Source organism: Tamandua tetradactyla, chromosome X (assembly GCF_023851605.1).
Source record: "Tamandua tetradactyla isolate mTamTet1 chromosome X, mTamTet1.pri, whole genome shotgun sequence".
Taxonomy (NCBI): Eukaryota; Metazoa; Chordata; class Mammalia; order Pilosa; family Myrmecophagidae; genus Tamandua; species Tamandua tetradactyla.
The window spans coordinates 106977803-107121981 of record NC_135353.1 but is presented as its reverse complement, the minus strand read 5'-3'; the positions used below and the strand labels follow the sequence as shown (position 1 = coordinate 107121981).

At 37.6% G+C, this 144179-nt stretch overlaps 2 protein-coding genes and 1 long non-coding RNA gene across 6 annotated transcripts; 1 reads left to right on the top strand and 2 right to left on the bottom strand.

Moving 5' to 3' along the window:
- Window positions 1-24837: 24837 nt before the first annotated feature.
- Window positions 24838-29474, top strand: LOC143671214 (uncharacterized). The gene is made up of 3 exons (XR_013169507.1): window positions 24838-24956; window positions 26180-26607; window positions 28061-29474. It is a non-coding gene; the product is annotated as an uncharacterized LOC143671214 (long non-coding RNA).
- A 1123-nt stretch (window positions 29475-30597) lies between these two features.
- Window positions 30598-53725, bottom strand: VSIG4 (V-set and immunoglobulin domain containing 4). Of its 4 annotated transcripts, none has more exons than XM_077146217.1 (8): window positions 53561-53725; window positions 46655-47011; window positions 45846-46127; window positions 37274-37336; window positions 36651-36728; window positions 33979-34083; window positions 31713-31734; window positions 30598-31383 (listed from the first exon to the last, which is right to left on the bottom strand). In XM_077146217.1, exons 1-8 carry the CDS (start codon window positions 53613-53615, stop codon window positions 31146-31148), a joined length of 1200 nt encoding a protein of 399 aa, XP_077002332.1. In that variant the 5' UTR covers window positions 53616-53725; the 3' UTR covers window positions 30598-31145. The 4 variants fall into 4 exon arrangements, with proteins under 4 accessions (XP_077002332.1, XP_077002335.1, XP_077002333.1 ...); XM_077146219.1 differs by lacking the exon at window positions 30598-31383 and adding an exon at window positions 31433-31508; XM_077146220.1 differs by lacking the exon at window positions 45846-46127.
- A 24635-nt stretch (window positions 53726-78360) lies between these two features.
- On the bottom strand, window positions 78361-142393 carry LOC143670336 (heat shock factor protein 3-like). Its single transcript, XM_077145065.1, has 13 exons — window positions 142152-142393; window positions 118512-118620; window positions 105966-106093; window positions 102238-102362; window positions 100521-100596; window positions 100228-100289; window positions 92811-92895; window positions 92479-92612; window positions 85379-85600; window positions 83048-83141; window positions 82484-82564; window positions 80712-80772; window positions 78361-80121 (listed from the first exon to the last, which is right to left on the bottom strand). Exons 1-13 carry the CDS (start codon window positions 142248-142250, stop codon window positions 79790-79792), a joined length of 1608 nt encoding a protein of 535 aa, XP_077001180.1. The 5' UTR covers window positions 142251-142393; the 3' UTR covers window positions 78361-79789.
- Between the last annotated feature and the right edge of the window lie 1786 nt (window positions 142394-144179).

Sequence of the window (144179 nt, the reverse complement as noted above, 5' to 3'; positions counted from 1 at the left end):
ATAGGAGAAGGTTAGGGAGAGGAAGAGAGAAAAAAGAGAGAAAAAATGGGAGAGGATGAGTAGAAAGAAAGCAAAGGAGAGCAAAGTGCAGAAGAGAAATAAACATTTTCCTGCCCTTTCTGATTAATAAGCTCAACAATCCTGCAACCCCAAGAAAGAAGTCTCTCTGCAGTTTAAGATTTTTCCCGTGATACTGTATTTGACCTTGATAAGAACCCAAGATAGTGGTTACCAAGCCCCTCAAATTAACATGCTTAACACAAAGTATATCTACAAATATCCTGAATCTTCCAGTGTCCCCCAAGCCTACTACTGTTTTTACAAGGTGAGAGAGAAAAGCCATTTTTATATAGAGGCAGGGATAAAGTGAAACATCCTTTCCTCTTCCCCTCCCACTTAAGGCAAAATTTCCCCCTGAGAGTTTAACCAGTAAAACCACCATGTAATAAGAGAAGATTACACATCTGGAGAATCCTTAAGGGGACAAGATCTCTCACAATGAAAGCAGGAAAAAACAGTGCCTCACAGAAATTGAAAATTTCACTAAGATAGAACCCCTAGAGGTCTAACCAAATGTTAAAAAGTTGTAGAAGCCTAATCAACAAGATCAACTCATCTAGAGAAATAATGCAGAAAGGAGATAGGGCTTTTGAAGATTGGGGAAAAAAGTGCCAAGAGCTTAAATTGGTCATTGTGGCTACGGGGCAAAGAAAGAAAGAAGAGACCTTGACACTTATCATCACCCCATTTCAATTAAGAAAGTTTGGGGATGGGAAAAATTCATTAAACTATTCTAATACCCTTTGTTCTGTCCATGTTCTCATCAAACAACTCTCTGATTAATTTGGCATTCAGCATAGATTTTCCAACCAAGAGAGAAATTGCTGTTCAACCAGCATGAGTGTTCCCAGATTTTAGGGAAGCATTTTTTGCTCTGGTATTCTGCTTCCTGTGAGTTTAACTTGCATGAGTCAGTTCATGAAGTATGGTCATGTCATCTCCAAGAGTCTTCTTAAAACTGGAATATGGGGTAATTTACAACTGAGCCCTGTGGTACATGGTGTGATGTCTCTGCTAAAAAGTAATCCCACATTCTTGGCAGAACATTTCTATATATCACTTTTTCCATCATGACAAGGAGCCAAACCCCTTATTTTATAGCTGAGGACATTGAAACCCAGAGAGGGGAAGAAACTTGCTCAAGTTTCTGCAGTGGGTCTCTCAGGAAAGGTTGTTCTCCTCTACAATTACATCTGGATACTGTAATCTTGTTTTCTGCTCCTAATTCAGGATGAGGGGTTCTGTGAACTCTCAAAAAAACCTGTCATTAAGTCAATTGAGTTTAACATTTCTAGTGGCTGCCCAAGGGACCAAGGTCTATTAACAACTGTGTCTTTTGACATTAGACAAGAGATTTTCCTCCCTCCAGCCTACCCAGCTTGGCCCACTTTGTCCATGGTCATTTCCTAACCTAAGGTGACAGAAAGTAACACTAGTGGAAGCTGTGGCTTGCTTCTTTTCAAATTACATCCATGGGGGAGAAAACATAGGTTTGGAAGATGTTATTCATCAATTTAGTTACTGTGCTAGTCTCACTATTTTTACCTCCAACCAGACACTCTCATCAGCTAATGAGACCTTAACTAGGGTAAGGGTGGATTTGGAGACAAAACTTGTTTGGAAAATATCCATGAACCAAGAGACTGTCAGACCATAGAGTACAACTTATTTTTTCAAAAGGCAGTTTAATCAGGTTTAACCAGCATTTACAGAAAGTCTGTTTCATGCTGAGACTTGAACTAGACTCTGAGAATCCAGAAATGAGTAAGTCAAAGTCCCTGAATGATAGAAATTGCCTTCTGTATTAGTGAGGGTTCTCTAGAGAAACAGAATTGACAGGGAACACTCGCAAATATAAAATTTATAAAAGTGTCTCACGTGACCATGGGAATGCAGAGTCAAAATCCACAGGGCAGGCTGTGAAGCCGTCGATTCTGATGGAGAGTCTGGACGAACTACACAGGAGAGGTTCGCCAGCCAAAACAGAAAGAGAGACTGTCTTTTCTGAATCCTTCTTAAAAGGCTTCCAGTGATTAGATTAAGGATCACTCATTGCAGAAGAGACCCCCCTTTGGTTTATTACAAATGGAATCAGCTGTGGATGCAGCCAACATGATCATGATCTAATTTTATGAAATGTCCTCATTGCAGCAGACAGGCCAGTATGTGCCCAACCAGACAAACAAGTACCACCACTTGGCCAAGTTGACACATGAACCTGACCATGACAGTTCACCCCTTGTCAACTTGGCAGTTGAGCATACTACCTTAAACCATACCTAATTTCTAAAACAAAACAAAACAAAACAAAACAAAACAATAAAACATACATATTTTCTTTCACCTAACAATACTCAACTGTCCCGCATACAACTGGAAATACATTAAATCTCTCCAGAATAGGGTGCAAATCTTTGGGTAATATTCATTCTTAAACTTGATATCTTAACAACTTAAATAGTATAACATGAAGAAAACAGCATTACAGTCCTCGTTTCTGTAACTAATCACGTGGTCGAAGTTCATATTTATCACTACTTCCTTTCACTACTCATTCCATGTTCCCTTTACCATCAGCAAGCACTTCAGCTGGCCATCGTTCTTTCATGGTGAGGTGACCCAAACCTTCATTCCTGAAGTTTTAGAGCCATTGGTAGCCCTGCCTGGATTGGGTTGTTGCAGTTTTCCATTGTTTTTAATCACAGGGCATGGCAGTACTAAAAGACGCCCTAGGGGATCTCCTATATTCCAAGAAAACTCTTCTTTACCTCCATTATGTAGTTGTAATCCTGATTCCCCCGACAGTGAAGGTCGATCACCCAATGATAATGTAATCCCCTTCTTGGCTTATTGATCCAGGGGCATAAGAAGCCCAAAGTGACCAGGTGGCAGTCTTAGATTCCAGTTCAATAGAATCATTTTTGTTTCTCCTGGTGGAAGCACTCCCCATTTTGGAACTAAAACGTGTAGACCAGCAGAGCTCAGGATCACAGGGACAGGAAGCAAGTTTTCCTAGTGGATCACTAGGGGTAATAGTGAGTGGTACCACTCCCATTTCCACTCCTTGGTTCCTGGACCCATGGATCCTGGCTATGGGAGAAACAGCACCATTCAGTGGATGCTGCTTCAGAGCATATACAGCTTCCTGGAGAACATTACCCCAGCCTTTCAAGGTATTGCCACCTAGTTGTCACCGTAATTGAGCTTTCAAAAGGCCATTCCACTGTTCTATCATTCCAGCTGCATCTGGATGATGGGGAACATGGTAAGACCATAGAATTCCATCAGCATGTACCCCTTCCACACTTCATTTACAGTGAAGTGTGTTCCTTGATCAGAAGCAACTCAGTGTGGAATACCATGATGGTGGATAAGGCATTCTGTAAACCACAGATGGTAGTTTTGGCAGAAGCATTGTGTGCAAGGAAAGCAAACCCATATCCAAAGTATCTGTTTAGTCCAGTTACAACAAGTTGCTGCCCCTTCCATGAAAGGAGTGGTCTAATGTAATCAACCTGCCACCATGTAGCTGGCTGGTCACCTCGGGGAATGGTGCCATATAGGGAGCTGAGTCTAGGTCTCTGCTGCTGGCAGATTGGGCACTCAGCAGTGGCTGTTGCCAAGTCAGCTTTGGTGAGTGGAAGTACATGTTGCTGAGTCCATGCATAACCTCCATCCCTACTACCATGACCACTTTGTTCATGAGCCCATTGGGCAATGGCAGGAGTTTCTGGGGAAAGAGGCTGACTGGTATCCACAGAATGGGTCATCTTATCCACATGATTATTAAAACCTTCTTCTGCTGAAGTCACCCTCTGGTGTGCATTCACATGGGACACAAATATCTTCATGTTTTTAGCCCACTCAGAAAGGTCTATCCACATACTTCTTCCCCAGACCTGTTTGTCATCAATTTTCCAATTATGGTCTTTACAAGTCCCTAACCATCCAGCCAAACCATTAGCAATAGCCCATGAGTCAGTATACAAATGCACCTCTGGTCAGTTTTCCTTCCAAGGAAAATGAACAATCAGGTGCACTGCTCGAAGTTCTGCCCACTGGGAGGATTACCCCTCACCACTGTCATTCAAGGACACCTCAGAAAGGGGTTGTAGTGCTGCAGCAGTCCACTTTGGTGGTACGTGCATATTGTGCTGAACCATCTGTAAACCAGACCCGATTTTTCTCGTCCTCAGTCATTTCACTGTAAGGAACTCCCCAAGAGGTCATAGCTCTGGTTCGGGAAAGAGAAGGTAATGTGGCAGGAGTGGAGACCATGGGCATTTGGGCCACTTCTTCATGTAACTTACTTGTGCCTCAGGACCTGCTCTGGCCCTATCTCATATATACTATTTCCATTTTACAACAGAGTGCTGCTGCACACACCCAACTTTATGGCTTGGTGGGTCAGACAATACCCAGGTCATGATAGGCAACTCAGGTCTCATGGTAACTTGGTGGCCGATGGTTAAACGTTCAGTCTCTCCTCAGGCCCAGTAGCAGACCAAAAGCTGTTTCTCAAAAGGAGAGTCGTTATCTGCAGCAAATGGTAAGGCTTTGCTTCAAAATCTTAAGGACCTGCATTGTGATTCTCCTATAGGGGCCTGCCAAAGACTCCAAACATCATCTCTATTTGCCACTGACAATTCCAGCACCATTGGATCTGCTGGATTATACAACCCAAGGGGCAGAGCAGCTTGTACAGCAGCATGGACCTGTTGCAGAGCCTCCTGTTGATCAGGTTCCCACTCAAAATTAGCAGCTTTTCTGTTCACTCGATAAATGGGCCAGAGTAGCACACCCAAATGAGGGATATGTTGTCACCAAAATCCAAAGAGACCAACTAGGCATTGTACCTCTTTTTCGTTCATAGGAGGGGCCAGATGCAGCAACTTATCCTTCACCTTAGAAGGGATATCTTGACATGCCCCACACCACTGGACACCTAGAAATTTCACTGAAGTAGAAGGCCCCTGTATTTTGTTGGATTTTTCTCCCATCCTCTGATACACAAATGCCTTACCAGTAAGTCTAGAGTAGTTGCTACTTCTTGCTCACTAGGTCCAATCAACATGATATCATCAATATAATGGACCAGTGTAATTTCTTGTGGAAGGGAGAAACAATCAAGTTCCCTGTGGACAAGATTATGACATAGGGCTGGAGAGTTGATACACCCCTGAGGTAGGACAGTGAAGGTATATGGCTCACCTTGCCAGCTGAAAGCAAACGGTTTCTGGTGTTCCTTACAAATAGCTATTGAGAAAAAAGCATTTGCCAGATCAATAGCTGCATACCAGGTACCAGGGTATGTATTGATTTGCTCAAGCAATGATACCTAATCTGGAACGGCAGCTGCAATTAGAGTTACCACCTCGTTGAGTTTACAATAATCCACTGTCATCCTCCAAGATCCATCTGTTTTCTGCACAGGCCAAATAAGAGAGTTGAATGGGGATGTGGTGGGAATCACCAACCATGCATCCTTCAAGTCCTTAAGAGTGGCAGTAATTGCTGCATTCCCCCAGGAATCTGATATTGATTCTGATTTACTATTTTGCTCAATAGGGGCAGTTCTAGTGGCTTCCACTTGGCCTTGCCCACCATAATAACCTTCACTGCACGAGTTAGAGTGCCAATATGGGAATTCTGCCAGTTGCTTAGTATGTCTATACCAATTACACATTCTGGAACTGGGGAAATAACTACAGAATAAGTCCAGGGGCCCACTGGACCCACTGTGAGATGGACCTGAGCTAAAACTCCATTGATCACCTGGCTTCCATAAGGCTCCACTCTGACTGACGGACTAGAGTGATGTTTTGAGTCCCCTGGAATTAATGTCACTTCTGAACCAGTGTCTAATAATCCCTGAAATATTTGATCATTTCCTTTTCCCCAATGCACAGTTACCCTGGTAAAAAGCTGTCAGTCTCCTTGGGGAAGGCTTGGAGGAAGATTAACAGTATAAATTTGTGGTAATGTAACAGGGTTCTTCCCCAAAGGGACCTGTTCTTCACTTCATTCAAGGGGCTCTGGGTCTATAAACTGTCTCAAGTCTGGAAATTGATTAAGGGGCTATGACTCTGTGTTTTTGTAATTCAGGTTAGACTTCTGTTCACTTGACCTAGAACTCTTTTGTTTATACAGCTCAAACAAGAATTTAGTAGACTGCCCTTCTGTTGTATTTCTAGGTACCCCATGATTTACTAGCCAATGCCACAAATCTCTGTGATTCATATAATTTTTTTAGCATCTCATGATTTTTTTATTAATTAAAAAAATTAACTAACACAACATTTAGAAATCATTCCATTCTACATATGCAATCAGTAATTCTTAATATCATCACATAGATGTATGATCATCATTTCTTAGTACATTTGCATCAATTTAGAAAAAGAAATAGCAAGACAACAGAAAAAGAAATAAAATGATAAGATAGAGAAAAAATAAAAATAAAAAATACAAAAAATATATAAAAAGCAACAAAAAAACTATAGCTCAGATGCAGCTTCATTCAGTGTTTTAACATAATTACATTACAATTAGGTAGTATTGTGCTGTCCATTTTTGAGTTTTTGTATCCAGTCCTGTTGCACAGTCTGTATCCCTTCAGGTCCAATTACCCATTATCTTACCCTATTTCTAACTCCTGATGATCTCTGTTACCAATGACATATTCCAAGTTTATTCTCGAATGTCGGTTCACATCAGTGGGGCCATACAGAATTTGTCCTTTAGTTTTTGGCTAGTCTCACTCAGCATAATGTTCTCTAGGTCCATCCATGTTATTACATGCTTCATAAGTTTATTCTGTCTTAAAGCTGCATAATATTCCATCGTATGTATATACCACAGTTTGTTTAGTTACTCATCTGTTGATGGACATTTTGGCTGTTTCCATCTCTTTGCAATTGTAAATAATGCTGCTATATCCATTGGTGTGCAAATGTCCATTTGTGCCTTTGCCCTTAAGTCCTTTGAGTTGATACTTAGCAATGGTATTGCTGGGTCGTATGGCAATTCTATATTCAGCTTTCTGAGGAACCGCCAAACTGCCTTCCACAGTGGTTGCACCATTTGACATTCCCACCAACAGTGGATAAGTGTGCCTCTTTCTCCGCATCCTCTCCAGCACTTGTCATTTTCTGTTTTGTTGATAATGGCCATTCTGGTGGGTGTGGTGAGATGATATCTCATTGTGGTTTTGATTTGCATTTCTCTAATGGCCAGGGACATTGAGCATCTCTTCATGTGCCTTTTTGCCATTTGTATTTCCTCTTCTGAGAGGTGTCTGTTCAAGTCTTTTTCCCATTTTGTAATTGGGTTGGCTGTCTTTTTGTTGTTGAGTTGAACAATCTCTTTATAAATTCTGGATTCTAGACCTTTATCTGATATGTCGTTTTCAATAAAATATTGTCTCCTATTGTGTAGGCTGTCTTTCTACTTTCTTGATGAAGTTCTTTGATGCACAAAAGTGTTTAATTTTGAGGAGCTCCCATTTATTTCTTTCTTTCTTCAGTGCTCTTGCTTTAGGTTTAAGGTCCATAAAACCACCTCCAATTGTAAGATTCATAAGATATCTCCCTACATTTTCCTCTAACTATTTTATGTTCTTAGACCTAATGTTTAGATCTTTGATCCATTTTGAGTTAACTTTTGTATAGGGTGTGAGATATGGGTCTTCTTTCATTCCTTTGCATATGGATATCCAGTTCTCTAGGCACCATTTATTGAAGAGACTGTTCTGTCCCAGGTGAGTTGGCTTGACTGCCTTATCAAAGATCAAATGTCCATAGATGAGAGGGTCTATATCTGAGCACTCTATTCGATTCCATTGGTCGATATATCTATCTTTATGCCAATACCATGCTGTTTTGACCACTGTGGCTTCATAATATGCCTTAAAGTCCAGCAGCATGAGACTCCAGCTTTGTTTTTTTTCCTCAAGATAGTTTTAGCAATTCGGTGCACCCTGCCCTTCCAGACAAATTTGCTTATTGGTTTTTCTATTGCTGAAAAATAAGTTGTTGGGATTTTGATTGGTATTGCATTGAATCTGTAAATCAATTTAGGTAGAATTGACATCTTAACTATATTTAGTCTTCCAATCCATGAACATGGTATGCCCTTCCATCTATTTAGGTCTTCTGTGATTTCTTTTAACAGTTTTTTGTAGTTTTCTTTGTATAGGTCTTTTGTATTCATATAATTTTGATGCCTGTTTTGAGTTTGCTGTCTATTATAATAGCCAGGTCTACCCTCTCTTTGGCAATTAAGTGCTGCCACCTGGCTTCTGCCAACTCAGGATCCTATCATCCCCATTGTGTTTAAGGATTCCAGCTCAGTGACAGCAGATATCTGACCTACAGGGAAGTGCAACCACAGAGCTCTTCAGGGATGGTGGTGCTAGTCTCACAAATTTATTTCTCACTGTTCTGGCAAAAGGTGCATCCTCTGGACATTCCTGGGGTGTAAGGGCAGGCTTTGCATGATAAAACCACTCTAACATTCCAATCTCTCTAAGTCTCTGGATCCCTTCATCTACATTATACCCAAGCAGTTCTGGCATGTCAACCTTGGGTAATGTTGGCCACCTTTTATTTTTATTTTTTTAACTTTTTTATTAATTAAAAAAAAAACAAAACATTTAGAAATCATTCCATTCTACATATATAATCAGTAATTCTTAATATCATTACATAGTTGCATATTCATCATTTCTTAGTACATTTGCATCAATTTAGAAAAAGAAATAAAAAGACAACAGAAAAAAAATAAAATGATAATAGAGAAAAAAAACTATACTTACCATACCTCTTACCCCTCGCTTTCATTTACCACTATTTCGAACTGAATTTATTTTAACATTTGTTCCCCCATTATTTTTATTCCATATGTTCTACTCTTCTGTTGATATAGTAGCTAAAAGGAGCATCAGACATAAGGTTTTCACATTCACAGAGTCTCATTGTGAAAGCTATATCATGTTCAATCATCATCAAGAAACATGGTTACTGGAATACAGCTCTACATCTTCAAGCATTTCCCTCCAGCCTCTCCACTACATCTTGAACAACAAGGTGATATCTACTTAATGTGTAAGAATAACCTCCAGGATAACTTCTCGACTCTGTTTGGAATCTCTCAGCCATTGACACTTTGTCTCATTTTACTCTTCCCCCTTTTGGTCGAGAAGGTTCTCTCAGTCTCTTGATGTTAATACTCAGCTCATTCTAGGGTTTTTCTCAGTCCTTTGATGCTGAGTTTCAGCTCATTCCAGGATCTTTGTCCCATGTTGCCAGGAAGGTCCACACCCCTGGGAGTCATGTCCCACGCAGAGAGGGGGAGGTTGGTGAGACTGCTCATCATATTGGCTGGAGAGAGATGTTGGCCACCTTTTGATTCATGTTTCAACCAACCATCCAAACAAACTGTTAATACCTTTTCTAACCCCTCGAGCTATAACATTGAATGCAAAATCTCTGCTTAGTGGGCCCATATCAATAAATTCAGCCTGATCCAGCCTTATATTCCTTCCACCATTATTCCACACCCTTAAAATCCATTGCCACACATACTCCCCTGATTTCTGTCTATATAAATTGGAAAACTCACACAGTTCTTTTGGAATATAATGTACCTCCTCATGTGTGACGCTTTGCACCTCATCTTTAGGGGCCTGTTGGGACTTTAGTTTAGTTATAGATCTGAAAGAAATGAAGGGTGGTGGGGGTGGGTCATGAAAAGAATTAGAATATCTTCCAAGCCATTAGCTCCAGGGCATTCATTTGCAGTTTCATCTGGTGAAGCAGGATTAATCACTCTAGGGCTAATCCCTTCAGGAGGAGGTTGGGTGGCTAACTCCTTAAGGCAGGCTGGAGGTGGGGCGGCTATGTCCTCAGGGATAACTATTACAGGGTTATCTAGAGAAGACTCAGCATGACCTAGCATTTCAACCTCACCCCAGACATCATCATCACTCCATATATCAGCATCCCATTTTTCTGGGTCCCACTCTTTTCCAATCAATGCCCTCACTCTAACGGCAGACACCATGCAACATTGAGATTTCAGTTTATGTTGCAAAGTTGCTACTCTAACAACAAGATTCTACATCTGATTTTCAGAGCTCTCAAGTCTATGGCTACAGGAAATAAGATTTTCCTTCAGGATACTCATAGAAGCATCTACATCTGTCAGACAGTGCTTAAGCTTCTCGTTTGAAACCTTAAACCCATCCCTTTCACCCCTTAATGTAGCCAGTGTATCTAACAACTTCCAGAAACATCTCTATACCTCTTATTTCCACAAAGCTCTGTAAAGGTGTCAAAAACATTATTCCCCAGAACCTGGCTTCATACAAGCGAAGTATTAGGAGAATTGAACAGTGGTATTTTGACTCTCTGTTTTGCCAACTCACTCCATGGATTGGCAGTGTCATTCTGATTACGGGAATCAGAGTCCTTAGTGCCTTTGAGTCCAGTCAGAGTAGAAAACCATTCATAAAAGCCCATTTCTAAGATTCTGTTTCTTAAGAACCACTCCTGGTACCAAGGTGTATTAGTTAGGGTTCTCTAGAGAAATAGAATCAACAGGGAACACTCACAAATATAAAATTTATAAAAGTGTCTCACATGCCCACAGGAATGCAGAGTCCAAAATCTGCAGGGCAGGCTGTGAAGCCAACGATTCTCATGAAGGGTCTGGATGAACTCCGTAGGAGAGGTTCACCAGCTGAAGCAGGAAGAGAGTCTGTCTCTTCTGAATCCTCCTTAAAAGGCTTCCAGTGATTAGATTAAGCATCACTCAATTCAGAAGACACTCCCCTTTGGCTGACTACAAATGGAACCAGCTGTGAATGCAGCTGACATGACCATGATTTAATTCTATGAAATGTCCTCATCGCAACAGACAGGCCAGCACTTGTGCAACCAGACAAACAGGTATCACCACTTGGCCAAGTTGACACATGAACCTGACAATGTTATCTTCCCATCCATATGAGCAGATAACTAGAATGCAATGGGATTCGGTGGTAGTTAAGGTACATGGAAAGTAAAGGGACCTTTCTATAGGGGCATCAAGAGAGGTTTCCTAGAGGCAGTGATAATTAAACAGAGCTTGAAGAACAAATAGTAGGTCTTATGACATGATAGATGTGAGAGGGTCAGGAAGATGTTCATATCTCCAGAGATGTGTATGTAAAAGGCAGAGGTGTACTAGAGTATTGTAGTTGGAATATAGGATAGATGGAGAGGGATGAAGACAAAGGTTGGGGACAGATTGTAAAAGGTCCTGAACACCTGGAAGAGGAATTTTGAGCTTTCACCTCCAAGCGATGGAGAGCTCTGGATTCTTTTCAAGCAGTGAAGTAATACCATCAGAACTCTATTGTTAAACTATTAACCTGACAATGAATACCAAACTTTAAGGAAAAAGACACTATTTGTTGAAAATCAACAACTTCATCTTTTTTTTCATTTTCATCATTAGAAATAACATAATCCTCTTCCTTATTACAGGCATTCTGGGTGCTGACTTTGTCACCCTTCATTCATTCAGCTAACATATCTTGAACAGTTATTTTGTGTGGCAAACACTGGGGATACAACCATTAGTTTAGTCAGAGATACTACCCTTAATGGTATTCCAGGCTACTGTGACTTCTGATGATGGAATTCAATTTGAAAATGGAAAATATCATCTAAACCAGTTGAGGAAAGAACTTTAAGGAAGGAATGGCCAACAGATTCATCTGCTGCAGAGACACTGAAGGGAATTTGGTAGCCTCAAAGAGCAAGGTCAGTACAGAAATAGTGATAGAGGATGAGTGAAAAACTAAGTTATGGTGGTTTAAGAGATGAAACAGTGAGGCAATGTATAGAAACTCTCTTTTTAGATGGTCATATTGAGTGATCTGAAGAATGATGGAGTGGGCACTGGAATGAGATTTTATTTCAAGTTGTTTGAGATCTGAGTATTTTTAAAGGCTAAGAGATGAAAGCATGATGAATCAAATAGGATGATGTCAGAGAAGAGGCCTTTGGGTTGATAACTTTTGTGAGGCAAAGTTAGTACAGTGGTGGACAGGGGTGAGGTGAGAGTGCCCCTAATCTCAGTTCTGAAACCCCTTTGTTTGATGTAAGGGTCAAAGTGAGAAGTACAAAAGAGGCACCAGAAATTGGAGGCCGAAGCTTGCAGCCGAAGGAGGAATGTTTGGAGCAGAGTTAACATAAAGGGAGAGGAGGTTGATTTAAGCCACAATAGGGATGGTTGACATGAGATGGAAGGATCAACTTCTTGCCAGGGGAGCATAGTTTATGGCACTTCCAAGTGACACGTGGTAGAAAAGAAAGTAGGAAAGTTGGTTTTAACTACAGCTCAGCTGATTAATAAGCATCTTGAAGTAAGTCATTTGAACAGTCTGGATCTTATTTCCTCATCTATGAAAAGGGGAGAACAACTCCTACCTCCTAAAGAGTTGTAAAGATTACATGAGAGGATGTTCACAAAGCATCTACCATAGTACCTGAGTGTGGTGGTTTGAAGCTGTTATGTACCCCAGAAAATGCCGTGTTCTTTTAATCCATTCGTGTAGGTACAGACCTATTATAGGTGGGAAGTTTTGGTTAGGTTATTTCAATTGAAATGTGACCCAGCCTATTCAAGGTGGGTCTTAATTCTCTCACTGGAGCCCTTTAGGAGGAAACAAAAGACCGAAAAAGCCCAGACTGCTTAAAGAGAAAAAGCCCCAGAGAAACTAAAAGAGGACCCACAGTATAAGGAGAGGAAGTCACTAGAACCAGCAGGTGAAAGCAACAAACCCTGGAGTGAAGGACCAACATACACTGTCCATATGCCTTCCCACATGTCATAGGTGTTCCTGATGTTGGCAGTCTTAATTTAGAGTCCAGGTATCATCATGCTGATGCCTTAAGTTGGACATTTTCATGGCCTAGAGCTGTAATTTGTAACCTAATAAGTCCCCATTGTAAAAGCCAACCCATTTCTGGTGTATTGCATTCTGGCAGCTTTAGCAAACTGAAGCACTGGGACATAGTAGACATTCTTCAAATGTTATCTCCCTGCCCCCATTTCCTCTATTTCTTTAGTTCTATCAACACCGTGTGCTGGATTCTCAAGCCTCTTCTCATTAGTGTTAAGAGATGATAGGAGGGCGGGCCGCGGTGGCTCAGCGGGCAAAGTGCTTGCCTGCCATGCCGGAGGACCTCGGTTCGATTCCCGGCCCCAGCCCATGTAAAAAACAAACAAACAAACAAAATACAATAAAACAAGAAAATGTTTAAAGATGTTTCCCTTTCTTCCTCCCTTCCTTCCTTCCATCCTTCCTTCCATCCTTCCTTCCTTCTCTCTGTCTTTCCTTCCCTTCCTCCCTCTCTCTAAAAAAAAAAAAAAAAAAAAAAAAAAAAAGAGAGATGATAGGAAAATAGGAAAGTCTGGGGAAGCTGGAATATACACCATCACATTCAAGAGCTGAACATCTCCTGGATAGTGTCAAGTTGACCAGAGAGGCATGAAGATAACCCTCCCATTCCTTACTCTCTCCCCTCCACTTGCAGAAGAACCAAGAAGTTTCCAGGATGTTGGATAGCATCAGTGGGGTCAGAGAAGCAACACTAATATGTGGTTAGAGGGGCTCCCAGGTTCTTCAACATATCTTTACCTGTCAGAGATAGATGGATCTTCCCTAAGCACTTCTGAGAACAATAACAAGTCCCCCTACAAGTCCCTCAGGATTTCATGTCCAGACTCAGGCCCAGCCTCAAAGGGCCTACTGATAGAGCCCCCAGACAGCTCTTGAGAAAGCCCCAGCCTCATGAGAAAATCTTCCATCTTCCCTTGCATTTGTATTATAACTTTACAGTTTACAAAGTTCTCTTCACATGTTTAGTAAAGGCTTTAAAATAAATTACGTACATATATATGTGCACATAATATATATATAAAACACACACACATACACACATATATATATAATTGAAAGTCCAGAGAACTTTACTTAATTTGAATCATACTTCAGTCCTCGATTTTAAACATTTTTGAAGAAAGACTTCCCTAAACTCATACCATATTATGTTTCCTATTGTTACCTATGTGACACTTCTATATTTACTGTGTGATTATTTGGCAAATGTCTGTTTTCCTTATATGAACTTGATCTCCAGGAGGGTAGGGACTGGTTGGTCTTGTTGTCAATACAAGTCATGACTGAGCTGGTCTTGGAACTCAGGTCTCCTGACACTCTGTCTAGGGCTCTTCTTGAGCTTTTCAACTCTGACTACTTCTGCATCTCAGGTCTTTAGAAACTAGAGTCAAAAGAAGGTCTGATGGTAATAAATATTTTAAAATGTCACCTTCTGTGTGAGACTAAAGCAAAAAAATGTTTATTTGTTACAAAATTTATATTTTGACTAGTGCATTTCCTAACATAACTTATGTAGATAGTTTGATTGAATGCCATAAGTACTTGGAATCTCAGGTAGGACATGAGATTTTGCTGATTTGTCCAGAGTGATGCCCCGATGAATCCCAGAGTGATTCGATCAATGAGTGGAAAAGTATCTGCAAAGCCCCCTTCGGGGAGTGGTGAGAACGGGGAGAAATTCAACTTCCCCAAGTTGAATTCTTGATCTTCTCACAAGCAGTGTGGACAACCAGAGCTATAGGCTGAGCCCCCAGACTTGGGGTTTGTTCATATGAAACTTAACCCCACAAAGGATAGGTCAAGCCTACTTAAAATTAGGCCTAAGAATCACCCCCAAGAGAACCTCTTTTGTTGCTGAGATGTGGCCTCTCTCTCCAGCCAACACAACAAGCAAACTCACCACCCTCCCCCTGTCTGTGTGGGACATGACTCCCAGGGATGTGGATCTTCCTGGGAACAGGAGACAGAAATCCCAGAATGAGCTGAGATTCAGCATCCAGGGATTGAGGAAAACACTAGAATGAGCTGAGACCTAGCATCAAGGGATTGAGAAAACCTTCTCGACCAAAAGGGGGAAGTGTGAAATGAGACAAAGTGTGAATGGCTGAGAGATTCCAAACAGAGTCGAGAGGTTATCCTGGAGGTTATTCTAATGCATTAAGTAGATATCACCTTGTTATCCAAGAGGAAATGGAGAGGCTGGAGGGAACTGCCTGAAAATGTAGAGCTGTGTTCCTGTAGCCATGTTTCTTGATGACGATTGAATAATGATATAGCTTTCACAATGTGACTGTGTGACTGTGAAAACCTTGTGTCTGATGCTCCTTTTATCTACCTTGTCTACAAAGGAGTAGAACATATGGAATAAAAATAAATAATAGGGGGAACAAATGCTAAAATAAATTTAGTTTGAAATGCTAGTGATCAATGAAAGCAAGGGGTAAGGGGTATGGAAGGTATAATCTTTTTTTTCTTTCCTGTTTTCATTTTATTTCTTTTTCTGAATTAATGCAAATGTTCTAAGAAATGATGAATATGCAACTAAGTGATGATATTGTGAATTACTGATTATGTATGTTGTTTTATTTTGTTCCTTTATTTTTTAATTAATAAATAAATTTTAAAAACCAAAAAAAAAAACAAGAACAACAAAAAGAAGGTCAGAGATTTCAATATTTAGATGTCACCACATTCTCAGGGCTGCACAGGAGGAAGCATTCTTGTTCATTTAACAAGTATGTATTGAGCACCTATTTTTAGCCAGGCACAGTTCTAGGCACTAAGATATAGTTGTTAATAAGATGAAATCATTGCCCTCATGGGGTTTACATTTTAATAGAGAACACAGATAATAAAAATATAAAATGCTAGAATCAGAATCAAAAGGTAAATTCCAACCTGTTTGGGGGGATATTTGCGATTCTTATCACATACACAGGGAAAATCTCTCTAATATATAAAGAACTCCAAAAATTTCTAAGCAAAGCAAATCAGGGGACTGGGCTAAAAGGTAGAAATATTAAACTTCCCCATCTAGGGAAGACCTGATATTCTCACAATCCTTGGGGACCACCAATTTGATAGGCCAGGCCCTTGATCTTGAGACTTGCCTTTATGAAACTTATTCCTGAAAGGAGAAGCTAAGCCTACCTATGATTATGCCTGAAAGTCACCCCCAGAGAACCTCTTTTGCTGCTCAGATGTGGCCTCTCTCTCTAAGGCAACTCCATAGGTGAGCTCATTCGAGCTCCTCCCTAAGTGGGACATGAGTCTCAGGGGTGTAAATCCCTTTGGCAATGTGGGACATGACTCCCGAGGATGAGCCTGGACCTGGCACCATGGGAGTGAGAGAGCTTTCTTGACCAAAAAAAGGGAAGAGAAATGACACAAAATAAAACTTCAGGGGCTGTGAGATTTCAAATAGAGCTGAAAGATCATTCTGGAGGTTATTCTTATGCAGTATATAGATATCCTCTTTCAGTTTTTTTGTGTATTAGAGTACCTAGAGGGAAATACCTGAAACTGTTGAAATGTAATCCAATAGCACTGATTCTTGAAGATGAATCAATAACTACAGAGTTTTTAAGGAGTGACCATGTGATTGTGAATACCTTGTGACTGATACTCCCTTTATCCAGTGTATGGACAGATGAGTAAGAAAAAAAAGACAATAAATAAATAATAAGGTGGAGGAGGGTATGGGATGTTTTGGGTGTTCTTTTTCACTTTTATTTTTACCTTTGTTCTTATTTTTTTAGAATAATGAAAATGTTCAAAAACCGATTGTGATGATGGATACACAGCTATATGATGATGCTGTGAACCACTGATTGTGCAATTAGATAATTATAGGATATGTGAATACATAATATATTTCAATAAAATTGCATTCAAAAATTGGAAAGCCAGGATACAGATCAACAACAAAAGTCCCAAATTGCTGCTATTTTTAGATCTGAGATTCTGAAGTATATAAAGCAACAGATGTCAAAAAGGATTCTTGTCCTGGTGGATGTGCCCTTCCTATCACTTCTATAGACCACTCACTATCACTTTTGTCTGGCACATGCATATGAACACACACATACACAGCACACACACACAAACACACACACACACACACACACCCCTCATACCTCTGCATAAAATCCACTAACATAATATCTATTTTGGGTCATGACCCAAACTTTGATGAGGAGTAGAAATATTCAACAATTTCCCCCAGATAAGAGACTGTTTGTTGAGACTTCCTTCCAAAATTTTTTCTTTAAGATGTTCGGGTGTTTGAAGGTTTTTCTGAAGCATTTAAATGTTGACTCTTTCCAGCGAGTCTGGAACTTTGAGAGCATAAAGGGAAGATGCTGTGGATGTTATCCTACCTGCTGTTACAACCTACAAGTCTCTGAAAAATGGCCAAAGAGTCCATTGAAAAGGACTGGAAAATCTCCTGTATGTGATTATTGCACATAAAATCCATGAAAGAAAGGAAAGAAATTACATTTTAAATTTTAAGTAATTTGTGTTGATTTAGGGCACTCTTTAGGGTTGCACTTGGGACATCCAGATTTATATGTATATTCCCAGGCTGCCAATTTATCCAAAATAATGGAATATGCTTTAATGGATCTCTTTTTCCCCCACTAATCCAGGGCATATGCCATCTCCCAAAGAACTAATGAGAACCAAGAATACTGTGAACTGCTTGCCCTATTCTTTTGGACAGAACAGGAGACACATGAGTTCTGGGATCAGGAAGGAATTAGGGAATTTCTCTCAACTGGTTTTACTGAAATTGTCTGAACCTGTTTACATTCCAGGGGAAGGAGTATCATTAAATAAGCATTTTCAAAGATCTTAGTTATCTGATATAATATCCTGGATTTGTTTTAAAATAATGCAGCAGGGAAAAGAGGGAAGTCAGTGGAAATGTAGCTAAAACAGTTAGAACTGGATAAATTGTAAATGAGGGTTCATTGTACTATTCTCACTATTTTTGTTTGTGTATGCAATTTTCCATAATAAAAATACTTTATAAGGCAAAAAAAAGAAAAGTAAATAAGCATTTCAATAGAAAATTATGTATAACAAACGTGATTACTGTTTTCATGGAGCTTACAATTTAGAGGAAGAATACTTTTTTACCCAAGACTTGGGGGTGCAGCTGGACTGCAGGGTTTTAGAGGTCATGGAGAGGGTGACTCTTTCGGTAGCCCTTCTCATGCCATCTTAGGGAGTTGGCTAATAAATGCCTATATATGAGCTCTGCCACTTACTAAATATGTGGCTTTAAAGAAAGTTGCTTAATTTCTTTGAACTTCAGAGTTCTTGTGTGTGAAATGTGAATAATTTTTACTTTATAAGCTTTTTGAGAGGAGAAAGTGATATAATAGATGAGAGCACTTGGTTCATAATAAGCACTCAATAGAAGCATTTTTCTTCCATTTTCTATTTTATCATGCTACCTAGAATTGACAGTAGAACAGAGCCTCTTCTTATACTAGTATCTAGATTTTCTGCTTCTTACCTTGCATTAGATGGCCTTCACAGGAGCTCTAAGGTACACCAATTTCCTGAAATTCCATGAGGTAGGTATTATTAGCTCAATTTTGATAAGGGGAAACAGATACTTAGAAATATTAGTAATTTACTAAAAGTTCCACTACTAGAAAATGGCAAACAGGGATTCAGACTCATGTGATTGAATTTCAAGTTCAATGCCCTTGTCACTATACCACAAGTCCTCATGTAACACCCTGAAGTGCCTGTCATGAACCAGTAATCCACTTTGAGCATCTTTGATATTTTGCTTTTCCCTTAATCTAGTTATAACACTCTCTCACAGTACATTTAGTCATATGCATCATAGCATCTACTGTTATAATTCAGAAAATTTTAGGTTATACATTGGGAATCTTGAGCTACCTATTGTCACCCATGTTTGGCACTCTTCAGATGAGACTGGTGAAAGCTCACATATGTAAATATAGGTCAGGAACATCAGGGAAGAAATCTCATAGTGAATAAACATATATTAAGAAGTACATAGAGATTGACAACTTCCTAAATTGACACCAAACCAAATTCTAGTATCCCAGTTCCAGAAGATGTCTAGCTGGAATCTAAGCTCAAGGGTTCGGTCTATATTCTTTTTCTGTCCCCCCAAAGGTATCATCTTTCCCCTTCTTTTACTCAGAGTAAATATTCAGGAAATGAGTTGGTATCTGGGTGTGCCCAAATCAATAAATGCCAGGGCACTCACCCCAGTCTGAATTTGAGAATATATACTTTAAAGAAATACATAGTTTTGTACCTGCCAAATATATACAATATACTTTAAGAAGTTGGTTCATCCTTACTTCCTTTCCTGTTCACTCAAAACTGTTGACCAGTGGGAAAAATGCTTTAGGCAGACCATTATAGATATGAGTGGTTGGCTAAGAACACTTCAGTTATTTCTACTACTTTATAGATGGCAACTTCTGAAGGACTCTGGCTGCGGGAAGGGGTGGGGAGTGAAGAGTGAAGCCTGTTTGTGTTTCTAAGTCTTTAAGCAACTCTCCAGAGCTCCCATTTCATTTTTTTCTTTTTAAGAAGCTAAACAAAAGTGAACTTTAGCTCAGGACCTGTCTAATGATCACATATTAGAAATTAATGAGGTTTCCCAGGATAAAACTTTCCTAGTAGAATAAAATGATAACTGGCTTGAATTTGATTTTTCTTAGGCAGAGTTAATTTTTGCTGCAAAATTCCTACCCTTCATAAATTTCTGGAGGACATTTAAACACTTCCTCTGCCATTTGCTATTTAAGTGGTATACCCTCTCTGAACCTCAACTTCTCTTTAGTAAAATGGGAATGACTATTGCATCTTCTTCATAAAAATTGTAAGAACTACAGAAACTAATACATGTAAGGACTTGAGACAGTGCCTGGCACTTAGCCAGTTCACAGTACCTGTTCATTATTATTATTATAATATAAAACGGTTCTTTTAGTAGGTCTTAGGTCTTTGTCTGGTTTCTCTCAGGACTTATTTGGTATGTGGATAGGACTTTTGGCCTGCTATTCTTCTAGTACACCTGTAGATAGTCAAGGATGTTCTTAGGCTTATATTTACTCTACTGTTATATTAGTTTTGCCAACATCATGAGCTTGCCTTCTCTTTCCTACCTCTGCACTTTTACGCCTGTTCTTTTCTCTGCTTAGTATGCCCTTCTCTCACTACTGATCTTTTTATCTTTCAAGGGTCTTTTTAAATGCTGTCTCTTCTTTGAAGCCTCCAATCCAATCACTTAGAATGAACTTTTCTTTCCTCTTTGTCCCCATGTCCTAGATTCTAAAAATCCTAGGCTTAGAGTTGAAAAGTACGAAATTACTTACAACCTTCTCTGGATTCTCATGTCTCATTGGATAAGTCCCAAATCTTCAACATAGTATACAAGGTCTTCTTCAGTTTTGCTCCCACTTACGTCTCTTATCTTGCTTTGTTCTAGTCTTTTCTTTGCTTACTCTATGCCAGGCCACATCAACCTCCTTATCTTCCTGGAGTATGCCACATTCTTTACCACCTCAGATTCTTTGCACATGCTGTTCTTTCTGCCTGGACCTGCTTTTGACCCATCATTCACTTAGCTTACTCCATCTCATCTTTCAGTCTCAGTTCAAAAGTTATTTCCTCTTAGAGGTTTCCTTGACTTGTCTGAGTCTAGTGGATTATCTAAATCTAGTGGATTTTGTTATGTGTTTTTCCAGATCTCTAGACTTCCCATTTCTCATCATATTTACCTGTAATTATTTGTTTAATAGTTGATTCACACAATACTGTAAGTGTCAAGAAGGCAAGATATCTTATGTGTCTTATTCACATCTATATACTAAGTGCCTTACACTATGCCTGCCATTTAGGAAACACTCTATGCATATTTATTGAGTGAATGAATCTAGTCCAACTTCATTGTTGACATAAAAATAAGGAGGCCCAAAGAGGGAGAGGGATTTGCCCAAGGTCACACAGAAAATCAGTGACAAAGAAAAAAATGTAGCCAAGACTCATGATTCCAGTTATGATGCTCTTTCCCATACTTTTGCCTCTACTATCCTATTCATTCCTTGTGCATGGTTATGCAAGAGTCTGGGGAGCATTTTATATCTGTGCCGCCACTAACAACATATAGCAACTGAGTATTTGAAAAGTTGCTTGTCCAAATAAAGTTGAACAATAAATATAAAATACTGGATTTCAAAGAGTGTAAAATATCTCAATGTATTTTATAATATTATTTCACCTTGAAATAATATTTCAGATGTATTGAGTTAAATGAAATATATCATTAAAATAATTTCACATGTTTATTTTTAATGTGGTTATAAAAAATGTGTGGCTCATATAATATTTCTATTAGGCAGCACTGTTATCTATTCATTTTTCCACTTGATGCTGAGCATAGAGCTTTGAACCCAGCGGGTGCTCAGCATACACTCGTTAAATAAAATTGAGCTACAGTTGGTGGGCTAATTGCTGCCACCCATCTTGTCAACATCATTGGCTTTGTGGGAAGACCCACTGTAAAACTTCTGCCCTCAAGTTCAGGCGTAAATGAAGTTCTTCAAGACTGGTCTGGGGCTGCCTTCAGTATTAATCAACATTTGGGTTTCCTCTGGGAGGAAACCCTAGTGCAATTGTATGAACAGCAATCACCAGGTTTGAGGTAGAGTGTGGACACCAGCCTTTTGCACAGGAAGTGGCCTCAGCTTTGCAATTGTCACTGGGGGCTCTTCCTGACAGACTTCTGAAGGGAGGCCAGGGTGGGAGAACAGGAGGATAGACTCTAAGTAAATAGCAGCTTTCTCAAGTCCTTTATGGAAGTGAATTAAGCAAAGGAATGTGTGGGTCTTGGGCTATGAGGTATCATTCATTTGCTCATGACTGACTCATTCATTTATTCAGCCCACAGTTCTGACCCTGAAAAGACAGGAAGGGATCAGGCATAGTCCTTGCTTTGGCCAGTTCTTAGTATCTTGTGAATGACTGACACATAAGCAAAGTGTGGACAGCTCTTTGAGACTGGATGGCAGTAAGGGAGGGAGCAACCAATTTTGCTGGGAGAGTGGTGATCAGAAAAGGTCTTCCAGAGACAATAAGCACTCTTTTCTTCTCTCTCCATCCTTTAGATATAGCTAAAATCCTACTCCAAGAAACTTTCTAATCACTGCCACATCTCCACCCCTGTAACAATATGTTTTTCTTACCTGCACTTTTTATAGCTCTTAGTACCTTTTTCAGATCACTTGTCATATTCTGAAGAATAACACAGTTCCTTATGTGTAGGCCTGCTTTCCCTCTTCCTTCCAGCCTGAAAATCTCTCAATCTGATGTAGTGACTGAGGCTCAGACAGGCTTTACATGATTGTTCAAAGTCACATAGTTAGTGAGTTACAGATTTGGATCTATAATACAGGGTATGTAATTTAGGATCTAAGACACAGGGGCACTGACTCAAAATTCTGTGTTCTTTCTAATCCAGCCCTAAGTGGATACATATATGTGCCTACACTGTGGGGTCCCAGAACTGCATGCTCTCCAACTTTCTTCCCATCTTTCTTGTCCCCCTCCATAAGCACAGCCAAGGCAGAGAGCATCCAAAATAGAAGGATTCTGTGAATTTTGGTTGCTCTAAGCAACATCTTGAACAACAGATCTTAAGGAAGAGGTCACTTTGTGATGTTGCTTGCAAAGAGCTTGGCCTTTTTCAGCATGCTTTGTGGTTGTGTGGTAAGGAGGAATTCCAGGAAACCCAATGCCTTTTGTTCTCATTCAGGGCCTCTACATTTGTGGCATGATCTGTGCACTCAACTGGCTCATACAACTCTCTTTCATGAACCTGCTGTAGAGCTCATAATGGCAACGATTAATTACTCCTTTAGGTGAAGACATTGTCTCCAGATGGCTCCTGGAGACATCCAGTAAAGAGCCAGTAGAGGACCCTAACTGAAAGAGTGAAAAGAAAGAGTGGGTAACTGAACTTAATTTCTGTGCCGTAAGTAAAGAGGAGGTGGTCCCTTCTTAGGAAATTGACCATAGCACCACCTTGTTCCTGCCTTAAGCTTTAAGCAGAAACCAAAATGAATTAGGAACTGAATCTTTCAGGAATTCAGATCTGGGCAAACTGGTCTTTAGGCCTAAGCCAATAATAATTTTTTTCTGTGGGCAAACTGGTCTTTAGGCCTAAGCCAATAATAAACTTTTTTAGTAGAAGGAAGTTTTCTGTAAAGCATTATGAGAGCAAGTGAATTCTTATCTCAGGTTGTCTTAATGGCTTCCAGGCCCTTCAACCATAGCAAAGCCCAGTGAGAAAGGAGAGGATGGATGGAAAGAATCATAAAGAAACTAGGGGCTGTTTGAGTTGTAGAGGCCAGCAAGACTGTCTAGTTCAAGATCTGTTGGTTAAATGGGAAACCAAGGCTCATGGAGGGAGACAGAGGTGGAACCAGGACCCAGGGCATCTGGTTCCCAGGCTGAAATATTTTCTCTTGAACTTGAATTTATAAGACTGTTTATAACTTGGATAGACTCTTGCTAATGTAGACTGGGATAGAATTTGGTCACTGCAATCATTGACAGCCTTTCCAAAGATACACTGAGAGAATTGAAGGCGCCTCCACTCATGGCTTCCATGTCATAAGGATCCACGATGGAGAGTATTGTACGATGAGAATCTATCATCTTCCTATTGTGGACGGATCTGCCCAGGGATTGAAAACTTGAGGTTAGGAAGACACGCACCTCCATCTTGTTCCTTTCATGTTCTCATGCAATCTGAGGTCACAGAAGATCTTAGGGTTCTGGCACCTCCTTTTCCTTTTCAGAAGCAACTATTTTTTCTCTTCCCTCCTTGTAGCTAATGTAGAGGAGTAGAAAAAGTCTAACATTTGGAGTTTTGTGTCCTTAGGCAAGTCTCTTTACTTCTATGTACTTCAGTTTCCTCACTTATATATATGGCTTATATATAATACCCAATCAGAAGACTGACAATTAAATGAGATAATACATGTAAAGCCAATAATAAGTATTCTAATAAAAGTGAATTTCTTTCTCTTTTTCTGTTTCTTTCTTTCTTTCCTTCTGTAAGCCCCCAGATGTCAGCAAGTAGTTATCAGGACTTACTTCATAGGCATGTGACCTGTGCAGTTGCATAGGGCACCACACTTAAAAAGATACCAGACTCAGAAGGGGCTTGTACTTGATTTAATGTTCTACAGTTGCTATCTTGAATTTATTAATATTTTTAAGCAAAGGGTCCCTCATTTTCATTTTACATTGGGCCCCATAATTGGTTTCATGTGCTGGGAGAGAAGTTGGAGGTAAAAAGGATACTCAAGGACAAGGAGGAAGTCTAACAAAATGAGAGAACGTAGGATTTGAAGTCAATAGAAATGGGTTCCAATTTTAACATCACCATTGAATTGCTTTGTGATATTGGACTTTTCCTTTCATCCCTAAGAGCTTTGGTTTCTAAATTTTTTTTTTATGTCTCAGCTCTGACATTCCAGCATTGCCTTCAGTAATTCTAAGGAAACCTCCCTGACACACAGACAGAATCTAGGGTGGCCAGAATCTTCCTGCTCTAGCTTTCTCACAGGCATTCTGCTGATCTGTTGGAGGTTGGCTGTGGATGGGGGGGGGGTCTTGGGCATGGCAATGAGGACTGTTGCTGCAGTAGCAGGCCCTTTCACAACAGCACTATTTTGTCATTTTGCACCCAGATTTCCGTTGGCTAACCTCAGCTTTATCTTCCTCATTTCTATTTCCTCTTGAAGACACCAAGGGCCCTTCAAAACACACAGCCCCAGCCCACAGCACAAAGCCCAGCTCTCTGGCCTCTGCAGTTTGGCTCAACAACAGGGAGACTGCCCGGTCCGAAATCCAGGCACCACTCCTATTACAGGTATAGTATCCATTTACCCTCTTTGCTTGGATTTATAGGCTGGGATAGTGTCCTGGAAGCCAAGGGTGGCTTGGACCCTTGCCCATCCCATTCTCCTTGGGCCCTTCTCAAGGATGCAAGATTAAGTGTGAGAGGAAAGTTCCCACTGGGTTTCTATCTTGCAGCTTCTAGTGGTGGGAAAAAGTAGAGGGGGTGATATTTCCTCCCCAACTTAAGTTGTCTAGGAGGCAGCCATGGGGAAGTAGAATGTTCTGTGAACTCAAGAGTTAAGGATAGGTTTTGGAATTTACCTACTGTCTTACTTTACTTAAGTCGTTTCTCTACTCTAAGACTCAGGTTTTTGGTATCTTCTGCAAAGGGGGGAAGGGAAGTATTAGATAGATGCAGTCTATAGGGTCTTTTATTTCTTAAAGCCCATATTTTAAATCATTTTCAGCCCTCTACTGAGAAAGGAGATGAAAGTGATGCTGAATAAATATCTTTCGGTGGGTTTGTTCAAATCCAGGAGGAGAGCTGGTGGTCAACCATATAGCACTCTCTGAGAGGCATCAGTCAAAGATGACAATCTCTTTTCTTCCTTAGCTCCACCTTAGACCCCTAGAATTTCAGAATTGGAAGAGTTCTTAAGAGAGTAGAGAAACTAAGGCTCAGAGAGAGAAAGGAAGGAAGTTGCCCATGGTCACACAGAGAATCTGTGGCAGAGCTGGGTCTGGACTCCCAGACCCATTCTCTTTCTGCTCTAACCTGGGAAGGCTGATGCACCAAGAAGCGGGGCCTGTTTTATGAGTCACCCATTTGGGCCTCCTTACAAATAGGAGGTATTCTGGCTTTTTTCAAGAATGTTTGTAAAGATCCTTTCTTTTCTCCTCTGCCCAGTATGACAGGCCAAGAAGAGAAATTTCCAAGTCCCTTAATATCACCTCACGTAGGTTTCCAACTCTTCTTTTATGAATGAGACCATCCTCTTAACTGAACCTGCTTTTCTTATACACATTCTATTAGAGAAGCATAAACTAGAACAGCAAGATTCTGAAGTAGAGCCAGTTGAATTTCAGCTCAGCCATTGGCTCTCTCCATCAATATTGAAGTGATATATTCTATAATGTCCTTAGTTCTCCTTCTGGAGTACTAAGAGGGAATCTTTAACCCATTATTCCTTCAGCCAGGTTTTCTGGAGTAAGTGAAATCAGCAAGGGCTTTCAGAAGGCTATGTGTACCTTCAGCTTTTCCAGGTCTTCTCACTGGAGATGGTAGCCAATGTGGACGATTATAGAAGGAAGGCATCAGTCCAGTTCTCTCTCCTCTGACACTGCCACATCAAACTCTGAAGAGTCAACTTCCTTGGCTGGCCTACACCCACAGCTCCAAGGGCTCAACCAAGGTACCCATGAGCCTCCATATGAGAGGCCCTGGATAGGTCACAAAACTCCTTATCAACAGTCCTGTCAGATAGGTCTTCTTGTCCCCATTAATAGAGAGCCAATTGAGGCCCAAAGAAAGGTTTCCCAACATCATGACTGGCTATTTGGTGGCCAAAACAGCATTATAAACCACATTTGTCTGATTTTTTCCACTACATCACATCTGGTGACCATGACTGCTTTGGCTGAAAGAACCCACTTCTGGAAGGCTGGATTGGGTAGTCATAGAGGTAAGTGGAGGGAGGATGGTGTAAAAAACATTTTAGATTTTTTTGCTTTGATGTCACCCTCAGCTCTCATATTGGGGGAGCACATCAACCTCTCACCAACATACATAAAACTGAAAAAGGTGAGAACAAAACCCACTTTAAGAATTCTCTCTCTGCCTTACCTTGACTGGGACAGGGTCTTCTGGTTTCATGGGGCAGTTTTCTATTCCCAATAACCTTGCGATGTTTGCCATTTTTCATACCAGTATTTAATAAAGGCCAGCTACTCTCTCACAAGTTAGCTGCTTCATATGGGAAGAAGTTTGACTTGAGAAACCTGACATTTTTAGAAACAGGATATAGGTATTGCCAAGAAAATTAATTCCAATAGTTCCTGGTCTGACCCTGCTCCTGGCAGTTTCCTTATTGCTCTGATGATTTAAGTTCAAGGATCTCAGTGATGCACTGTCGATTCTACTGTCTGTCTTTTGCCCTGCCCCCCCAGTTGTTGATGTATTTCCGTTTTCCCAGAGGGATATAGTCAAGGGGTATAAGGACTGGGTCAGGAAAACTGAAAGGCACAGTGGGATGGTATAGGGTACAGTCTAGAACTGTAAACAACTTATCTTCTGACCTTTAGCAAGTCTCTTACCCAGTATTAACTTTTGTTTACTTATCCATAACGTATGTTTGACACTAGATGATCTCTAAAGGCCCTTTTATAGCTGCCATTCTTGATTTCTGTGATTGCTGATAGGATGAAGTGACTATTAGGCAAGGCTGAGGCCACAAGAAATCTCTGTCTCATCTGTACTACTCCTGTTAAATCAATTGCCAATGGCCATTAGACTTTCCTTTGCTAGCAAGTGCCACCATTTTTTTGAGCATTTGTTGTGTAATAAATAATGAACTAAGTTTTATATGAATTATCTCAAGTCATTCTCACAATAACCCTATGAGACAGTACTGTAATTATACCCATTTTGTGGGTGTGGACCACTGGGATCAGAGTAGTGAAATGCTTTACCCATGATTCCCCAGCTAGCTAGTGATGGAGCCAGAATTAAAGCTCATGTTTAACTTAAAGCCTGTGTTCTTAACCACAACACTATGAGGACACAGCCTGGGAGGATTGGGAAAGGGGACCATAATTTATTCTAGGACTTAGTCTTCTTCTAGGTAGAAGGATAGCCAAATTTTCCTCTTTCTACTGCATAAAGGAGCTCATTGAAGCTTGGGACCCCTGGAAATGCCATAGCTATAGGACCTGGGTCCATGGAGTCCCGAGCAATTGGTGCCTTGCCTGCAGTCTCAATAGGGCCTTCCCTACATACTCTCAGGATCTGTCTTCTGGCCTTATGCCTGTTTTTCTTACTTCTCTGTTCTGGAGCTTAGGTTGGTCCCTTCAGCTTCTGCATGTTGCCTGGGGCTGATGGTGTGACTTTACCATACTTTTCTCTCCCTTTTCCTCCAGGATCACATTTACTGAGAAGATATCACTTCCCCATTGAAGAAGTCACTGACCTGACCTCCTGCAGTGCCATGCTCCGTGTATTTGACAAGCTGAGTTGGACACTCCATATGGTAGAGTGTCAGTTTGTCAAATACCCCAAGTGCGGCACATGCATAGCAACTCCAGGCCAGAGCAGATGAGATACAACTAAAGATGGCCAGCTGGCTGCAAGAATTCTCAACAAACATCACCTAAGCTCTCACAAAGTATTTTCTGTGACCTTGATGAAACTGAGATATTGTATATGAAAGATCCAGGGGAAAAGTGAGGCCCTGTACTGTGGCTATGCACAACATAGGAGCCCAAGGAGGGCACAGAAGGTTTGAAAAGATCTAAAAGGCCAGGGATGGAAGTGCTTATTGACTTTCTATTCTCTTCTTCCTTCACATTCCCCTTTCACAGTCTCCCAGCCAGGATGCCAGAATTCTCATGTGGGCATCATGCTTTTGAGATAGCCCCTTGGATCTGGTCCTATGCAGACATGTTTTCTGAACATACTTTGACCTTGCCTACCCCCTCCTTTTTGTTCATGCCTTTTGATCTTCTGGGAATACCCTTTCCATTCCTCTCTGTCTATCCAATTATTCCCCATACTTCTTGACCCAGCTGAAATCCAGTCTTTCCAGGAACTTTTGAGGTCAACTCTGCACTCTTTATTTCTTCATTTATAAAGTGCTCCTTGTTTGCATCTCCACATGTGCCCTTTTTAACTCTTACTGTCCAGTGGCATCACTTGTGTTGTTAGTGAACTTTTACATGGGATGATTCTGTATTCCCAACTAGACTGTGAGATTCCAGAAGACAAATCCATGTTTGCTTGATTGAAGGCAATCAAGGAAACTCCACCTTTACTCCAGTCCCTAGCATAGTAGTCCGCATATAGAAAATATCCAGTAAATATTGATTGATTTATTGACTTTTCATTAATCCATTAACTTTGGGTTTTGGTGCCAAAGGCCATCCATGAATTTTGTGGAAAAAAACAAAACAGGACCCTTCAATGATACAGAAATAGGTGGTAGCCAATATGGAGGTTTTATTTCTTCCTGAGGAGGGCAAAAAGTAGACTGAAAGGGTAAATAAGTAATGAAATTACTTTATTACATAATGTTATACAGGTGCTTTATTGCAAGATTTTTCAGAGCCTTTTATATGCTAATGTACATGGTGAATCTCAAAGAGGGAGCTACAGAATAAAGCCCTTCCCACATTTACCAGGTCATGGAAATATTTTTTTTCATGGGCCATCCTCTGGGGTCTAATATTCCACTATTTTCACTGACCAGCCTCTCACCTAAGACAAGGCCTATGTTACCACCCCCTTTTGTTTAGCCTCTCCTGAAGCTTTGGTCTAACTCTATAACTAGGACTCCCTTACAGGCTTGCCCAGTGTAGAAAATTCTCAGTCACTGGGCCAAAGATGATCTCCAGAAGTTTTCTACTGTAGTGAATATATGCTCCTAGGAGTTCACAGGACTAACTTCTGGTCTCAGTTCTACAATTGAATTGATGTGTTGTGACTTTAGACAATTCACTGTTAATCTCTGAGCTACATTTCCTCATTTGTAATATGAGATTGTTAGAATGAATACTCTCTAAACTCTTTAGGACAAAAGATTCTGAGATATCTCTAGGGATCTGTAACCCTCTGGATGGGTGATGGGAGTCTCTGGATTTGGGGTTTCTTTTATCAATGGAAATGCAATTAAGATTCTCTTCCCAACACCAGGAGTTAGTTCTTATTAGGGTAGTGGGAAGAGATAATGGATATTTTAAAAATGTGTGGTGTCTGGATGCAGAGTTGTTTCATAGGGGAAGCTGAATTTTCCACTGGGTGGGGGCCTTGTTTTAGCGGACTGTAAGCACAATGCGGAAGAAGTTGATCCTTTCCATGTGGGACTGAAAAAGTGTGAGGGTTTGATCATGGACTTGGCAGGTTGGGTGGTGGTGAAAATGAAAACTCCTCCTCTTCTCTTTCATGTAGTATTTTGACTACTGAAATCATCCCAAAAGTGAACAGCTCCTGGTGAAAACTGAGCTGACCTTTGGACAGAATTGGAACCAGAAATGGCAACATAGCAGTGTCCAACATAGCAAGTTGGTTTGACATGAATTATGTGAGGGGAAGGAAACATTATAGACCTGGGCCAAAATTAGTCCTCATTTGGGAGACTGATTTAAAGGCACACACAAATACACACACACACACCTAACTCCCATTCTTACTTCAGACTTCCTTGCTCTGCCCTTCATTGCACATTGTAAAAAGGGCAGAATAGTAGAGAAGAGGACCTATGAAGAATGCTGCCGAGATTCATTGTGTTTCAGCTGGGCCCACCTGTGGAGTGAGATGGTGGATGTTAATGGGTAGAGAGGAAAAGACCAAAAAAACAGGTGTCATCCATACCTCCAGGGATCCCAACCATCTCAACTGGTCTCACTTCAATCTCTTTTGGTAAGTCCAGCTGTACTTTGAGAGAAGATGAACACAACTGAGGTTGCTATCATAAGTAAATATTTATTGAGCACCAAAAGAATACCAAGGAACTAGACCAATAGCGCAGGGGAAGAAATTACCTATGGCCTGTGACCTGACAATCTCAATTAAGAACTGTCTGGTCCTGGAAAAATGGAAGTGTTCCGGATACAGTTGATCCATTGATCTGGCAGAGCTGAGCCTCCCTCAGGTGTTCCAGTGTTAAGATAACAAAGCTGAGTGTGCCTGGTGGCATGATGACCAAGTCCTAGTACTAGAGGTATTTCCCTCCGGTACTGTGAGAGAAGCCAGGGAGAGGAGGAAGGAGACAGGCCACAAAAGCTCCAGGCAGGGATGCCAGAATGGACTAAGGCCAGATCTAGCAGCCAGCTTGCTGGAGGTGAATATAGCAAATTTTCAGGCAAAGCCAGTCACTTACAAGGGCACTAATATTGGCAGGGCAGAATCTTTGGTCTAGCCAGGAAGAGAAGTAGTGGGGAAGGGGACCATGCAGAAGACAGAGGCTAAATAGCTAATTATGTCAGCATGCCTTGGCCTAGTGGGGCATTTTTAGCAGATGCGCTTGCCCTCCATGGCCAGAAGGTCAAAATTTGGTGGCATTGTGTGAAGCAGGCGGGCATAGTCACCGTTGATCTGGGCGATGATCTGGTAATCCTGGCACAGGCAGGGTTCATTGGAGTAGTCATTGCTCAGAACCTGGGCATCTGGCTCTTCACTAGAGCAGCCACTCGCTAAGATGGCTACCCTCATGGTTTCTTCACAGTTGCGGGCCTCTCTGGTATGCATTCTGTGGTCCAAAAATGCACCATCCATGAGAGGGACCTCAGGGTCAAAGCTGTGGTTTGCTGCCCTTCTGCCCCAATTCTTGCCAAGTGACCCTCTCTTGCCATCTAGGGTTTCACCTACAAGGGGCTGATGAATTATCCTATGTTCAGTGGACCAAGACAGAGTCTTGGAATGTGTCTCAGAGAGCAAAGAAAGCTGTGTTCTGAGCCCGAAGCACTCTGATCTGGGATTTCATCTGCTCCACACCCCACCTCCATGTTTTCTACCAGTGATCAACAGAACTGAGGGCAGGGAAGGGGTCAGAAGATGAAAGAGGAGAGACTATCTTACCTGGCCACTTCATAGACATGCTCTAGAAAAGAAGGAGGAATTAGGTCAGAAGTTTCCATGGGGAGTGGACAGGGCCAAGCATTGACCCTAGTGAGGGAAAAGGAGATGGCAAGGGGGATGTTAAGATGTCTCAGCTTTCCAAAAACTATGAGGTAATGGGAGAGGGGCGCAATGGAAACACAGAGATGCAGTTTTCTCGGGAGAAGTAACTCAGCCACTATTCTCTTTCGCAAAATCTGACTCAGGACATTGGGCTGGAGAGGTGGTTTGTTGTGTATTGGTGGAGTGCACAGGAATTGGACCCCTCTACCCAGGAATCTCATGAAAGATCCCCCGAGAGCCCTTGTGGGGAATTTGGCAGGCAGAGAACTTGGTAGGGTAGATGTGAATATATTTGAGAGTGGCTTGGGCTGTGGCCCCATGCAGAGGGGGCTGGGTTGGTCCAATGTCAGGGCCATGGCCCAAGCAACTCTCAAATATACTCATCTCTACTGTGCACCCAAGAAAGGCCCTGGAATAGGTTACTATTGCCCTCTAGTGTCCACTGAGAAATACCTGACATTCCACGCAGACCCAGAGGCTTAGCCTGGTACAGAGATGGATGTCTCTTGGTACTGGTCTCTAGAGGCTTATTAACATTTGAGGGAATACAACTGGGAATGCATGTACTAAGCCACAACAAAGCAAACATGGCAATCCATGGGCCTTCTGCTGTGCGGTAGAGTCTTGTATTTCTGTGCCTTACTCCCCCACTGGTCAGGGAACTCTGCAGGAGCCATATCCCTTTCATCTGTATATGCCTAGCACCTGACATATAATAGGTACTTAGTAAGTATATGTTAAATGGAATTGATGCCCCGAGGCTGCTTCCTTTATAGAGTTGTAGAAGGCAGCTAGAATTCTGGGACATCATTCCAGGAAAAGAGAAAACATAGAGGTAAGAAGTTTAAAGCCTGTTTGCCTGTTTGACTAAATGAACTGGAGATAAGTATAGGTATAGAAAGTGTTGGATAGTGACAAGATGGTCTTGAGTCACATCACAGAGGACCTTGAATGGCATACTACATTTTACCCTCTCTCTTCTGAGTCATGAGGATCCATGTAGGGTTTCTGAGAGGAAAGGGATCTGATATGGTTACTGTTATGCTCAGCTTCATCAAGACTATGATGAATGCTTTTCTATTAGTACTCCCAGGTGTTTGTGACCACTTGAATTATGTCTAGCCCCATGTTAAGCCTCATGGGACATGGCCATGCCAACTGGCCAATTCCAAAGCTTATACTTGAGACCCTGAGAAGGAGATACTTAAGGCTTTCCTCTCCTCTTTGTTTGGAGAAACCAGACTATGTGGGAGTAAGAGTTACTCATGTAAAGAGACAAGGTAAAGGCAAAATGGTGAATGCAGTGGACATTGAGTTGTGGCTGCATTTTTCTTAGGAAATAAATAACCTAATTCCCTTCTTCCTCCTCTGTGGCTCATAGTTGTTAAATGGCTCTGGCAGCTGCATCATCATCATTTTGTTCCCCTTTTCAAAAAAATTGATTTTGGAGTCTTTGTAAGAACAAGAGAACAAAACAGCAATCCCTTAGTTTGGCATTCAAGGCCTTCTATAAACGAGAATGAGCTTTTCTTTTCTTCTGTATTTCCCCACTGCTTGTCTGCCTGACTTTTCTTTATTGATGATCCTACTCACAGTCATCTTTTATGATTTTATATATTTATTCATTAAGTTCCTCCTTCCTGGAATATTAACGTTTTCCAAACTGCTTTCATCCTCCAAGGCCTGTATTAAGTCCCACCTCATTCCAAAAGCCTTTCCTGTTTTAACTCCAACCCTAACTGACCCTCTTCTCCTCTGGATTCCTTTAGCATTAATTGTCTTCTTCAGGCCTTGAATCCTTAGAGTTTAGCTTTTATTTCTATGTGCTGTTATTGATCAACTCCATGCTTCCATCTTGAATCTCCTAAATAACTTGTAGGTAAGTTTAGGGAAAAAACTGTGACTTCTTCTCTTGCATCATTATGATGCAATCCATTATAGGAATGGCTGTACTACATTGGGTACCAAAGATTTGTGAATTAACTTCCATTGGTTGTATTGTCATTGTTAGCTTACAGTTCTGATTCCAAGCATCCCCACTCCCACTCCCAAACTAAAATGGGACTCCTTAAAGTGCCTAACACAGTGCCTGATACAGAGTATATGTTCAAATATGCAGCCAGAATGAATGAGCAAGAGTCAACCAGCCATATTCATCACTTACCTTGTTGGAGTGTCTTCCGGCAGGTCATGATATAAGCCATGGTGAAAACCACCACACAGCACAGGGAGATGATGAGGATGATGGCAAATAGAGGCAGGCCTTTTACTAGAAGGCAAAATAAGACCAGGAGGTATGTGGTTGAAAATGAGGTCAGAAACATGGGCTTAAGCATCAAGTCACCCCAGCCTAGGCCTCTCTTCTCCATCTTTCATTTTCACCCAAACTTCTTAGCTAGTCAGTGAGACAAACAATCCTCAGGCTCAGGAGAGAAACTTAATAGAGGCCATGTCTAACCAGTTTTTATCAAAACCACTGGTTAGTGGGCCTAGGCATTTGAGCTAGTCCTCCATGCTCTTAATGGGGCCAAAACAGGATTTTTTTTGAAAAGTACTTTTTAGAAAAGTAGTACCATGGCCTCCCAGCTTTACCAAAATGCTATCTTAATGAATTCTGACAAGTTACTTTTAGCCACAAAGATTCTCTCCTACATAATCTATGGCCAAGTCCCCAGATTCCTTCTTTCTATCATGCACTTCTACTAGGTCTTCTTCAGTGCTTATCCCAAACATGTCTAAAGGATGGAAGAACCTACTGGACTGGGTTTCCAAGTTTGTATCTTTTATTTATTTGCTGTGTGATCATGGTAGGCAGAAAAACGGACCCCCAAAGATGTCTACATACTAATCCTGGAACCAGTAAATATGTTAGTATACAGAGCAAGGGGGAATTAATGTTGCAGGTAGAATTAAGGTTGCTAATTAGCTGACCTTGAGATATGGATATTATCCTGAAATATTCAGTGAACCCAATCTAATCACACAGGTCTTTAAAGTGGAAGAGGGAGGTAGAAGAGGAGGTCAGAGTCAGACATTTGAAGATGCTGTGTTTCTGGCTTTGAAGATGGAGGAAAGGGCCATGACACAAGGAATGGGAATGACCTTTAGTAGTTGGAAAGGGCAAAGAAACAGATTTTCCTCCAGAGCCTCCAGAAAGACAACACCATGATTTTAGCCTACTGATACGTATGTTGGATTTCTGACCTCCAGAAATGTACATAATAAATTTGTACTGTTTTGTATTGAAGTTTGTGGAAATTTGCTACAACAGTCAAATCCTTAACTGTCATTAAACCTCAGTTTCCCCATCTGTTCAATGAAAAGTTTGGGTGCTCTCTAAAGGTACTTGCAACTGTAATATTCTGAAACTAAGGGAGTAAGATGAGGAGTTAGGAAAGAGGAGGCAAAGGAATCCCAGTGTCCTTAGGAATTGCTCTTGCAATTGGCTTTGTTCTCAGACTCCAAGATGTTTTTTCCTAGAGATTTATGGTCCTCAGAACTCTTGATTAGAGCTGGAGAATCTAAGTTAAAAGATACGGATTAAAGAAGAAAGATCTTCTTTTGGAAGGGGTCCGTAGTGAAAAACCTTAGAAGTAGTAGGTGCAGCCCTGGCCTCTGAGAACTTCTATTTTCCTCTAAGGTTATCTTTTTACCTTCTGAAACCAACTCTCCAAGAGGCATCTTCTAGCCTCCCTTCTTACAATGAGTATTACCTTACAAGAGACATGGAGCTATAGAATCCAGGCCAATGCCTCCAAGTCAATGATAGCAATGCAAAGGTGACACAAAGGGCAAGCTTGGGATGTGCTGAGAGATATCCAAGAAGTTCTTCAACTAGGTGAGAGGCACAAAGATATTTAGAAGTTCACCCTCAATGATGCATCACCAGAGAATGAGAGCAAGAGTCAGAATCATCAAACTATCTAGCACCAACCAATAAAAAGTGATGCCAACTCTAGAACTGGAACAGGGTCTAAAAGGTACCCTACTGTGCCAGGAATTAGCATTTTTGTTATGGGACTATGGAATAATCTGGAGAGTGCCGGTGGATGAGCCATCATAGCTCAAATGATAATAAGAAACGTAGGAAATTCAGGTAAGCAACAAGTTATCAACTGATATGAAAGTATTTCATTATTTTAACAATCAACTTTGTCATACTAGTGCATACCAGCTGAATATCAGTTCAGGTGAAACACAGTCAGATCCACAGTTTGGATCTCTGAAAAGTCTAGACAGTTTGGAGGCCTCAGAAATAAGTTGCAAGCTGTTTAGAGAGCCCTGGTTAAGATTCCAATAAAAAACTTACATTATCTTTACTTGGCTTATTGTTGGTCTCTTTCAGAAAGCTGAGAAGTCATGAACCCATCCTTATTATTGTTCAATGTTACTATAGGAAAGGGAACCAACCACAATTTTGTCATAGGCTTGACCATATTTAGGAGAAGTTAGACTCTCTGGGAACTGAGGGGCAGCAAAAATGTTCTCCAAACAAAATATGACTTGAGTCTGTCTTTATCTTGTGTCCCCAGCCTGATTTCTGGATATTCAGACCATCTCTTAGGACCTTGCACAAATTCTTATTGTACAAAAATGGTAATAACTGTTGGATAAAAAAGAATACATCTGCTTTTCTCCATTTTCCCACATTGATTTTGCTTGTCTCTGGATCTGGCTCTGTCCCTATCGACTTAGACTTACCCCCACCCAACTCCTGGCATACAAAAGATAATCATTTGGAGAGCTGAATTTCATAGAACAGTGTATATAGTGGAAAGTTTGATCACAAAACTCAGAGTGAACAAGGAAGGAAAGAAATCTTGATATTACCCTTACCTGACCCAGCACTGGTCTCCCCAAGGTAGGCATCCACTTCAGTGGTTCTGCTCCAAGATAGGTTCATTGTAGATGTTGCTATGGCAACAGAGAACTAGGGTCAGAGGCCTCTCTTCCGGCCAGGAATTTTGGGATGGGGGAAGGGGTGGGAAAGGTTTGGAGCTTTCTCTAGGGCTCTGTGCTGGGTTTTCCAAAGTACCTAACAGTGTCAGTAATCACTAGTACTATGAAGTGAAGTATCTTAGTTTCTTACTGTTGTGGATGGAGAGGGGAGAAGGCCTGTAAAGGATAGGAAATAGACCTAAGGTCACATAGGAAGTCACACTAGGGGCAGGACAGAAGTTTCAGTTTTTCCTCTTCTGACTTTTATCATATGAGCATTCTCCCTCCTTCCTTTTTGCCTCAGCACTTTTCATAATAATAATGTATATTCAAGATTTGACATCTTTACCACCCTTAACTCCTTCCTATCTTTTTTTAGTCTCTACTCCTTTACTGCCACGCTCTTTCTGAGGACTCCAGTGACCTTGTAATTCCCAATCAATTGGCATTGGGGTTTCTCCCATGGTTTCCATGACTCCATTCTGAAACTCTACTATTCCCCAGATCCCAGTAAAACTCACCTTTCAAGGAGGTTGGCAAGATTGTAGATGCTTCAGTCTTGGTGTTGAGTGGTTTTGAGGAGTCTGCAAAGAAAAGGGAGCCCAGTCAGGGATGCTGGCACCCTTGAGTGAACAGTTGAAAGCTCTAGGGAAACTGGGAAAACAGTAAAGGACAGTCAGGCCCATAAATAGACCTGTCTCAGCAATTCCTTCCAGAGACTGATAAGTTCCACATTGTTTGTTCATCCTTCACACACCAATCTAAGGTAAGATTCTTAACTCAGGAGCTATAAATTCCCCAGGAAATCTGTCTAGAGGATCCATGAGCTTGGATGAGAAAAAATAATTTTATTTTGACTAAATTATAACTAAAAATTAGTGATTAATTCTCTTGAAAGGAATCTGGGAAGTATCCACCAAGAGGTGGTAGTGGGTGACATCAGCTAAAATGGCAGAGTAATAATTTCTGAAAATTTATCACTTCATAAAAACAACTAAAATAACTGGACAAAATTTGTCAGAATTAAATTTTGCAGAACTTTGGAAATTAACCGAAGGCAAATTCACAACATTTATGAAAGGAAAATCATCTGAATCTCAGCAAAAACAGCAAGCTTTGAGGAGTTGAAACTAATTTTAGTCTTATTCTCTTTTCCTAGCTCAGCAGTAGCCTTGAAAATTAAATCCTAATTTCAGATACTAAGGGGAGCATAGCAGGCTTCATTCCTAAACAGTTGTCATTATTTAAACAGTCTGGTGGTTCCCTAAAACCTGACAGGAAAGGCTTATCTTTATGGGTCACTGACTGCAGAAAGCCTCTCTCTAAGAAAGGAGAAGGATCTTTGTCACACAGTTGTCTGCAGCAAGAAGTGACAGTTAGACGAAATAATAGACTAACCAAAACAAACCTTAAAACAAAAAGCTGAAGAATGAGATGTCCATTCTGCCTTGAAAAATTCTGACATTTTTGTGGGTATTTAGAAGTACACAAACATATGGATAAGGCTGTGAGCAAACTCAAGAAAGAGCTGCAAAGGCCCTAAGCTCTTGCTCTGGCTATTCTTGAGGTCCATATAAACAGGATGTGAAGGTCATGGAAAAATTGTAAAGTGTCTGACAGAGTGCTGAAGGCATGCCTCAACACTCAGTCAGTTTCTTGGTAAAGACTGGAGGATTTGTTGGTTCCAGACATTTAAGGAGATCTCCATCCAATCACAGCTGATCACTAAGCTGAGTAGAGACTTCAGTGGCCACACATGATGATGAATACAGAAAAGTCACTAAAAAATAAACAACCACTTCAATAAAATGCAACAACAAAAAAACTCTATGGACAAGGAAGAAACATATTTCCAGAGTTGTCATATTATATTATTTAAGAAATTCTGTTTTCAAGCAAAAAATACAAGACATACAAAGAAACCAGAAAGCATGACCCATTAAACAGGGAAAACAATGATCAATAGAAATTACTCCTGAGAAAGCATAGTATTGGACTTACTAGACAAAGACTTGAAATCAACTGTCTTAAATATGCTCAAAAAACTAAAGGACACCATGGACAAAGAGCTAAAAGAAAGAATGAGAATGAGTCTCAACAAATAGATAAAACCAACAAAGGGACAGAAATTATAAAAATGAACTAAATAGAAATTGTGGAGTTCAAATGTATAACTGAAAGGAAAAAATCACTAAAGGGACTCAACAGCAGATTTGAGCATACAGAGGGAAAAAATCAGTGCATTTGAAGATAAGTGATTTGAGATTATTCAATATGAGAAAGAAAAATGAATGAAGAAAAATGAACAGAGCTTCACAGACCTGTGGGACACCATCAAGATAATCAACACATGCATAATGGGAGTCTCAGAAGGAAAGGAGAGAGAGAAAGGGTCAGAAAGGGTATTTGAAGACATGATGTCAGAAAACATCACAATTTGAAGAAAAAAAATCTACAAATCCAAGAAGCACAATAAATTTAATGTAAAAGAGATCCACACCTAGATACATTATAATCAAACTGTCAAAATCCGAAGACAAAGATAAAATCTCGAAAGCAGCAAGAGAAGCAACTCAATATGTACAAGTGATTCTTGTTAAGATTAACAGTTAATTTCTCATCAGATTCCATAGAAGCCAAAAGGTAGTTGGATGGCATATTCAAAGGGCTGAAAGAAAGAAGCTGTCAACCAAGAATTATGTCTGACAAAACTATCCTTCAAAAATAAAAGGAGGAGGGTGCATGGGTAGTCCAGTGGTTAGAATGCCCACTTTTCATGTGGTTCGATTCCCAGACCATGCACCCAAAATAAATAAATAAATAAATAAACAAATAAATAAAAGGAGGAATTGAAATATTATAGCATAACAATGGAGAGAGTTCATTGCTAGCAGATTTGCCCTACAAAAATATTGAGAGTTCTTCAGGCTGAAGTGAAAGATCAGTAAATAGTAAATCTAATCACCCTAGAGAAATAAGGAACACTGGTAGAGGTAACTACATAGGTAAATATAAAAATAGTATTAATGTGATTTTTGCTTGTAACTCCTTTTTTATTTCCTATCTGATTTAAAAGACAACTGAATAAAGCAATAATTATAAATCCGTCAAGATTTTAATGTATAAAGAGGTAATTTGTTACAATAATAGCAAAAAATAGGGGGAATTGGAGCTACATAAGAGAAAAAATTTAGTATACTATTGAAATTAATCTAAACTAGATGGTTCTAAATTAAGAATCAATTTATTAATTAAGCCACAGGGCAAGCACTAAGAAAATATCTCAAAATATTTAATAAAATAAATGAAAGGAGAATTGAGTGGTATACTAGAAAATATCTTTTTAAAATAAAAAATGCATTAATAGAGGAATAGAGGAATAAAAAAGACTTAAGACATATAGTAAACAAATAGTAAAATGGCAGGCCTAAATCCTACCTCGTCAGGAATTACATTAAATATAAATGGATTAAACATTCAATTACAAGGCATAAATTGCCAGAATGAATAAATAACATAATCCAACTATATGCTGTGGACAAGAGACATGCATATGATTAAAAAACACAAATTGAAGGTAAAATGATGGAAAAAGACATACCATGCAAACAGTAACAAAAATATAGCTGAAGTGGCTCTACTAGTATGAGAAAAATAGACTTTAAGACAAAAATAGTTGCTAGAGACAAAAAAGGAAATTTTGTAATTATAAAAGAGTCAATCCATCAGGAAGACATTGCAGTTATAAACATATGTGCTCTTAACAACTCAACCCAAAAATACATGAAGGAAAAACTGACAGAACTGAAGGGAGAAATAGACAATTCTGTGATAATATTTAGAAATTTCAATACCTTACTTTCAATAATGCACAGAAAATAGTCAAGGAAATGATATTAACCTGATAAAGGGCATCTATGGAAAACCACAGCTAACATCATACTTAATGGTAAAAGACCGATTTTTCCCAAGGAACAAACAAGATATCCACTCCTGATAACTTCTATTCAAAATTGAATTGGAGATTTCAGCTAGGGAAATTAGGCGAGAAAAAGAAATAAAAGTTATGCAGATTGAAGAGGAAGAAGCAAGTCTATATGTCAGATGATATGATCATCTACATAGAAAATCCCAAATAGTTGACAAGAAAACTACTAGAGCTAATAAACAAAGTCAGAAAAGTTACAGACTAAAAGATTAACACACACAAATTAGTTGTATTTTTATACACTACAATGATCAGTCCAAAAATGAAATTTAGAAATCAATTCTATTTAAAATCACATCAAAATATAAAATACTTTAGAGCAAATTTGGTCAAAGAACTGAAGGACCTGTAAACTGAAAGCTATAAAATATTGTTGAAAGAAATTAAAGATGACTGAAGGAAATGGAAAGACACCCTGGGTTCATGAATTGGAAGATTTAAAATTAAGAAGCAATACTCCCCAAATTGATGCAGATCTAGAGATTCCATGCACTCTTTACCAAAGTTCTAAAAGCCTTTTCTTTTCTTGCATAAATGGACAAAGTGACTTTAAAATTCACATGGAAAAGCAAGGAACCCAGAATAGCCAAAATAGTCTTCAAAAGGGAGAACAATGTTGAAGTATGAACACTTCCCAATTTCAAAACTTACTACAAAACTATAGTATTGAAAGAGTGTGGTACTTGCACAATGATAGACTTTCGGATTCATGGAAAAGAATTTAGAATCCAGAAATAAATTTACAGATCTTTTGGTCAATTGATTTTTGACAAGGGTTCTAAGACCATTCAATGGGGAAAAATAAGTTTTCTCAATAAATAGTACTGAGACAACTGGATTTCCACATATGAAAAAACTATTTTGGAGCCTTATATCATATTATATGTAAAAACGAATTCAAATGAATCAATGGCCTAACCGAAAGAATGTAAAAGCTCAAACTATGAAAGTCTTAGAAGAAAATACAGGTGAAAATTTTCATGCCCTTGGATTTGGCAGTGAATTCTTAAATATGACACTGAAATCACAAGCAACTAAAAAAAATAAATTTAACATCATCAAAATTAAAAGTTTTGTGCATCAAAGGACACTATCAAGAAAGTGAAAAGACAAATCACTAAGTGAGAGAACATATTTGCAAATTACATATATGATAAGGCTCTAATACCAAGAATATTAAATGAACTCTTACAACCCAACAACAAAAAGACAGAACAATCCAATTAAAAACTTGCAAACGATTTGAACAGACAGTTCTCCAAAGAAGGTACACAAAAGGCCAACAAGCACATGTAAAGGTGCTCAAAATCATTAATCATTAAGGAATTGCAACTCAAAACAGTAATGAGGTACCACTTCACTCCTACCAGTTTGTGGTCCTTGAATCACCACAAAAAGTACTGATTATGGATGGGGTCACCAATAAATTTTATCAGGTAGGCAAATTAGTAAATACAGAATATGTGACTAATGAAGATTGACCGTACAGTAGAAGATAAGGCTGGATATATACGTTGGGTCAGAATAGGGGCTATTGGGCTTTGTTCTTGTGGTAGAGAGGTTGATGAGGAGTCACAAAATTTTTGAGAAGTTGGAAACAATCTAAGTTTTAGGGAAATTCTTTTGACAATAGTGTGATGGGATTTTTGAAGGTGAAGGAGCAGCATATTCTCTCCATTCATTTAATAAATATTCATTTAGTGCCTCGTATGTGCCAGGTACTTTATTGAATACCAGAGATACAGCCATGAACAAGATAGGTAGGATTCTGAGCTTTTGAATTTTAAAATCTAGTGACTTAAAATAAGTACTCAATAAATGCTGAACAAATGGGTGGTTTGGTGAAGGAAGATGAATGTATATGGGAAGAGCATTTGGAGGCTATTGATATTGTTGAGGTAAAAAATGATGAGACCCTGACCTAAGGCAGAGGGTGAGAAGAGAAAGAAGGAAATTGGTAAGAGAGCTGATTCAGTAGAGTTGAATTTACAGAACTTGGTGATCTTGGTGATTATTTGACTATGCGAGGTGAAGGAGGGAGGAGGAGTCAAAAATAAGGTTGTGTCTTCTGACTTGCGTGACTAGTAAGACAGAACATGTTTGAGGAAACAGGTTTGGTGAGACAATGGTAAGTTCAGTTTTGAACAAGCCAAGATTAGAAGTGAAAGTGTCCGTAAAGTAACTAGACACTGGGATCTAGCAATCAGGAGAACAACTGGAATTAAATTATTAATTTGGGGGGTCATCAGTCTAGAGGTGATATTTGAAGCCTTGAAAGTGAATAAAATTCTCTGAAAGAAGACTATAGAAACAAAAGAGAGAAGTAAGAACCAGGTCTTTGAGAACACCTATAATTAATGAAAGAAGAGTCAGCAAAGAAGACTGAGAGGGGCCAGTCAGAGACGTCTTGGGAGAACAACAAGAGAGAGTGGTGTCACTGATACCAGTGGCCTACCGGATCAACTGCTTCAGAGATGTTGAGTAGGAGAGTGTAAATGGAGGCCTTGGACTTTGGCGGTTCAAAGGTAAATGATTACCCCAGTTTACAAGGATATGTTATGGTAGAACTGGGAGGGGCAGTTAGTGAAAAATACTTTCTTCAGAAGATGGTTAGTGGCCAAAAGAGAAAAATGGTGTGGCAGACAGAAAGAAAGATTTTAAAAATAATATACATACATATGTGCATATATATTAGGTTCAAGTGGGGGATAACAGGCGGAGCAAGGCATTGGAGTAACTGGGGTTAAGAGCTCTGGTAGAGGGTTTGCTGTAGGAGAGGGACAAAGAATATTTTATTCTGAGCCAAGAGGGAATGGGCAGAGAAATGTCAAGGCAGGGAGGAATGCGGTTGATGGAATTCACATCTGAAGAGGGTTTGGATCTTCTCAAAGTAGGAGGAGTTGACTTCATATTCTGGGAGCTGGTATGGGAGCTTGAAATAGGTTGGAAAATATTCTGAACAGCTGCCATAAGGAATGGGACACAGTAGCACACAGATTGGGAAACAGCATGGAGACCTGCAGTAGAGATTTCAGAGCATAAAACTAAAGTTGATGCAATGCACCTCTGTCCTTTGTGTTTATACTTTGTGTGTGTGTGCTTTATTTTTTTTTTCAGAAGCAGAGCTCAGCAGTCCAAGAGCATGAACACTGCATGGCATATGGCACAATCCCAGAACTGAGGACCATCACAGAGCGTGAGGCAGAGGGGTAAGGGGCACAGACCTATGTTGGGCAGAGATGAAGCAGGGAACAAGACTCATGGGGCCACATTGAAGTGGAGAGGGAGGCAAAAAGGCAAAAAGAAACAGTATCTTGGTGCAGAGAACAGGGGAAAGTGGAAGACTGAGAGTCAAGAAGGAGGTGAAAGGTGAACTAATTTAAGTGAGGGAGGAGGAATGGTGAAAAATGTGAGGGTCAACTCAGAAAGGACACAGCAAAGTTAGATCGTTAGCAATCTGAGGTATCAATTGGAAGAAGAATTAAAACTATATGTAAATAAAGGACTTGGGTTCAAGATCTGGCTTGTGCATGCCCTTGCTGTGGGATTTGAGGTAACTGTGTAATTTCTCTGAACCTGTTAATAGGAGGCAATAGTGACCACTGCCTAACAGCATTGTTGCCAGTAAGCACCAACTAATAAGGAATAGGCAAACTGGTTGGCTGTGAGCAAGGTCCTGAGATGAACCAGGAATTAAATCAGGGAAATATGAGAACATCTTGTCTCTTTATAAAGATTCTTGGACTTTCTGGTCATACCTTGCCCTCTCTGATTGGCCAGATTATCAGCTCTCAAGAAAATTGGACCAAGGTCCATATAAATCTCTCAAGATAAGGCTTCCCTTGTTCCCTCCAAAAATAACAGACCAAGACCTACAGCACACAAATCCTCACTACAATTCAGCATTGAGAAACAAATGCATCCAGGCAAATGCAAAAGTCTCAAACCAACATCAATCTCCTAACCCGAGCGATGAGAGCCAATTCGCTCACCCTCCTTCAAAAGGAGGATTACAAGAGGGCAATATTTTTCAGGAGGCTCTGAGTGTATTTCCCAAACAGTTGTCAGTTCCTAACATGTTTTGGGTACTGCAGCTTTGTTGGGATAAATGTATCCACTTCCAAAGAGATCTCTTAGAAGGGAAGAAGATTCATCTGGACAAGTCATCCCTGGGCCATTCAATTAAACCCCAGCCTGCAGTCTCTATGTATATAGCTCATAGTGCGCCTATGAACGTGCTGTAAGGAACAGAATCAGACCTTAATTAACCACAGCCTGTCTCCACGGAGACCTCAACCAGGACTTACATTTGGCTTTAGGCAGAAGGGGCAAAGTTAAAGGAAATATGTAGAGATCAGGGCTTTATTTTGTAAAGCAAAACCAAACTTAATCAAACAAAATAAAAGCAGCAACAAAAATAAACAAAAACAAAAGAAAAACAACCCAAAACAACCACACAAAAAGAATAAAGAAATAAAGATAGCATCTACAGGGTAAAACATCTGGTATAGAATTCAACTTTAAGAGATCATCAGGGGCAGGCTATGGTGGCTCAGCAGGCAGACTTCTCACCTACCATGACAGAGACCGGGGTTCGATTCCCGGTGCTTGCCCATGCAAGAAAAAAAAAGAAAAAAGACCATCTGACTTAGTGGAAAGATCATGAGATCTGAGAGCAAATCCCAACTTGCACTCCCTTACTGTGAGGCCCTGGGCAAGTAGTTTCCCTCTGTGAGTCTCAGTTTTCCCTCTTGTAAAATGAAGATAATGATATTCATTTCATGGGACAGTTGTGGGATTCAATGAGAAAATGTATGCATTCATAGTATTAGGCAAATACGAGGTACTTAATAAATGCTACTTTTTTCCCTATACCATCATTATCTGCTTAAACTATGACTAAACAAGCATTATCACCAGTCTTCCAAATTTTATTTGCCTTTGTGACTGTACAAGTATTTCCTGTCAGGGAACTCACACCACCCCCACCCCCACCCCCCACCCTCGTTCCTCCTCTCTGGGTTGAGGGTACTATCATAAGGTGTCTCTGGTACCTGGTTCAAGGTGGCCCATTGAAGTGTTCCCCAGGACAGAGGGCTGCTCACCTTTGACCACAAACTTCACAAGTTCACTGCGCTTCTCTGAGCCAACCCGGCCCTTGGCAGTACAAAAATATGAGCCCGAGTCAGACACCACTGCAGGCTTGAAAAGTAAGGTACTCAAGGCTGCCACTTTGATGGGTTCCTGGTTGCTAGTCCGTTCCTTGTACCAAACAAAACTGATGGGTGGAGAACCCTGAGCTTCACATTGAAGGCTAATCCTCATCCCCTGTGGCACGGTGAAACCATAGCCATTGCCAGTTGTCACTGTGGGCTTGGAGACAGAGACTGCAAAGGACAGACAAGAGAGGAGGGTTTAGAAAGGAACACAAGACTGAGTCATTCCTGCTGGATATAGGGTTTTGCATATATCTGCAAAGGGAGTTAAGTAGGCTCCTGACTTGGAAAGGAGGAAAGGAATTGGGCAATGCTATTAAAAATAGCTTCCTTTGGAGGATTAGATGTTTTTCTCTCGGCATCTATCTTCTCTCCAAAACCTTGATCAGATTTGTCATTTTATGAGGTTTAGGGTCCTGAGCCCAAGTAGGGAAACCAGGCTATGAATGCTGGAATTTATGTGCCATTTGGAGAGGTGGAGATTTGAAGGCCAGGGACCATTCCATTTCCAACACTTCTTAAATCCTGATGACCCTGATTATCTTCTGCTTGTCCACTTGCTCTGATTAGCACATATAACTGAAGGGAGCCTATATACAATTAAACAAAGGGCTAAGGATTCCTGAGGTGCTTCTAGGATTATAATCCTCTATGGAGTCTTTGCCTGTCAGTGCTCTTCTAAACCCACAGTAACTCACGTTTCTGGACACGAAGCTCAATGCTCTTATCTCTCACCACCGAGTTGCCAACAGAGGTCTGCCAGGTGACTTCACAGATGTAATGGCTTCGATCATCCATCTCCAGGGTTTTCAGTTGAAGGGACACATCTCCTGGAACTTCTTTGTTCACATGCATGCGGCCCCGGTACTTTGCCCTCTGGATATGGTCACCAGAGGAGTCACGCAAGAAGATGGTGACTGGGTCTGAGCCATGTTGTACCAGCCACTTCACCAAGACTTGGGTATAGCCTTGAAGGGAGCTGTAAGTGCATGGAATGTTCACATCCCCTTTCCAGGGTCCTGTCACACTCTCTGGAGCTTCCAGCATGGGAAGGCCTGAAGAGGGGAAGAGAGGAAGGAAGGAGACATAGATGGCACACCCACCTGTGATCTTGCATAGCATTTGTAGGCCTCCAGAGTCTTCTGAGAAAACCCCCTCAACTTATCCCCCATCACACTTTCAGAGTCCCTAAGGCCTTATGTTCTTTGCCAGCCTTCACATTAATCAGAACCAGTCAGTGGAAAGCTATTAGCTTTGTTTAGCTTTTGTGAGTTTTAAGTCCTTTCCTTGTCACTACCTTGTTGTGAGGTGAACCTAGGTAAATCACCAACTACCATGAATGACCCATTTTTTCATCTGTAATGTAGAAAAGTTTAAGATGGAAATGATCTTCAGGAATTCTGTCAAACTCTAGTATTCTACAGGTCCATGAGAAAATTTTCTGTCAACGTTTTCCCAAAGAGACGGAGTAGCAAAAAATAAGCATCTGGATCTGGTCTATTTCATTGTTTGTAAATAGAGACCTGGAGAAATATGGAGGCTGCAGGGCTCAACAAGAACTGGACTTGTTGCTTGTCTCCCATTGCTCCCTCAAAAAGCTTGAGCGATTGGAACCCCAACTCCAAGCTCTGTTCTGAATAAGAAGAAGGGGCCAGGTAAAGGGCAAGACTGAGGGTAGAACCCCGCATGAGAAACAGCTATAGTTATGTTTGAAACCTGCACTTCATAAGCCTGACTTTTTTCTGGTTTCTTTCTTTTCTTTGTTTATTTCCCATTTGTTTCCTCAGGAAAGATCCATTGGAAAATTGAAGTCTGAGGGGGAAAAGAGAGGGTTTTGATTTTGTGCATTCTTTGTCTGCAGACAAAAAGAGTCCAAGCAAAATACTGGGACAGGATATGTTAAAGATGTGGTAGGACCAAAGGGCAATTGCTCTTTGGCATGCTGGGAAAGGAGATCCAGGGGGAAAAAGTTGGTGGTATTGAGATACCGTTCCCTACCTTCAAAATTTTCCATCCATAAGCTCATACTTTGAAGATTTTGTATTTTATTTAACTGGGGCCAGAAGTAGAGGTATATATTTCAAGAATATCTTGGTGGCTCTCTTAGAAGAGATCGTTTCAAAGTGTGAGCTATTTTCAAATAAAAACTTATTATTCAGACCAGGATTCCCAGGCTTCAGTCAAGCAGATGAAGATGATGCCTTTTGTATGGGGCAAGAACATGCTTTCTAGCTTCCAGAATGTTTTGCTGAGCACCAGGGCCTATGTCAATGTGGAGATTAAAGTCTAGACTCTGGAATGTGCCCTTACCGAGGACTCTTAGAATACCAACAGCATATTTTGACCAAGATAAAGGCCTTGAGTGGAAAGGAAATGAAATGAAAGGAAAGGAAAGAGGAAGGAAGGGAAGGAAAGAAACACATGCCCTCATTGCTAGGTCCACCATATACTCCCTGGAGTGTTTCATAATGGCAGGGAGCAAAATTCAGACCCACGAATGGGCAAGATCTTGATTTGCCCTAAAAACGAACTTTATAATTAATCATAGCTGTCTATGGATGGGCTGATCTGTTTGGGGAAATTTCAAGTTTGTTTGGGGCATGGACAGTACTATTCTTTAAGGGACCTTACAATACTGAAGGATTCTGTGCATAGCTTGCAATAGAAACAGATGTTAAATAATTAAATGTACTTTCTGGTAATGGTGTTCCACCAGGTAGTGGTTTCTACCATGCTATATGACATGTAATTCTTCTAATGTGCATGTGGATATGGCTTTTCATCAATGTGCGTGCATTTTATTTTGGCCACACACTAGTACAAACACACCAGCCTTAAGCCTCATGAAGACCATCTGAACCTTTCAGTTAGTGGACCCTTTCTTATTAATCTCTGTCCAACCCTTTCCAACCTCCCTTCCATCCCCAGGAAAGCATTCTCATATTCATTTCATGAGCAACAAAGCAGCATTTTACTATAAGGACATCTGGAAAAGCTGTAAATGCCTTTATCTGTGAGTATGCATGTCTTCCCTTTGATCTCAGAGGAGGTGCAAGGGCTGGCTTGCATTCCCTTCTCTGTGAACTTACTAGGGATCCCCACTCTAGTTGGTCAAGTATATGACAAGCCATTCCCAGTTTTCCAATCTTGAAAATCACTTCTGGAAGTAGGCCAGGCTTGACTCTCCCATCCAAGATTTGGGGAACTGGATAGAGTTGGTGACCTAAATTCCAAAAATGAAATGGTTTCTTTTTTTTTTCCTCCATCCCTCCTTTTCTTCCATCCTGCTACTTCTCCTCCTCTTTCTCCTCTCCTCCTCCCTCCTCTTTCTTATTATTCTTCTTCTCCTTCTCCCTTCTTCTCTTCCTCCTCCATCTTCATTAGTACCATAAAAAGTAAGTGGATGATAGGCACAGAGAACCATAGGAAAGAGGACATTTTCTTTTCTTCATGTTCCCTGATCTCCAAAAGAATGTAAATATGCCAACATTGACTTATACCTTCCAATTCTCCCTAAGGTGCCCAGAGAGCCTAGAGAAGCACTTAATAAGAGCACCTAGTAAGATCAAGAGGGTAGTAAAGGACTGGATGGCATAGTAGGAAAAATAAAACCAATCTAGGTCTGAGGTCTGGCTTATCGTATGCCTTACTTTGTGACCTTGGGCAAATTACAAAACCCTTCTGAGCTTAAGATCATTATCAATAGGACGGAGGATTATTGCGGAGCTCAAATGAGCTCATAGTTCTGAAAGCACCTAGCATAGAGGTTAGCATTCAATAGGTATTACATAAATGTCAGTCCTGTCCTATGCCCAAAGTGAAACTTCTCATATTAGTCTTGATTCTTTCTATCTTGCGACGTGCTTAATCTGTCTTTCCCTGGTTAGACAGATTCATTTGTTTGTATCAGTATCGACTTCAATAATGACCTGAATGACAAGTTGGTACATGAGAAGTCAAGAAGTCACCCTCTCCAGCCTAATAGAACCTACTTAAATTATGGGCAGGTGTTTTAGTTTTCTTTGCGGGTCAAGCAAATACCAATGCAATGGGTCAGCTTAAACAATACGAATTTATTGGCTCATAGATTTGAGACTAGAAAAACGTCAAAATCAAAGCATCATCAAGGTGATTCTTTGTCCCCAAACACTGTGGCATTCTGGGGTTGGCTGCCAGTGGTCTTGGACCTGGACTCCTCTGTCACATGGTAATGTACATGATAGCCTCTTTTGGCCTTTCCTTTCTCTCTGGGTTCCCTTGATCTTCAGTTTTTTGATCCTATGGCTTTCTTTCTCCCTGTCTGAATTTCATTCTACTTATAAAGGGCTCCAGCAACAGGATTAAGACTCATCCTGATTGAGTTGGGCCACACCTGAACTGAGTAACCTTATCAAAAGGTCCTACATACAATGGGGTCATACACAGAGGAATGGATTAAGTTTAAGGACATGTTTTTCTGGGGCACACAGCTCCAAACCATCACAGAAGGTAAAGGGTCATCTATGAGTTGCAGAGCAACCAGGGAGGACATAGCAGCCTGTGCTTCCAGTTAACAGGGCTGGCTTGGCAGCCAATGTGAAATATTGGCTGAATTAAGCAACATGCCTGACTTTCCTGGAAGATTATATAGGAAAAACCCATTTCAGAAAAGCCCCACCTCCTGGGAACATGCTCTGCCCTTTGTGGATACCTCAAAATAACAAAATAGAAAGGTATATTCTTGGTATAACAGGGGCTGAGGTACCAGGCAGGGTGGGATTTGGAGACTTCTTGAAAGTTGGAGCTGGAAGGGCTTTCAAAAACAAGTTATTGGGCAGTGCAATGGTGGCTCAGTGGCAGAATTTTCGCCTGCCATGCCAGATACCCGGGTTTGATTCCCAGATCCTGCCCATGCCAAAACAACCAACCCAAAACCAAAACCAAAACAAAATCAAGTTATTCGTTATTCACATTTCCTCATGGTATATATGGGTAAACTGAGGCTCAGAGCATGAAAAATTCTCACCTGGAGCCACACAGGTAACAGGATCAAAACTTGGCCTAGAGGCCTAGAATACAGGTCTTCAGATACTACACTGTCTTCTTGCCTTGTTAGACCACAAGTCACGGCTGAAAACAGCAACCCCTCACCAGGGCCTACCTGACATGGTTTAAGGGATGTTGTCCTAAGGCTGGAAAGTATCCCTAGACTGCCTTGGAAAAGAATATTCAGAAGGCAGCCAGCAGTCTTGTTCCAGAAACTCAGAGCCTTGCTTCCCACCTCCTCAGGGAAGATTTAGATTTTCCTGAAATATCAACACCCTGAAAAGATAGATTAGGGCTGGATATTGATTCCAAGGACTCTGTCTAAGGAGGGTTTGACTTGAGAAAGAGGGGACATATCTAGGGTCCACTCTGTTCCTGAGACCTGAATTTAGAAAACCAAAGGTGTGAGGCAATTTCCTGGTTAAGGGCCCCTTTTAGAACCCATTCTGGGTCCCTTTCTGAATCTTCTCCTCTCATTTCTGTATCTGGCCACTTTCTGACCACAACTCCACTCTCTGGGCTGTTTTAGCTTAGAAAACAGATTTTTATAAAATGTTTTTAAAATGTTGAAGATGTTTATAAAATGCAAATGTCATGATTTTTTTTTCTTTTTTTTTTTTTGTATGCTGTATGGCGGTTGTCACATTTCATTCTTTTTCCATGTGAGAATCCCACTATGGCAGAACCATTTGTTGAATTTTTTTGCTTGTTTGGTTTTTTGTTTGTTTGCTTGTCTGCTTGGGGAGTGCATAGGCCAGGAATCAAACCCAGGTGTTCCACATGGCAGGTGAGAATTCTACCACTGAACTACCCTTGCACCCCTGATTTCTTTTCTTTTTTGGGTGGGGGTGGGGGTGCATGGACTGGGAATTGAACCCGGGTCTCGATTTATTTTTATTATGGTAATTTTAACATGTGTCTCAGTCCCACAGGGATAGACTGATAGTTGATTCTGGCCCCTAAGGGTTTTTTTTAACAGTGAACTCACACTTCTACAGAGCTGCCCAGCTAACAGGACCTTTCAAGGCCAGCAACCTCCTCACCATACAGATGGGCTGAGGGCACTGGAGCCTAAGGAAAAGGAAGGTTTTACTGGCCATTCAGTTTATCCTGAGTCACAAGTCTATAGTATAAGACCCTCTCCACAAATATAAGTCTTGTTTCTAGGGCTAGAGTAGCTCACAGGCTGAGGAGGGAACAAGATACATGTATGTGCATGCACACACTCTTACACACACAAACATGTGCACATGATTTAAATTTAACATTTACAAAATATTCCCCCAAGCCCTAGCCTTGCCACCACAAGACTCAATTCAAACAATGGATTTAGAGAATGCAGAGAGGTGTTAGAGGATGAAACTATTGTAGCTATATAAAGAATACTGTTTTCAGGAGCACTGACTATTTTACTAACCCTGTGTGGCCTGAAGAGAAAATTCTTTTCCCTTTTAGATGACTTCCAGGGTCTCTTCTGGATCTGAGGTTCTAGAGTTTATTGTATTACAGAGTCCCAGGATAGAGTGGTCTAAGCTGAGCCAGCTGTGGAAGGCTGGTTTCTTCTGACCCCACAAGGACAAGCTAATACCCACCCAGACTTCTCCTTCAAGGAGATGGAACAGGCAGGGTTGCAGCACAAACCCCATTACCCTATGTTGGATCAAACTTAGCTATTACCCAGGCTTAGTTTCCTGAAAGGCCAACTCATATCTCAGGGTTATAAGTGAGGGTGGATGTGGATCCAAGGAAATATTACTACTAATGGAATAGTCAGACTTCTGTTGAGATATATGTTTAGCATTGGACTTCCACAAACAAACCAGAAAAACTGGGCTATGTAAACAGGAAAGTGAATTTGTCCAGAAGGAGGCAAGAAACCAAGACCTGTGAAGACCAGTTGAAGGAGCTGGGGCTGTTTAGGTTGGGGATGAGAAGAGTCAAAGGTACATGGTGTCTGTCCTCAGACCTCTGAAGATCTGTTGCCAGGCAGAGGGTGAACATGTTTTGTGTGGTGCTCAGAAGCATATCTGGGGCCTTTGGATGAATGCCACAGGAAGGAAGATTTAGTTCAACCTAAAGAAGACATTTCTAACAGTTGACATTTCTAACTTGTTACTAATAGTAAAAGATGAGTATCGGTTACTTCTAAAGTCTCACCTAGCTCTTAGATAGCATTCCTTCTTTGCAGGCTGTATATCTTAATGGAGATCGAAACCTTGAAGCAGAGGGGTTAAGGTCTAATAGTAAAATTTTGAGTGAGAGGCAGGAAATGCAGGAGGGGTTTGGGTGGCATTTGTAGCCTTGTTGAAATCCCTGAGATACGATAAGTACTAGATAATCATGCCAATGTTTGCCATAAGAAGATCCGTTTCAATTCCCATTCAAGTTCCTTCCTGTATCCTTTAGCAGTCTTTAAACTACCTCCTTCCCATCCACCCAAAGCTGAGAGCTTGCAGCATTGGCCAAGAACATCTACCTACCAGGTTTTCCTCAGTAGGCATTCAAACCCAAACCCTTGGCCTTCTGCTCATGCCAACAATGGCAGGCAGACCGCCCCCCCCCCCCACATGCTGCCTTACCATAGGTGACCACTGTTAGGTGGCCCAGGAGCAGCAGGGCCAGTAAGAGCCCCATCACAGCCAGAGCCACTTCTGTCCCTTCTTCCAGCCTTCTGCTATCAAAGAGGCATGAACTCCTGGTGGCTGCCAGTGTCTGTGACTGGTCACTTCTCTTCCTTCCTTATATCTCTCACTCAAATTCCCAGTCCCATAGCACATTCCCCTTCCTTCCCTATTTTAGCACAAGTCACATGGGGTGCTTCCCCTTCCCTAACTCCCCTCCCTAGGTTGAGGTTCCAGGGTGAGTGAAGCAATCCTTCCCCTTGTTAGAGTATTGACTTGACTTTCCCTGGAGTCAGTTGGGTTTTATGATCTTTGATCTCCCAGGCTGTGTTTATTTTGATTCTTTTCTGCAAGATTCAGAGGTTGGGAGGCCACTTTCAGGATGAACCTGCTCATTCCAGTGTGGGAGTATTTTTCTTTCTGGTGGGCCCAGGAAGAAGACATCAACTTTACTGGCCTATGCAATATTCAACAGTCTTACTATTAACCTCTGCATATTCAGTCAATGCAAAGAGACAGGGTGTTAGGGGCAGAGCACCTGTGGATCTCAGAGTACTAAAGCTAAAGTATGTGAAAGGGCTTTGTAGACATCAAGGCTTACACTATTGGGCAAGCCCATGACTAGGAATGTTATGGGGAGTATACTGTTATATTTCATGCTGGGAAAACTTATTGAATTACTTTTTTCAGAAGTACCACCTCTCTGGTGGTAAGGGACTATTCAACCCTAATAATGCTCCCCATGCTTTTTCATGAGGGATCTGTTATTTATTTCCTTTAAGGGAAAGTTAAGCCTAATTTCCAGTGCACCAACCCATTGGCTTGATAGTGTTATACTCTGTTCAGTTGAATTAAGGATAAATGATTTTCAATTTCCTTGGAAAACTCAATTGCTCTAAAACTCCCTCCTCTTTACAGGCCCCAGAGTGATTAATTCATTCCATAGTCTAATTTTAGGCTTAGCATTGCCTAAAATTACACTCTACTGCACTTGGAAAATATAAACACTTCCAAAAAGAGAAATATATTCAACAAGTTCATACAACAATGTAACGGATGTTGAAGCTTATCTTGAGAAGCCCTGGTCATAGGAGGCTTATACAGTGAGGAACATTATCACTTCTACATGTTATGGTGGTTTGGAGTAATACTCCAGAGAAACAAGTTCTGAAACTATTCCTGTAGGTGTAAGCTCATTGTAAATAAGACTTCTGATAAAATTGCTTCACTTAGAGTGTGGCCCAACTGATTCAGGATGTTTAATCCTATTCCTGGAGGCCTTATTGAGAAGGCCATAGAAGGATAAAATCAGGGGAAAAACAAGAAGGTCAACAGAACACAGAAGAGAAAGGAAAAGATTCCACTATGTGCATTTCCATTTGATGGAAAAACCAAGGAACCCCAATGATTGCTAGCTAAGCAGAAGATACCAACCCCATGAGGAAGCAAGCCTTCTAGTCTCTGAAATCATCAGCCAATAAATTCCTGCTGTTAAGCCAACTCATTATACGACATTTGTTTTAGCAGCTGGGTAACTAAAACACTTGGCAGAGGGTGGTTATGTGCAAATGAGTTGGAGGTATGTAAGGGCTGAGAGAAAATTCAAAACTTCTGACCCTATCATTCCCACATGAAATTCTGTCAGGTTCCTCTGTCTACAGAACCAACTTGCCATGGCTGTTTTTCTCTTGTTTTTTAGTTATTTAATTAAGTCCTCTTCACTGTAACTTCCAAGTATTCTTTCCCATTGGGTACACACTCAAGGAATCCTGGACTTTGTAGAACCTTCCCTTTATATTTTTCAACCAACACTAGAACCCTACAATCACACAAACATACACACATGCACACACACCTATTCCCCTTAATACCACTTTCCTGCCAAAGAACTGGAAACTCATTTCCCACCAGAAAGGTGCCAATTTCTGCCTGGCTCAGTGACTGGATCTCTTTTTTATTAGAGAAGCTGTGTGCTTACCAAAAAATTATGCATAAAATACAGGGTTCTTATACACCTCCTTTTTTGTTAACACCTTGTATTTGTGTAGTGCATTTATTACAATTGATGAAAGCACATTTTTATAATTGTATTATTAACTATATAGTCCATGGTTTAACTGAGGGTTCACTGCTTGTGTTGTACAGTTATATGAATTTTAAGAAATTTTTATTCTAGTGACATATACACAGCCTAAAATTCCCCCTTTTAACCACACTCAAATATAAAATTCAGCACTGTTAATTATTTTTACAAGATTGTGCCACAAATGTAGTAAATGTACATTTATTACATGTACTACAAATGTACTACAAATATAGTGACTGTACTATCACTGCCATCAATTACCAAAAACTTTTCCTTCAACCCAAATAGAAAATTTGTATATTTTAGGCATTATTGCCTCTTGTTAGAATCTCTTGAATTTTAGGATAAAGACATGCTTCAGATAACATTCTCAGCATTTTTCTGGGAAAGGCACCCACAATCATGTACAGTGGGCTCAGCAGCCCTGTTGTGCAAGAAGAGCATTGAGCAGGAAGTCAGAAAGCCTGGAGACAGGCGTGGTTCCGTGTCTACTTTATTCTGAGATATTGGACAAGTCAAATCTCTGAACCCTTCCTCATTTGTAATTCGCGTACAATTAGATTTGATTTTAGTAGTCTTTCATATTTAAAAATCAAACTATACAATATTTGCAATAGAAATGATAGCAATGTTAATTACTGTTTATTAATTCTCTACTTCTACAAGCACTGTACTGACTATTTTGCATGGATTATTTAATTTAAAATTTACAACCCCTCAGGGAAATACTATTTGACTTATACTTGCACCTTTCTCTGCCACTCTTTACTACCTTACGCTGCTCCATTTTTCCTTCAGAAATTCACCACTACTTGGGCTATTGTATATTTATTGATTCACTTCTTTGTTTTATGTCTTCCACACTAGAATGTAAGCACTATGAGGGCAAGAAATTTTGTATGTTATGTTCACTGTTGTACCCCAAGGCTTAGAATAGTGTGTGGCATATAATAGGCACTTAACAAATATTCATTGAAAGAATGAATTGAATAAATTCCCATTTTACAAATTAAATCCAAGCTGAGACTAGTAAAATTACTAACCTAGATAGAAGCTGCTTATACAAGATTCAAACCTATATTTGGGCTTCTCCCAACATAATGTTGTTAAGCACCAGTCACTATTCTACCTCTTTCATATCTTTAATGACCACTTATACAGGAGGATTATTAACTGAGCTTTGAAACTTTTTTTCAGGGAGCATCTTAGGAATTCAGAAGAAGGTGAAAGCCACAGTAGTGTGCGAAGACTTCCCAGAGGAAGTGATACTAAAATCACCATTTATACAATTCCTTCTCTGCACTGTGCATATTACCACTAGATCTTACCTTGAAAGTAAGGCATTATGAATCCCAATTTTTTGGTTGAGGAAACTGAGGCACAGAGAATTGGTAAGTGTCAGAAATGAAATTTCCAATTCAGGTTAGTCAGCTTTCAAAGCCTGTTCATCTCCTCATGTCCCAAGGCTATAATTGAAATGAGCTGGGAGAATGGGATGGTTGAAGAAAAGAAGAGAGAGACATGCATTATCGTTTAAACCAAGGGGTTCACTTTTTTCTCATTTTCAAACTGATCCCTCCTGGTGTGATGGTATACGTGAGGTAAGCACTCATAGATTGTGGAGGAACAACAGATAAAATGACCTGCACCTGGGTGATACATACCCTTTGAGGCCCAGTGTCCTGCTACAAAACCATTGGAATTCTACCATAATATTTGACTAAAAGAGATCTATGACTTGAATGGTTTGGAAATCACAGATATAGGTCATCTTTTAAAGTCCTCATAGATCTGCCTTTATAGGGTTCTGGTAGAAGAGCACAAGCATGAGATATTTTGATACTATTCTAGTTTGGGGATAAAGTAGCAAACAAAACAGACATAGAACTTATATTCTGGAAAGAAAAAGATACTGAACATAGTGGAAAGAGATAGATACTAAGCAAACAAACAAATAAATATGGTACAGGAAAAGTAATTACACTATACTACATGGTTCAGCCATAAATCACTGTAACATAAACACTGAATCTTGCTCTCAAGATCAAAATTCTGTATAACTTTAGATAGCACAGAAAATGTACATGAATGTGTACGTGAAGGTTTAGAGGGAATGAAGGTAGGGGAGTAAAGGAGAGTTAGAGTCTTTTCTTCCATAGTGGGTACATTGGTTTGCTAGAGCTGCCAGAATGCAATATACCAGAAATGGAGCAGCTTTTATAAAGGGAATTTATTAAGTTGCAAGTTACAGTTCTAAAGCCATGAAAATGTCCAAATTAAGGCACCAGAAAGAGGTTGTCTTCACTCAAGAAAGGCTGATGCCATCTGGAACACCTCTGTTAGCTGGGAAGGCACCTGGCTGGCATCTGGTGGGGTCTTTGGCTTCTGGACACCTCTGTCAGCTGGGAAGATGCATGGCAAGGCCTGCTAGCTTTCTCTCCTGGCTTCTCATTTCATAAGGCTTCCCCAAGGGCGTTTTCTTTCTTCATCTCCAAAAGTCTCTGGACTGTGGCTCTGAAGCTCTTTCCAAAATGATTCTCTCTTAAAGGACTCCAGTAAGCAACCCTACCTTGAATGGGTGGGTTTACATCTCCATCAAAACCACCTAATAAAAAACACCTCACCCAGCAATATTGAATGAGGATTAAAAAACATGGTTTGTTTTTCAAGGGTACACAAAAATGTCAAACCAGTACAGTGGGAGCAATATAACATATTATTTGGAAATATGGAGTTAAAACCTAAAATAATCAACTAAAAGAGTTGAAAATGATTGCCACTGGGGCAGGAAAAATGTTTTAACGGACATCATAGAACTATTTGATTGTTTTAATTATATGCATTTCAGCCAGCAAATATATATTGTATATAATATGTCAGTAGGTGATGAATACCACGAAGAAAAATAAAGCAAAGTAATAGGTTAAAGATTATTGTAGGAAGAATACTGCCCCCCTAAAAGTATCCATATTCTAATCCCCAGAACAGGTGAACATGTTAGGCTACAGGGTATTTTAGTTTTCCAGCTTCTAAAACAAATACCATATGGTAAATTGGCTTAACAACAGCAATTTGTTGGCCAATGATTTCAGGGGTTAACAGGCTTGCTTAATCTCAGGGTCAGTACATTCCGGCTGGCTGGTAATCTTTGGGGTTCCATGCAGTGCATATGGTGGTGTCTCTTCCTTTCTTTTGCAGGATTTGTTTACTTCTAACTTTTGGCTACTCCTTGTGGCTTCTCTCTCTGACTTTCATTCCTTTTATAAAGTACTTCAATAATCCAGATTAAAGCCCAACTTGACTCAGTTGGGCCACATCATAAGTGAAGTAATATCTTGAATAGATTTTATTTAAAGTGGGTCCAGACCCACCAGAATATGGATTCAAACAAAGTACATGTCCAAACTGAGGTGCACAGTTCAATCCACCTCACACAGCAAAGGGAATTAAGTTTGCAGTTGGAAATAAATTTGCTAATCAGATGATTTTAAAATAGGGAGATTATCCTGGATTATTCAGGTTGGCCCAATGTAGTTACAAGTGTCCTCAAAAGTGGGATAGGAAGGCAGTAGAGTCAGAGTTAGAGGAAAATGTGCCTTTGTGCTTATGGAAGAAAGGCACATAGAGATGCAGCATTGCTGGCTTTGAAGATAGAGGAAGGGACCACGGACCAAGAAATGTGGGCAGCCTCTAAAAGCCAGAAAGGGTAAGGGAATTGATTTTCCCTTAGAGACTACAGAAAATGTAGCTTGGCTGATATTTTTATTTTAACTCATTAAGGACCTTATAAGACTTCTGGCTTCCAGAAGATAATAAATTTGTGCTGTTTCAAGACACTAAGTTTGTGGTAATTTGTATAGAAGCAATAAGGAACTAATTTAGAGAGTAACAAGATGGACTGTGCTCTTTTAATTAGGAAATTGTCTCTGAGGAGGTGACATTTAAACAGACACCTGAATGATTTAATGGAGCAGGCTAGACAGATATCTGGGGAAAAACGATTCCAGGCATGGACTGCGAGTGCAAAGGCCCTGAGGGGGATGCATGCCTGGAATGTTCAAGGACGTGTGGTTGGAACAGATTGAGTGAAGGGGAGAATGGTAGAAAATGATATGGGAAAGGGGGTTGTGAGGGGAAATAAATCATGTGAGGGCTTGTAGGCCATTTAAAGGATTTTTAGCTTTTACTCTGAATGAAATATGGAACAATTGGAGGTATCTGAACAGCTAGATGGCATGATCTGATTTGTGTTTTAAAAGGATCTCCCTGACTTCTGTGTGGCAAGATTGTAGAATGGGAAGGGTGGAAGCAGAGATAACATTCAGAGATAACCTGGAGGCTTTCCCAATAACTAAATAAAATGCAGAATAGTGACAATGAAATCAAAGTGGACGGGTTGGATGCCAGACACTAAAGAAATAAGAGTGGCTAGGTCTTGGCTGTGTGTAGAGTGAATATGGCTAAGTGGACAGCACAGACATTGTTCATGTTATAGATCTAAAAGGAATGAGTAACAGTAAGGTCATGAACAGAACTGAGGAAATTTGGAAGGGGAGGATCTATTTTTAGGAGAAGACAGTTATAGACAGGTCATCTGGAATTAGTGGTGATGGGAACCCTGCATTAAGATGTCCCCTTAAGGAGGAGATGGTAGGAGTGGAGCTCAGAAGAGAGTCACGGGTAGAGAGAGCTTTGAGGATGCTTTTAAGAGAGGTGATGGTGAAGCTATGTGACATTCTCATATCCCTGAGTAGAGAAGAGTAGAGAAATAAATTAACAGACATCCAATTATGGAGAAACAAGTGTTCTTATGAGGCACTACTCTACCACCTCCTATGTTACCCTTGAGACCACAGTGGGCCCTACTTTCCCCCAGCTTTATAAGTGGGAAAAATTGAAGCCTAAGATGAATGGGATTTGTTTAAGGTTACACAGTGAAGGTTAGTGGCAGAGGCAGGACTACAACTCAGACTTCCTTTAACTACATCTCCCTGCCATGCCTGCTGCTACATCCCCGAATTCTGCAGGCTCTACCCAATAACCTTTAGAAATGTATTTGGGAGAGGGAGCATCTAGACTATGTGAAGTGGAGCTGCTTTGTCCTTACTGGGCTTCGGTTCCTCTCCCTCAGGTGTAAAACTGATAGAATTGATCAGTCTATTGGAACAACTAAGAAAATGTTTGGGAAGTCATGACTGGCTACATTGTGTACATACATGCACACCAACTGGGAAACAAACAAAAGATAACAAGTGCATACCGCCAATCCTTCATTTTGATTGAGTAATAAGAACCGATGTTTCTTGAGCTCTATTTCTTTAGGAGACAGAAAAAAAAGAAAGTTGGACAGTTGTGATGACTGTAAGTGGGTGGATATGCTATATACACATTGTACAAATTACATTAATTTCCTACTCCCACCTATTCTATCCATTGACTTGGGGAACTGAACAAGGGACATTGACATCTAAAAGCCTGGGAAGATCGTTAGCAGGCGGGGTCTGCCAGCTTTTCCCAAGACTCCCTCCTGAAGACACTTGCTATTTAATTTCAATTCATTTCATCAAAAGGTTTGAGTATTTGCAGTGTGTGCCAAGCTTGGTACTAGGCTCCTAACAAGGATTGTCTCTTTTATTCCCTCATAACAATGCTATGAGGAAGGTACTAATTTTATTCACATTTATGGATGAAGAGAGGGAAAGTAACTTCCCTGAGGTTCCATAGGTAGTTTGAAAGAGAATTGAGAATAGAACTCACATAGTTTCTAGTTAGAGTCCATGCTCCATCTACCACTATCCTATACCAAATCTTATACTATGAGTTTCATCTGGGGCCAGCCAAGGGCCTGGTATGCATCAACACTTAGAATCTTTTATGTATAACCAAACTGAATGTAGAAGGTGCTATGCTTAAGAATTTAAAGAACTATTAAATCATAATGGAGGGAAGGATTAAATCCCACAGAAGATCAGGAGAAAGGTTTTGAGAAGTGTTGGCATTTGAAATGGACCTTGAAGACTGAATAGATCTTCCATAAGAATTAAGCTACTCCAGGCTAATATTCAGAATGAAGCAAGGCAATTTGTGTGTGGATAGATGACATCCTCTTCAGCACCACTAGCTTTGACTAATCTGCTAGATTTCAGCCTCCATATGTGAACGGCTGTTTTGTTTTAGAACAGCATTTGAACTATGCTACATCCAAATTCATGTAATTGAAACCATGTAATGAAATTTCTCCTGTACTTGACACAAATTTACATTTCCTGAGCACGTACCATCTGGAAGATTTCAAGAGGTGTCTGATCCATATTGGAAGGTAAAAACAAATAAGCTGGTGTTAAAAATTCATCATAAGAATAGAGTCAGAAAATAGATTAGTGGTTGCTTTGAGTTAGCGGTATATGGGGGTGATAGCCAAAAGGTATATAGTTTATTTCGGAGATGATAAAAACGGTCAAAAACTGATTATGGCTATGTTTGCACAACTGTGCAACTGAAAAGCACTGAATTGTACACTTTGAACAAGTGAAGTTTATAGTCTGTAAATTATACTGTATATCAATAAAACTGATAAAAATTCATCATAGTTTTGGAAGAATTTTTAATGACCTGGACAAAAACTTACAATATAATGTTAGGTAATAAATCCACATATGAAACTGTACATGTGCCATGTTCCTAATTAGGTTAAAAATGATAGGCTTAAAAAAGGGATAGGGACAGGCCACGGTGGCTCAGTGGCAGAGTTCTCACCTGCTGTGCCGGAGACTCAGGGTCTATTCCTGGTGCCTACCCATGCAAAAAAAAAAAAAGGGGATAGGCTTGCAGGCAATTTTTTCTTTTATGATTTCTACATTTTCTAATTTTTCAATTATCATATAGTTTATTTAAATTTTTAATAATTTTCTTTTATTTCATATGTCTATATCTATGGAAAATTTGCACCAAAATATTAGTATTGATTGATTTTAACTGGTGGGCTTAAGATAGATTTTTCTTTTATACTTGTAACTTTTAACCATTTTAATTTTCTACAATTAAAATATATTATTTTATAATCAGACAAAATTGAACATTTTAAAATATTACAAACTATCCATTTTATATTGTAGCACCTACAAATAAATAAGGAAAATTTAAATGACTAAATGAAAAAGGGAATAAACATTAGGAGATGCACAAAAAGTAATACATTTGGGTAGTAAACATATTTACCTAACTTAGAATATAATAAATCTAAGTTAAAATAAGAAATAATGTTTTTACTTCATCAGATTTGAAAGGATTAAAACAGGTGATATTACCCAATGTCAGTGAAGGTGTGGGGAAATAGGCACTCTCCCACACTGAAGGCCAGAGTATAGACTGGTGGCATCACTTTGGAAACAATTTGGCAATATCTATCAAGAGTAAAAATAAACAAACATATTGACAAAGCAATCACAGTTTTAAGGTATTATTCTACGGAAATGTTCACAAATGTATAATGAAATCAAGCAAGGATGTTTATTGTAACATTGATTGTAGCAGTGAAAATTAGAAATGATCTAGTTGTCCATCAACAAGGCACTGTTGAAATATAGTTCATCAATGAACCCTTTTTAATTGAGTTGGGGGAAAGGAAGAAGGGGGAGTGTTTGTTTGGAAAAATAAAGAATAATGCAAACCTATATAGATAGATACAGAAAGATATCTACAACATATTTTTAATTGAAGAAAGTAAATTGTAAAAGAATGTATTACATGAGCACATTTTTTGTTTGAAAGTACAGGCTAATAAATGCCTAAAAAATTCTGTGAAAGACATACAACAAACTGTTATCTATGAGGGTGGTGTTAAGTAAAATATATGGCTGTCTGTATTAGCCATTGCCAAGAGGAACCCACTTCTGAGAAAGGATTTTCCAGAATACAAAAACAATTGCTACGCAGGGGCTTTCTATGAAAATGGAACAGTGGAACAGAAGTTACAGAACTGCAGATACAGTGGCTCAGCAGGCAGAATTCTCACCTGCTATGTTAGAGGCTCAGGTTTGATTCCTGGTGCCTGCCCATGCAAAAAAACAAAACAAAGCAAAACAAAAACAAAACAAACAAACGTTACTAGAGATAAAGAACTGCAGATAAACACCTGATGACAAAACAGTTTCAGTCCAGGAGAGATAGCCTATCAGAGTGGGCATACCATACTGACTAATGTATATCTGCTCCTCACTCTATAAGACCTGCCTATGCAAAATGGAAATTTAAAGTCAACCAATCAGAACATTTCCTCCTTTGCTTCCATGTTCAACCTATATAAGCTTCCCCTTTCTACTTCCTTGGCAAAGCTCCCTTCTACTTTCTGAATGGGATACTGCCCAATTCATGAATCGCTAAATAAAGCTGTGAGATCTTAAATAACATTGAATTTTTTTCTTTTAACAATTTTGGTGACAAGGACAGGATCTGGAGGTAACTGCTGACAACTCTGGAGACAAAAAAGACAGGTGAAGGTGCCTGCTGAACTCCTTGCATTCTCTGTCTTCTCTGCAATCTCCAAGGGTTGCGGGTGAGGCCCTCTCAGATCTGAGCCCCATTGTCTTTGTGTTTGAGCTCTCCAATCTCACTAACTATTAGTCCAAAGGTTAATGGGTCATTCTTGTTGATGAGAAGGCTCAAATTTTGAGCCCAAGTCGCTAGCCTTTTGGTGTAGTCCACATTTTTCATTTTTGCTACTGCTGGTTTCTTTGCTCCATGCACAAGGTAAGAAGTGACAAGATACAGATGGGATCCTCAAATTCTAAAAGTTTGATTCTTCACTCTCTGGCACCCTAACATATTAGATGTTTAAAATTGTGGGGCCAGAAATTGTGCTTATCTAGCAAAATGGCAAAACCTCACCAAAGACAATATGGAGTTTCAATGGTTATTATGATGAATATTCCAGTTAGACAAACATTCATTTCAGAGGTGCGCTTCACTCAGAGCCTACTAAGAGACTGCAAGACTGTAAAATATCTCCATTAAAGGATTTTTTTTACACAAAGCAAATGAGAAATAAAAAACTCATTGGAAACCTAAATTTGATGGTGTTTTAACCCCTTGACTGATGCCAGTCTTTACAAAAAGCCAATGAAAAACTTAAAGGAGACGCCAAGACAACTAATGAGGACTGTAGACAAACTGACAACTCCAAGTGTGTCTTTGGTGTCTTCTCTTTACCTTCCTTTGCTGATTACTCTGAATCTACTAACCTTCTTTCCCAGCAAATGAGGGATCAAACAAAAATAGATTGATATCCTTTAAGGTTAGATCTTCCACAGACTCTTGTGTTCTGCCCACTGCCATTTTTAACCTGTGATCAAAGATGGAATTCAGAGGCATAATTTTTCATAGAATTTATAATTCTTTTGGGTGTGTATGAGCTAGGGTTAATTGATGCATAGCTTGATCACATATTGGTCTGAACCTCAGTTGCTAAATTCTGGGAGGCAAAAGTTGACTGGTCTGACTGGAGAGGGATTTACAGGATCCCTCTTTCCATGTTAAATCTAAGGGTCAAATAGTCCTAGAAGGGAAGAGCTTCTGTAAGATTACACATCAGAGCATAGACAATCTTAAATGTCTCCATAATATCAATGGGAAAGCTTTAGCAATCATATAAGCAAATGCTTGAATTTGTTTCATCTATGAAGAACAATTTGATAAAAATATAAGAGGAGGGCAAGGACATAAAGGTAATTATTTTTACAAACTAATGAATTTTGTATTTCTGTTTTCCATCTATGTTTTTATGTCTGACTCGTGAACGAAAATTTTTTATTGAAGCTATAAGCTCTCTGATTCTATGTTTGATGTATGCTACTTTCATATCTCTGGATGGTATTACCAAATTACTTGTAAAACACCTTAAAAATGCTCTATTCAAATTGGCGTAAAGATAAATAAGTGGTTATATATAAATTAACTCCCTGAATGCCTTAGAAGTTAAGGAAACCAAGTACTTTGGTTTACTAAAGCTGTCAGAATGCAATATCCCAGAAATAGATTGGTTTTCCAATGGGGGATTTATTAAGTTATAAGTTACAATTTTAAGGCCATGAAAATGTCTAAATTAAGGCACCAACAAAAGGATACCTTCTCAGAAGAAAGGCTGCTGGCGTCCAGGTTTCCTGTGTCACATTGGAAGGCACATGGTGACGTCTGCTGGTCCTTCTCTCCAAAATGTCTTTGTGGGTGTTTTCTTTCTCTTACCATCTCAGACTCTGAGCTCTCTTCAAAACGTCTCTCCCTTAAAGGACTCCAGCAAACGAATTAAGACCCACCTTTTATGGGCAGGGTCACATCTCCATGGAAACAACCTAATCAAAGGGTTCCCAGCCTTATGGACCAGTAGAGAAGGTTGCTTCCTGGGAAGCAGAGTAACCATATGATATTTTAGGACCTCAAGAAAGAAATCTATAGGTACTTAAGGTGAAATCTGCTGTCGAGTTCTTAACTTGGCTTCCTAGTATTGAGAGGCCTTAGATCAAAGGCTCCTTATGAAAACCACCAGCGAAGCATTAAAAAATATATAAGGGGTGGAGTTATACAGAGAAGATAGGATTTAACAAATGAATATGAATGCTGAATCATTAAACTTATATCTCTTTTAGTCTTCAGTATTTTAGAGCAGCTAGAAGTAAAAACTTAAAATTGTGAAGTTGTAACCCACGTCAAATTCTGAAATATGTTCTACAACTAATTGTGGTGCTGTGCTTTGAAATTTATAGTTTTTTTGTACATATATTTTTTCACAAAAAAGAAGGAAAAAAGTCTATTGTGATGAGAAAAAAGTATTTAAGCCTTCTAGCTTCCTATATTCTGGAGCACCTAGAGGGAAAAACATGTGAGGATCATATGGTAGGCCATGACAAATTCTGGGATCTGTCCTGTAACTACTTGTTGAAAAGTACTTTGAAAACTATTGCCTTTTTATTTCTTTGCTTTGTATATATGTTATACCATACAATAAAAAAAAAAACATCTCACCATTCTTGCGGCACCTTGTGAATAATCATGCCAAAACTAACGAAACCAGCCTTATTTTATGATCAAGTATAATTAATCTTTTGGGGGTTACCTTTGATAAAAAGGAGGGGAAGAATAAAGAGAAACCTTGTGTTTCAATACAAAACTGTACCATACTCCTGTGGGTTACCTACCTGTAAATGGACTGGATCCTGTGATCTTGCATATATTGTCTACCTTAAATGCCAGTCAGAAAGTTAACTTAGGCTATTTTTACATTGAGCCTTGTGTTGTTTTGGAAGCTGTTATGTACCCCAGAAAAAGCCATGTTCTTTTAATTCATTCCTGTGGGTACAGACCTATTGTGGGTGGAACCTTTTGGTTAGCTTATTTCAACTTGAAATGTGATCCAGCCCATTCAAGATGGTTCTTGATCCTTTTACTGGAGTTCCTTATGAGAGGATAAAGGACAGAAAAATCCCAGATAGTTAAGAGAGAAAAGCCTCAGAAAAGCAAGCAATAACCCACAGAAGTTGAAAGAACCCCTAAAGCCAGAACCTGAAAGCAATGAAACCCAGGAGCGAAGAACACATGCCAACCATGTGCCTTCTTATGTGACAGAGGTGTCCCAAATGCTGGAAGACTTTCTTCAGAGTTCTGTTGATGCCATAATTTGGACATTTTCATTGTCTAAAAACTGTAAATTGTAACTTAATAAATCCTTGTTGTAAAAGCCTATCCATTTCTGGTATATTGCATTCTGGAAGTTTGAGCAAACTGAAACAGATTTTGGTACTGAGAAATAGGGTGCTGCTAAGATGCAAATGTCAAATACGGTGGAACAGCTTTATAAATGGTAAAGGGAAAATTCTCAAAGAACTGTGAGATGCTTGAACGAAAAGGCCTAGATTGCTTTGAAGAAACTGTTAGTAAAAATATGAATGCTAAAAGTTCTTCTGATGAGGTCTTTGTCAGAAATGATGAATGCATCATTGCAAGTTGGATGAAAGTTGATCCTTGTTTTAAAGTGGCAGATAATTTGGCAAAATTGAGTACTGATGTTAGATGGAGGGCAGAATTTGAAAGTGATGAGCCTGGATATCTAGCTAAGGAAATTTCCAAACTAACTACACAAAATGCAACTTGGATTTTCTTTGCAGCATATAGTAAAATACATGAGGAAAGGCATAAGCTGAGAACTGTACTCTTGGGTACAAAGAAACCAGAAACTGATAGTTTGCAAAATTCAGAGCCTTTGGAAAACAAGTACCCAGAGAATACCACCCCATGTAAGGATGTAACCAAACCTAGAAACAGTCAGCCATTTCAGTACAAGTCAGGATTGGAAATGTAGCTGTGTGGAAAGGATTTGTGGAAAGTCTTAGTGTCTGATGGTTGGGCCCCTGTGTGCTGCATGTGAAACTGACAAGTTTTTTTCTGAGATCTATATGAAAAGAGTCACTGTCATCCTGGACTAAAAGGAACAAAGAAAAGGGACAGATTGAAAGAAAAATAACTTCAAAGACAAAACCATTAAAGCTGAGGCCTGGAAACAAGAAACCTCAAACCTGGAGAGTGGACCCATCCATGCATGTGGAAAGGGTGAGTTTGCCCTGGAGTTTGTAGAGGGTGGGTCCTTCTCCCAATTGATTAGGAAGAGTGCTTCCACCCCAGCGCTCTTAGATGTCTGGGGAATTGAGTGGAGCTTGGCTGCCCTTTCGTTTAAAAAGAATGTTGCTGCCCCAGGCTTCACAGAGTGTAGAGCACATTCCTCGGGGATTTGGGAGCGCCTGGCCACCACCTCATGTTCTGAGGGGATTGATCCTTTGTCTCCAAGATGGCAGAGAGTCCAGCTGCAACCCTGATGCTTGAAGAAGGTGGAAAGGAGAACCTCCCCAATGCTTGGAGATGTTGGAACTCTCACTTCAGTGTTTGCAGATAGCAGGGCTACTGTGCAAGCCCTTGGAAAGAGTTTTAGTTTGCTAACATTGCCAAAATGCAATATACCAGAAATAGGTTGGCTTTTTTTAATTTAAGAAAGCAAACAATACACTTATAACCACCAAAAACGGATCTCTTAGTTAGCTTTAACCATAGACATGTTTAACTAAATTATCCGTATAATCATTGTAAAGCCTGTGTTTGCACAGTAAGTTTCATAAACCAGTTTGAAATTAGGGCAACAAGAAAAAAATCTACAAATTCAGATAGCAAAGTTCTTAAGTTCTAAATATTAAACACTAACTTAGATACCATTTGATCAGCTATCAAAACTGTGAATGTTCTCAAAATATCAAGTAGAAAGTTCTTAGAAATATCTGCATTGCTATAGTAATGACTTTTGTTACTAAATATATTCCTGATTTCAGGAAAACATGAAGATACAAATATTTGTACAATTAACATATGAAAATCTCAACCACCTAAAATGGATATCTTAGTTAGCTTATCTATAAGCATATTTAAAAAGTATCTAAGTAATCATCATAAGTCTGTTTGTACAATATGTTTCATAAACCATTTTAAATTTAAATCAAAGAAGGAAAAAATCTATACAGATATCAGAGTTTCTTAAATTCCAAATATTAAACACTATCTTAAATACCATTTGATTAACTATCAAGCCTGTGTGTGCTCTCAAAATATCAAGTAAAAAGTTATCACAAATATCAGCTTTGCTATAGTGGTGAGCAATGTTCCTAAAAATTTTCAAATTTTTTACTTTAAGAATTTATCTTATCTAATATTACTATAGCTGTTTATAGGTCTTTTTTTCATTTTTTGTTGCAAAATATATATATACACAAAGGAAATAAAGAAAAAAGCAATAATTTTCAAAGCACACTTCAACAAGCAGCTACAAAACAGGTCCCAGAGTTGTCATGGGCACCATACTCTCATCTCATATTTTTCCTTGTAGCTGCTCCAAAATACTGGTGGCATTATCAGAGTCATAGTAATGGAATCATACAGTATGTGTCTTTTTTTGGCTGACTTATTTCACCCAGCATCATTTCCTTAAGGTTCATCCATATTGTCATATGTTTAGGGACATCATTTTGTCTAAATGCTGCATAATATTCCATCATAGGTATATACCACATTTTGTTTATCCACTCATCTGTTGATGAGCACTTGGATTGTTTCCATCTCTTGGCAATTGTGAATAGTGCCTCTAATGAACATCAGTGTGCATATGTCTGTTTGCATCACTGCTCTCAAATCTTTTCTGTATATACTGAATATTTATATTGCTGGACTGTAGGGGCAACTCAGTATTTAGTTTTCTGAGGAACTGCCAAACTGACTTCCAGAGTGGCTGAAACATTTTACATTCCCACCAACAGTGAATAAGTGCTCCAATTTCTCCACATCCTCTCCAACATTTATAGTTTCCTGTTTGTTTAATAGCAGCCATTCTAATAGGTGTGAGGTGATATCTCATTGTCATCTTAATTTGCATTTCCCTTATAGCCTATGAAGATGAGCAGCTCTTCATGTGCTTTTTAGCCACCTGTATTTGCTCTTCAGAAAAGTGCCTATTAATTTCTTCTGTCCATTTTATAATTGGGTTGTTTGTTCTTTTGTTGGTAAGCTGTATAATTTCTTTATGTACAGAGGACATCAAGCCTTTATCCGATATGTGGTTTCCAAATATTTTTTCCCATTGAGTATATTTAAGAAACCCCTGATAAATTCACAACAAAACTACTTGAGTTAATAAACAAATTCAGCAAAGTGGCAGGACACAAGATTAATGTACAAAAATCAGTAATGATTCTATACACAAACAATAACCTATATGAGGTGACAACTAAGGAAAAAAATCCATTCAGAATAGTGACCAGAAGAATTAGGTATCTAGGAATAAGCTTAATCAGGGATGTCAAGGACTTATACACAGAAAATTACAAAAAATTGCCAAAAGAAATTTTAAAAAAGGCCTAAATAGATGGAAAGATATCCCATGCTCATGGATAGGAAGGTTGAATATTGTTAAGATGTCAATTCTACTTAAACTGATCTACAGATTCAATGCAATACCAATACAAATCCCAACAACCTACTTTGAAGACTTGGAAAAGCTGGTTATCAACTTTATATGTCAGGGAAAGAGACCCCGAATAGCTAAAGATATCCTGAAAAAGAAGAGCAAACTGTGAGGGCTATCACTTCCTGACTTTAAAGCTCACTATAAAGCCACAGTGATCAAAACAGCATGGTACTAGCACAAAGATAGAAGGACTGACCAGTGGAATAAAATTGAGAGTGCAGAGACTGACCACCAAATTAATGGACATTTGATCTTTGACAAGGCCCCCAAATCCACTGAATTGGGACAGAATATTCTTTTCAATAAATGGGCATGGGAGAGCTGGATTTCAATAGTGAAAATAATGAAAGAAGACACTTAACTTACACCCTGTTCTAGTTTGCTAGCTGCTGAAATGCAATATACAAGAAACGGAATGGCTTTTTAAAAGGAGGCATTTAATAAGCTGCAAGTTAACAATTCTAAGTTCATGAAAATGTCCCAATTAAAGCAAGGCTATAAAAATGTCCAATCTAAGGCATCAGGGAAAGATACCTTTGTTCAAGAAGGCCAATGATGTTCAGGGCTTCTCTCTCAGCTGGAAAAGCACATGGCAAACCTTGCAATGTCTGCTAGCTTCCTCTCCAGGTCTCTTGCTCCATGAAGTTTCCTGAGGGGCATTCTCCTTCATCTCCAAAAGTCGCTGTCTGGTGGACTCTGCTTCTCATGGCTATGTCGTTCTCTCATCCTTCAGTTGTGGTTCTGTGGCTTTCTTCTCATTTTCAAAAGGAACTCTCTCCAAAATGTCTTCTCTTTTATAGGATTCCAGTAAAGTAATCAAGACCCATGTAGAATGGATGGAGACATGTCTCCATCTAATCAAGTTTAATACCCACAATTGATTGGGTCACATCTCTGTGGAGATAACCTAATCAAGTTTCCAGCCTATAATACTGAATAGGGATTAGAAGAAACCATTGCTTCTACAAGATTGAGTAGGATCAAAACGTGGCTTTTCTAAGGTACATAAATCCTTTCAAACAGGCACACACTGTACACAAAAATTAATTCAAAATGGTCAAAGACCAAAATGTAACAGCCAGTACAATAAAACTTTCCCTCTTTTATGTGCACCATCTTACTCTCTTCGGTACATATGACTTTCAGCAAGCAATTATAAAATTACCTAAGGTTGTCAAACAAGGCTTTAACACTACCTTCAACTATCTTCAGGCCCTCCAGGCTGAAGTTGATATCTTAGCATCAGTGGTCTTACAAAACAGACAAGTTATAGATACCCTGACTGCTTGTGAACAATGTTGCAATTATTTTGATAAATCTAGAACAGTGATACATAACCTACATGTTTCATAGGACCAAGTTAAGGGGTTTTATGATATCAGTTAAGTTCAAACATTTCAACAGGGCAACCTACTTTCTGATTTAGGTTCTTGGCTTAATGTAATATAGGTACAAACTAGTATGCTTTGGATTTCTGTTTTCAATGTTGATTATCAGTCTGCATGTTATTTCTTGTTGTACAAACTGTTTGAATATTCTGTCCAAATTCCTTGTCACCCTCCATATACCCCTCATACAGATCCTCCCCTTAAGATAGCTAATTCAAAAGAAAATTAGACAGAAGTAGTACTATTTCTAGAGGACAAAAATTAAAACCCAATATAATAGTAGCATGACTTAGAGAGAGGGCTGTATCTGTAATTCACTCAAATGAGTTATGTAACGCCACTCCAAGGGTCTTCAAAATAATTGAACAACCACAGAACAAGCCTCACTGCAATCAAGAAAGAGAACAATCACAAAAAATAAGGGATAAATGGAACAAAGAAACTGATGGAGTCTGACAAGAAAAGAGATCTGTAGTGGTGACTGGATTGTTTTGGTCACTTTTCCAATGATCTCATTGGACCAAAAGGAGGGACTGATTAGTAAAATAAAATGACTGCTTGTATTGGGTGTTGCCAGGAGGGAGCCGTTTCTGAGAACGTGTTTTCCAGAGGACAAAATCAGTTTACCTGCATGGGATTTCTGGGAAAAATGGAAGCATGAGACATACCTTAAGAACCGAAGATAAGCAACACCTGGCGACAAGCCAACTTTGGTCCATGGGAGATAGTTCATCATATTGAACATACCATACTAATCAATGTATGTCTGCTCCCCATTCTGTGAGGCTCCGTATGTAAAATGGAAACTTAATGCCAGCCAATTAGAACATCATTCTGCAAATGAGCTCCATGGATTAAGAAAGTATTAGATTTCTGTTGTTGAGATTAATGGAGAGTGGAGTATCACATATATTATTCCATCTAATCCTCATCCCAACCCTGCCAATTGGTATTATTACTCTACTTCATAGATGAAACAGAGACCTGAGGTTAAGCAATTTGCCTAGGAACACACAGTTAATGCTTAGTGGAACCAGGAACCCTGAATCAAAGTTTGTGCTCTTTCATATTGTACAACACTGTCCAGATTTATTGAAGTAGAGACTGAATAGATATTCCCTGGTGCATCGCCTTGGTCTCTTGCACAGCCTTAACCTCTTCAGATACCCAGGCTGTTTATTCGTTTTAGAAAAGCACTGGAAAGTGGAAGTGGAACCTCCTATATTCTGTCCTGCCACATTTCCGGGCTTAGCCAAGAGTAGCTTTGTGTCCTGCTAGGTCATGGTCTTTCACTGACCACAATGATTGAGAATACTTGAGCAAGTATTTAGTGAGCAAACCAAATCCTTCTATCACCCTTGTTTTGGAGCATAGCAGAAGTGGCAAGAGCTGACAAAGCCCAGCTGGAGCAGGGATGTTGAAATGAGCACAAATAACATGCCCTCATGACCAATATAAAAATTCCAACCTTATTCCTCTCCCTATGTTTATACTTTTGGCTGCACTGTCTCTAATTTTGGAGGTACTAAGTATTTTTATCTTCTTTTCTGTCCCCTCTTTTAGACAGCTGCCTCACTGTGAGTCTGTCTCCTCTTTATCATTGTAGTCAAATCTGCATTTAGAGGTTCTGTGTAGCTCACAGATGGGCTATTACAAACTTCTCCTGGTGGACCTAGCCATCGTAAATTTATGTTTGAATTTATGCCAAATGCTCTATTTTAAACATCTTTTCCCAGTCATCAAAATCCTTCACAAATTCCTCATCACCATCTGGCTTCATTATCCAATGCCTTAAACCTGAACTTAAATATCCCAGATATACTAGCAGGGTACAGGTAGAAGGTGGAAACAAACATAATTTACTTCTCATTTGTATTGTCTTCTAGAATTTAAACTCCACAAGGAGGAGATTTTGTCTGTTTTGTTTACTGATATGCCACAGTGCTTGGAATCTACTGGGAGGTCCAGAATTTTATAGTTCATTCTCTTCTTCGTAATGCTCAAATCAGAATCAAATGTTCCCTTAAAGCTTAGCAGTCAAGTATTCCATGGAAGAAGATTCTACAAATTTTCTGAAAAATCCTTTCTAGTTTCTAAAATTGCTCACTGCTAGAAAGTTTGTTTTTTTGTTCATTTATTCATTCATTCAGTTGCTGAATATTTTCTATGCGCCAGACCCTGAGCTGGTGCCAGAAATACAAGAGCCAGTTCAAAAAAATGCTTGTTTTCAAGAAGCCCAGAGTTTAGAGTAGAATATAGACTCAAAGGAACTAACTATGCTTCTAGGCCATACATGATACATTCAGGTTATCTATACTAAATAGTCCCAAAATGCAAAGAGAAGGGATCACCTTCAATTCTGTAATGAGAAAAAAATCCTAGTACGGATGTCTTTCTTGTGGCAACTTAAGCCCATCAAGGTCTTAGCAGAGAATAGTTAGATGCTATTTAGCATATTTTCCAAGATTTAAAGACCATTAGAAAGGATGCCCCTTCCTTTAACATCCTGTCCCTCAGTCTTTTCTTCTCTGTAATTCCTCAGTTACATTAGGTTTGTTTCACAGGTCATGGTCTTGTGGCCTTCAACACTTTTTGAGAGTCCTTACTAGGTTGTCTTCCTAATGATTATTCTAGTAAGTTGTGACATTAAACCTCATGACTGGGGAGTTAGTAAATTCAAGAACTCTTAGAGGGTTTGTCGATTGAGATGGAGAAATAACCTTGATGACATACAAGTGAAATCAGCCCTCCATCTCCATAGAGCATGGAGCAACTAGGGTGATGTAGACACAGCACAATCAGGGCACAAAGAGGGTAAGTGGAGAGAAACAATCAAGACAGATGTAAAAGAAGTCACCAGAATGCCCAGAGTTGCAGAGATCAGCACCACTTGTACCTCTTTGATTGGCTTGGCTACTATTACCTAGATTAGAAGCAGTTATCTTAAATTTATAATTATGCTATTTTGTAAAGGTGTTCCTGGAGGACACTAATGGGAATGAAACATAAACAGACAGTCCAGCTCCTTGTGACAAAACTGGCTCAAGGGAATGGTACAGATGTTGAGCAGTATGAGGGGATGTAAAGTGGCTAACAACAGATGCTCCTTTTTCAATATTCATTAACCACACAGCTTCTAGAGTATGTAGCACAGCTACATGCAGCTGCTGCCCATCTCCACTTTGGAAGCTGTTACAAGGAACAATTAATTCAATTAATAATACTTTCATATGGCTATCTCCCCTTATTTGCTGTAATTCCTCAACATAAAAGTTATATATTGCTGAAATGTAAAAAAAAAAGCTTTATTAAGCATGCTTCATGTTTTCAAAAGCTTAATAAACATGTTATAGCTTTCAGATACTAAGAAGAAACATGTACTTCTCATACTAGCTTGGAACACATGTTAATGCTGTGGCTGGTTGAAGGAACTTCAAGTGTTCATTTGGTTCCAACAACTTTGGGGTAAGTTCTCAAATTTATGGATCCAGAAAGTCACTCTTACTAACTCTGATGAATGGTGTCAAATTAACCAAATCTACAAGGCAGTGTTTCTCAGTCTTGGATACACTTGAGAATACTCAGGGGAACTTTTAACATTTCCTATGCCCAGATATTACCTCAGATCAATTAAATTGCAACCTTTAAGAGTTAGCCTGTACATCAGTACTTTGAAAAGCTCTCCAGCTGATTCCAGTGTGCAGCCAATGTTGAGATCCCCAAGTCAAGAAAGTAATCGCCATGTAAATTTAAATGTCATTTGAGATACTTTGATGAGAGACATAATGAGCAAGATTTCCAGGGATTATTATTTATTCTCCCTACTCCATTTTTGGTACTGGCATGCATATGCAATACTATCCTAGAATATCAAAATAAGTATTAGCCTTGGTGAGTATGTAATCAAAGTACAGAGTCAGGAACTCACCAGGCATGAGAGAAATTCTTAAGATCTTGGAAAGCACCAACACAGGGAAAAGGGTAAGGGGAGTTAAAGGAATTAGGTAATAGTAAACACTGTACCCCCACACTTCAGCAGGTCCATTATTACTAGTATGTAATACAATCCAGTATGCAAAGGGGCTGCTCACCATATTAACTGATTCTTTGGTAAGTTTCTTACTCTATGATTTCTTTCATTATTCTTTAATGGAAACTAGTGCTACATAAAATGTTAAGAAATTCATTTTCTAGTCAATTCGTTGGTATAGATGTCATAAAACAATAATTGTACCTATCGGGCTAAGATAAAATCATTAAAATAGTAACCTTTTGGGAATATATAGATCAAGCCCTCATTTTTACAGGTCACCATAGTACTACAGGAGAAATAAGAACAGATTTTTAAGGAAATGAATCAATATTGGAAGGCAGAACAAAAAAGACATGAAATGGTTACTGCCATTTAGATTATAAAACCAAAAGTAAACTCTCTTGCCCAATTTTAGTAGATGATTTCCAAAATGAAAACCAAAGAAGTGAAATGTATCCTTACTTTATTTCAAGCAATTTGAAATATTTCTTGGTCCTAAGTGGAATGATCCAGACTAACTATCGTCCTTCTAATTCTCATTGGATGTGGAGACCAGTTCTTTTTCACAAGAACTTCCAGCTTTGTTCAAGCACTGTGAGACAGCTCCTGCTACTGAACAGATAGCTCGACTGAACATTCATATATTTATTTGCTCAACAAACATGTATTGAGTGTTACTATGGTCTAGGCACTGGGGATATAGAGGATGGGAAAAAGAAAATCCTGATCTTGGAGCTTACAGTCTCGCTATGAGGAATGAATGACATGCAAACAAATAAAACAAATCTCCCCTTTACTTTTCTTCTTTGCATTTAACACAAGCATATATTTGACTGATTAATAGGATTCCCCTAATAGATTAAGCACCAAGAGGGCTAACCCCTATCTTGGTCACCACTATATCTCCAGCTTTTGGTACAGTATAAGAACTCAATGAATATTTGTTAAATGAAAGCAGAGTAACAGGAAAGATAAAGATGGCTTTTAATTAATTGGCCTTAATGGATGAATTTTACTACTTTTTAAATTCTATCCTGTCCTTGACAGTAACACAGTAGTCAAACAGTCAGCAAAGACTTATCCTTGTCTAAAGATCTTGTGTCTTGAGAAGTCACTTGAGGAAGGAACCAATACTGAGAGATCTTCCCCCATTGTTCTAAAATCAGATGTACTTGTTCTCATTTCTGAACAATTCCTTGAACATAGGCAAAGTAAAATGAGATAAGACACTTGTAATAGCTTTTTAAGTAACTCAGTCTTCATCAAATGGGACATTTTATCTTTTCTCAGACATGCACTCTTATATGAATGTCCATGAAAGCAGTTGGGCACTTGTCTGGCCTGGAAGAAGGAAACTCTACTCTTTGGAGAAGAAGAGAAACAAAGTCCACGTTCCTGGAACTTACTCAGTGATTTGGCATCTGGAGAACTTGCTCAGGTTAATTTGTGGCAGTCATACCACTCGGCACACTGATTTTTTTTTTTATAGACTGTCCAAAGCAATGTAATGATGGATTTAGAAAATAATCTTACACAAAGAAAAACCCAGGTTCAGTATGCATTTGCTAAACATTAAGATGACTACCTCAGTTATTTAGTCTTTTGTTTGAAGTCAGTAGCAAAGTATGTTGAGTAGCTCAATATGTATTTGGTATGGCTTGTGGACTCTGGGAAAACAAAACATTTTGGTAGATTTATAAATGTTTGGTTTTTAAAGCTGTCCAAGCGTGCCTATTTGATCTTATCTTACTTTTCAGATCATCCTTGTTTCCTGTTGCTTATCAGATTAAAATATAAACTCCTAAATGAACTGTCTTAACGCGACTACGTGACTACGTGACTACATCTACCCATTTGCTCTAATTTTAATCTCTGCTCCAGTTATGTTCTCTCTTTGCTATTTTTAAAATTCTTTAAGGAATAAAGCCTGAAGTCTACTTCTCTGGTTGACATAGAATCACCTCTTAATCAAGCTTACATTTTCTCATACTGCTTTGTGATACATATCTGTGATGTTTTTACCATGCATAGAACTATATAACTGCAAAGCACTAAGTCTAAAAGGAGATTTTTTTCTGAAGCAAAAGAAATGGTACAAACACAAGTTCATATTTATGCATTTTACACAATGCTTCATAAATAGATTCACATGCAGTTTAGAAGCTGTATTGGGGCCCAGACTACCCCAGAGAAGAGGACACTATGCAATGAATGCTAAATTCTTTATTAATTTTAAATAACACGTGAAACAACATTATAGTGACACTATGATTTTTTCATTTTATGATGCCTACTAGCTTTACTCCTAGATATCAAAAGCCCATTCCTGAATAAAATGAAGTCTGGGCTTTCTCAAGAATTTTAAAGATCATATAAACCATTATATTAAGTGAACAAACATGTTCTTTTTAAGATAAATGAGCTGAAAACAATAACAGAATCCTTCCTTTCCTATAGAGTTGCTTTAATTGGAGAGGCTGTGGAAGCATATGTGGAACTATATAAAAATGAGGAGCATAAAATAAGTAAATATATGGGGAGGTTTATTAGTTGGGTGTCAAAGGGTAGGGCAGTGGTACAAAGTGATCTCTTAAAAGATGTTTGGCTGGAAGTTTCTGTATTCATTTTAAAAACCTAAAATCTGCACATGCTTTAAAGTGCTCCCTCTACCAAACAAAATATCTAGAATCTAAGTTTGGTGGTGCCCACTGGTGGGTAAATAAAAATGCTGCTATAGGGAAAATTTATATGAAAATTATTCTGGGTTAATGAAAAATAAGTCAGTATTTCTGAAGTGTAATTCTTTCTGAAGGAATTACATCCATGTCAGAGTGTACTTGAACCAACTAGAGAGAATGCAGAAATGGGAGATAAAATTGAAAAATGGTTAAATGTGATAGTGGCAGGCCAACCACCTTTCTAATGAGTCACTTGTTTTTGGGTTTCCCTATGTTTTACAGGAGAATTTGGCTACAACATAACAGAGTTCTTGCATATGGCCTTAGTTTGGATTCAAGGCACTGAGTAAAAAGAACCCTTTGGCCAGAGCAATAGATGGCCACTGGTACATAAAAATAACATTTTATACTGAAAACTAATTTTCCATCAGAAATTTTAAAATATATATAAAATAAAACTAAACCATAGAAGAAAAACCGTAAAATAAATCAAATAAATCTGTAAAATAAATCCGTAAAATAAAAATAAATCTGCAAAATTTAGGAAAACAGTTTTTGGTATTAAAACAGATTCCATTTTTCAAAAACAGATCTAAGTGTCAGAAGAAACCCTACAGATGTGCTAATTATTTAGAAAACTCCATATTATGTGGTATTTAACAGAAATGTCTCTTCTAGACATGAATATGGCATTAGAAGAGCGTTGTTTTAGAACTTTTTTTGAACTTTTTATTACACCTCACCAACTTTGATGTATTTCCAATTTTTTACCTGTGGTCTGAATTTCTTCCCAGCTTCTAAGTCTTATCTATATACCAGGAGGCAATAATTTTAACTACATTCAAAGTTACAGAGCTTAAAAGATGAGGGAAATACATTAAACAGCCAAAGGTAGTGGGACCCCTGTCTATTTTCCAGCAGGAAGCTGGGTGGGGGGGGCACTAAAAATAAATTCAAGTAGAAGGCTCAATCTTAGCGGACTCTTCAGTAAAATTAGCAACAGGGTTGAGAAACGGCAAAGGAAATAGCTTGTATTTCCCACTGGTTTCCTCAGATAACTGGGTCTCCAAGATCTCAATAGGATTTGAAACATCTTCGGGTTGAGAAGAAATATTCAAGGCTACATAATCATGGTCACGTAAATCTGGTAAGACATTTGATGGATCCTTCATATCATACAAAAGAAGATCATTAGAATCTTGAAATCTTTCTCCAAAGTTGCTTATCGGCACCTCATCAAACATGGAAAACAGAGGCGTCTTCATGTATTGTACCACCTGCTCGTCTGTGGAGAAGATAGTCCTTTGTTATACATGATGTGGAAGGAGAAGGGTTAAGGAAAGTAAAGTAATTCACAAAAAATCTAGCACTGTTAAATGCATCACAGCACAGGGCTAGGGTTATTCTCCCGCTGTTCTGAGTCATACTCTCCAAACTGGCCACTGGAGGGGCTGCCTCAGTTAATGGTTACAGTAAAACCATGAAGAACGTATTCTCACCTCTGATATTAGAAGCCTACCCTAATATACCCACTATTTCAATCTTCTTGGCGCTTCTACAGGAAAAGAATAAGGATCTTGGATACATAGTTATGTCAAAATCCTTTGATTTATGAATAGCACTAACCATTAAGATATACTTCCATAAAATCGAAGGCTGACTGTGGAAGAGAAGGCTCAGAAAGCAATGAAGAATGTACTTTCTAAGAAAGAAAAACTTCTTTGGAGTTCAGGTGCAAAATCCAAGCTCGTTAGAGCATATCTCTTTGGTGTTTTTTTCTTTTTTTCTTTATTTTTGTCTTGAAATCAGAGACAGCACAATACATATTATCTAGGACATACATCTTCTGATCCCTCTACAAATATGCTTTCATACCTTTTTTTCCATCGGTTTCAAGTAGACTTATCTCTTCTTCATTTTTCATGACACTTAGACTCTAGGCAGGAAAAGAAAACACTATTATCTTTATCAACCAATCATTCTTGCATATAAAGCTAAGTATTTTGGGTAAACAGCCTATCTCTTATAGAAAACAAGGTTCAGAGAAGAATTTTTCCATTTAATTTAAGTTTTTAAAGGTTATAGATTTCTTTACTACCTACTTTTCAGAGAGGAGGGATAAAATCAATTGATGCAATAAGAGCCAACTGTACCAAGTGGGTCCAGTTGCTATTTAGCTTGAACTAACATTGACCAATATTTATCTGTTCAGACAGAAGTAAATATAGTAAATATTGGATTTGAACCCAAATGTTTGAACCTGAATGATGAGACTCATCAAACATGCTTAGTCGATCTGGCAGGAAGAAAAGAATGCTTTTTTCAGGTCACCTGGTTAAATCACATAACAAGAAGCAAAGCCTAGTTTCCTTATCTTTTGGTCAAAGACTAAAAATAGTTTCATTTGGGCATCTTCTCTAGCTATATAAAACAATTGTGAGCAAGTAGAAGGTCTATTTTTTCTAAATAGCAACAAGACTCTACTACACTAAGAAAAGGAAACATGTAAGAATGGTATAATCAACTGTCAGGAATTATGTCACCTTGTTATTTATGGAGGTTGAGGAAGACCTCAATAAAGGAAAAGAAAAAAGAAAATGCTTGATACTTTTTGGTCCTCTTAAAATTTCCAATCCTAATAATGGCCATTCTTACCTGACTCAATACAGTAAAAGTGCACAGCTTCTTTGTATAGCTGTATTTTGGTTGCCTACCTAATATTTATACAATAGTACACTTAGCACTTGGACCCTTACCCATGTCACAATCTAAAATGTTCAGATTCTCCCTTTATCAAATGTTCTCATTAAAATGTCACCCATGGTTATAAACATATGGTATAAAACATTAGGTGGGTATCCTAGTGTATGAACTAATGTTAAAGAGAATCAAGGATATGGCAAATGTGGCAATGCTAGTGATTAATCTGCTCATATATATTTTTTTTCTGACTGACTGACTGACAAGTTCTTTTAAACACTCCACTAACTGCTCTCCAGTCTTCTTGGTCATTCAATATGGTAACTAGTAAAATACCACTGAATTAGCCCTCATCTTGTCCAGGTTTTGATCATACAGAGAGGGATAGAATAAAATCTCCCTTTGTATAATTTATAAAGAAAGTGACTATCAAGAAAATTCATAGTTTACTTAAGAGAAAAACTTGTTAATTATTTTTATCAGTAGCCATTTACAAAAGAATGAACTGATGATTTCTACTTAAACAGGTCTTAGCTGTATTTCCCTTGTACACCAAAGTAACGAAATGTTTTTATTTGTTTGTTTTGTTTGCTTTTACATGGGCAGGCACCAGGAACCAAACCCGGGTCTCTGGCATGACAGGCGAGTACTCTGCCTGCTGAGCCACGTGGCCCACCGTGAAATGTATTTTTAAAGAACACTTTCAAATTTAGACTGACCTTTTCTGTAATTTATCAAGATTGAGTTAGAAGAGAAAAAGTGGTAATAAGATAGTGGAAGAATATAGATGATTTGACTTAAGCCATCCTACTTGATTCAATTAACGTACGTTTTCCTGCTAATGACCTACTACCATGGCAATCTTCACCTATATGTATATAATAAAAGACCTTATAGTTAGGTGGTACATAAAAAGCAATATAGAGGAGTACAGAAATGTATCTTACATCTATTTCTGTTATGACGTTCATACTGAGTAAAGTTTCAGTTTCATCTGCCATCAAAGTAGGAAGCTCAGAACTGATTGACTGAAAATAAAAATAAGGAATTATGAACAAAGTCCTCTAAATACAATAGCTTATATTCTAAAACTCTAGTTAATGAGGAAAAAGGCTTTTACACAATTGTGAGGAATAATGATGACAAGAAGAGGAACTTTGAATACATGAAAATCTTTATTAAAGCGTCTTAATTCTACACAACAACTACTTTCATAATGATTATTTTTAAGTGATTAGATCACAGGAAAAAAACACTGCATAATAAATAAATCATGATATTACTATGGGGAAGGGAAGCTATATAACGTGGCATCTTCCAGTTCAGTAAACCAAATGTAAGCTACGTATACACCCCAAATGGGTAGAAAAGCCAAAATAAGAATTAAAGTATTCTTGTATCCCAAGCCAAGTATTACCTTCAGTGTCAGTTGTCTTATATCACATCACACTTCTTTGTTTAATAATATATATAAATGCAGTAAAGCCTCAAAAATGAATTGATAGGCTTACCTCACCAACACAAGCAGGGACATAATTCACTTTCTTCCTAGACAACAATGACTTGAGCTCCACCAGATTAGTTTCAATACAGTGCAAATCATCCCTAAAATGACATACGGGGGGAAAAAATCAATAAACTCTGCCACCAAGTAGGATGAAAGTGAATGGAAAAAATGGTAGTTTAACTGGCAGGTGATCCACAATCCTGACACTAATACTTGAGTCAATCATTGAGAAAATACCATGAACAATACATTTCACAGATTGTGCAAGTTCTTAACTAAGACACCACAAACCATATGGCATTTTCTGGTGTTACAGATATTTCATTTCTAAACTATAAAGCTTACTGCTATCCAGAAGACTGTATTACATAATTCATTGATTATAATTCAACCAGAGTGGCCATATTCTAACTACAGAGTTTGCAACCTGTACAGAGTTTGAAATCCAGAAAAGGAGGATAGGAAAAAGCCCACGTTATTCTGTTCCCTAGAAATCCTGAATAGGAAGTATTTTTCAATCCAGGAAAGCTCTTAGACCAAAGGGTGCCTTTTCCCCAGCCAATGACAGATAAAGACTATAAATCACTGGCACCTATCAGAATAGAGTGAGCTACAAGGTATTGCAACAATGTAGCTGGTTAATCCAAATGGCCTTTGAGATCCTTCCATCTAAGACATTCTATAAATTCACAAGTTAAACTTTGAAGTGGCTATATTCCTTCAAGTGAACAGCACTTAGTCTGAATCTTAGCAATAGATGAAAGCCTCAGACTTGGGGGAAGGGTGTCATGTCAGCGGGCAACCAGCAGAAAAGTTGCATATTTTAACTTTACTTTATGGTGCCTCTCTTAAATTTGCTTTATAGTGCCATTCATTAGGCAAACCAGGTGTGCTAAGGACCATTTGTGATAATTACTATCAATGATGCCAAGAGCTCAGGATGCCACTAGATCTCTACTGGCCACTAACACAAGGAGTTTTTGGTCTTCCCTTATGCTCTCTCAATCTAGCAGAACTGAATTCAGCTTTGGTGGCCAACTCAGGTAGTGTTAAATCTACCCAGAATAATCATCTCAACTTGTTAGTTGCTATGATCAGTTAAGGTTCTGAGGAACTCAAATGCCCTATGGGGTGAATATTGTTTCATTGCCTGCAGTAGTTCCTTTCAACACAGAACCGAAGTTATAGCTTACAGTGTAATTTGGGGTCAGGCTGAGGAAGCTTACACCCTTTTTGGTTCTCTCTCTTTAGCACATAAGAAAAAGCCTCTAAAAAGTGTGTTGCTCAGGAAGCTGCTTAGGTAAAAAGGTCTATGAAGACAAATACCAGACCGTTTTTCTCTCAGGGTGGGGGTAGACAGTAAAGGATGATCAGTAGCAGAGAATAATACCAACATAAAATGATAAAGCATGCAGATAGACAAACTGTAAGCATTGCTGATGGAGATGAAACTCAGGCAGACACCCTTCCTCCACATGCCACTCAGGGTTTTCATGGGTAGAGATTTGCTGATGATAGTGCTTTTGTGGCACCAATTTAGTAGTACTTCTGCTGAAGCACACAGAACTTCCTAGTTTCAGGAAATTAAGATATATATTTCTTTATAGTTCAAGCCGAAGTAGGAGGTTTCAACCTACTTAAAGAGCTAATTTCAGATATAAAACCTGTTCCACAGGATATTGCATTATCTTTGGCTCTTATTTTCAGAAGACCTCAGAGGGGTAAACATCAAATATGCTACCAAATAGTGCATATATGGTATATGAAAAACAGTAATAACGTTTGGGAGTGAAGCTGCAAGGGAAATGTTCCCTTAATCATGTCTTTCTCCTTTCATCATCATAATATACTTTGGACTAACAGAAAATTTTCTAACCCCAGAAGAATACATGCTTGAAAATCAGCATCCAGGGTTTTCCCACAAACACAAGCCACATATTAGCACTAAGTCCTGGTATAAGGTGTTGATCAGAATTTAGTTTTCCCCTAAAAAATATTTGATTGGTTGAGGTTTCAGTTAGTGTAGAGTCAATATTCAATTGTACAACTATGTGTATAGCATAGAATTATGCTACCTTTTAGCTAGACTTAGGGTCACTAACTATAGACTTAGATTTCCAATTCCCCATCACTGGTTTAAACAATGTTTTCTGGGCTTCTCAGAAAAGAAAGTGAAAGAGTGGGTAAAGGTACTCTTACAAGCTATTATTGATATACCTCTTCCTTTTCTCAGCTATCCAAAGTGATTTAAAGACTGTGAGAAAAAAATAAACACATATTATCCTCAAAAACAGCTGGAGGACCCTCTAAGTTAGGGAAGGAAGAGATTGTATACCTGTTCATCATAGAGTTACACTGAGCACCTGATAGGTCTTCACCCAAGATTGGATCATTGTCTTGAGAAGGAGACAGTAATTCTGGAGAAATATCATTAGTTTCCTGTCCAAAGGATTCCTCTGCCATTAGTTCTTGGAAATCTGGCATGAGCAAATCCAAATCAACGGCCAGTGAATCTCCACTTATAGGTATATCCTGAATCGATATTTCATGGTCTTTTCTGAGAAATAATCAACATAGGAGAATATTAATCCAACAGGTACCCAAGAGCTCAAATGATATGGGCCGTAGTTTACCCATCAGTCACATAATATCAGCAGATTTGCAAAATTTAGGTCAAATAACCTATACAAAACCTTCTTCTATTTTTTTTACATATGATATAGTGTAATGTATAAACATTGTTACAGACCAACAATTCCATTTATTTACTTTAATAGATAAAAACAAAAACTTATCACACCCAGAACAGCTATAATAAAAAGGGCAGATAATAACAAGTGTCAGTGAGGATGTGAAGAAATGGAAACCTTCATACATTGCTGGTGGAAATGAATATGAAATGGTGTGCCCACTTTGGTAAATAGTTCAGCAGTTTCTTAAAAAGTTAAACATAAACTTATCCTGTGACTCAGCAATTCCATTCTTTGATACCCAAGAGAAATGCAAACATAGTTCCGCACAAAGATTTGCATGTGAATGTTCATAATACCATTATTCTCAGTAGCAAAAAAATTGGAAATAACCCAAGTATCCATTAACTGATGAACTGGTAAATAAAATATGATCTACCCATACAAAAGAAGATTATTCATCAATAAAAAGAAATGAAGTACTGATTCATGCCACAACATGGTTAAACCTTGAAAACTTGGCTAAATTAAAGAAGTCATTCATAAAAGATCACTTATTGTATGACTCCATTTATATGAAATATCCAGAAAAGCCAAATACATAGAGAGAGAATATAGATTAGTAAATGGGTATGAGGGATCATATTGTAGCAATGAAAATATTATAAATCTGATTTATGGCGATGGCTGCACAAGTTGGTAAATTTAGTACAAATCATTGAGTGGTATATTAAAAATGGATGAATTTTAAGATACATAGATTGTAGCTAAATAAACTTATTTATATATATATAAAACTTAGCTATATCTATTAATATGTATCTAGCCATTCATCTGTTTATCTATCCATTTATATATTTATTTATACATACATTTACCCATATCTTTCTATCTTTCTTTTTTCTATCCATATCTTTCTATCATCATCTATCTATCTAATTGATCACATCTCTCCATTTGTCAGAGAGACTGTAGCAAATCATAAACAATGTAATGACAAGACGAGGGTCAGCACTCACAGTCTAAGTTTCCATTTAGTGGTGTATGTACTAGCATCTGATATCTCAGTTATGACTGAAAAAGAAGTAGAATGGCATAACTATTTGTTTTTCACATAAATGAAGGAGACTAAAGAGAAGACACATGATTTCTGGATTGTGCGCTTATATTGCTCATTAACATAAGTAGGCTTGTCTTAAGGCTCAGCAAGGAAAGAGAAAAAGCAAAACTGCTGCTTACAATTTATACTGAGTTATTGTACAGATGCAGCAGAAGTTAATTTTCTCTTAGGATTAAATGCTCTTTTCCAATCAAATAAATAGTTTGGGTAAGGAACCACGTTTCTTCCATATATTTTGACTTGGTATTTTGGAAGACAGTCAAATATTTGTGAATGTGCAGCTTCCCTTAAAGCTGAATTATTAACTTAGCTTCTAAGTCCCAGTGAACAGATGTTTTTACTTACAAATATCATTCATTAGAATAATACCATTCTAGATGTCATAAAGTCTGAGAATCACTATTTTCTTTCTCTCTGGTCCCATTAGGATAAAATTTTGCTGGTATAATCTGCTTTACAGACATGGCCACTGTTAGTACTCTGCCCTTCTGTTCACTTGGTGGGCACCAACACCCAGATAGATGGCTTTTATGCTGTTGGCTTTAGCAAACAATACTGGTGCAAAAATTCAATTCTAGAGCTAACTTCTGCATTCGTAACTCCTTCTGAAAAAAGACTCCCCTCCTGTTGTCTTATTCCTTAATCATCTCAGTTTCCAGCCCCTTTTGATTCAAAGAAACGACTTCCTTTTACTGTTCATAATACCCAGGCTCTACGATACTTTTGCTTACATCTGTAATGAACTTTTCCTTCAAAAACCTTATCTCTTCCCAAATATTCTAGCCCTTTAGGTTTAATTTGAATACTACAAGAATATTTTATAATATTCTGATTCCTCAACGATCTTCTGTTAAAAGGGCTATCCTTCAACAGTCTCCTTTACAGATACCCTCTTCCAAAAACTCTCACCTTACCCTACCAGTCTCCACTTGTTCCTTCTTTCAACCCAAGCAAGCATCTAAACAAATAAACAACAGGTATCTACAATCTATAAAACAAGTTTAAAAGGATATTGTGTTGATTTTCTCATGTTCTTTAGCATACATAGAGAACTTCAACTTTGCAGACCAATGTTAAAGTCTTTATTCTTCAAATCTACACTTTCATTGCACTTTGTTTTGGTTTTCTAAAGCTGCCATAATGTACTATACCAGAAATGGAGCGGATTTATAGAGGGAATTTATTAAGTTGCAAGTTTGTAGTTCTAAGGCTGTGAAAATGTCTAAATTAAGGCACCAACAAGAGGTAACCTTCAAGCAAGAAAGGCTGCTGCCATTCAGAACACTTCTGTCAACTGGGAAGTCATGTGGCTGGCATCTACTGGTCCCTTGATTCTGGGTTCCACTGCTTTCAACCTCTGTTTTCTATGTAGTTCCTCATTTGGCTTCTCTGGGATTGGGTTTCATCTTTTGGGTTCCCTTGGCTCTCTCCAGGTTCTATCTTGTTTAGCATCTCATGGAAAGGCATATAGAAACATCTGCTAGGTTCTGCATTTCCAAACTTCTGGTTCTTTTGTTGGCCCTGTTGGCTTTGTTCTCCAAGCGTCTGCATCTGAGGTTTCTCGAAAATGTTTACCTTTTTAAAGGACTCTAGCAAACTAATCAAGACTCTAGTAAACTAAGTCTACTCAAATGGATGAGTAGTGTCACATCTCCATCTGATTAAAAGGCCACACCCACAACTGGGTGTCTCACATCTCTGTGTAAGTAATCTAACCAAAAGGTCACACCCAAACAGGGTGTGTCACATCTCCATGGAAACAATCCAGTCAAAGTTTTCTACCCTAAATAACAGGTCTGGTCCTACAAGATTGGATCAGGATTAAAACATGGCTTCTCTGGGGTATATAATAGTTTCAAACTGCCACATTCCACCCTCTGACCCTCCAAAACATGTTCTTTCCATATACAAAATACATTCATCCTATCACAATATCACAAAAGTTTCAACCGCTTCAGTAACAATATAAGTACCATACAAAGTAAAAAAACAGTACAAAATTTGTCCTAAAACAAAAAATTCTCCTCTGGTAAAAATTAGAACATATTATCTGCTGCCAATACACAAAGGGGGGACAGTCACAGGATACATGTTTTCATTGCCATAGGGAGAAATAGAAAGGTAAACAGGGGTCACCGGAACCAAACAGTTTTGAAAAACTGCAGGGCAAACTCCATTGGATTTCAAAGTCTGAGAGTGACTCATCCTCGGGGCTTTAGAAAGCAGCAGCCCCACCCTTTCCATGGGCCTACACAGCAGCCTTGTTCTCTTCAAATGCTGAGGTGAGAGTTGCAACACTGGGGCACACTGGGGGTCCACCTTTCTCTGTGCTTCACACTCTCCAAGCTTCAGGACAGTACCCAGGATCTCTGCCATCTCCGGGGCACATGTTCAACCCCTACAGAACAATGGGGTGGCAGCCAGGTTCTCCCAATTTCTGATGTATGCACTCCATCCTCTCCAAGGCCTAGAGTGGTAAAACTCTTCCTGAGTGTGCTGGTTTGAATCTGTGGTGGACCCCAGAAAAGCCATGCTTTTTAATCCTCATTCAATATTGCTGGGTGGGAGCATTTTGATTGTTTCCATGAAGATGTGACCCACACAATTATGGGTGGTAACTTTTGATTAGATGATTTCCATGGAGGTGTGTCCTCACTCTCTGAAGGTGGAGTTGCTTACTGGAATTCTTTAAAAGAGGAAACATTTTGGAGAGAGTCCTTTTTGGTAGAGCCACGAGAAAGCCAGCGACATGGCCATGTTTGCCATGTGCCCTTCCAGCTGAGAGAGAAATGCTGAATGTCTCGGCCTTCTTGAACCAAGCTATTTTTCCCCGGATGCCTTAAATTGGACATTTCTATAGACTTGTTCTAATTGGGACATTTTCTTGGCCTTAGAACTGTAAACTAGCAACTTATTAAATTCCTGTTTTTAAAAGCCATTCTGTTTCTGGTAAATTGCATTCTGGCAGCTAGCAAACTAGAACAGGTACATAAATCCTTTCAAACCAGCATGCTCCCCTTAACTCTTATCCCTGACCCCATTATTCACCCTTGGTGTTGCTGTGGTGAATAAACTAGTTGTGCTAGTAAACTAGCAACTTACTAAATTCCCCTTCACCGGAACCAAACAGTTTTGAAAAGCTACAGTGCAAACTCCATTGGATTTCAAAGTCTGAGAGTGACTCATCCTCAGGGCTTTAGAAATCAGCAGCCCCACCCTTTCCATGGGCCTACACAGCAGCCCTGTTCTCTCCAAATGCTGAGATCAGAATTGCAACACTGGGGCACACTGGAAGACCAACCTTCTCTCTGCTCCACCCTCTCCAAGCTTCAAGACAGTACTCAGGATCTCTGCCATCTCCAGGGCACATGCTAAACCCCTACAGAACAACAGGGTGGCAGCCAGGCTCTCCCAATTTCCAATGTATGCACTCCACCCTCTCCAAGGCCTGGGGGTGGCAAAACTCTTCCTGAGCAATAAAGTGGAAGGCCGACCTTCTGCTTCTGGGGCAAACTCGCTGCCTCCACGTGTATGATTGGGTCTGCTCTACTGGCTACAAGGAGCAGCCAGGTTACGTTTTCCACATTTAATTTGGAAATTTCTTCAGCTAAGTACCCCAGCTTGTCACTTTTAAATTCTGACTTACATCCAATATTGGTACTCAGTTTGACCAAATTATCTGCCATTTTAAAACAAGGGTCACCTTTCTTTCAGTCTGCAATAACACGTTCTTCTTTTCTGTCTAAAACACCTCAACAGAGGTATGTTTAGAGTTCACATTTCTACCAACAGTCTCTTCAAAGCAATCTAGAACCTCTCTATCAAGATCCTCACAATTCTTCCAGAATCTTCCCCTTATCAATTTAAAAAGCTGTTCCAACATGTTTGGTATTTGCAAACCACAGCAGCACCCCACTTCTCTGATACCAAAATTTGTTTTGGTTTGCCAAAGATGCCATAATGTGATATACCAAAAATGGAACAGTTTTTAAAAAGGGGAATTTATTAATTTGCAACTGTACAGTTCTAAGGCAGTGAAAATATCCAAATCAGGGCACCAAAAAGAAGTTACTTTCACTCAAGAAAGGCTGATGCCATCTGAAACACCTCTGTTAGCTGGGAAGTCACATGACTGGCATCTGCTGGTCCCTTGCTCTTGGGCTCCATTGCTTTCAACCTCTGTTTTCTCTGAGGGTTCCTCACTTGACTTTTCTTGGCTCACTCCAGGTTCTGGCTTGTTTACTGTCCCATGGGAAGGCACATGGAAATGCCTGCTGGGCTCTGCATTTCCAAACTTCTAGCTCTTCTGTTGGCCCTGTTGGCTCTGTTCTCCAAGTCTGTGCATCTGAGGTTTCTCCAAAATGTTTCCCCTTTCCAAGGGCTCTAGTAAACTAATCAAGACCCACCTTGAATGAGTAGTCACATTTCCATCTAAACAAAAGACCTATACCCACAATTGGGTGTGTCACTTCTCCATGGAAGTAATATAACCAAAAGGTCACACCCACAACAGGGTTTGTCACATCACCATGAAAACAATCCAATCAAAGCTTCCTTTCCTAAACAATAGGTCTGGCCACACATGCTTAGATTAGGATTAAAACACTGATTTTCTGAGTATGTAATCATTTCAAACTGGCACACACTTTAAATGAATCCGTTAATGATGTTCTTTACGAAGGGATCCATTCAGATTTTTTTGTGTCCTGCACAAAAATCAAAATCAAAATGTGTGCATGTTTTCTGTATGGTTATTCTGTAGACCTACAATTGTTCTAAAAATTAAAAATAAATGAAAAAGTGTACATATACCGTTAACATGTATATTCATAGAAAAAGACAAGGAAGGAATACACTAAAATGTTAGCCATGGTTATGTCAGAGTGCCTTAAGCTAATATTTTTGTCGTTTAATTTTCTGTATTTATCAGGTTTAATACACAGTATGGGGTAAAAGACATAAATTGTTCGGAACTGCTTATGCCTATAATTTAATTTAGAAAGCATTAACATTAGTTAGGGAATGTAGTCTTCTATTCCAAGAAATGTGTTTCTCAAGTTTTTCTATCCCTCAATAACATTTTATAGATTTTTCCTAACAGATACTTTATATCCTTTATTAAATGTATATTATTTTATAATTTATATATTTTTCGTGATTTTGTGAAGGAATCCTTTTTCCAACTAAAATCTTTAACAGTCTATTGCTGGTATGTAATAAAAGTACTGATTTTATACATTTATTTTATATTAAGTAAGGTATGGTTTAATACTGTATTTCCTCAAGAACTATACTCCCATATGTATGTATGTGGTTTATGGGTCAGTTGGCTTTGCTCTGTTCTGAGGTCAAGAAATACAGGTAAAGCTAGCTATTTTGTAAATATGGTTTGGTGGTAAAAAGGGGAGATGGGCAAGAACATAGATGGCAACACTTATCCATCACCAGAATGAAGAAATAAACTCAAATTCATAAAACATTATCAGAGTGTCAGTGGTGTTATTTTTGTAACTGAAGAAAAGCATTATTGTTTCACTTAAAATGGATATTTCATAAGTTTTTAAAAATATAGGTGCAGTCCATATTATATTTCATTACCAATACATGGCCTACAAGGTTGCTCACCCATCAGTTCCACATGCTTGGTCCATAGCTGGAACTAAATCTTTGGATTCATCGTTCAAAGTAGATAAAACATTGTCGATGAGACTTTTATTTTTGTCTTCAATAAGTGCATAACCATTTTTTAATATCTCCATCTAAATAAGGGATTTGAGGAAATGAGAGTTGATAATGTACCTGTTTATACATCTGATCTTTCTTATATCATATTTGATGTGATTCTTTTTTAGTAAATTTAACAACCTTATGAAAAATAATCAGCAAGTGCTGGAAATTTTATGACAGTAAACGTGCTTCTTTTACCCACCCACCACTACCTTATCCCAGAATCTTACAGCTTCTTTCTTCTTCTCCACTGGAATATGGAAATACTGACGAGCACATTTGGAAGCTGAAGCCCCTATTGTGACTGGTAATGACCTGCAATGAGATCCAGATTTCACTGCTATCAGCTACCTGAATGTTGCAATAGTCAGCCAACACTCCTGTAAAGAACCCAAATTCTAATGATCCGTGCCAGAAAGGTTCCATTAGACATAAATTTTCGAGGATCCCAGCAGCAAAGTGGGAAAAGAAAAGGACCCAGCACACTTAAATAATGACCATTTGGTATATTATTCCTATAAGTTAATCCATGAGTGTGTACATTAAGACAACCTAAAACCTTGTATTTTAAAAAATATACATAAAGTAAAAAAAAAAAAAAAACTAAAGCAGAAAGAAAGAAGGGGAAAAAGTATTCTCAGAGCAATGGCCGATCCTAGGGCTGGGCAGGCAAAGCACAAGATGAGCTTGGAACATCATATTGTGTCAGAAGAAAATACACAAAAATTAAAGGGGAAATGTCAATGGAATATTTTAATTGATGATAATACCTTGAGTAAAATAAGAATCCATGATTCCAAACTGATAAAATAAATCAATAAATAGTAGACTGCAAAGTAAAAATGTAGAATAATGTTGTAGCTAGAAAATTATTATTGTACAACCTTTGCAATACTACGTGATCCAATGAATAATTATCAGTAGATGTTAAAATTAATTGGTAAAATTTTGAGGGATCCTACAATTTACTTATTAGTTATAAGGGGAAAAATAGTAACCCAAGAGTGCAGTAAACAGTTATACAATATCTTAACCAAGTAATGAAAGTCAACATCACCAATAATGAGACAAACTGACATTAGGTGACTCTTATATAATGTAGTGAGAAAACAATACTTCTTGGAAATCTTGTCAAAAAGAGATAACCTGATTCTACTCATGAGGCCAGGCTAGAAAAACTCAAAGTGAAGGGCATTCTACAAAAATTACTGCCCTGTTCTTTTAAAAAATATCAAAATGATGGAAGACAATGAAAAACTGAGAAACTGTTTCAGATTAAAAGAAAATTAAGAAAAGTCAGTAAGATCAACTGATCTTTATATCTAGGCTGACAAAAAAAGTCAGAGGATAAAATAAAAAATGGGAGAAGGGACATAACTACTGACTCCACAGAAATACAGGAGATAATGTGAGGATATTATGAGCAACAATATGCTAAAAAATTAGACAACACAGAAGACATGGACAAGTTCCCAGAATAGCATGAACAACCAATATTGACTCGAGAAAAAATAAATGACCTCAGCAAATCAATCACGAGTAGACAGATTGAATTAGTCAACAGAAAGCTCCCCAAAAAGAAACATATGGGACAAGATGGTTTCACACGTGAATTCTACCAAGCATTCAAGAAAGAATTTACCAATCCTACTCAAACTCTCCAAAAATTTTTGAAGGGGAGAGAAAGCTACTTAACTCATTCTATAAAGCCAACATCACCATATTACCAAAGCCAGACAAAGACACTACAAGAAATGAAACTTACAGACCAATGTCTTTAATGAATATAGGTGCAAAAATCCTCCACAAAATACTTCCAAATCAATTTCAGGACCACAAGAAAAGACTTCTACTCTATGACCAAGTGGGACTTATTCTAGGTGTGAGAGGCTGACTCAACACAAGAAAATCAATTAACGTAATACACAAAATCAATAAATTAAAGTGGAAAACAACATGATCATCTCAGTTGATGGAGAAAAGGCATTTGACAAAATTCAACATCCTTTCTTGATGAAAACATTTCAAAGATAAAAATAGAAGGGGACTTCTTCAACTTGATAAAAAGAATATATGGAAAGCTCACAGTTAACATCATACTCAATGGGGAAAGACTGAAAGCTTTCTTACTAGGATCAGGAACAAGACAAGGATGCCCACTGTCAGCATTGTTATTTAACATTGTGTTGGAAGTTCTAGCTAAAGCAATTAGACAAGAAAATAAATTAAAGACATTCAAATTAGAAAGGAAGAAGAAAAACTTTCAATGTTTGCAGATGTCACGATACTATATGTAGAAAGCCTTGAAAAATCTACAGAAAAGCTACTAGAGCTAATAAATGAGTACAGCAAAGTGGCAGGGTACAAGATCAACATGCAAAAATCAGTACTGTTTCTATACACTAGTAATAAGCAGTCTGAGGAGGAAATCAAGAAAAAAAATTCTATTTACAAGAGCAAACAAAGGAATAAAATATTTAGGAATAAATTTAACCAAGGCCTCAAAAGACCTATACACAGAAAACTACAAGAAATTATTAAAATAATCAAAGAAGACCTAAATGAATGGAAGGAGACACTGTGCTTATGGACTGGAAGACTAAATATAGTTAAGATGTCAATTCTGCCCAAATTAATTTATAGAGTCAATTACATACCAATTAAAATCCCAACAACTTATTTTGCAGAAATAGAAAAACAAATAACCAAATTTATTTAGAATGGCAGTGTGCCCCAAATAGCTAAAAATATCTTGAGAAACAGAAATGGAGTGGGAGGTCTCATACTATCTAGCTTTAAAGCATATTACAAAGCTACAGTGGTCAAAACAGTATGGTACTGACATAAATATGGATATACTAACCAATGGAATCAAATTGAGTGTACAGAACTAAACTCTCTCATTTATGGACAACAGATCCTTGAGAAGGCAGTCAAGCCAACTCAACTAGAACTGAGCAGTCTCTTCAATAAATGGTGTTTGGAGAGCTGGATATTAACATCCACAAGAATGAAAGAGGATCCTTACCTCACACCTTATACAAAAATTAATTCAAAATGGTACAAAGACATAAACATTATACCTAAGAACCTAAAACTGTTAGAAGAAAATATAGGGAAATAATTTAAATATCTTGTGATAAGAGGTAGTTTTCTAGACCTTATGCCCAAAGTATGAGCAATGAAAGGAAAAATAAATAAATGGGGTCTCCTCAAAATTAAATACTTTTGTGCCCTGAGGACTTTGTCAGGAATGTTAAAAGGCAGTCTATGCGATGGGAGACAATATTTGGAAATCATATATCAGATGAGGGTTTATTATCCTGAACATATAAAGAGATACTACAAATAAAAATCAAAAAAACAAAGAGCTGAAATTAAAAATGGGCAAAAGACATGGACAGACCACAATAAGATATCACCTAACTCTTACTAGAATGGTCATTATAAAAAAACCCCAGAAAATTACACGTACTGGTGAGGATGTGGAGATAGAGGTACAGTTATTCGCTGTTGGTAGGAATGTAGAATGGTGCAATCACTCTGAAAGGCAGTTTGGCAGTTCCTCAAGAAGCTAAATATAGAATTGCCATATGATTCACCATTCACATTACTAGGTAAATATTTAGAGGAGCTGAAGGTGGGCCACTAATGGACATTTTCACACCAATGTTTATAGCGACATTATTCATGATTGCCGAGAGATGGAAATAGTGCAAATGTCCATCAATGGACGTGTCAACAAACAAAATGTGGTACATACATACAATGGATATTACATAGTTGTAAGACAAAATAAAGTCATGAAGCATGCAACATCGTAGATGAACCTTGAGGACACTATGTTGAGTGAAATTAAACAGAAACAAAATGACAAATACTGTATGGTCTCAGTAATATGAGCTAACATAAATGATCAAAATTTGGCAGTTAAAGCTGAGAACACAGGTTTTTAGGAGATAGAAAAATGGTAGAGATAGGGCCTTTGATGCTGAAGGAGTTTAGGAGGTTCAACAGGATTGACTGCATAGATACAAAAATATATAGCACAGTCCTACGGGTAGCAGAATGTTTTAAGTACTGAACTAAGATGACTATGAGCATGATTAAAAGAAGAAGGCTAGGGGCATGTACGACATGAGAAGGAAATATAGAAGATAAAGATTGGGACTGTATAACTTAGTGAAATCTAGAGTGGTCAATGATGAAGATTAAATGTATAAACACAAGAATGCTTTTACATGAGGGAGAATAAATGAATGTCAACATTGCAAGCTGTTGAAATTAGGATGATATATGCAATCATTGCAAACTAGAGTTTATAGTTAACAGCAACACTGTTACATGATTCCAATAAATGTAATAAAGACAACACATCAAAGCTAAATAACAATAAGAGGGGGATGTAAGGGAGAGGTATGGGATTTTTGGTGTTGGTATTTCTTCTTTTTATTTTATTTTTCTTATTTCTTATTTTTATTTTTATTCTTCACTTTTCTTTTGCTTCCTCTTCCTCTTTCTTTGTGGAGGAAATGGAAATGTCTTCATACAGACTGTGGTGGTAAATGCATAAATAAATGATTATACCAGGAACCACTGATTGTTTACTTAGGATAGATTATATTATAAGTGAATAAATCTGTTTAAAAAACAAACAGAAAGATACAAATTCTGGAGAAAATGTAGAGAGAAGAATGTACTGTTCCCTGTTCACTGTTGGTAGAAAACTAAACAGAGCAACCCATCTGGTGAGCAGTATGGTGGCTCCACAGGAGGCTAAGTATAGGATTGCTATATGATCCAGAAACCCTGTTATTAGGCATGTACTTGGAAGAACCAAAAGCAGGATATGGATGGATATTTGCATACTGGTGCTTATGGCAGCAGTATCCACAATTTGCAATGGATGGAGGTGGTCTGAGGGTATTTACATTGCTGAAAGAAAAGACAGAACTGTGGTCCAAATATAAAATGGAATATTGAGTGGCTGCTTTTGCAGCATGTTTATGAGGCCTGCAACTAGGTGAATGAAACCTGAGGACAGTATGTTGAGTGAAATAAACCAGAGACGAAAAGACAAACATTATAATACCTCACTAATATGGACTAATTATAATGTGCAAACTCTAAGAATTGAACCAGAGAGCACAGATTATCAGGGGAAGGCTATTATAAAGTTTCCTAGATTGTAAACTATTACAGCAGTCACATATATTTGAGATTGTAACTGTTATTTCTGAATTCTGAGAGGCTGAGCTCTCTGTATAACCTGGTTTTCCCCTGGAACTTTGGATGTTTGTGTGACAACTGACACTCAGAACTAGAGTTCTGCAGCTCTGAACGTCAGTATTACCTCATACTGTTAAAAGAAAAAAGCTGAAAAAGAGATCAGACTTCAATCAGAGACATGAATGAAGCAAATCAGGTCAAGACTAAGGTAAACCGGACAAAAGGATAAAGGATGATATTGACTGTGTTTTTAAACTTCAACTTCTGTGTGACACCAAAGGAAGAAACGTTTATTTGGTGTAAAATTTATATATTTTTGTAGCATACAATCTAATTTAATTTGTTTGGTCAAGGTTTCCAAATGCCATAATTACATGGAAACTTGAACAGGAGGGAGTGAGATCTTGCTGGTTTGTACATGTTAGTCTGATGTCCGATATATCCCAGAGTAATTTGGGCAGAGAATAAAAAAAAAGTATTTACAAAGCCCTCTTGAGGGATTGGGGAAAAATGTGGAAATACCAAACTTCCCCACCTGGGGAATTCTAGATGTTCTCACAAGCATTGGGGACTACCAATTTAATAGGCCAAGCCCTCAATCTTGTGGCTTATGAAATTTATTCCTGCAGAGGAGAAGCTAAAACTATGCCTAAGAGTCACTAAGAGTCACCCCCAAAGAACCTGTTTTTGCTTAGATGTGGCCTCTCTCTCTCGAAGTGAACTTGGCAGGTAAACCCAATGCCTTTTCCTCTGAGTGGGACATGACTTCCAGGGGTGCAACTCTCCTTGACAATGTGGGGTATGATTCCCAGGGATGAGCCAGGTCCTGGCATCACGGGAATGAGAAAATCTTCTTGACCAAAAAGAGAAAGAGAAATGAAACAAAATAAAGTTTCAGTGGCTGAGAGATTTCAAATAGGGCTGAGAGGTCATTCTGGAGGTTATTCTTCTGCATTATATTGATATTCCTTTTTAATTTTTAGTGTATTAGAATAACTAGAAGGAAATACCTGAAACTGTCAAACTGTATTCCAGTAGCCTTGATTTTTGAAGATGATTGTGTAACTATGGAGTTTTTACAGTGTAACCACGTGATTATGAAAACCTTCTGTTGGCATTCCGTTTAACCAGTGTATGTACAGGTGAGTAAAGAAACTAGGGCAATAAATAAATAATAAGGAAGTATAAGGGGTATGGGATGTTCTGGGTGTTCTTTTTCATTTTTATTTTTTATTTGTATTGTTACATATATTTTTTGAGATTGAATTCTGGACTGGGAGTGGGGTAGAGGGGATTGTGGTGGTAAGGGACATCACTAAGACAGCTGGTGAAATTTGAATATGGATTGGAAATTAGATAATTTTCTTACATTAATGTTATGTTTCTAATTTTGATATTGTATCATGGTTATGTAAGAAAATTTCTTGTTCTCAGGAAGTATATATTAAGTATTTAGAAGTACATGGGCATCATATTTGCAACTTACAAATGGTTCAGAAAAAAATTGTGTGTGTGTATGTATCTATCTCTATCTATTTGGAGAGACAGAGGTAGGACAAAAATGATAATATGTGAGAATCTCGGAAAAGGCTATATGGGAGTCCTTTGTACCATTACTTTAATTTCTCTGATCAAATACCTAAAAAGGAAAGAAAGAAAGACTCACTCAAGTGGCAGCAATATAACATAGTTGTTAAGGACCAAAGCTTTGGAGTAAATGGCTCCACTACCTGATTTTGAATTTTGCTCTATAAATTAATATTTATGTGACCCTGGACAAAATATTTAAACTTTACAATCAGATACTCTGATTCTAAGGTCTGACAAAAAATTCTAGAACCTTAGGTTGCAAAAAGCCAGTTAGGATGGAATCAAACCAGAAATCATAGGTGAAAATGTTTTGTTTTGCTTGGCCAGAGAGTTCCAGGGATCCTTGCCAGGGTAGAGTTGAGGGGTATCTTCCAATGTATTCTAGGAGAATCCCAGGGGACATATCAGAAGGGATCCAGTTCCATTTGCCTCCTCAGAGCTGACTAGGAGTCTTAGAATGACTGGAACTTCCCAGGCTTATTTTTTAGTTCTCAATTACACCCCTAGAACATCTTAAAGGTACAGACAGAAGCAATCTACAACTAAGAGCTAGCAACTATGGTACACTTTTCAGAATCATGCAGGAGTAACTTAGTCTGTTTCATCTTAAAAGTATGAAAAATGGGAAAACAATATATACTGAACTGACCGTCTGTTTTATTTTCCTTGGAAGGTATCTTTTTTATTCTTATGTGACATATACAATTTATGCATACTTACTAATTGCTCTGGCCTAAAAGATAAAAATAAGCTTTGAAATACGAAAATTATGAGACATTAAAGTGAACTTCTAGTAACTAAGAAACTACTTGAAATCAATAAATTCACCTTTTTCTATTCACGTCTATCATGTAATTTCCACTGATCGAACTCATGATAAACTGGAGAGTCTGAAAAATCAGAGAATATTTTAATTAGGACTCATGCTCAATATTTAGGGAAACCGACAGTTAAAGAAGAAAGGTATAATACAGTCACCTTAGCACTACTAAAAATGAATATATTTTATTTTTGGCCTTCACAGACCATTTTATATCTAAGCAAAAATGTCAGAGAATAATTCTAATCAACAATTTAGAGAAAAGTAAGGGAAAGAACACTTCAAAAGGCTGAACTGGTACCTGTGTTAACAGCTGCTGTTGCTCACAGTGCTTCTGTCTTAAGTTTGTCATTTCAAGCCAAAGGGTTGTGTGTTCCCTGCAACATTTAACAGATTACCCAAATTAATCAGGATAGAAAGGTGTCTGCAGAATTTTGAGGATACATTATCTAGAAGTACATTGAACTGTCTGAGTTAATAGCATTCACAATGTAGTTCATGAGGATTTTCCCCCAATTCCCCTGCCTGAACATTTCAGGCATAGCTTCTTTCAATCTTTCAGTCAGTCAATCAATCTGTAGAAATATCAAACTAATATTTTAAAAGCATAGACTACCTTAATCATCTCCTGAACTTGAAAATATAAGACTCACTGAAAACCAAGATACTACTAATTCTTTACTGACACACATAGGTGTAGAAAAACACTATACAGAAGGCTGGAAAAACAGGCAAATCTCTAGATCACTGGGTTTATACCAAACTAGCATATCTACTTCCCACTGAACCATATGACAAGAGACACCTTGTATCATATTTAGATATCTCAAATTTCTCATATAGAAATAGTTTCAATTGTGATCTAATATAATCAAAACTCTCTACTGGGAAGATTTCACAAATATTTGGCTAGAAAGAACCTCAGAAGGCCATCTAGTTTACTGTTGCTCAGCAGCATTTGGTCTGATTTACTTATAGTATCAGCCAGAATCCACTGAAGCATCATCAAGCACATGATATAAATATCATAAATATATGTATATGTTTTGGTTATATATATATGATATATATATATATATATACACATATATATTTTGGTTAATAATCAACAACAGGTTAATGTCCAGAATTAACATGGACGATTGGTTTATGGTCAATTAAAATGAAAACCCTGGCTCATATTCAATGTTAATGAAAGGAAAAGAAAAATACTACTACATCCTTCACTCCCTCTTTTCTCCTTTGCCGGTTGTGAAAAGTTTAATTTACTAAGTCAATTACAAAAGACAGAAACATAAAATTAAAAGTATATTTGCATTTCACTAAAAGATTTGGGGATAGTTCAAGTTTATATTGACTATGATGAGCATGTGCACTCATATCGTCTCTAGGTAAATAGTGGATTATAACCTTTTCTCACAGGTATTATCATACAACTGTTTAATCATTTAAATTCTACATTTGAACACTACTGCCAGAATGAAGACCTTAAAATTAGAACCATTTTGCATATTATGCAATGTGTGGTTCCTTACGGAGTGCTGAAAAATAACTTAACGTATCCGTTTTATAGGCAAAGTAAAAAATACGACCAGAGAAATGCATCATAGATCATCATGGACTCACCAAAATTTAGCAAATAAGCTAGGAGCTGAGGTCAGGATACTTAAATAGAACCTATATATCTAACATATTTTTTCTATTTTCCTACTACCAAATGACAGCTATGTTATGCTATATTACTCATATCTGTGTGGTCATCTTAGCTGCTGGTAACTTTATTTATTATTTATACAGTGGGGTGCTAATCAGCCAGTGTACTTTGATCTGAGCAATTGTTAATGCTGTTAACATTAACAACAACCCAAACCCTAAAGCACTGGATTTGGTGCTGTGGTTTCACTTAAAAGAAACCTCACTAAAGTGCCATAGAAAACAAGAGGTCAGTTTCTCAATTCAGAGGCAATCAACCTTGAAAACTATGGAAACAGGCATTGGAAATATTGATAAATACCCACTTCTTCACTTTTGTAAATTCGGAATCCATGTTGTTCTGCTTCTCTCTCATCTCTTGCACTTCAATCATCATTCTCTGGAACTCATCAGGGTAGATTCTGACATCTTCGATTTTCATTGCTGGTGCCTAAATGGGTACAACTAGATTGGTTAGAAATTCCATATACAATCAATTCTAGGTACTAATGGAAAGGAAAAGAGGCATGATTAAAACAGTCAACTAAATCCTGCAAATAAATCTCTATTATAGCAATAAGTTCACATTAATATATTAAGCTATATTAATATATAAAGATAATATTTAATATATATAAGAATAATAAAAGTAAAACTTTAACAGAATGAAGAAACATATCATGTTATCAGTTGTTCCAAATTGAAATGTTGTATCATGCAACTGAAGTGAGTTATCCTGGTTTCTAGCAAGCAAGGTAGTACAGATTCTAGGTTTGTAAAATTAAAACTTGACAAATGTTAACAAGGATGTCCAACTTGTTTTTAGTTGTTGTAAAGGTGCCTGAGAAATGAGATGATCTATCAGAGATCTATCAGAGATCCCCATTCAGGATCCCCTGATCCAGCAGACAGGCTTAGCAGACCTTTTGCTCATTAAGAAAAATATCAACATAAAATTATTACTTCCTAACTTATCTTCTACCCACTTCCTAAAATGTTATATCCCCATATTGATGGATGAAAAATAACAAACCTATAAAATATGCCTAAGGAAATACAATCATAAGACTTTTGATAAATTGGTTCCTAAAGGTCATCTTTCCAGAGGACTACAAGTGCCTAGGAAATGAGTTCCAGCTGGAGAATTCCTTGGGCCAATGACCTGGCCCCTGTGGATCAATAAGACTTGTGGCAAAATATCAGGAGAGAAGGTTAAATATTTAGAAATAAAAAAGATGCCTAGATATGCCAAGTAGTATGTCATAAATGGAAAATGAACAGCACAGATATTACATTTTATCAAGATGCAGAAGAGGGAGCAACCATATTTTGGAATGAATCAGATGTCATTATTCTATGATAATGGAGAAATTGCCTGTCATATGTTTAGCCCAGAACCTGGTGATAAGTGTTGGTGGCTTATACCAGTTCTCCAAATATTCACTTAAGCCAGTGGACACAAAAGCTAACAAGTCAACTCAATACTAGAAAAAGGAGTCAAAATTTTGTTTTCTTCCATAAGAAATTAAGAGGAAAATTCCAGTATCCCTTTAATCTACCAAGGTCACCACTCACACTAACCTGCAGGATATGGTTGTCATTGTTGCTTTAGACTCAAATTAAATATTGGTCTCTTCAGATGCCTAAATATTATTCTGAATGGGATCAACTGAATAGGAAATGCTAAGTAGACTCAGACATATTCATACATGGCTTCTTCTTCAATGGGATTGTGTACTGATTTATCTTACTTTAGTTCTCTCTTCATTCTCATAGTTCATATAATGGAGAAGGCCATTCCAATGCCACCACAACTGAAACAAATACCATGTTGCTTTTGCATTCTAAAAAAGTACTCTGTGAACCTAGTTTAGTTTATGTCAGTAATAGTCTTTAGCCCTTTTCATGCTTAAATAAAGAGCTTTTGCTTATATCGATTAGTTATATCAATATTTATCACATTAGAATTTAAAACTGATAAAATTTTAAATATTTATGAATTCCTTTTAAAATACACCCATTCCATATTAACATAGAATGGTCATTAGACATCATGTAGCCTGGGGAAAATCCCACAGTACTCGTGAGAGAACGAGGGTTAAAAAGGCAAAAAAAAAAAAAAGAGCATGAGATTTTGTTGGTGTGCCCAGAGTGATGCCCCGATAAATCCCAGAGTGATTTGAACAGTGAATAAAAAAGTATTTGCAAAGTCCCCTTCGGGGACGGGTGAGAATTCTTGATATTCTCACAAGCAGTGCGGACAACCAAAGCTATAGGCTGAGCCCCCAGTCTTGGGGTTTGTTCATATGAAACTTAACCCCACAAAGGATAGGTCAAGCCTACTTAAAATTAGACCTAAGAGTCACCTCCAAGAGAAACTCTTTTGTTGTTCAGATCTGGCCTGTCTCTCTCAGCCAACACAACAAGCAAACTCACTACCCTCCCCCGTCTACATGGGACATGACTCCCAGGGGTGTGGACCTTCCTGGCAACGTTGGACAGAAATCCTAGAATGAACTGAGACTCAGCATGAAGGGATTGAGAAAACCTTCTTGACCAAAAGGGGGAAGAGCAAAATGAGATAATGTCAGTGGCTGAGAGATTCCAGAGTCGAGAGGTTATCCTGGAGGTTACTCTTATGCATTAAAAGACATCACCTTGTTATTCAAGATGTAGTGGAGAGGCTGGAGGGAACTGCCTGAAAATGTAGAGCTGTGTTCCAGCAGCCATGTTTCTTGAAGGTGATTGTATAATGATACAGCTTTCACAATGTGACTGTGTGATTGTGAAACCCTTGTGTCTGATGCTCCTTTTATCCACCTTATCAAAAGATGAGGAAAACATGGAATAAAAATAAATAATAGGGGGAACAAATGTTAAAATAAATTTAGTAGTTTGAAATGCTAGTGATTAATGAAAGGAAGGAGTAAGGGGTATGGTATGTATAATTTTGTTTCCATTTTCATTTTATTTCTTTTTCTGAATAGATGCAAATGTTCTAAGAAATAATCATGATGATGAATATGCAACTATGTGATGATATTGTGAATTACTGATTATATATGTAGAGCGGAATGATCAAAATTTAAGAAAGTTTGCATTTGTTTATTGTTACATTTTTTTAAAAATTTAAAAATTAATTTAAAAAAATTTCGCCAAAAAAATAAACTCAAAAACAATATGTAGTTCTTCAGAGTATTATTGAATTTCTATTAGTACTGAGTTCCATAGATAGAATTATGAATCATTTTACCTCACCATAGACCCCCACATACTAATGCTCCTTGAAACCTGTACTATAATTATGCCATTAAAATTTGATTAGAATAAAAAGCCTTTTAAGAGATTAAATAACAGTTAAAGTGACGGAAAAATCAAGCTATGTCTTAAAAAAAAAAAAGGCAAATAATATCTTATTATGAAAACAGTTTAGACCTTACAAGTCTCCTGAAAATGTCTTGGAGAATCCCAGGGGCTCCTTAATAATGATTTGAGGACCACTGGTCTAAGTAATATTCCAAATATTCCTGGTTTGTGCTCTTTGCCTTGAACTTCCAGAATGGAACCTGCATCTGTATACTGATTGAGGCCTAATATCAAACATAAATAGACAATTCAAAAGTAAAAAATGTGTTTCTGTTTTATATTCTGCTTTGACTTACAGGCAGCTCTGTGTGAGAGCAGGCAGGCTTAGCAGACTTTTTGCTCATTAAGAAAAATATCAACATAAAATTATCACTTCCTAACTTAATCTTGGTCTCCTCTGCCCACCTCCTAAAATGTTATATGCCCATACTGATTGATAAAAATAATAAACGTATAAAATATGCCTAAGGAGGTATAAGCATAAGATTTTTGATAAATTGGTACCTAAAGATCATCTTTCCAGAGAGCTGCAAGTGCCTAGCAAATGAGTTCCAGCTGGAGAATTCTTTGGGCCAATGACCTGGCCCCTACAGATCAATAAGACTTATGGCAATTATAAAATGTTACGACCAAGGACTGGCTCTAGTCCAAAACGATGTGGAAAGATGTGAGGCTATAGTCCCTCTACCTTGCGCTTGATCTGTTCCAGAAGGTTGGTTTCCCCCTTTCTGAAGAATTGATGCTGGAATTCCATAGCTACTTTCTTCTCTTGGCCAGTCATTTCATTCTCCAATGCAATCACCTTTCGGAAACCATCTAGTGAAAACAACAACAAAGATATTAAAATATATTCTAACAGGAGAGATGAAAATCATTAGAATAAATAAATAATGCAGCAAAATATTTGCTACAAAGTACTAAATGGTGCATAATGGCTTAATTTTCAAATTTGGGAACTGAGATCTCAACATTGTATTTTACTTTGTTTTTACAGAACTTGTAAGCAACTTTAGAGAAATAAGGGCAAAAACATAGTAAGGAGAAATCTATATATAATCCTCAAGCTTTATTTTAATGAACACCCTCAAATTCCTGTAACACCCACAAATCTTTCTCAAGGATTACTGAGTAGGAGCGAAATGAACTGATTTGAGTTTCATTTCCTTTTAGTGCTCAGTTCCCTCTCTAGAAAAGACTCAAAAGAAGACAAAGCAGAAAGGAAAAGCAAAGAGACTTGGAGAGATGACAAACTAAATAATCTGTCCCTTAATAACAAATATTGGGAGTATTGTGTATGTGTGTATATGCATTTTTTAATGTAAGAAAATAACTATTACTACATAACTAATCTAGAGGAGACAAAATTAAAAACAGTAAGGTAAACTGTTTAAAAATATAAGATTGCTACTTTTCCAGGGGCACTGGTATACTGGTGTACTGATTAACAGGCAGTCTAAAAAAAGATGGCAACAAGAATATAACGAGGTACTTTGAGTGAATTCTTATATGTGGAAATCAAAGTTGGCTTACCCATCCCATTTATTTATTTATTCATTTAGGAATGTGGATTTATGAACACAAACATATATTCATAATTCAAAGAAATTAATCAAAGAAAACAGAAAAGTATATGATGTTGTTAGCCAGAGTTTAGCCTATGCATATATAAAAATACTGTTTCTGAAGCATTACTGTTTCCTCACGTAATAAGAAGTTTAACTTTCTCTTTGTGCCTTCCCTCAGTAAGGCAGTGGTTTAAAATGACATCTAGTGAGATTTTGTCTTAACGTAGTTAATGAAATCTTAAATGCTCTGATGAAGATGTGAAGTATGCCCATTATATCACTGTATTCTAACAGCAATGCTTGATATAATAAGTTTCCTTCCTGGGCTTGAAATACAACTGGATATGTCTTTGCTCGGTAGCAAAAGGAAACTTTGTACCTTATATTTGAAGCACAAGTCTGAGGAATTACTAAAATTTATGCTTTTAAATTATTCACGCTTTGAAAATTTCATAATTTAAAATATCAGTTTATTTTAAGTGCTAGGAAACTAAACTACTTATTATTATTCAATGTCTGTCATGAAGAATTTGAATATACACTGCTAAGGAGAAGTTACAGCTGAATTCTAACCAAAGGAAAATTGAACTTTATAATTACTTCCTTTGAAATATTAGACTCTCAGCATTCATGTATCAGTTCATCTAAATAATGACTCCTTTCTTTCTGGGGGTTAATAAGCTTCTATTTCCTGTTTAACCTGGGGCAATAAATAAAAGTGTTCTTGCTATGGAAACAACTAGAAATCAGACTACGTTATCCCGTCTAATTTAAATCCTTCCACTAGCTCAAACTGAGTATAGGAAAGAAAGAAAATTTTTTCACTTGTTCTTTTTTATGTGCTGTATCTCTCCTGTTTTTCTTTAACAGTTTCCCCTTTTTTACCTCTAGCCATGTACCCCACTTATCTTCTCTGCATTCATATGAGCTACCTACACAATACTTAAAATACTACCTCACTGCCTCAAGAAGTGAAAAACCATCTCTGAATTCTGAATTCTTCAATACTCCCCCCAAACTTATATTTTGGCCATGGGCAAGGAAATATTATAGTCTACTCTCTTCTGAATTCCACCCTTCCATTTTTTGAGCAGACTTTACATTTTTCCACTTGTGATTGTTATTGTTGCCCATGTGGCACGTTTTCCTGACAAATACAGGAAGGGACATTTTCCCTGCTTGTATTCACTAAGACTAATAATTTTCATAAGAATTTTTTAGTATAAGAATATCACTGTGCTTTAAAATGAGAACTGTCCCTGAGGTTTTTCTTGGCATATATATATATTTTTTTTTATGTGCAGGCACCGAGAATCGAACCTGAGTCTCCAGTATGGTAGGCAAGAACTCTGCCTGCTGAGCCACTGTGGCCCACTCTCTTGGCTTATGTTTTAAAGGCAAAAGAGAAAAAAAATTCAGGTAAACAGAACCTAGCTGTTCCATTTCTGGGAGGAAAGGGGTTAAACATGAGTGCTACAAGCCTATACTCACTCAATAGGAGAGAGTTGTTAGAATGTACTTTCAAAGGGGATGCATTTCTTTAAGGAATTATTTTCTGAGGCACTATTTCTACCCCATGTGGTGAGAAATTTAACTTTCATTTTTAATCCTTGTATCCTCTATTTGAGTAGATAGCATAAAAGTTTAGTAATTTGCGGTTATTTTGTCTCATTGAGGCCCCATATTTTTAAAAGAAAGATATATCTCCTTTTCACTCAGAGAAAATTCTCAAACAAACAAGCTCACATACCTCCATGGCCAATCCACTCTAAAGATTTGAATTTTCCTATCAATCATCCATTTAACAAACATTTACTGAACACTTCTCCACCTTGTTTATTGGCTAGGCTTTGTGAAGGATCTGCAGGCCAATAATGTGAAATTCCTGTCTGCAAGAAGCTAACAATCTAGTAAGGAAGACAAACACAATCACAACTACTATAACACAATGTGGTTAAATAGTCATCACATGGAGAAGTACTTGCGAGTATGTAGAGTGAACAAAGAATTATATCTAGGATGGATGAGGATGGATGGATCAGATATCTTTACTACAAAACTCACAAAATAGGAAAATTGAGACTTGTCTTTCTAGAAATCTAAATTCCCACACAAATAAAAATAATTACACAGAATTCCACAGGAAATAAATCTGAATCAGAACATTTGATGAATCCAATATTTGTTGCTTTATTTTAAAACCCCTGATAACATGTTGAACACAGAAAATGAAAAAAACCTAAGGAAAAAGCTAATCCAATGATCATTAACAATGCAGTTTCCTTAAGACCTGTTAAGAACTGTGAGAAATGACTGCTGTTGGTCTACAAAGGCATTTTTAAAACGAAGATTCTTGCAGTTTATTTATAACATTATCCAAATAATTTTCCTATAACTTGTCTATGAGATAGACAATTCAATCATTATGAAATGAGTGGTAATAATTGCTATAAAATGTACTCTGTCTGGACTTCTTCAGACTACTGCTCTAGAGATGAATAAGACCTCCATATCTCTCACTAAAGAATTCCAAACTTGGAGAAGATAGACATATAAAAGTGACCATAATAGAAGCCAAGCTGTGTGGAGTGGGGGAAGTGAGGAGTGACTCTAAATAAGCATAGTTTCTTTTTGGGGTGACAGAAATGTTCTAAAATTTGATTGTGGTGATGTTTGCCCCACTCTATGAATATACTAAAAACCAGTGACATGTACACTTAATATGGGTGAATTGTGTATTATGTGAATTATATCTCAATAAAAAATCAGACTGTGATATGAACCATGTTAGTCATATAACGAAGTACTTTGGGTAAAAATGAAAAGAAAAGATTAATTCTGATTGAGGGCATATGAAAAGACTTCTTGAAACAAGTAAATGTTTAGCTGGGACTTCAAAGAAAAAGAGAACTCTGACAAGCAGATACTAGCAGTATGGTGGCAGACAAGGGGAATTCCAGGCAAAGGAAACAGTATAATATGTATGCACTGATACAAGTCTAAGGCAATGTTACACAAAGTGCAGTCTGTGAACTGGTGCTGGTCTACAAACTATTTGTTGTCAATAGGTGATGACGTAAAAATAGAAATTGAGAGAATTCCTCTGAAAACTTTTATAGCATTTTGACATTGCTGTGGCATCCAAATATGATCATCTTTCTAGTAATCTATTTTATTATATTATGCAAAATTATGGACTGAAGAGTAAAAAGCCGTGAACTTCACTATAGTTTGCAAAGGCAATAACCTGTGGGGCAGAAAAATGTATGTGAAAAAAACACACACACATACACATGGCGTATGGGGGGTAGAGGTGGAGCAAAAAGAAATAAACACAGAGGATAAAGCTGAACTGTAGAAGGATTTGAATGCCAAGCTAAGTTGAACTATACTTTGTATAACGTGGTGCGGACCAACTGAGATCATTGAGTAATGTGGCGACGTAATCAGATTTATATTTTGAGCAGGTAAAACAGACAGCAATATGCTTGATGAGCAATATGCATAATTTATTAGAATAGGGGCAAAGATTGGAAGACCAGTTCAGGAAACTACTCTCTGACAGTAAGAGAGAAGAAAAAAGGAAGAGTCACTAAGAAAAAAAAGATTGCTACTTTTTCTTTCATACGTCTAAGAAAATCAGGGTATATAAAATATTATCAATAGTTGTCTTGGATTGTGAGATGATTTTTTAAATTCTTTTTAAAGATTTTGTTGTTATTTAATTTTGAGATGGTTTGTTTTACTTTTAGATTTTCTATATAGGACATTGTGGTGGTTTGGAGCTGTATGTACCCAAAAACAAAGAGGTTCTCAAACTTGATCCTTTCCTGTGGATGTGAACTCATTGAAAGTAGGACATTTTTTCTTTTGGGTGCTTGGTCTGGGAATAGAACCTAGGTCTCCCACATGGAAGGCAGGCATTCTAACCACTGAACTACCCGTGTACCTTGAAAGTAGGACATTTTGATGCAGTTCCTTCAGTTAAAGTGTGGCATACCTCAAGTACCAAGGATAGCCAGCAGTCAGCCCCAGAATGCTGTTCTTCAGGAAGAAAGCATTGCCTTGATGACATCTTGATTTGGATTTTCTTTTAGCCTTGAAACTAGAACCAAGAACTGTGAGAAGATGGTGGAATAGGGAGCTCCAGAATTCAGTCCTTCTATCAGGACAACTATTAAACAGGTAAGAACTGCCTAAAACAACTATTTTGAAAACTATGGAGACCAGAAGAACACTACAGCATCCAGGGAAGAGGAGGAGGAAAAGTCCGATATATTACAGTAAAGAACAGTAAATTGATCTCTCTGCCTGTCCATCCTCCACTCTTGCAGCAGGGTGCCATGGAGTCCAGCCCCTGGACACTTCACTGGTGACAAAAAGGGATGTAAAAATCCTCTTACCCAAGACCAGGGATGGGCATGGCCGATCACTGATCAAGGCATTTGTTTGGCTACTTTGGATCACTGGAGGCCTGGCTCTGAGGCGGACCATTGTTTCAATCTGCCCTGTACAAAGGCTGGGGTAGAGGAGACTTAAAGATGCTCAACTTCATTAAGGCTCCAGGAGGAAGTTAGTCAAAGGTCTGTATTTTCTAGGCAGGCCAAGAAACCTCAGCTTTGGGGAGCCTTAAAATAATTCTTGGTGCCCTTCCTTATCCCCACTCCACCGTCCCACTTTTAGGACTTTGCAGCCAGACTGAACCTCTTGCATAGGATCTGTCTATGTTTCAGCTGGGAAAAACTGATTTCGGAATGTCCCTTCCTTTCACAATATGCCCTCCAGGCAAAAGTAGCTTGAGACAATGAAAAGAGTATAAGGAGCTAGAGAGACAATCTGGGGCAAAGGATTTCAGGCTTAGAACACCTGGGTGGGGGGGTCTGCCTCCTGGAATAGAGAGGAGACAACCAAACTCTTCTAAACAGGGGAACTTCAATACAAACAATAAGCAAAAGCTCAGGACAAGATAGAGGCCAAGAAAGACAGGGAAAATCGGCACATTGCATTTTCCTTCTTGAGAGGAGGGCTGAAACTCAAGAAAATCTCTCTTATCAACAGCTCACTAAAAAATAAAAAATCATGCATCTTAGGGAATAAAACCCAGAGTTAATATTCTAAAATATTAAAATGTACCGTGGGCAACAAAGGAGTACAAGACAAACAAAGAAACAGGAAATGATAGCCCATCCAAAGGAAGAGAATAAAAATCCAGAAAATGCCAATGAAGAAGACGTGAATGAGGACATACCAAACAAAAGTTTTGAAAAAATTATTTTAAAAATGCTCAAGGAGAAAGAAAATACATTTAAAGAGCAGGGATGTCCAGAAAATAATGAATGAACAATATGAGGATCTTAGTAAAGAGATAGAAATTGTAAAAAGGAACCACGTAGAAATACTGGAGTTGAAGACCACAATAAATGAAATGAAATATTCCCACAAAGATTTCAAGAGCCTGTTGAAGCTGGCCAAAGAAATAATCAGTGAACTCTAATTGAATACACTTGAAATGAGTCAGGCTGAGGTGCAGAATGAAAAAAGAATTATAAAATGTGAAAATAGTCTAAGACACCTCTGGGACATTATCAAGCACCCCAACATACACATTATGGGAGTCCAAGAAGGAGAAGAAAGAGAGAAAGTGGAAGAAGGAATATTCAAAGAATAATGACAGAGAACTTTCCAAACTTAGCAAAAGACTTGACTATGCACATTCAAGAATCCCAGAGAACACCAAAGAGTATAAATATGAAGAAAAGTACAGCTCATCAAATATTGATCACACTGTTGAATGCAAAAGACAAATGCAAAGGATAAGGAGAGAGATCTGAAAGCTGCAAGAGAAAAGCAATGTGTTATATACAAGAAAGTCTCAATTAGATTGAGTGTAATTTGTCACCAGAATCCATGGAGGCAACACCTGCCCTACAAGCAAGCTAAGGGACTTATTCAGACTGAAGGGAAAGGACACTAGATGTTGGTTTAAAGTGGCATATAGAAATAAAGACCTGTGGTAAAGGAAACCATCTGGGTAATTATAAATGCCAGTATTATTGCATTGTTTGGTATGTAAATCCATTCCTTCCTACAGATGCAAAATACAAATATATAAGAAATAATAATACATTTATAGTTTTGGACATAAAATGGAAAAAACGTAAGTGGTAACAAGTACAAAAAAAGGGGAGTGGATGGGTACAGGAAAAGTATGTGTGTGTGTTATTGATACTAAGTTGTTATCAAAGTAAATATGATTATTGTATTTTTAGGATATTAAATTTTAACCCCATGGTAACCATAATGAAAATAGGTAAAAAATATATCCAGACAGAAATGAGAAGACACTCCATACAGTGCAACACATAACAAATTAAGAAAATAAAAAAGTAGACATCAATAGAAAACCTGAGGGGCAAAAAGATAAGACTTACAAACACTAATTAGCAAAACGGCAGAACAAAATCCTGCATCATCAGCAGTGATTTTAAATATAAAATGGATTAAACTCTCTAGTCAAAAGGCAGAGATTGGAAGAGTGGATAAAAAAGCATGACTCAACTAAATGTTATGTGCAAGACACTCACCTTAAATAAAAGGTACAAGTAGGTTAAAAGTGAAAGGATGGAAAAATATACCATGTAAGCAGTAGCAAAAGGAGAGCTGGGATAGCTATACTAATATCAGTTAAAACAGACTTTAAATAAAAAAACAATGGGGCAGGCCACAGTGGTTCAGAAGGCAGAGTTCTTGCCTGCCATGCCGGAGACCCGGTTCGATTCCCAGCGCCTGCCCATGCAAAAAAAAAAAAGTTACAATGGACAACAAAATCATTATATACCAACAAAGGAGACAATTAAACAAGAAAATGTAACTATTATAAATATTTATGCACCTAACAGCAAAGCCCCAAAATATATGAAGTGAATATTGACAGATTTGAAGGGAGAAATTGATGGTTCTACATTAATGGTAGGAAACTATAATACACCACTTTCAATAATGGATAGAATATCTAGTTAGAAGATAAAAAAGGAAATAGAAGACTTGAATGATACTGTAACCAGGTTTGACTTAGCAGATATATATAGAATGCAGCAATAACAGAATACACATTTTTTTTTCTCGAGTGCACATGGATCATTCGGCAAGACGAACACATGATAGGTCACCAAACAAGTCTCAATAAATCAAAAAATTTTGAAATCATACAATGCATCGTTTCTTACCACAATTGTTCAATTGTGAACCTAGAAATCAATAACAGATGGAGAAACAGAAAATTTTCAAGTTCAGTGGTTAGAATGCCTGCTTTCCATGTGGGAGGCCGGGGTTCGATTCCCAGACCATAAACCTCTCCCCACCCCACCCCCCCCACAAAAAAGAGAAAGAAAAGAAACTTCAAATCAGAGAACGAACCTCAAAACCAGAAGAACTAGAAAAAGAAGATCAAACTAAACTCAAAGCAAGCAGAAAGAAGGAAATAAGAAAGATCAGAACAGAGATAAATGAAATAAAGAACAGAAAAACAAGAGATAGTCAACAAAACCAAAAGTTTATTTGAAAGGATCAATAAAACTGACAAAACTTTAGCTAGACTGGCAAAGAAAAAAGAAAGAGGATACAAATAATGAAAATCAGAAATGAAAACCCAGACATTACTACTGTCTCCACTGATACAGAAAGGACCATAAGATGATACCATGAACTGTACTCCAATAAATTAGATAATCTAGAAGGAATGAACAAATTCTTAGAAACACATGAACTACAAGAAAGCTCTTACAACTAATAAATGAATTAAGCAAAGTATTGGGGTACAAGATCAATACCCTAAAATGAGTAGTGCTTCTAAATTCAAGCAATAAACAATTGGAAGAAAAAATCAAGAATAAGATTCTATTCCCAATAACAACTAACAATCACATATATTGGACTAACTCTCACCAAGGATATAAATGACTTGTACACCAAAAATTACAAAACAGTGCTAAAAGAAATCACAGAAGACCTAAATAGATGGAAGGACACTTGTGCTCATGGACTGGGAAACTAGTCAATGGTCAATGTTTGGGTAAATCCTACCCAATCCTGGTCAATTCTACACAAAGCAATTTCTAGATTCAAGGCAATCCCAACAAAAATTCCAGCAACCTTATTTGCAAAAACTGAAAAACCAATCACATAATTTATAGGGAAGGCAAACGGACCTCGAATAGCTAAAGCCACCTTGAATACGAAGTTGGAGAACTCATACTTCCTGATCTTAAAACTTATTACAAAGCCACAGTAATCAAACCAGCATGGTACTGGCACAAGGACAGACATATAGACCAATAGAATTGTATTGAACGCTCATCAATCAATGCTCACATTTATGGCCAACCAATTTTTGTCAAGGTGCTAAAGACCACTCAATTGGAAAAAAAAATTCTCTCTTTAACAAATGGGGCTGGGAGAACTGAATCTCCATGTGCAAAAATTGAATGAGGTCTCCTACCTCACATCCTATATGAAAACCAACTCAAAATGGATCATAAACCTAAATATAAAAGCCAGAATTATCAACGTACTAACAGAAAACGTAGGCAAGCATCTTTAGGATCTTATGCTATGCAATGGTTTCTTAGATTTTACACCCAAAGCATAAGCAACAAAAGAAAAATATATAAATGAGGCCTCATCAAAATCATAAACTTTTGGTCCTCAATGGACTTTATCATGAAAGTAACAAAGCAACCAACAAAAAGGGAGAAAAGTTTTGGAAACTACATATTGATAAAGGCTTAATATCCAGAATATATAAAGAAATCCTTCAACTTAAAAACCAAAAGACAAACAACTGAATTTTTAAAAAATGAGCAAAAGACTTGATTAGACATCTCTCCAAAGAAGATATACAAATGACCACAAAGGACATGAAAAAATGCTTGAAATCATTAGTCATCAGGGAACTGCAAATCAAAACCACAATGGGATAACTTTACATAACCATTAGAATGACTGTTATTAAGAAGCAGAAAATAACAAATGTTGGAGATGATGCAGAGAAATAGGGAAGCTCATTAACTGCTGGTGGCAATGTAAAATGATGCAACCACTGTGGACGATAATTTGGCTGCTTCCTCAGAAAGGTAAGTATAGAACTACCATATGACCTGGCAATCCCATTACTAGGTATATACCCAAAAGAACTGAAAACAAGGACTCGAACAAATATTTGCACTCTGATGTTCATAGCAATATTATCCACAATTGCCACAAGATGGAAGCAACCCAAGGGTCCATTAATCGATGAATTGATAAATAAAATTGGGTATAGGAATACAATAGAATATTACTGAGCCATGAAAAGAACTGAAGTCCTAATACATGCAACAACATGGATGAACCTTGGTGATACCATGAAGACATGAAGAACTTTTCATGAAATAAGCCAGACCCAAAAGGACAAATATTGTATAATCTTACTGACTTGAAACAATTAGATTTAGCAAACTCATGGAGTCAGTATGTGGAAAATTGGTTATGAAGGGACAGGGTGGGGATGGGGAATGGGAAGTTAAGGCTTGGAGTGTGCAGGGTTCCTATTTAGCATGATAGTGGTATTTTGATGGTGGATGCTGGTGATGGTGGCACTTTGTTGTGAATGTAACTGGAGGCACTGAAGTCTATATCTCTGGAAATGTTAGATTGTGTATATGGTAACAGAATAAAAGTTTTTTAAAAATCCATGGAACCACAGTATAATGTACTGTAGGGTTCAGCAAACAAACTGTGAACCACAGTTCATTGTTTACCTGCGGTAAGCCATGGACTATAGTTAATAGTACAATTATAAATATGTATTACCATCAATTATAACAAATGTTCCACAGCAGTGTATGGAGTTGTTAGTAGGGTGGTATGTGGGAATCCTGAATTTTATGCATGATTCTTCTGTAAATGCACAACTTCTCTAACAAAGAAAAAAGACACCATAAATTACTAAATTCCCTTTGTTTAAGCCATGACTTCGCATGGTATTTGCTTGAGCAGCCAAGGAAACAAAAAGAGACATATATCAGCTTTACACACATATGCATACACACCACAGTAAAAATAAAAAGGGAGGACTTTTATATTGCTTACTTTCTATTCTTATTAGTCAAGTTGCATTTTCCTACCATGGACTTGGACCAATTTATTGTGATTTCTTTCTCATAATGGTAAGGAGTAGTCTTTCCTGTCTATAAACTACAACAATCAATACTGGATTCAAAATTTCTTTAAAGAGAATATATGTTACTCTAAAACAAACTAGAATGTAATAGAATTATGGAAGAGCAGGAATTCAGTGTGTTTTCTATTGGAAGTTCCTATTAATTAGTATATCAAGCTGTAGAATATTTAATTAAATCTAAATCACCCAATAGAGCTAAACATCAACATTTGAAGAGTATGAATAAAAGGATAAACAGTTTTCTATTCTTCTAAGTAACTAGGAAAATAGACCATGTCTCTGTTATATTGAGAACAGCTAACTAGTAAAAGGGATAAATTTGGAAGATGGGGAAAAAGTAATTATATTAAGTGGGGAGTTCATGAATAAATTTTGAATCTTTACATTTGTAGTAATACCTGTGGTTCTGGTTGGTATATCATAGATATTTATGCAGTATATATTTATTATAAGATATATATTTATATGCCTTAAATATGTAAAATGAAAATGTTGCATGTTTTTAATAAATTCCAAAGATCGCTGTGGTATGATTTTTAAGTAACTGGATGATATAAAGCAGTGCATTACATACTCTTTCTTCCTCCACCATTTTGAGGACTAAATGATAATATTTCATTGCTATTTTACATAAACAATATTTTCTTTTTATTAAAAAATAATATATATTCATTATGAAAGTTTGGGGAAAATATAAAAACAGAAATTCCTTTTAAAAAGCATATAAACATCAGAGAAGCCTTAACAATGATTTTGGTATTACATAAGATAATAAATACTACATCCATTCAAAATGATGTTTATAAGTATTTTTTAAATGTGGGAAATATTTAGGGCATATTGTTAGGTTAAAATAATCAGGGTACAAATTTTCAAATAGAGTGTCGAAGGTGGTTAAATATATATATTTTTTATATATATATTCATTCACAGAGTATTCATTCAGTGATACCACTGGTGTTTATTTTCTTTTTTATATATTTCTCAATTTTTTCTACAATGCTCACACAAAAATTTATATAGGAAAAATGTGGCCCCGTGGAAGCAGTAGGCTCATATCCGTGTTAGTCAGACCTTGAATTCTAAAGATTAAAACCAGAAAAAATCAATTTAAAAAGAAATAATGGAGTCCAGACTTGACTTGCCTAGCTTCATGTACATTTAATATCTTGGGCCCCATTCCTTAGCTGTAACATAGTAAGAGCCTTCCCTTTTAACACTAAGAGTCTGTAATTCATGAGGATCAAAACAGGACTTGATAGGAAGGAATTGTTTCTGTTTGGAACCCCGACCAATAAACCAAACTTAGAGTTAATGATAAAGAAACTCTAGAAAAGGTCCACACCCAACTCAGTGATATTCATATCTTTAACATAAGAGTTAAAGAATTTTTCTGGAATATTCCACTGAATCCTAATATTGCCTGCCGAAACAAAATAATCATACTTACACATGTTGAGCTGTCGTACAAAGCTCGAAGTATTGTTATGTTTGAAGTATTTGGGAAGTAGTTCTTTAGCAAAGGTTTGTTCATCCACAATGTAAAAGCTCTGACCATTCTAGAAACAAGGGAAAACCAAAGCAGACATTCAAAGAAAAACGAAACAAAGCATCAATTCAACAACAAAACATCAGGAAGAAGACTTTGAAAGACTTATGAAAAGGTAAAACCAAAATTTATTATCAAAACACCCTACAGAAGGGCAGAATATGCCACCGAGAGAAACCATGAAGGAAAAAGTAATGGATTTGACCCCCAAAATGAAAATATATGTACATAAAACACCATTAATTAAAAATTTAAAACACTATAAACAAAATTAAAAGGCAAACTACACAATGGGAGAAGTATTTTCAATATAATAACAGAGAACCATTACTATCAAAATGCAATGAGCTCTTACAAATTAATAAGGAAAAGACAAAAACTTAGAAAAAAATGGACAAAGACATAAAGAAACAATTTAAAAAATTAACTGAACATGATTTGGAAAAAAGTGTTCAAAATGCAAATAAAAATGATAATGAGATATAAATAACCTTTTGCCTATCAAATTGGCAAATTTTTAACAATGTTAATCCCAAGTGCTGGGAAGTTGACCAAAATTCAGATTAAAAAAAAGGCAATCACACATTGAGGTTGAGAATGTAAATTGTCTTAACACCTCTGATAATATTCATTTAAGCTTTAAAAATATTTATAGGCTTGAACTAAAAATTCCACTTCTAAGAATGTATAGTAAACAATTTTGGATATGCAAAAGAATTTAACCACAATGATGTTGCTTTAATAGCTGTATATATTATCTAAAAATTAGAAATTACATAAATACTGAGAGAATGACTAAATAAATATTGATATGTTCATATAAATTAATATTTACATCACTATAAAATGAAGTTATGGAAGAGTACTGAATTAAATGGAAAAATAATTATGATATATTTTAAGTGAATAAAGCATATTTCAAAAGATTATAAAATTTAACATTTATAAATAGTAAATACATACCTACAAAAGATGATATACTGTAAAATATTAGCAGTGGTTATCAATGGGTAGTAAGATAATTAATTTTTTGCTATTTGTATTTTCTACAACAAATGTATATCACTCTGATAAAAATATTCTTAAAAACAGGCAAAGGTGGTAATATGCATATATATACACATACATACATACATTGCTCACTCTCTTAAATTATAAATTTAATATTTTTAATAAACATTATAACAAAGTAAACTAACTTCAATATCACATTGCTCAACTTCTCTTGTTCACTCAGATTAAGACTCAGGGAAAAAACTGCTTATATATCATTTCCCGAGATTACCTAACAGCTGGATAGTTCAATTCTCTTGAGATGGATGGCTCATTCCTCAAAAGAGATCAAAAGACACACCCAGGAATTTTAATTCATTCTAGTCTAGTGTGTTCTCAGATTACTGCTACCCTTTTATGGAAGGGATATGTGTATGTGTGAAGGTGGGGGTGTGGATGGATGGGTAGGGGTTGTCTTTAATTGTTTTTGTCTCTCAAACCCTTGGAATTATTTATAATCCAAATTAAATTAGAATTCTGAGAATACATCTGTTTGGATAAATTCCCAGAATCTACCTCAGTTCAGATGTTTTCTGGAATTCTCTGGTTTTCAGGGATGAGACAGAAATATCAGGGAAAAACTGCACAAGTTTATATTAGTTTCTCCCTTTCCTTGATCAAGCTTTGGTCAAGAGACAAACAAATGATAACTTAATTAAAATTAGTCAGGAAGGGATTAGAGAAAATTATCTGTAAACAGGTTAAAATAGTGATTGAACAATTAATGGATTGATATTAATATATAATCAAAGTGAAAACAAAATATGACAATATACTCTAATTTAACTGCACTGTCTCTTCTGGTCATGTCTCACATTATAAAAAGTTAAACAGTATATACTGAGAAAAGAAACTTATGAAAAAGTTGAGTTACCTTCTATTTCTATTTTTTTTGAGTGTTTCTATCATGAAAGGGTATTGGATTCTGTCAAAATACTTTTCTGCATCAATTGATACAACTATTTTTTCTTGCACTTAGGCAAGAAAAAAATAAAAAGCATCCAAATTGGAAAGGAAGATGTAAAGCTATCTCTATTTGCAGATGGCATGATTTTCTAATTAGGAAATCCCAAAGAATCCACTAGGAAATTACTAGAGCTAATAAAAGAATTCAGCGAAGTTTCAGGCCAACAAGATAAACAGAAAAAAAATCATTTGTGCTTCTGTACATCAGCAAAGAATATTATGAAATGGAAATGCTTAAAAATCAGTTCACAATATCTCCTAAAAGAATAAATTACCACTCAGAGCCTTACAATATAGAATAAAGGGACCTAGAGATACATAGAAGCTAGAGATCGGTGAACAGTTAGCTAATGAGGTTTAACTTAAATGTAAGGGAATGGATAGACATGAAGGCAGTTTATTTAGTAGGTCTATAAGTAATATTGTGATATTGAAGGTGAACAAGATTGAAAGGGGTTGTACAGAGCCATGTATTCCACCGATTAACACTACAAAATATAAGTTTTTGCATGAACTACTTCAAAGGTATGAATCTTGTACAAAGAGTAAGTAATAAAGAGGTGGAGGGGTAAAACTACTATTAAATGCTAAGGTCTATGTTTAACAGTAAGACATCAACAGTACCATAACAACACCAGGATTAAACAATTGGGGGAGTGGACAAGAGTTAAGGAGAGGTTTGGATTTTCTATTTGGCGAAGGTACGTATGTTTATCATTTATTTTTCTCTTGGGAGCAATGAAAATTGTCTAAAACTGAGAGTGCTGATGATTTTACAACCAAGTGAGGATTATATAAAACATGGATTATTGACTTTGGACATTATACATGATGCCCAATGGATAGAGGGGGCTGAAGGATACATTGAGAAGTAGAAAGGTGAATTATGGTGGATACATACGATCGAATATTGTGTAGCTACAGAAAGGAACGAAGTCGTGAGGCATGTAATTAGGTGAATGAACTTAGGGGATATTATGTGGTACAAAATAAGCCAGAAACTAAATACCTAATATTGTATGGTCTCTTTAGAAAATACTTATAAAAAAATTGGGACCTAGATTGTAAGCTATTATAGCAGTTATATTTAGTCCAGAGATGTAATAGTTACTGCTAGATTCTGAGATGCTGTGCTATATATGTACAACCTAGTATTAACTTGGAACTTTAGGTATCTGTGTAACACCTAAGAATAGGAGTTCTGCAGCTCTGAAAGCCAGCGTTGCTACGTGCAACAACTGTTAAAAAAAACAAAAGAGTTCAGGCTTCAATTATAGGTAAAAACGAAACCAATCGGGTCAAGACTAAAGTAAATCAGAATACAGGGGTAAGAAGGACATTAATTTTTAGAACTTCACCTACTGTATGAGTTCAATGGAAGAGAGGTTTATTTTGCCAAAAACCTAATATTCTGTAGCACATAATCTAACCCAACTTGTCTGGATAGCTCATTAAACGACCCGAACACATGGAGCCCACAATGGGAATGAGGACTTTTAATTCCGTATAGCTCAATCTAATACCCAGACACATCCCAGAGTATGTTGGACAGTGTTCTAGTTTGCTAGCTGCTGGAATGCAATACACCAGAGATGAATTGGCTTTTAATAAAACAGGATTTATTTTGTTAGTTCTTCAGAGGAAAGGAAGCTAACTTTCAACTGAGGTTCTTTCTTATATGAGAAGGCACAGGGTGATCTCTGCTGGCCTTCTCTCCAGGCTTCTGGGTTCCAACAACTTTCCCTGGGGTGATTTTTTTCTGCATCTCCAAAGGCCTGGGCTGAGCTGCAAGTGCTGAGATAAGGTATGCTGAGCTGCTTGGGCTGTGCTACATTGAGTTATCTCATTTAAGCACCAGCCAATTAAATTAAACATTATTCCTTACAGTAGGCATGCCTCTTAGCTGACTGCAGATAAAATGAGCAACAGATGAGGTTCACGTACCATTGGCTCATGTCCACAGCAACAGAACTAGGTACCTTCACCTGGCCAAGTTGACAACTCAATCTAACCAGCACAGGCAGATAATTGGCAAAGTCTCTTGAGGGTTGGGAGAAAAAATATGGAACTATTAAGCTTTACCCTGCGGAAAACCCCTGATACTGCCTCAAACATTAGGGACTCTTAAGTCAATAGGCCAAGTCCTTGATTTTAAGGTTTGCTCTTGTGATGCTTATTTATGTGGCAGAGAAGCTAAGCGTACCTATAGTTATGCCTAACTTTTGGAGGACCTCTTCTGTTGCTCAGATGTGGCTTCTCTCTTTCTAAGAGGTCTCTCTCTTTCTAAGTCCAACTCTGATAGTAAAATTATTACACTCCTCCCTATGTGGGACATGACATCCAGGATTGAAAGTCTCCCTGGAAATGCAAGGTGTGAATCCCGGGGATGAAGCTGGCCCTTGTATTTCAAAACTTGGGATCAACAATGTCTTCCTGACCAAAAGGGGGAAAAGAAATGTAACAAAATAAGGTATCAGTGGTTGAGAGCGTTCAAATAGAGTTGAGAGACTATTCTGGAGGCTACTCTTATGCAAGCAGCAGCTATATACATTGCTATTTACCATGGTTTGCCACCCCTCAACCCCAACCAAAAGCATTCTTGTCAACCTCAAAGAACACCTAGGGCTCTATTTGAGATTTGACAAAAGTTTCATGCACTATGATTACTTTCCAGAAACCTACAACCTCCAGATGGGTTCCCAGGACAGATAAGTCCTGAAACTCAGAGTGGCCAGCCTCTCCAAGAAATCAACTAGTTCTGTGCCCCTTTCCCATATTATCAACACCCCTTTAAAAGTTAAAATGGGCAAAGCCCACATACCCCTAAAGGTTAGGAGAAGGAGCAAAGAAGAAGGAGTTATAACAGAGAAAATAGGATTTAACAAATGAGTACAACTGCTGAATTAATTGATATTTCTTTTAGTCGCCAGTGTCTTGGAGCAGCTAGAAGGATAAATAGAAAATTGTGGAACGGTAATCCATAGCAAACTCTGAAAATCTGTTCTATAACTATTTGTCACAATGCACTTTGAGATTTATTGCTTTTTAGTATATGTTGTATTTTAAAATAAGAATTGTTAAAAAAAAAGAATATAACATCTTGGAGTAAATTTAACCAAGGACAGGAATTGCTTGTACACTGAAAATTACAAAACATTGCCTAATGAAATTAAAGAAAACCTAATAAATGGCAAGGCATCTCATGTTAATGGATAAGAAGACTTAGTACTATTAAGATGGCAATACTATTCAAATCTATCTGCTAACTCAATGCAATTCTATCAAAATCCCAGAAGCCTTTTATGCAGAAATGGAAAAGTTGATCCTCAAATTCATATGGAATTACACGGGACTAAAAATAGCCTAATCAAAATGCAAAAGAAGAAAGCTGGAGGTCTCACACTTGCTGATTTCAAAACTTACTAACAGGCCACAATAATCAAAGCAGTTTGATACTGGCATAAAGATAGACATATAGATGAATGGAACAGAATTGAGATTTCAGAAGTAAAATCCATACATCTATGGCCAACTGATTTTTTATTTGGCCAACTGATTTTTGACAAGGGTACCAAGTACATTAATTAGGGAAAGAATGGTCTCTTCAAAAAATGACGTTGGGAAAATTGAGTATCCACTTGGAAAGAAATTATATGAGGTATAATTAAATTATACCTCTATCTCACATCATATACAAAAATGAACTCAAAATGGATTGAGGACCTAAACATAAGAATTAAAACCATAAAACTCTTACCAGAAAACATAGGGGGAACCTTCATAACCTTGGATTTGGTAGTGATTTCTTAGATATGTACTAAAAAAAGAACAACGAAAGAAATAGAAGATAAAATGGACTTTATCAAAATATAAAACTTGCATGTCCAAAGACATACCATCTACAGAATGGGAGAAAATAACTGCTAACCATATGACTGATAAGGGTTTATTCAGAGTATATAAAGAACTGCTACAAATCAACAAGAAAAAGGCAAAAATCAAACTCAATTAAAAAATTGGGAAAAGTAATTGAATGGATATTTCTCTAAAGAAGATATACAAATGACCCAATAAGCACGAGAAAAGATATTCAACATCATCTGCCATTAGGGGAATGCAAATCAAAACCCTAATGAGATACCACTTCATACCCACTAGAATGACTATTTAAAAAACCCCACAAAATAACATGTGTTAGTGAGGTTATGGAGATATTGGAACCCTCATATATTGCTGATGGGAATGAAAACTGGTGCAGACACTGTCAATTCTTGTCATTTCTTCAAAAAGCTGAACACAGAATTAGCATATGACCCAGCAATCCAACTTCTTGGTATATACCCCCAAAAACTGAAAGTAGGAACTTGAACATTATTTTATAACGACATCATTCACAATTGCCAAAAGGTGGAAATAATCTGTCTCCTTCAACAGATGAACAAATAAACAACATGTGGTATATACACACAATGGAATATTATTCAGTCATCAAAAGGAATCAAGTTCTGATACACGTGACAACATAGATGAACCTTAAAGACATTATGCTGAATGAAATCAACCAGATACAAAAAACAAACACATTATCTTTCTTATATGAAATACTTATAATACGCAGATTTCATAGAGACAGATAGTAGATTACAGGTTACCAGGGGCCATGGTGGGGGGAGGAAAGGGAGATTTATTGTTTACTGTATGCATAATTTTATGAGGTGAAAAAGTTGGGGTAATGGATGTTGTTGATGGTAGCACAACACTGTGACACTAATAAATACCTCTGAATTTTACGATTTAAAGTGTTTAAAATAGGATGTTTTGAGTTGTACATCTGGTATTATGATTAAAATTTTTTAAAAGATGAATTAGCAGGTGATTATTCATATCAAAAAAGGAATGATAATTTACGTTTCTTTTAAAGGGTGCATTTTCCTTCATGTATTTAAAATATTATTAGTATGAAAAAACCTTAGATGTCCAACAGATAGGGGGAAGATTATATCATTATGGCATATTCATATGATGGAATATTATGTAACCATTAAAGATGTTTTAGAAAATAATAATGTCATGGGAAATGCTCACAATACGATACTCTTAAAATATACAAAATTATATGTTTCATATATTCTTTTAAATGTTTTCTTTCTCAAAATGAAATTTGTTTTTATTTTGATTATAAAAATGACACATTCTCATTGTAGAAAAATAAACAGTACAGAAAATTTAAAAAATTAAAATTACCCCCAAATCCTACTATTCAGTGATAGCCATTAGGTATTTTTAAGAACTCCATTCCAAGATATGTCTACATACACATTAAAATATTTTTCTATAGATGCTACATATAAAAATAAGATTTTTGAAATATGAAATGTATAAAGGAAATCAAAGAATCAAAGTATTCCACCTCCCAGAGATGACCACTTTTTCACATTTTTGGATATTTCCCTAATATCTACCTATATTACTTTATAATAATAAGCATGTATTATATTTAGAATTTTAAAATGTTACTTGACAGCTAACTCTCTTCCTCTCACACAAACACACACACACACAAACAAACACACTTTCTAGGAAATCAACCTGTATGAGTATAGCTCTGTACCAACAAATTATTTAAAAATGCCTTATTACTTTACATTGCGGTTTTTTTTTGGGGGGGGGGGTGCATTGTCCAGAAATCAAACCCAGGTCTCCTGCATGAAAGGCGGGCATTCTAACCACTGAACTACCCGTGCATCCTTTACCTTACGTTACATTTTGTAAACCACATCTTCCCTAGTCAGGTCCAGTCAGAGAGACAAACTACTGCTGACAAAGTTGCAAAGGAAAGGCTGGCTTTGAATTTGTCTTGAGTTAGCTTGAGAAGAAAATCTGTCTGTAGGATAAGTATGCATATATCCCTAATGGCAATTCATTTTTTATAAACAGGAATGTTACTTCTAAATCACAGCTGGTCATTATGCAAATCAGCACAACTTTTCTAGAAAGTCATTTGGTGATAAGGATTATCTTGAAAATGGTTTTATCTTTTGATCTACTAATTCTCATTACAGGAATCTATTCCAAAGAAGCAGAAGCTATGACAAATATTTACGTACAAATTAATTCATCATGTCGGGGAATTATTTTTAATAGCAGATAATTAAAAACCACCTAAATACCTAAAGTAAAATGGTTAAATAAATTTTGGTACATCCAGATGGATTATTATGCAGCCATTAAAATAATATTTAAAAATATTTAATACTATGAGGAAATGCTCACAATATAAAACTATTGAAGAAAGTAAGGTACAAAATCCCATATAGAGTATGATCCCAATTTGGTAAATAAATATGTATCTATAAATATACAATAATACACACTCCAACACACATAAAAGCACACAATAACACAAGCATAAATACATGCATAAATATATACACAGATAAATGTGTGTCTATAAATACATATATCAATACGGAAAAGAATGTGTGAAATTGAGGTTGTCTTTGAGTGGTGTAATTATAAATGTTATTTATTTTCTCTTTCTATACTTTCCTGTAATTTTCAAACTTGTTCATTTTTTTATATATATCATTTGTATATAAGAACATAGTTGTGCAAGCTTCAGTATTCTCATATGGTATCTCAAGGAGCAACGATATGTAAGGTGATGTGAGTTTTGGTGAACGTACCTAAAGGTTGACAGGTTTTTTTTTGTATTCTGTATGGTGAGGGTTACATTTCATTCTTTTTCCATGTGAGTATCCCGTTACTGAAGCACCATTTGTGGCATTTTGTTTGTTTGCTTGTTTTGTTGTTTGTTTTGGGGAAGTGCATGGGCTGGAAATAGAACTCAGGTCTCCTGCATGGCAGGGAGAATTCTACCACTGAACTGTCCTTGCACCCTACCCCCACCCCCCAAGGTTGGCAATTTTTAACTACCATAATAAATTGTTTACTAGAAAAGCCCAAGGTCAGAAGTAATATTGTCTAACTAATAACTAATAGCTATCTAACTAATAGCTTCTAACTAACAGCTCCTAACTCAGAAAGGTGCAAGGTGGCACACTTTCCCACCCCACTCCACAAGACTTCTAAAAAAAAAAACTTCTAAAAATGCTCTAGGTTTTTGAGGACATAATGCTGAATGAAATAAACCAGACACAAAAGGACAAGTATTGTATGATTTCACTAATATGAAATAACTAGAACACGTAAACTCAGAGTCTTAAAATATAGTATACAGGGTACCTAGAGACAGAAGCTAGAGAAGGGGGAGCGGTTACCTAGTATGTACAGAATTGTTACTGAGGTTGAACTTAAATGTTTAGGGATGGATAGAGGTGATGGTAGCTTGTTATTGGGATTATAAGTAATAGTGCTGTATTTTAGGTGAATTTGATTGAAAATAGTTGTTTAATTTCATGTATGTCATCAGTTTACACTACAAATATAATAAGTTCTTGCTTGAGCTACTATAAAAGTAGGCCACTTGTACAACAAGTGAATAATAGAGTGATATATGGGAGAATATCATCTATTCCAAGCTATGGACTATATTTAACAGTAATATCTTGATATTCTTTCATCAACAGCAACAGGTGTACCACACCAATACTAGGAGTCAATAATAGAGGGGGATAAGGGATACGGGGCGTTTTGGGTTTTCCTTTTTGTGTTTATTTTTCTCTTTGAGCAATGAAAATAGTCTAAAATTGACTGTGATGATGATAGCCCAACTAAGTGATGATACTCTGAGACACTGATTGTATACATTGGATGGAATATATGGTATGTGAATATAGCTCAATACTATCTGCAGATTAAAAATATGCTCTAGGCTCTCTTTCATTTCGACTGTAGCAATAGACCTATACAAATTCAAATCAATTACTCAGATGCAGAACCTGCTTAAAACACATCAAAATGAAAACAACTTTTGTTTTCTCCTGGGGCTAGGATAAAATGATAATAAATAAATAAAGAGGATTATGCTTAGCACTATGTCAGAGATCAATAATCCCTCCTCACCCGTGGGATACCCAAGTCCTATTTGAAAAGAGAAAAAAATAGAAATAAAAGCACTAAGTAATGTGTAAAGAAAACTCTTCTTAAATTCACCTTTAGTTTGATTTAAGGTAACAATAGTTGCCTTCTGGGTTTATCCTATAGATAAACTCAAAAAAATTCCAACTAATTTCATTAATACTTTATTATATCTTTCAACCACTTAGTTTGAAGTGTAAAGCTAGGGGTATGTGTGTGATGGAGAAAAGAGGGTCCAAAAGTTAGTTTCTGTCCCCAAAGAGCTTTTAGTATTACAGGAGGCATAAAAAACAATTCATAAATAATGATAATGGGCAGGTGAATAAAATCAGTGAGATACAGAGTAAGTAATCGGAATTACTAAAGGAAAAAGAAATCTATCTAAATTTGGCAATCAGATATTTTTACCCCGAGGAAATGGGCTTTGAGGAAATTTAAATATTGGTTAGGACTTCAACATTGAAAGTATTTTTAAAGAGCAACAAGTAATCTAACTTGATTGGAACATAATCAAGATAATATGACAATAATGCAGAGGGCTCTGTATGTCAGGGTGAGAAAATTTCAAGTAGATAAACAACTGAACCGAAATTACACAATGTTAGAACTACAAGTCAAAGAGATCATTCAGTAAATGAGCTTATTTTACATTTGGAAAAACTGAGGATCAGACAAGGACAGAGACCTGCCCAGGATTACATGGCTCAGTGTGAAAACTAGGTCTTCTGACTCCTGATCTAATGCTCTTTCCATACCAACTTGACAATGAAAAGAAGACAGAAGCAAACACGTTCACTAATACAGGTGGATCACAATAAACAAACAAACAAACAAAAACTAAGTAAAGTCTTCAAAGATGATAAGGGAAATTGCAAACCAGCTCACATTGAATTTTTTTTTAAATCTTTATAAACATGTGAATAAGATTCAAGTGTTTGTTCCTCAAGTAGCTTACAAGTCTTATAAAGGAAAGCGAGCAACAATCAAAGAATGAAATAAGATAATGCTAAGAAGCGCTAATCTGGTCATAATCTGTTTTCATTCTTGCATCCTTTATTTCCACAAAGCAGAACCACTGCTCCTTTGCTCAAAACGCTCTAATTGTCTCCCATCTCAGTCAGAATAAGACTCTCCTTACTATTATCTATAAGATCATACATGATCTAGCCCCTGCTTATTTCTACCATTTTATAAAAAAATTTATTGACAAAACATAACATAGAAACACGAACATTCTTAACATATGAACATTCCATTCTTGGAACATAATCTATGACTCACAATATCATCACATAGTTATATATCACCACCATGATCATTTCTTAGAACATTTGCATCACTCCAGAAAAATAAATAAAACAAAAAAAGGAAAAACTCATATATACCATACTCCTTACCCCTTCCTCTCATTGACCACTAGTATTTACATCTACTCCAAATATTTTAACTTTTGTTCCCCCCTTTTTTTTCTGTACCCCTTACCACTTTCTTTCATTGATCACTAGTATTTCGATCTACTCATACAAATTCATTGGGTTTTTGATAGAAATAGAGTGTCAGTGGCTGAGAGATTTCTCTCAGCCACTGACACTTTATTTTGTCTCATTTCTCTCTTCCTTCTTTCAGTTGAGGTTTTCTCAATCCCTTAATTACTTGCCTTGTAATCCTGGGCAAGTCTCTGCCCTTGTCTGATCCTCAGTTTCTCCAAATGTAAAATAAGCTCATTTACTGGATGATGTCTTTGACTTCTAGTTCTAGCATTGTGTAATTTCTGTTCAATTGTTTATGGATATATATGGTAAGAGTGTTTGTATGTTGGTATGTTTAATAAATAAAATAAAAAATTGAATTAAATTAAAATAAAGATAATAAAATTAAAATTTTATTTTAACATTTGTTCCCCCCATTATTTATTTATTTTTAATCCATATATTTTACTCATCTGGCCATACCGTAGATAAAAGAAGCATCAGGGGTGGGCCATGGTGGCTCAACAGGCAGAGTTCTTGCCTATAATGCTGGAGACCCGGGTTCGAGTCCCGGTGCCTGCCCATGCAAAAAAAAAAAAGAAAAATTCCAATTCTCACATGCAGTGGGGACAACCAAAGCAATAGGCTGAACCCGCAATCCTGGAGTTTGTTCATATGAAACTTAACCCCGCAAAGGACAGGATAAGCTACTTAAAATTAGGCCTAAGAGTCACCCCCAATAGAACCTCTTTTGTTGCTCAGATGCGGCCTCTCTCTCTCTCAGTCAACACAAATAAACTCACTTCTCTCCCCCTCTCTACATGGGACATGACTTCCTGGCAACGTGGGACAGAAATCCTAGAATGAGCTGGGACTAAGCATCAACGAGTTGAGAAAACCTTGACCGAAAGGGGGAAGAGCGACATGAGACAAAATAAAGTGTCAATGGCTGAGAGATTCCAAACAGAGTCAAGAGGTTATCCTAGAGATTATTCTTATGCATAATATAGATATCACCTTTTTAGTTAAGGTGCAATGGAGAGGCTGGAGGGAACTGCCTGAAAATGTAGAGCTGTGTTCCAGAAGTCATGTTTCTTGAAGATGATTGTACAGTAATATAGCTTTCACAATGTGACTGTGAAAACCCTGTGTCTGATGCTCCTTTTATTTACTTTATCGACAGACGAGTAAAACATATGGATTAAAAATAAATAAATAATGGGGGAAAATGTTAAAATAAATTCAGTAGATTGAAATGCTAGTGATCAATGAAAGGGAAGGGTAAGGGGTATGGTATGTATGAAATTTTTTTCTGTTTTCTTTTTATTCACTTTTCTGAATTGATGCAAATATTCTAAGAGATGATCATGATGAATATACAACTATGTGATGATATTGTGAGTTATTAATTATATATCAAGAATAGATACATATGGTAAGAATGTTTGTGTTTGTATGTTAGTATATTTAATAAAATAAAAAATTGAATTAAATTAAAAAAGGAGCATCAGACACAAGGTTTTCACAATCACACAGTCACTTTGTGAAAGCTATGTCATTATACAATCATCTTCAAGAAAAATGGCTGCTGGAACACAGCTCTACAGTTTCAGACACTTGCCTCTAGCCACTCAAATACACCATAAACTAAAAGGGGATATCTATATAATGCATACGAATAACCTCCAGGATAACTTCTCGACTCTGTTTGAAATGTCTCAGCCACTGACACTTTATTTTGTCTGATTTCTCTCTTCCTTCTTTCAGTTGAGGTTTTCTCAATCCCTTCATGCTAAGTCCCAGCTCATTCCAGGATTTCTGTCCCACACTACCAGGGAGGTTTACACCCCTGGGAATCATGTCCCATGTAGAGAGGGGGAGGGCTGTGAGTTTGTTTGCTGTGCTGGTTGAGAGAGATAGGCCACACCTGAGCAATAAAAGAAGTTCTCTGGGGGTGACTCTTAGGCCTAATTTTAAATAGGCTTAGCCTATCCTTCGTGGGGATAAGTTCCATAGGAACAAACCCCAAGATTGACGGCTCATTCTATTGATATGGTTGTTCCCACTGTTTGCGAGAATATCAGGAATTCTCCAAATGGGGAAGTTGAATTTTCCCCCTTTCTCGCCATTCCTCCGAGGGAACTTTGCAAATACTTCTTTATTCACTCTTCAAATCACTCTGGGATTTATCAGGTCATCACACTGGAAAAACCTACAAAATATCATACCGTATTCAAGGTTCCATGTACTTATGGTATTCAATTAACCTGTCCATATAAGTTATATTTGGAAATGTGCTAGTCAAAATACAAATTTTGTACCAATTAAAACTTTTCCTTTAGTCTCACACAGAAATTGAAGTTTTAAAATATGAATGACCATCTATTTTCAACACCCTGCAATACTGACATTCTTTTTTTCTTCCTCACACAAAAACATTTTTTAATTTGTACATTTAGTCACTAATATTGTACACTCTAGGCATTCCTAGATTATGCAATCTCAGTCTTTATTGCCTATCTTTCCTTCTGGTTTCATAGTGCCCCAGCCCTCTTCCCTCTATCCTTCTCACATTCAGCTTCATTCAGTGTACTTACATTATTGTGCTACAATCAGGTAGTATTGTGCTATCCATTTGTGAATTTTTACAATCAGTCCTGTTGCACAACCTGTATCCCTTCAGCTCCACTTACCCAATATCTACCCCATTTCTATCTTTTGATGACCTCTATTCTTAACTGAAATTCTCCAAGTTCACTCATTATTGTTAGTTCATATCAGTGAGACCATACAGTATTTGTCCTTTTGTTTCTGGCTAATCTCACTCAGCATAATGTCCTCAAGGTCCATCCATGTTCTTACACGCTTCATGACTTTATTCTGTCTTACAGCTGCTTAATATTGCATCATATGTATATACCACAGCTTGTTTACCGCTCATCTGTTGATGGACATTTGGGCTGTTTCCATCTCTTGGCAATTGTAAATAATGCTTATTTCTGCAAATTTAAACCACAGGAAAATATTATCTATCAAGCATAAATGAAATAAAAATAAAAATAAAATTAAAATATCCTCCTTTGACTCATGTCCTTAACCAGTTTCTTTCCCCTCAAAATTATTTCCAATATGTTAACTCTATTCCTCGCACATTCTTTCCTTAATCTACCCCCTTCAGGATTTTGACTCACTGAAATTGCTGCCACCTTAATCTAAGTCACTCTCATGTCTTATTTGGATTGTGGCAATATTTGATTAATTAACGCTATTTGCTTCCATTTTTTGTCCATTCCTCACCTTTCTCTATACATCAGTTCAGAGTGAATTTTTAGAAAGATAAAACAGATCCTACCACATTCTTGCTTGAAACTTCTTAATGGCATTCTGTTGCATATATAATAATTGATAAAGGATGTGTTATTGTAGAAGTTGATGGCCAAATTAAAACTTTTCTTTTCATTTATACTCTTACCACTCACAATGCTTTCAGGTTCATTATCTTATTTGATCCTAGGAATAGGTAGCTAGTGTTAGTCACATCATTTACTGAGGATCTATTTGTGCCAAGAACTCTGCTAAATACTTTACAAACCTTGTGACATTTAATCCTCACAAGAACTCTACGCATTTTAATTTTACAGATCAGTGTAACTGAGGCTTAGAGGAAAAAGCAATTTAGCCAAGGCTAAGCACAGCTAGCCAATGTCAGAGCTGGGGCATTAATTCATTTGCTTTGTTCTCATAAAAGTTTGTATACATCTCAATTAAAGCACTAATTACATAACAGGAGTTTCTCTTTTACATACTACATTTGCATTCCTGAAAAGCCTCACATTCTGCGTTAATGCACACTAAAGTAATAAACTTATGGGAAATTTAAGGGTAGGCAAAGACCACTCAAAAATCTGTGGAAAAAACAATGTATGGAACAGCGTACTCAGAACACCAAGAAAAAACAATTAACAAACCCAATAAAATTACTAACCAGTTAAATCTCTATCAGCATTTTCCTCTAGCATCTCAGTCAAACACTTGTAACCTTAGGCTGGGGAGAACTCTTACTACTTTGAGATTTAGGTCTTGGAAAGCATCCCGTCTATGGAAAACACTTCCATTAAAATTAAAAATCTGATGCAGAGAAGTTTTTATATCTTGACTGGGGTAGTGGTTACATTGGTATATTCATTTGTCAAAGCAACTGAACTGCACACTTATAATAGGTATATTTTACTGTAAAAATTATACCCTTAATAAGGTTGATTTTTTTAAAGTTAAAAAAGAAAAGATCCAGACAGAATTCTCCTAATATGAGGAGGGAGAGAGACCAAACCCATTTCAACATTATGGAAGTGCTGTCAGAGAAAAAAAGGAAAATGGAGGAGGGCAAGGAGATATATATAAAATTAGAATGAAAGAGTTTCTACCAACTTTTCCAGCCTCATCTTCTTTCATTCTCTTCTCATTTACCAACCTTTTCTTTCCTTGAACATACCAAGCAAACTTTCTCCTATTCCATACGTTACACAATTTTTTTCTTCAGCCTGGAATGCGCACCTGTCCAATATTCATCTGAATAACTCATCTAATCAGGTCTATCTGACACAATTTCTCATTGTACCTTTCACTTTTCCTTCTTAGCACTTATCAGAGTTTATAATCATATATTTATTTGTGTGATTATTTCATTTATGATTGTTTTTCTCAAAAGATTGTCATTCAATGAAACCAGGAACTATGTTTCTTTTGTTATCTACTGTTTCTACCACACTTGGCATTTTCCTCAACACATATAGAAGAAATTAAATAAATATATGTTTAATGAAAGAATACAGACCAGATTTTGAACGCTGAACCTATTTTTAACTTCTTTTTAAGCCTCAATTTCATATAAAATGAGTATAAAAATATCATCAATCCAAGTGTTGAATCTGGGTGATGGTATATGGATGTTCATTACAAAGTTCTATTTTTGTGTGTCTGAAATTTTTCATTAAAATATGCTAGCAACCTCACAAAATATGATCTAATGTGAGCCATCTTCATTAAGCAATTGTTTTAATATGAGGGAAATGTTTTTGCATTTAGACTATACAGATAGTTTAACATTGTAGAAAAAATATGTGACTATTTTCACCCTGGTTTCCCATATTTGGCTGAGAGCTTCTAGAGGGTAATCTCTTGCTTATGTGTCCATGTCCTAGGTTAGTTCTTTATACATAACTGGCACTCAACAAACATCTGTTGAAAGAAGCGCTTTGTTACAGATACCAGGGCTAGTAATTGGAAGAATGAGACCCATATTTTCTGACTCCTGATTCAGTGATCTTTTATTATATCAGTGTCTTTTGGGATTGGTAGAGTGAATGGTGCAATGAAAAACAATAGCTTGATTTTGTACTGGCCATACAGAACCATACTATTTCTTTTCTTCAAAAATGCCTTTTAATCTACAGATTATGCAAAGAAGCCACCCTAATTTTGTTGCAAAATAATGGCCTAGACATCTCACCCACTCATGGTGCTGAAAACCTGCAGGTTTACTTGCTCTAGAGCTTGTGACCACAGGGTGACTGAAATTAACATGTGGTTTTTCCTTTGCAGACAATTCTTTTCATTTTTCAGATTATAATTTAGAAGGTAGAGTAGAGTTCATAATATATCATCATTTAGGAACCTACAATATTTTATCCTTAGAGAACAAATTCTGTTTTCATGTTCACTGTCAGCACATAAAAGTTTTGAGTATCGACTCTCTTATAGAATTATTCAATTTTACTTCATTGGCACTACAGAAACTTCTCTCTTTGGGAATTCATCCACACTTTGTTTCACATGTAGAACTCCAAAATTTTTCTGTAAACTTTAATATGTTGCTTTTTCACACTGAAAAAATTTATAATTTTATAAATTATATAATTTATATATAATTATATAAGGTTATAAATTATAAAATTACATAAATTATAAAATTTATAACCTTAAAGAGTGAATGAATAAATTTTGTCTTACACATTTATTAGCTGTCACTATTCAATATAATATATTATATCTGTTTGGATGACTTAATATCACCAACAAAGAACGTACTTAGCTTGACCTCTCACATATTGTGATCCTAACTAAGTTTGAATTGAAATTTTAGCAGGGCAATAGTTCATTGATTGATTTGAATTGTAGCTTTCACAAGGATAACTCATACAATTAAATTTAATAAACTTTTAAAATTTGCCTTCAAAAAATGGCCTATAAACAGTTGTGTGCTAGTAAATGTTTAACAATAGATTGGGGGAGGGACGGGGGTGATTTGTGGCATTTGCTGATTTCCATTTATAAATTATGCCTACTATGGCCAATTTCACCCTGTGAAAGTGATGGTACTGAATGTGGAGCTAGGAGATGAGAACAACTGGCTCTCATGAGCCCTTCTGAGTGAAGACGCTCTTGCTGGCAAACCCCTGCCTATAGATCTTGACTGTTTCAACATGCCTATAGATTACACGTCATATTGGGTAAAAATCATGAAAAGCTTAAGAGCAACTTTTGTCTATTCTGTAAATGTGGTATAAGATTTCAGAAGATATTGTAAAACTGATTGTTTAAAGGCTTACTTAAACTTCAGTGGTTTAGGTCAACAATATAATTTCCTCAATTTTTTTTGTTTTTGTTTTGTTTTTCATATTTTATTGGTTAATAATATTAATCATAGTCCCTTTCAAAGAGCCTATGGGTGGCAGGGAGTGTTTGCAAAGTGAAAAAATGACATTAAGATGGAAATGGTTTAAACAGATAATGAAATCTGAAAGGAAATAATTAAAAAAAAAGTCACAGTAGCTCAGATTTTGCTAATGCTATTATTTAAAAATATAGGATTGTTTTGGGGACTTTACATTAGGCAGTAGAACTGATATATTGTACATAGCCCCCAGACATGAAAACATGTTGGGGCTAATATTCCAGTAACCACAGCAAGCACTTCTGTTTCTACAACCACTCATATACAACCCTGTTCACAAAACCACACAACTTCAGACTCCTCTTTTTGACTGTCCCAAAATAAGGTTAAAAAACGTACCCACTAATATGTCTCAATTCTTCACTTAGTTACGGATCTCATTTATTTCCATTTGGATTGATTCTTTAAGAATCCAGGATTATGTCTCATAGAAAGGCAATCGTTTATATCTAAAACTTGTTTTCACTTTTCAGTAACTATAAATGCTGGTCAACCAGCCTTTACTTAAGAGTATGCACATTTTTTAAACTTTTTTTATCATATAGTATAACATACATATAAAACAAAGAAATAAAAAAGCAATAATTTCCAAAGCACTCTTCAACAAGTGGTTACAGGACAGATCCCAGAGTTTGTCATGGGCTACCACACGGTCCTCTCATATTTTTCCTTCTAGCTGCTCCCGAATATAGGAGGCTAGAGGGCTTAAATATTCTCTTTATCATCACAATTGATTTTTTCCCTTCTTTTTTTGTGAAAAATAACATATATACAAAAAAGCTATAAATTTCAAAGCATTGCAGCACAATTTGTTGTAGAACACATTTCAGACTTTGACATGGGTTACAATTTCACGATTTCAGGTTTTTATTTCTACTGCTCTAAAATACTGGAGACTAAAGGAAATATCAGTTTAATGATTCAGCATTCATTCTCATTTGTTAAATCCTATCTTCTTTGTATAACTCCACTATCACCTTTGATCTTTCCATACCTCTCTTTAGGGTTGTTTAGGCTATGGAAATTCTAAATTTTTGATACTGGAAGGGTCTGTCACTACTATGGGGTAAGGAGATGGAACTATCTGATGTTCTTGAGAGGCTGGACTAGGTTTCAGGACTTATCTGGACCAGGGACCCATCTGGAGATTGTAGGTTTCTGGAAAGTTACTCTAGTGCCTGGAACCCTTGTGGAATCTTATATATTGCCCTGGCTGTTCTTTAGGATTGGCTGGAATGGTCCTGGTTGGGGGCTGGAAGGTTATGATACGTAGCAAGGTCTAACTGAATTGCAAATTGCATAAGCAAAACCTCCAGAGGAGCCTCTCGACTCTATTTGAAGTCTCTCTGCTAGTGATATTTTATTAATTACACTTCTTTTCTCCCTTTTGGCCAGGATGGAATTGCTGATCCCACAGTGTCAGGTGTGGGTTCATACTTGGGAGTTATTTTCCACGTCGCCAGGGAGACTTTCACCCCTGGATGTCATGTCCCACGTAGGGGGGAGGGCAATGATTTCACTTACAAAGTTGGGCTTAGAGAGACTGTGGCCACATTGGAGCAACAATAGAGGTCCTCCAGAAGTAACTCTAAGGCATGCCTATAGGTAGTCTAAGCTTCTTCACTACCTACATAAGCTTCACAATAGTAAGCCTCATGATTGAGGGCATGGCCTATTGATTTGGGTATCCCTAAAGTTTCACACAGTATCAGGGGATTCCTTGATGGTAAGGTCTAATAGTTCTTTCTCCCCTCTCTCAGGGGACTTTGCCAATATTTTTTGATTATCTAGTTAATGTACTCTAGGATGTATCCAGGCATTACAATAATTTATACAGTATTAAAGGACCTCTTTCTTATTCTGTACTCCCTGTATTTCAATTGTTCAAATGAGCTATATAAATAGGTTGAATTAGATTATGCACTACAGAAAATTCCAGTTCCACGTCAAATAAAACTTTCTTCCATTGGTCTCAAAGAGTATGTGTGGTTCTAAAATATAGACACTGCTTTCCTCGTCCCTATGTTCTGAATTACTTTAACCCCAACCTGTCTGGCTTCATTCTTATCTCTAAATATCAGGTTATATATATATGTAAAACAGCCTCTCAAAACCCAGAAATAATAATCACCACTCGGGACTTAATGTGTCTGCTCTAAAAGCTTACAATCTAGGCTCCTATTTTCTTATAAGCATTTTATAAAGGTGACCATACCATTCTTGTTCTTTTGTTTCTGGCTTATTTTGTCTCAACAAATGTCCCACATGTTCATTCACTTGGCTGCATGCCTCACGACTTTGTTCCTTTTTGTAGCAGCACAACCTTCATTCATAAGTATACACCATTGTTTGCCAATCTCCTCTCCGTCAGTGCATCCTTCAGCCACCTGCATTCATCAGGCATCATGAAGAAGACCCAAGGTCCACAGTCTATCAATATTCTCAATTTTAGATAATTTAATTGTTTCAAAGAGAAAGAATACCAATAAACACACCTTCACTGAATAGGAAATCTTAAACTCTTCTTAACTCTTGTCCCCCCCCCCCCATTATTTACCTCTGCTGTTGCTGTGGTAGCACTGATGGTTTCCTTCTGAATGTAGTTCAAAGCATGCAATAGCAGTTTTCCCCCTGTACCCTGGATTTAAACACTCTTTGTACAAGAATCATATCTTTGAAGTTATTCTTGTGAGAACTAATTCATATTTCTAGTGTGAATCAGTGGGACACACAGGTCTATACAACCCCTTTCAATCTTGTTTATCTCCAATATGGTAATATTAGTTCTAGACCCACTAGAGAATCACCTTCGCTCTTATCTATTCCCTTACACTGGACTTCAAGCTCAGTAGGTAATGGTTCACCCATCTCTAGCTTCTATGTATTCCTAAGTCCTCTATATTCTCTATTATAAGTCTCTGGTTATACTTATATGCTGGTTATAAAAGTGGACTCACACAGTATCTATCCTTTCGTGTCTGGCTAATTTCACTCAGTATTATGTCCTCAAGGCTCATCCATCTTGTTATGTGCTTCAGGACGTCATTTTGTCTTACTGCTGCATAATATTCCATCGCATGTATATACCACATTTTGTTGATCCACTTGTCTGTTGATGGGCATTTATTTGGTTTGTTTCCACCTTTTGGTGATTCTGAATAATGCTGCTGTAAACATAGGTGTGCAAATGTCTGTTGGTGGCATTGCTTTCAGCTCTTCGGTGTATACATACCAAGTAGTGCTATTGTTGGGTCATAGAAAGACTTATCTAGCTTCTCAGAGCCAAATGTAGGCAAATCCCTTTTTCTTTCAGGTTTCTTTTTAGGCCTGTTTTCTATCTTCAGTTACCAGAGGAGAACAGGCTCAGCATGATCTCCGCAATATCTGCCATTACATGGTGTAATTATATTTTCACTTTTCTTATTAAGAACTGTGTCCAAATTACAAAGGGCTTCTGGGTTTTTGGTGAAGCCAAGTCCTCCTCATTTAGTTCACATACTTCTATTTTCATCTGTGAATGTCTGGGTCATCTGCTTGTCAGGCACACCGACCAAGGGGCCTTGGTGGTCAAGGAGCTGCTGCGACCCACACAACTTGTAGCGGCGCCACGCGCGGTGCCAGGCCACGCCGGGTGTATGCAGCCGAGGAGGGCCAGCACCCTGCCCCCCCGTCCCCCAGCCACCCCAGCCGTGGGGGAGAGACGCCAAGCTGTAAAGTTTCAGGTGGGTAATGGCGGCTGGAGGGCGCTGCGGCGGCGGGTGGGAGCGCTCCTCAACATTTTATTATAAAAAATTTCAAATATACAGAAAAGACGCCTAGATTCTGCCACCTAGATACTACAATTAATTTTCACTTTTTCTTTATATCATATCTACCTACCCATTGATACACCTTATTTTTATTTTATTTTTTCATAGGCAGGCACTGGAAATGGAACCCGGGTCTCCAGCATGGCAGGCGAGAAGTATGCCACTAAGCCACTGTCGCAGGACAGTTTTTTTTCTCTTATTTTTGATGCGTTTTAAAGATGCATCCATGAGCACACTCCACCCTTAAACACTTCAGGATGCATGTCAATATTTTTGTTTAGTCTTTTTTTTTTTTTTTGGAGGGTTAAAATTTATATTCAGAAAAAAAGCATTCATTTTAAATATACCATTCAATCAGTTTTCATAAATGTATATACCTGTGCCCAAACAGGTATATAATATATATATAATATTAGCACTTTCCCAGAAAGTTTCCTTATTTCCCTTACTTGTCAAACCTGCTCTGTCCCCCCAAGAGGTATCCACTATCTCAGAAAGACTTATTTTCTCCCAATCCCGTGAACCCACTAATTTCTTTGTGTTAAATGTTACTCCAGGATTCTTTTATTTATAACAATACATATAAAATAGTTGTGGATTAAATGATAAAACATTCAGACTTTGCTTCAAAATAATCAGAGGTGGAGTGGGAAAGGTCTGATATAAGAGGAGCCATAAATCAACCATTGCCGTGGCTGCCTATCTGGGAGGTTCACTTTACCACAACAGATATATTTGCGTATATCTGAACTTTTTTCATAATAAATCCAAGAAAAAAAATTTACCTCAGTTTACATGGATATTTCACCAAGGCAGTGTTTACCAAGCTAGACAGTCGACTACGACCTGCTTTTTACATATCCTATGGGATTCCTCACCTCCATGGGGGTGATTAGAGACTCCTTACATTTCAGAATACAAGCATGCTATTTGAGCAAGGTGAGACTGTCTTAACTGGGTACTGTGCAAACCTTTGTAACTGCAGCCCACCCAGCTGGAAGTAGCTACTGTTTTCCATGAAGTATTAGGTCCACCACAAGAAGATTCTCCCAGGACCATGTGATAGGTTAGCCTTGGTATAAAATTGTGTTAAGAGCTACGAAGCCACCCAATTTAAGTACACGGCAGGAAATTTGAACTATTAAATTAAAAAATGAGTGTTTTATGCTCTAGTGAAGAGACAGGCGGGATATGTTTGAGGCACTTTCATGGTGAGGACTTCGTATCTTGGATGAGGTTGTCCTTTACCCACTAACCTGGTGCTTTGGGGTTCTGAGGAGAATATAAGGAGAAAAGGAGGCTAGATTTTGGAGTCCCAACGGTGAGACTTCCTGAACAGAACTTTGAGCTTGTGGGTCAAAGGGGGATGGGGACAAGCAAAGTTCCTCGTGCTCACTCGCTGACCCCTCCCAGAATCTCCCCACCTTAGTGGAAGGACTTTGTCCAAGACGGTATAGCCACCAACATTTACCTCGCTCCAGCCGATCACATCGTCTGTCATGGGGTCATTCACTAGCGTCCAAAGCTTGGTGAGAAATCTGGGAACAGCTGCATTCCAGGCTCCCTCCATGGCTCTGAGTGCTGGGACAAACGAAAGACAAAGGGAGTAACAACGCGGTTAAGGCCTAGACTGCCGCGATATCTGAAAGAACTAGATAGTCCAAAGCAAAGAGCAGCGTTCTCTGACTAAAAGCCAGTCACGCCCTTCACCACTTGGGGGTGGAGTCTGATTGCCCAAAGGGTGAGTCCCATTGGCTAGTGAAGCTGTCATGATTGTGACGCCCTACTGGCACGTGGCTGTTAGGGAATTTTGGGTAGAGTTAAAAAAAACAACTTTTAAAGTGACCGGGAAATTAACAATGAGGAAACGAGTACTGGGTGCGAGTTTTGTCCTTGTTTCTGTGTTGCTACCTGCTCCTGGATGCAGAAGTGAGTAGTTGCAACTACGGAGGCTTTTTGAAACCCTTCCATCTTCCCCAGTGGGGATCAGCAAATTGTGGGCATGGTGATGCATGGTTGGAGTCATAACCTTACACCCATTGCAGAAGGCTTAGCATTGTTTATGGCATGGTCATGATCTTGCATGCGTGGGACGTAGCATTGCACTAACTTGGCATTGTGTTAGCTTGACATTGCATTTAACTTGATATTGCACTTCATGGCATTGCAAGACATTACATCGCCGGACACGACTTAGGCCCTTTCTTTGGATAGATGGTGAGCATTTTTGCTGTGCATTTTTGGCGGGAAGGGAGAATCCTGGGTGTGGGGCATTATAAGGCCACCTCTTCCTTGAAGTCCTCCTGGATCCCCCTGAATTCAATTGAGTTCTGAAATTTCACTTTCTCTCTCTTATATGCTAACATTAATACTAATAGCAGTAATAAAGCTAGCAGTAAGGGTTATCTCACTTATAGTCTGCTTGGATTTTAGTAACTGGGCACACATTCATAGAATGTTAGAGGTGAAAGAGACCTTAAAGTCTTAATTTCTTGAGTTTTAAAGGGAAAATCACTGAGGCCCAGTGCTTATTTTTCCTAAACAAATTATGAATTTCATAAGGACAGGCAGCATACCTCATTTTTAAAAAAGTGTTTCTTCTTAAATGGAAAATGAGTTACTAATTACTGAGGGTTAATTAAAATTTTGAAATAGGTCTCTATTGAGTTTGAGATATATTTTTTTCATTTTTGTAGCTTCTTTTTAGGGCATTCTTTATTATTTAACATTTATCCTTTATTGTTCCTTGAACGATATTACTTGTTCAGCTGAATTCTCTTATATTATTTCTCAAAATCTTCAAATTAAAGTTTATGCACAAATTAGCACCTGTTCTTTTTGGGGTCAATGGTTTAGAAATGTCTATTTATAGGGCTAGCTGAAGTTAGCTGAACTTAAAAGTCTCATTACCTCTCATGATTCGTTGCCTGAGAGGCCATACTCTCTTAAACTTTTTGCATTCTCTTCTACTTTTCTTCTTCCATACTCCACTTATTATTTAAGACTATGCCAAGAAAGACTTTGTAGGTCTCTTTTGATTCCAAACTTCACCAGTCTCAGCTTTCTCTAAGGAAGGCTCTATAATAGCATTTTCATTATGTAACATTTGATTATTTACTTTTGCCAATAATTTAGATTTTTCTTATATTAGTAAATGATTTTATTATATATACTACTGCTTCATTTGTTAATCATTTGTCATGCTTATGTCTTTACTCTCCAATTGGAATACAAACTTGTTAAAGCCAGAGACGATTTCATGTACTATACTTTTAGGTACACTAGACAGCTCCTGCAGCATAGGGCTAAGTACGCTGACGGTGCTTACTAAATAACTGCTGCTTGACCAGTGATCCTGAAATCATCCTTCCCTTTCCAATCATACTTCTTTAATTTCAGTGTCATTGGTATTGACTCCCAGCTGCTCTTCCGTCTCTATGCTTTCTTCTCCAGACCGTCCTGTATAGTTCTGCTAGATATTATCCCTCTTTTCAGAAAA

What these genes read in the sequence shown, in the direction of transcription:
- LOC143670336 (XM_077145065.1), bottom strand. Translation starts at nt 142,250, where the DNA reads ATGGAGGGAGCCTGGAATGCAGCTGTTCCCAGATTTCTCACCAAGCTT. An exon ending in ATGTGATCGGCTGGAGCGAG is followed by an intron (nt 118,621 to 142,151) that starts GTAAATGTTGGT and finishes CCTTGTTTCTAG; the next exon opens with AATGGTCAGAGCTTTTACAT. An exon ending in TGAAACCGATGGAAAAAAAG is followed by an intron (nt 80,122 to 80,711) that starts GTATGAAAGCAT and finishes TCTTCTCCACAG; the next exon opens with ACGAGCAGGTGGTACAATAC.
- VSIG4 (XM_077146217.1), bottom strand. Translation starts at nt 53,615, where the DNA reads ATGGGGCTCTTACTGGCCCTGCTGCTCCTGGGCCACCTAACAGTGGTC. An exon ending in CCTAACAGTGGTCACCTATG is followed by an intron (nt 47,012 to 53,560) that starts GTAAGGCAGCAT and finishes TCCCCTCTTCAG; the next exon opens with GCCTTCCCATGCTGGAAGCT. An exon ending in CTTGCCAACCTCCTTGAAAG is followed by an intron (nt 36,729 to 37,273) that starts GTGAGTTTTACT and finishes CTGTTGCCATAG; the next exon opens with CAACATCTACAATGAACCTA.